Genomic DNA, 101,364 nt, shown 5'->3' with positions numbered 1-101,364 from the left:
CAGTCATGTCCCATCTTTGCGACCCCATGGACAGCAGCACACCAGACTTTCTGTCCTTTACTAAGTCCCGGAGTCCACCCAAACCCATGTCCATTGAGCCGGTGATGCCATCCAACCATCTCATCCTCTGTCGTCCCCTTCTCCTCCCACCTTCCATCTTTCCCAGCATCAGGGTCTTTTCAAATGAGTCAGCTCTTTGCATCATGTGGCCAAAGTATTGCAGTTTCAGCTTCAACATCAGTCCTTCCAATGGATATTCAGGACTGAGTTCCTTTAGGATGGACTGGTTGGATCTGCTTGCAGTCCCAGGGATTCTCCCAAGAGTCTTCTCCAACACCACAGTTCAAAAGCATCAATGCTTTGGCGCTCAGCTTTCTTTAGAGTCCAATGCTCACATTTGAACATGGCTAAAGGAAAAACCATAGCTTTGATTATACCAATCTTTGTCAGCAAAGTGACAAAGTGCTTTTTATTATGCTGTCTAGGTTGGTCATAGCTTTTCTTCCAAGGAGTAAGCGTGTTTTAATTTCGAGGCGGCAGTCACCATCTGCAGTGATTTTGGAGCCCAGGAAAAGAAAATCTGTCACTGTTTCCACTTTTCCCCTTCTATTTTGCAGGAAGTGATGGGACTGGATGCCATGATCTTAGTTTTCTGAATGTTGAGCTTTAAGCCAACTTTTTTCTCTCTCTCCTTTCTCTATCCTCTTTCACTTTTATCAAGAGGCTCTTTAGTTCTTCTTCAATTTCTGCCATACGGGTAGTGTCATCTGCATATCTGAGGCTATTGATATTTTTCCCGGCAATCTTTATTCCAGCTTGTGATTCATCCAGCCTGGCATTTCTCACGATGTACTCTGCATATAAGTTAAATAAGCAGGGTGACAATATATAGCCTTGACATAATGCTTTTCCTATTTTGAACCAATCCATTGTTCCATGTCCAGTTCTAACTGTTGCTTCCTGACCTGCATACAGATTTCTTAGGAGGCAGGTCAGGTGGTCTGGTATTCCCATCTCTTTAAGAATTTCACAGTTTATTGTGATCCATGCAGTCAAAGGCTTTAGCAATAAAGCAGACATTTTCCTGGAATTCCCTTTCTTTCTCTCTGATCCAAGGATGTTGGCAATGTGATCTCTGGTTCCTCTGCCTTTTCTGAGTCCAGCTTATACATCTGGAAGTTCTCGGTTCACATACTGCTGAAGCATATCTCGAAGGCTTTTGTGCATTACCTTGCCAGTATATGAAATGAGTGTAATTGTATGGTTTGAACATTATTTGGCATTGCCTTCCTTTGGGACTGGAATGAAAACTGACCTTTTCCAGTCCTGTGGGCACTGCTGAGTTTTCCAAATTTGCTGGTGTATTGAGTGAAGCACTCTAACAGCATCATCGTTTAGAATTTTACGCAGCTCAGCTGGAATTCCATCACCTCCACTAACTCTGTAGTGATGCTTCCTAAGGCCCACCTGAGTTCACACTCCAGGATGTCTGGCTCTAGTGTTGTGATTATTCGGCCCATTAAGATCTCTTTGTACAGTTCTGTGTATTCTTGCCACCTCTTAATAATCCTCTTCTGCTAGGTCCTTGCTGTTTCTGCCCTTTATTGTGCCCGTCCTTACATGAGATGCTGCCTGGTATCTCCAGTTTTCTTAGGGGAACTCTAGTCTTCCCCATGCTGTTGTCTGCCTCTATTTCTTTGCACTCATCCTTGAGGAAGGCCTTCTTCTCTCCCCCTGCTGTTCTCTGGAACTCTGCATTCACTGGGGAGATCTTCCCCTTTCTCCTTTCCCTCCTGCTCTCTTCTTCCCACAGCTATTTGTAAAGCCTCTTCAGGCAACCACTTTGCCGTCGTGAACGTCTGTTTCCTTGTGATGGTTTTGGTCACTGCCTCCTGTCCAACGTTACAAACTTCTGTTTGTAGTTCTTCAGGCACTGTGTGTGCCAGACAGAATCCCTTGAATCTATTTGTCACCTCCACTGTATAATCATAAGGGATTTCATTTAGGTCATACCTGAATGGCCTAGTTGCTTTCCCTACTTTCCTCAATTTAAGTCTGAATTTAGCAATAAGGACCTCGTGATCTGAGCCACAGTCAGTTCCAAGTCTTGCTTTTTGCTGACTGTATAGAGCTTCTCCATCTTCAGCTGCAGAGAATACAATCAATCTGATTTCGGTATTGACCATCTGGTGATGTCCATGTGTAGAGTCTTCTCTTGTGTTGTTGGAAGAGGGTGTTTGCTACGACCAGTGCGTTCTCTTGGCAAACTCTGTTAGCCTTTGCCCTGCTTCATTCTGTACACCAAGGCCAAATTTGCCTGTTACTCCAGGTATCTCTTGACTTCCGACTTTTGCGTTCCAATCCCTTATGACAAAAAGGATGTCTTTTTTTTGTGTGTCAGTCCTAGAAATTCTTTAGGACTTCATAGAAAACAATTGGATTAAAAATATACTGGGCATGGCCCTGCCCTCCAGAGCAAGACCGAGTGTTTGCCACAGCCGGTCTCTCCCGTCAGGATGGTTGCACAAGCCTCTTATCCTTATCTGACAGAAGGCAGACAGAAGAAGGGAGAACTACAAACCCAAAGATTCCAGAATGAAAACTCCAATCACAGAATGCTAAGCAAAATGATCACATGGACCACAGCCTTGTCTAACTCAATGAAGCTCTGAGCCATGCCATGTAGGGCCACCCAACACGGACGGGCCATGGCGGAGAGTTCTGACAAAACGTGGTCCACTGGAGAAGGGATGGCAAGCCACTCCGGTATTACTGCCTTGAGAACCCCATGAACAGTATGAAAAGGCAAAAGGATAGGACACCGGAAGAACAGACCCCCAGGTTGAAGGTGCCCCATATGTTACTGGGGAATAGTTCAGAAAGAATGAAGAGGCTGGGCCCACATGGAAACACGGCTCAGTTGTGGATGAGCCTGGCAGTGGAGGTAAAGTCCGATGCCATAAAGGACAATATTGCACAGGAACCTGGGATGTTAGGTCCACGAAGCAAGGTAAATTGGATGTGGTCAAGCAGGAGATGCTAAGAGTGAACACTGACATTTTAGGAATCCCTGAACTAAAATGGACTGGAATGGGTGGCTTTGGTTCAGAACTTAATTCAGCCACCTGGAGGTGAGTCCGAGGCCCAGCTCTCTGCGAGACGGCTCCCCAACCATATCCTCATGGGAGGCTGTCCTCCTCGATGCCTTCCATCCTGCGTCCCCTCTCTTGTCCCCAGCCTCCCTCCCCTCCCTGGAGGGGCCATGGTCTCAGCAGGGAGCTGCCTCGCTCCCTGAGGGGCATGGGGCCCAAGTCAGGCCGTGTGCAGCCAGGTGGCTCCCGGGCTGGCTCTCCAGCCCCGGGTCTCCCGGCTTCTTCCATCTTCTCGGTCCGGGGATCACTGAGACAGAACAGTGTTCCTGCTCTTAGCTTCATCCCAGACTGGGCTCCAGGAAGGATCAGAGCTTGAAGAAGCAGGAAGCTGAGACTGCAAACTGGGTTCAGAGGGCAGAGAGCCTTGGGTCGTGAGAGAGAGAGTGAGAGAGACTTCCTGGGGGTGTGGCTCTCCGTGGGGCCCAGGGAGTGTGTTCAAGGTTGTCTGGGGCACCTGTGTACACGGGTGTGTGGGTGTCTTGGTGTGTGCATGAGTAGTCTTCATACACCTGTATATGTCTGTGTATATGTGAATCTGTGCTTGTAAATATGCACAAATCTGTGTGAGTCAGCGTGTATTTGTGTGTTGCTTGTGTGCACATTTTCTACATCTCTATGGAGATGCTCGTATGTCCGTGTACATCCCTGAGTGTGTTTATCTACTCATGCTTTCTCTTTCTCCACCTCACTCTCAAGGTCACCGAATGGTGTGGCTCGTGTGTGTGTGTGTGTCCAGCTGCGTTCTCCATTGCAGGACAAATCCCAGGTGAAATTCTCTCTACTTCCGGGTCTTCTACTTGGGACAACTTCAGCTTTTCATCTGAGTCAGTCTCCTTGGCCTTTAGCCTTTCTGTCTTGACTCCTTTCTACAGTTTCTGGGATCAGAGTCGCAGAGCCACCTTCCTCCCTGGCCACCCCCTGTTTCAGGATCTCTGCTCGTAAAGGAGCAGGGAGTCTAGAGCGGGACTTGCAGGGGCTCCTCAGGCTCCTGCGAGCCTGCAGTCGTGCCCTACTGTGACATTCTCAATGCTGTCCTTTCTGCAAGATGCAAATGATGATCGAAGGGTTGCTTCTTTTGCCGTGAGCTCACTGAGTGTTCTGGGCTAGGCATTTTCTGTGCATTATGTCCTTTAATCCTCATAACGACCCCATGAGTTATGTGTGCGGTGCATCCGTATCGCAAACGAAGAAAGTTAGTAGATGATGGAACCAGTACCAACCCCTCAACTGCCTGACCCTAAGTTCATGCTCTTAACCACCAGGACCTCATGCGGGAGCCTGGGTTCCTCTGGGCTGAGTGTGTGCGGTGGGGGTGGTGAGCTCCATTCAATCAGATCAGTCGCTCAGTCGTGTCTGACACTTTGCGACCTCCTGGACTGCAGCACACTAGGCTTCCCTGTCCATCACCAACTCCCAGAGCTTGCTCAAACTCATGCCCATTGAGTCGATGACGCCATCCAACCATCTCATCCTCTAGTCCCCTTCTCTTCCTGCCTCAATCTTTCCCAGCATCAGGATCTTTTCAAGTGAGTCATCTCTTCGCATCAGGTGGCCAAAGTATTGGAGTTTCAGCTTCAGCATCAGTCCTTCCAATGAACACCCAGGGCTGATCTCCTTTTGGATGGACTGGTTGGATCTCCTTGCAGTCCAAAAGACTCTGAAGAGTCTTCTCCAACAACACAGTTCAAAGGCATCAATTCTTCGGCATTCAGCTTTCTTTATAGTCCAACTCGCGAATCCATACATGACTATTGGAAAAAACATAGTCTTGACTAGATGGACCTTTGTTGGAAAAGTAATGTCTCTGCTTTTTAATAAGCTGTCTAGGTTGGTCATAACTTTTCTTCCAAGGAGCAAGCATCTTTTAATTTCATGGCTGCAGTCACCATCTGCAGTGATTTTTCAGTTCAGTTCAGTTGCTCAGTCGGGTCTGACTCTTTGTGACCCCATGAATCACACCACGCCAGGCCTCCCTGTCCATCACCAACTCCCAGAGTTCACCCAGACTCACATCCATCAAGTCAGTGATGCCATCCAGCCATCTCATCCTCTGTCATCCCCTTCTCCTCCTGCCCCCAATCCCTCCCAGCATCAGAGTCTTTTCCAGTGAGTCAACTCTTCGCATGAGGTGGCCAAAGTACTGGAGTTTCAGCTTTAGCATCATTCCTTCCAAAGAAATCCCAGGGCTGATCTCCTTCAGAATGGACTGATTGGATCTCCTTGCAGTCCAAGGGACTCTCAAGAGTCTTCTCCAACACCACAGTTCAAAAGCATCAATTCTTCGGCGCTCAGCCTTCTTCACAGTCCAACTCTCACATCCATACATGACCACAGGAAAAGCCATAGCCTTGACTAGATGAACCTTTGTTGGCTAAGTAATGTCTCTGCTTTTGAATATGCTATCTAGGTTGGTCATAACTTTTCTTCCAAGGAGTAAGCGTCTTTTAATTTCATGGCTGCAGTCACCATCTGAAGTGATTTTGGAGCCCCCAAAAATAAAGTCTGACGCTGTTTCCATTGTTTCCCCATCTATTTCCCACGAAGTGATGGGACCAGATGCCATGATCTTCATTTTCTGAATGTTGAGCTTTAAGCCAACTTTTTGACTCTCCACTTTCACTTTCATCAAGAGGCTTTTGAGTTTCTCTTCACTTTCTGCCATAAGGGTGGTGTCATCTGCATATTTGAGGTTATTGATATTTCTCCCGGCAATCTTGATTCCAGCTTGTGTTTCTTCCAGTCCAGCGTTTCTCATGATGTACTCTGCATATAAGTTAAGTAAGCAGGGTGACAATATACAGCCTTGACGTACTCCTTTTCCTATTTGGAACCAGTCTGTTTTTCCATGTCCAGTTCTAACTGTTGCTTCCTGACCTGCATACAGGTTTCTCAAGAGGCAGGTCAGGTGGTCTGGTATTCCCATCTGTTTCAGAATTTTCCACAGTTTATTGTGATCCATACAGTCAAAGGCTTTGGCATAGTCAATAAAGCAGAAATAGATGTTTTTCTGGAACCCTCTTGCTTTTTCCATGATCCAGCAGATGTTGGCAATTTGATCTCTGGTTCCTCTGCCTTTTCTAAAACCAGCTTGAACATCAGGAAGTTCACGGTTCACATATTGCTGAAGCCTGGCTTGGAGAATTTTGAGCATTACTTTATTAGCGTGTGACATGAGTGCAATTGTGCGGTAGTTTGAGCATTCTTTGGCATTGCCTGTCTTTGGGATTGCAATGAAAACTGACTTTTTCCAGTCCTGTGGCCACTGCTGAGTTTTCCAAATTTGCTGGCATATTGAGTGCAGCACTTTCACAGCATCATCTTTCAGGATTTGAAATAGCTCAACTGGAATTCTATCACCTCCACTAGCTTTGTTCGTAGTGATGTTTTCTAAGGCCCACTTGACTTCACGTTCCAGGATGTCTGGCTCTAGGTGAGTGATCGCACCATCGTGATTATCTGGGTCATGAAGATCTTTTTTGTATAGTTCTTCTGTGTATTCTTGCCATCTCTTCTGAATATCTTCTGCCTCTGTTAGGTCCATACCATTTCTGTCCTTTATTGTGCCCATCTTTGCATGAAATGTTCCCTTGGTATCTCTAATTTTCTTGAAGAGATCTCTAGTCTTTCCCTTTCTGTTTTTTTCCTCTATTTCTTTGCATTGATCACTTAAGAAGGCTTTCTTATCTCTTCTTGCTATTCTTTGGAACTTTGCATTCAGATGTTTATATCTTTCCTTTTCTCCTTTGCTTTTCGCTTCTCTTCTTTTCACAGCTATTTGTAAGGCCTCCCCAGACAGCCATTTTGCTTTTTTGCATTTCTTTTCCACAGGGATGGTCTTGATCCCTGTCTCCTGTACAATGTCACAAACCTCATTCCATAGTTCATCAGGCACTCTATCTATCAGATCTAGGCCCTTAAATCTATTTCTCACTTCCACTGTATAATCATAAGGGATTTGATTTAGGTCATACCTGAATGGTCTAGTGGTTTTCCCTACTTTCTTAAATTTAAGTCTGAATTTGGCAATAAGGAGTTCATGATCTGAGCCACAGTCAGCTCCTGGTCTTGTTTTTGCTGACTGTATAGAGCTTCTCCATCTTTGGCTGCAAAGAATTTAATCAGTCTGACTTCGGTGTTGACCATCTGGTGATGTCCATGTGTAGAGTCTTCTCTTGTGTTGTTGGAAGAGGGTGTTTGTTATGATCAGTGCATTTTCTTGGCAAAACTCTATTAGTCTTTGTCCTGCTTCATTCTGTACTCCAAGGCCAAATTTGCCTGTTACTCCAGGTGTTTCTTGACTTCTTACTTTTGCATTCCAGTCCCCTATAATGAAAAGGACATCTTTTTTGGGTGTTAGTTCTAAAAGGTCTTGTAGGTCTTCATAGAACCGTTCAACTTCAGCTTCTTCAGCGTTACTGGTTGGGGCATAGACTTGGATTACTGTGATATTGAATGGTTTGCCTTGGAAACGAACAGAGATCATTCTGTCGTTTTTGAGATTGTACTGCATTTCGGACTCTTTTGTTGACCATTATGGCTACTCCATTTCTTCTGAGGGATTCCTGCCCGCAGTAGTAGATATAATGGTCATCTGAGTTAAATTCACCCATTCCAGTCCATTTTAGTTCCCTGATTCCTAGAATGTCGACATTCACTCTTGCCATCTCTTGTTTGACCACTTCCAATTTGCCTTGATTCATGGACCTGACATTCCAGGTTCCTATGCAATATTGCTCTTTGCAGCATTGGACCTTGCTTCTATCACCAGTCACATCCACAGCTGGGTATTCTTTTTGCTTTGGCTCCATCCCTTCATTCTTTCTGGAGTTATTTCTCCACTGATCTCCAGTAGCATATCGGGCACCTACTGACCTGGGGAGTTCCTCTTTCAGTATCCTATTATTTTGCCTTTTCATACTGTTCATGGGGTTCTCAAGGCAAGAATACTGAAGTAGTTTGCCATTCCCTTCTCCAGCAGACCACATTCTGTCAGATCTCTCCACCATGACCCGCCCATCTTGGGTTGACCCACGGGCATGGCTTAGTTTCACTGAGTTAGACAAGGCAGTGATTTTGGAGCCCCCCCCAAATAAAGTCTGTCACTGTTTCCCCATCTATTTGCCATGACGTGATGGGACCAGATGCCATGATCTTCATTTTCTGAATGTTGAGCTTTAAGCCAACTTTTTCACTCTCCTCTTTCACTTTCATCAAGAGGCTATTTAGTTCTTCTTTGCTTTCTGCCATAAAGGTGGTGTCAACTCATAACTGAGATTATTGATATTTCTCCCGGCAATCTTGATTCCAGCTTGTGTTTCTTCCAGCCCAGCGTTTCTCGTGATGTACTCTGCATATAAGCTAAGTAAGCAGGGTGACAATATACAGCCTTGACGCACTCCTTTTCCTATTTGGAACACGTCTGTTGTTCCATGTCCAGTTCTAACTGTTGCTTCCTGACCTGCATACAAATTTCTCAAGAGGCAGGTCAGGTGGTCTGGTATTCCCATCTCTTGAAGAATCTTCCACAGTTTGTTGTGACCCACACAGTCAAAGGCTTTGGCATAGTTAATAAAGCAGAAGTAGATGCTTTTCTGGAACTCTCTTGCTTTTTTGATGATCCAGAGGATGTTGGCAATGTGATCTTTGGTTCCTCTGCCTTTTCTAGATCCACTTTGAACATTTGGAAGTTCACGGTTCTTGGAGAATTTTGAGCATTACTTTACTAGCGTGTGATATGAGTGCAATTGTGCGGTAGTTTGAGCATTCTTTGGCATTGCCTTTCTTTGGGATTGGAATGAAAACTGACCTTTTCTGGTCCTGTGGCCCCTGCTGAGTTTTCCAAACTTGCTGGAATATTGAGTGAAGCACTTTCCCAGCATCATTTTTTAGGATTTTTAAGAGCTCAACTGGAATTCTATCACCTCCACTAGCTTTGTTCGTAGTGATGCTTCCTAAGGTCCACTTGACTTCACATTCCAGGATGTCTGGCTCTAGGTGAGTGATCATACTATCATCATTATCTGGGTCATGATGATCTTTTTTGTACAGTTCTTCTGTGTATTCTTGCCACCTCTTCTTAACATCTTCTGCCTCTGTTAGGTCCATACAGTTTCTGTCCTTTATCGAGCCCATCTTTGCATGAAATGTTTCCTCAGTATCTCCAATTTTCTTGAAGAGATCTCTAGTCTTTCCCATTCTGTTGTTTTCCTCTATTTCTTTGCACTGATCACTGAGGAAAGGCTTCTTAGCTCTAGTTGCTATTCACTGGAACTCTGCATTCAAATAAGTATATCTTTCCTTTTCTCCTTTGCTTTTCACTTCCCTTCTTTTCACAGCTATTTGTAAGGCCTCCTCAGACAGACATTTTGCCTTTTTGCATTTCTTTTTCTTGGAGATGGTCTTGATCCCTGTCTCCTGTACAATGTCACGAACCTCCGTCCATAGTTCTTCAGGCACTCTATTTATCAGATCCAATCCCTTGATTCTATTTCCCACTTCCACTGTATAATCGTTAGGGATTTGATTTAGGTCATACCTGAATGGTGTAGTGGTTTTCCCTACTTTCTTCAATTTAAATCTGAATTTGGCAAAAGGAGTTCATGAACTGAACCACAGTCAGCTCCCAGTCTTGTTTTTGCTGAGTGTACAGAGCTTCTCCATCTTTGGCTGCAAAGAATATAGTTTTTGGCAAAACTCTATTAGCCTTTGTCCTGCTTCATTCTGTACTCCAAGGCCAAATTTGCCTGTTACTCCAGGTGTTTCTTGACTTCTTACTTTTGCATTCCAGTCGCCTATAATGAAAACGACATGTGTTTTGGGTGTTAGTTCTAGAAGGTCTTGAAGGTGTTCATAGAACCATTCAACTTCAGCTTCTTCAGCATTAGTTATCGGGACATAGACTTGGATTACTGTGATATTGAATGGTTTGACTTGGAAAGGAACAGAGATCATTCTGTCGTTTTTGAGATTGCATCCAAGTACTGCATTTGGGACTCTTTTGTTGACTATGATGGCTACTCCATTTCTTCTAATGAATTCTCGCCCACAGTAGTAGATATAATGGTCATCTGAGTAAATTCACCCATTCCAGTCCATTTTAGTTCACTGATTCCTAAAATGTCAATGTTCACTCTTGCCATCTTCTGTTTGACCACTTCCAATTTGCCTTGATTCATGGACCTAACATTCCAGGTTCCTATGCAATATTGCTCTTTATAGCATCGGACCTTCCTTCCATCAGCAGTCACATCTGCCACTGGTAGCACCTGCAAAGCACATGCCCAGTAATGGGGTGTCCTATGAAAACAATATGTGGGCCCCTTCCTCTCTCTCTAAGAAGGCCCCATGGACCCCACACTACAGTCTCCTTCAGAGTGATAACTTCTAGTCCTTTTTATGGAACACAGTAGGGTGGGGGGACATGATCTTTACAAGGCAGAAAGCTCTTGGGTGGGGCTAAGCAGAGAAGATCAGTGTCTGGAAGGAAAAGAAATCCATTTCAGGAAAGCACTTTTATTGCTGGGGGTGGGAGGGCCCAGGTGGAGGCTGCCCAGATGATCCACCTCAGTAGAAAGAGTGGAACAGGGGGCTGAGCCTCAGTGAGTGACTGCAGGGTGTCCTGTGAAGACACAGCAGGAAGGGCTCTCAGCCTCTTGTTCCCCTGACTCAGCCCCAGGAGGGTCTTTCCCTCCCCACCCCACACCGAGGTGGAGATGAGTCTAGAGACCCAGGAGGCCCCTCTCCGGAGGTCTGGCTCTTCCTAGCCCCTCCCCTCTAGGCTTGCTGTCGGTCACCCCTCTCCCACCTCCCCTCAGGTGCCCAGGGTCACACATGTAGCCGCTGCCCCAGGGATGGCCGGCTGCCCGGGACGCAAATTCCAGGCACTGATGGCAAGCTAGTGAAGGGTATCCAGTGACCCCTGAGGAGGCGAGAGGGAAGGAGAGGGGCTGCGGCTTGGGAAGGGAAGCAGGTAGGCAGCACTGGCCTGTCCGTGCCTGCTGCTGCTGCTGCCTGCCCGGCATCCCCCTTAAAGGGGGGCTGGACCATGCTGGACACCGGCTGGCCAGCTGAAATGGAGACCCATATCGATGGTCACCCTCACATTCTCTGTGTCCCAGGGACATATGCATCCCTCTGGCTCTAACAAGAGGAAGGCAGGCGTGGCCACCCCATCCTACGGATGAGGAGTCAGGCTCGTCTTCCTGCCCAGGTTGGACAGTCGGAGACCGAGTGGGACTTCCACACACATATCCTGATCCTAAATGTTTGGCAGGACTTCCCTGGTCCCGTCTCCGGTCTTCAAGTTGGACTCTCAACGCACTGTACTTGCATCTCCATGTCTGAGGGCATTTTCTCCCACAAACGGCTATTGCCTTAGTGTGCCTGGATAGTAACAAGTCCCTGGGAACAGTCCACAGCTCCCAGGAGTGAGTGTGTGAGAATTGCAGTCCTTTGCCCCCTCGAGTGGAATAATTCTGGGGCGTGTATTGGGCACCACTTCCCAGGGTTTCCCAGCAGGATCAACTTGCAGTTATCCACTGAGGAAGCTGGCTTTATCACACACAGTGTATTGGCTGCCTTCTCTTCCCCGTGTGAACCCTCCTCTGAGTTCCAGCACCTCCCAAATACTCTACTTGCTCAAATTCTGTTTCAGGGTCTGTATCTGGGGACTTAGCATAAGTCAAACTGCTATTAAAATATGTACAACTCTGTGTGAGGTCTCAGAATATGATAGGACACAGCTTCAGGAACATAAGGATGATTGCCATACAAGCACCAAGTGAAATTTGCTCAGTTGTGTTCAACTATTTTCGAGCCTATGGACTGAAGCCTGCCAGGCTCTTCTGTCCATAGAATTCTCCAGGCAAGAATACTGGAGTGGGTTGTCATTCTTTCTCCAGGGAACACAAAAGAATCTGCTATTTGTTTCTGCTTATTGTGCATCTGTAAAGCACCCCAGCCGTTGCGAGTGCAGGCACGTGTGCTAAGGCACTTCCGTCATACCCAACTCTCTGTGACCCCATGGACTGCAGCTGGTCAGGCTCCTCCATCCATGGGATTCTCTAGGCAGGAATGCTGGTCTGGGTTGACGTGCGCTCCTCCAGGGGATCTTCCCAACCCAGTGATTGAACTCATGTCTCTTACGTCACCTGCCTTTTCAGGTGGCTTAGTTACCACTCGTGCTCCCTGGGAAGCCCCTAGCTGTGGCAGGCACCTTCGAGGATGGCCTTGTGTGATCAGTAACTATTGTCCCTTCGACAGAACCAGGCTTAGAGAAGTGGTGACCTGGTTTGTGCCCCAGGCTGACCATCAGAATGTGACCCATGGAGGGATGCAAGGATCTCCAGAGCGTGGCCTTTCAGTGAGCAGGATTTCATGGCTGGAAGTGTTGGCTGCTTCCTGGACATGATCACAGGGGATACACATGGAGGGGAGGCAGGAGACCGTGCACTACCTTTTAAAAGAGTCATTTGCGTGTGGTTGTGCTGGTCTTCATCACTGCGCGCAGGCTCTCTCTGGTTGCAACAGTGAGGACTACCCTCTAGTTGCAGCTCAGGGCTCAGTTGCCCCTCGACACCTGGCATCTTCCCAGACCAGGGACTGGACCAGTGTCCCTTGCCTTGCAAGGCAGACTCGTAACCACTGGACCATCAGGGAAGCCCCGAGTCCTCTACTCTTGTGTTCCCCTTGGGGCACAGGATTCCAACCTCGCTGGGGCTGAGGGAGTCCCAGTCCGAGGTGAGGAAGTAGGGCGTCCTGAACCCTCTGCTGGGGGTGCGGTGAGAAAGTAAGGCGTCAATGCCGTGAAGCCCTTTTCTCCAGAACTGCTGAAATTCACAGAAGTATAGAAGGTCCAACGGTCTTAGAGGCAAAGGAAAAACCTCACTTAAAAATAATTTCATTTTTTATGTATTTGATTTGGCTGTGTTGGGTCTTCCTTGGAGCTCAAAGGCTTCTCTAGCTGTGGCCCTGAACTGTAGAACTCAGGCGCTCAGGAGCTCTGTCTCACAGGCTCTGTTCGTGGTAGCAAGTGGGATCTAATTCCCTGACCAGGGATAGAACCCCGGCCCCTGATTTGGGAGCTTGGAGTCTCAGCCAATGGATCACCAGGGAAGTCCCACCTCAGGGCCTTAAGCAAATCAAGAAGCTTAATGTTTTGAGTGTGGCCCTGATAGGAGAGGTACTTACCCAAGTTTGCAGAGTGAGGTGAAAAAGAAAGAAATCAAACCGAGGTCCGCTGTACCTGCTGTTGTCTAGATTTCCATGACGGCGGTTTTCCGACACAACTTACGGGTTCAGGCCTGTGCCGGTGCAGAGCTTTCGCTCCTGTCCTCGGGGATTTTGTGTTCTGGTGCGGGGAGGCGTTGCTTCTCTTTGTTCCAGAATTAATCATAAAGAGCAACAAAGTCCCTCGTTTATGAAGCATTAAATATGTGCTGGGCTCTGACTTTGTGCTCAGGGAGACTTCATCTCGTTCCTCACAAATCTCTTCTGTTGGCGGTGTGTTAGAGGCAGAGGTGTGACTTCTATCTCTGGGGGTTAAATCAACAAGGAGGCATTTGGGCTCCTGGAAAGATCCTGTGTCTTGACGTGGCTCCATCACAGGGTGAGTCTCCTCTGGGACAATTCCCCGCGCAGTCTACGATACAGTGCAGGCGACAGGCTGCATCTTACACATACTTAGATACATTTTAAATACAGTAGGAGCGCTGGCCTGATATCCCCACATGTGGGCTTCCTGTCACCCTCCCCTGCAAAACGATGCTAACTAAGCCCTGGGCAGTTCAGCTGGCGTCTTTACAGCAGAGTCCCTGGAGTTCCTTACATCATCCTGAACACAGAGCGGGCCCTCAGCTGCCGCGAGCCAGTGTGAGGAACTCCGCCTGTGGCAAAGGTCATGAGGAAGGAGGCTCAGCATACACAAAGGCGGGATCGAGCCTCAGGAGTCCCGCTGGAAATTCTCAAGCACCCACCCCCAAAACCAGAGTCTGCCTACTTTACTGCTTTGTGCTCTCACCTACACCTCTGACTTTACAGGGGGCTGTCCCCCACCACCTCTCTCTGAAAAAGAGTTAACTTACAGCTCCAGTTGGTAATGTTCCTGGGCGTGACAAGAGTGTTTCAACCTACAGACTCCTTTGGAAGTCCTCTAGCCTGCCTGAACAGGTTCTTCCGGCCACATTTGATTGTTCACAGCCTCCCAACCATGAGAGGCATGAGATGTTCTAAACTATCTAAATACAGATTCCTTTGAGCAGTTAAAAGATTGATTAGAAATTGTATTGGTGAAGGGTTTTTCACTTGTTGGGCCAATGTTTGCTGCTAAGTTTCCATATGCCTTACCTACTGTGTCCCTGGGAGTGTATTGATTAATATAATTGGTGTATAGGAATGTAAGGAGGAGCTTTAATGTTTGTAACCTTGGACCCCTGAGTTAATTCTCTTCTTGTTATAGCCCACCACACCTTTGCCCTATAGGAATGCAACTTTATCTAATGCTTTCGGAGGGTGGCGCCTGACTTTAGAATAATCACCTTTTGAGAAAAATAAGTTTTCTGAAGAAAGGGTCATAAAATGTTAACAGGCCTCCTGGCCAGAACATGATGTAAATCACCTAAACTTTTGCATATGATAAGTTTGAAAGCCTGGCTTCGATTAGGATCAAGGACTGCTGTCCTTGCATGACTCTACCCCTTCCCCCATTATCCTCTATGCACAACTTAAGGTATAAAAACTACTTTGGAATATAAAGTGCAGGCCTTGTTCACCGAAGCTTGGTCTCCTCATGTCGTTCTTTCTCTCACCTTCTGGCTGAATTCCCATCTGGACCGTGGAGGCTGGTCAAGCCTACTAATTGTGCCTGGGCTTCTAAGATCTGACCGGGGAGGCCTTAGTGTCTCCTCTCCTTCGGGAGAACGGGAGGACGCCTGCGGCCTATGTAGGTGATGAAATTCCTTGTCTTGGAACTTTATTAGCTTTCCATGTAAACCAAGTTATTCAGCCTCTTTTCTCTGCTGAATTTTCCTACTGAGCCTTCCTTATTCTATTACTCTTCATATCTCTAATTAATATTTAATTAAAGCTATTGTATCCAGTTCGCTGACCCTGTCCCTGCTTCGAATTCCCTGGATCCACTGGGGCTGGACCACAGCACTCAGCCAACTCTCGGTGTGTAGTAGTTGACCAGGGGGACAGTTGGGTCCTGGTTTCCTTACAAAGGCTACCCCGAGCCCACATGCCTGGCACTGTCCTCAGAGCGTTACTGGAGCAGATCTCATTAGAGGTAGGTGCTGTCATCAGCCTTGGTTTGTGGATGGGAATATTGAGACCCGAGTGGCTGACTCTGGAGTGGCGATTGCATTTTACAACACAGCACACTGCCCTCTGCGAGATGTGGGGCTGACGGACCTCACACAAGGGGCAGAGCTGAAACCCCTACGAACAGAGATGCACGCGGTAAGCTAGAGAGGTGGGGTTTCACGGATGCTGAAAAGGTAGGCGCCATTACCTAATGGGTAACAGTTGAGCGAATCAAAGACAGCAAGGTCATGGGAGTCACTCACTAGGCTCAGACATGCGTCTTCGACCTCGCCGTGTGGCCTTGGGCAAGTCACTTCCCCTCTCTGATGGATCTGTCGACTAGAATGGCAGTGCCTAAGGCCCTCAGGTGAACGTAAAGATTAAGAGGGTAGGATAAGGATACAAAAGCCTTACTGAAGCACAGCGTTGGGATGGTGTGGAGCTCCAGAAATGTTATGTCCAGACTTCCAGCCCCATGGTTAAGACTCTGAGCTTCCCCTGCAGGGCGCGTGGGACCGATCCTTGGTTGGGGAAGTAAGACTCTGCCTGCCTCGTGGCAAGGCCTAGAGAGCTGTTTCCAGTTTCACACTGGGCCACATCATCATGATGTCGAGGGGGCCCCTGAAGTCACTGGGATGTCTTTGCCCAGGGTCAGCCTAGGGGAGAGGCCGGAGAGAGGGATTGGATTCCAGGGACAGGAGGCCAAGGGTAGGCAGGCGGATAAGGAGCCGGAAGGCCTGTCTCTGACTTGTCGTGTGGTCTTGGGCAACTTATTTCAGCTCTCTGATAGGCTGTTTCCTAATATGTGAAACAGGGACGTTTACATGAAACAGCGCTTGAGAAGCGTATCATGGCTTTGGTTTGCAACACCAGCCGATGTTATTGGTCATCCCAACTGCTGTGTGAAATGGTGTCCCTGGCCTGGGCCCAGGACTGGCAGAATAATGGAGGAGTGCCTAGGCCTCCACTCCTCCTCCAAGGGAAGTCTCCAGCTTGAAATCTGAAGACCAGGTTTTCCCTCTCTGGAATTGACCAATTCCCCCCAAGCCCCAAGTCAGGTAGATAAGCTGAGGGTCGGGTCCGTTGGCCCCGGGAGATAACGGCTGAGACCGTTACTCTGCAATCAGCCCAGAAGTGACCTCTCAGACACTTCTCCATTTGCAGGGCCCCAGGGAGAGCAGAGCAGGGGCAGGCATCCAGGCCGGTCAACCTCTGGGCGCCCTCTCCCTGGTGACCTGAGCACTGGACGGCTGGGCAGGAGTGGAGGAACAATGATGCACTGTCCCGCGAGGGTACCCCAGAGGGAGGCCCCGCCCCAACGGGTCCACGGGCTCCGGGCCGGGACCTCTGGCAGAATCCAGCCTCAGCCCTTGCTGGCCTCTCCTTGGATTGCAGTGAATGTGGCTGGAACTTGACTGATGAATATCTTGACGTTTGTTCATCACGGTACTTTTGCAGTGATTCTGACTTTTAAGAAAGATTGCATGAAATGTTTATTTATCTTGACTACTGAATTCTTTAGTGTCCCCTTGAACTCTGCAACTGAGCTGAGTGCCTCATTTGCTGCCTCTTGTGCCGACCGAGGGGGCTGGTGGGTTAGAAGGGAAGCGTGGCCCACAGAGAATGGGAAGACTCAGTACGAAGGTCTCCACTCCAGCTGTTGCTTCCTTATGAGAATATCTGCCTCTAGGCTGGACAACAAGGCCTGAACTAGGTCAGTGAACTTGAGAGAGGCAGTTTTGCTTTCTTGAGGACATTTGGAAATGTGTGGAGACGTATCAGAGTGACTTAACGGTGCTGAACTTTCTACAAAACATAGGAGAACCCCTCCACCGACCCCCATCAAAGAATGATTTGACTCCCAACAATAATTGTGCAAAGGCTGAGAGCCTTGATCGAGAGCCACGGTATAAAGGAAAGAGCATGCGTTTTTCATCTTAAAGATGAGAAAGAGATGGAGAGAGAGGAGAGGGAGAAACAGGAAGAGAGTGAAGAAGGGAAAGAGGGGGAGAGACAGACACAGAGAGGGAGAGAAGGTTTTGAGCCTCAAAGGCTTAGTAATCCCAGCTCCCCCACTTCCCACACAACCTTGGCAAGTCACCTGCCCTCTCTGAATCTCAGTCATTCTTCACATCAGTGAAGTTGGGCTGATCGCACGTCCTCGTGGGACCGAGGTGAGGAAGGAGAGGATCCAGGGATGTGACGCACAGGAAGCGTGCACACACGGCCTAACAAGAGCTCAGGAGGGCCGAGCCTCCCTTACCTCCCCCTCCTCCCCCTGGTCTCCCTGCCCCCCGGATCCGCCATGGCATTTGCTGAAAAACTGACCCAGGGAAGGCTGCTTCTGGGACTGAAGAGGATTGTACAGACATCGACCCTTTAGAGGCACTGATAAAAATTCAGTCTGGACAGTAGTCACGGGGGCTTCTGGAGCCTACTAGGGTGTTGGGACATCTATGTCCAAACAGGAGGCAGGTCCCTGACGTCCCAACAGAGTGCAGGGCCCAAGGGTGGGAGGAGTGAGCCAACCTCTTATCAGCCCCACTGTCCAACCCCTGAGCCTGGGGCAATCCTCCTGGCCTCTTCCCATTTCCCCAAAGCCCAGTATAAGGGCAGCTTCTGTGTGCCAACAGCCAGAGGCTGAGAGCGGAGGCTTCAGACTCTCAGGAGGTAAGACTCCCTCGGCTTCCCCGGGAGGACAGGTCCAGGGCTGGGAAGAACCCGGGCTCTGTATGGGAACCAGCGGGGACTCCGGTCCTGTGCACCTTAATGACCCCTGTCCTCCCCCTTCTTCCCCAGTGTGTCTGACTCTGGCCCTGAAGGTGAGCACGCTTGTTCTTGCAGGAATGCTGGTCTGAGCTGAGCTCTGTCCCAGGGAGCAGTGATGTTCTCTCAGGAAAAGGACTTGGGCTGACAACTCCCTGTTCTTCCCCTGATTCTCCAGCTCGGGGTCTGTTCGCTGGGAGACAAGGAAGCTCTCTACTTTGCCCTTTAATCTACCAGTTGAGCAGACCCTGCCTCTCCACTGTGTTCCAGGCGCCGTGCAGACACAAGGGAAGACCCCAGGAGGGAACGTGGAGCTGTGTGTCTGTCATAAGACGACTGTAGGAACATGAAAGGCTGCCTGCTCCTGCTCCTTCTGCTGCTGGGGACAGTTTCTGCTCTCTATCTGGGTGAGTGCTCCCCTTCCCTTCTCATCCATCTTCCGCTCATCTTTCTTGCATCATTTTTTGTTCCGTTAGGTCCAGGGCCACAGCCCACTGTTCAGTTGCCCCAGCCCCTCTCTAGTTAGATTTCTCCTGGACCCAGAGCTGTGACCTGAACATTCCCCCAGGGCTCCTTTCCAAGGAAAAACACCCCTCTGTGAAGATGAGGGCTTCTCACATCTCTCACCTCCAAATTACCCGCACGTGGTGTCAGCTGGGATCAGGTTCTCATGCAACTGTGTGTGTGATGCAAGAATTCTGGCTCATCCAACCCCCAAGGGATCCTTCCCGTCTTTGGTTCCAGATGGGGTCCGTAGTAAGACTGGGTGGAGCCATCAGAGCTGTCCGTGGTCCTGGAGGAAGGTGGTACCTGGTCTGATGCTGGGGTATTTCTTTTTTCCAGAGAAGGATGTCCCCCATCTGGGTGATCTGGAGACACAGGCAGACCTGAGCCAGGACTCTGAAGGCTCAGGGGGGCAGGAAGGAGAGCTGGCCCTGAGTGGTGAGGTGCTTGAGTCGGGAAGAGAGGAGGCCGAGGACACCCACGATGATGAGGGGGCCTCAGACCCAGATGACTTAGATGAGGACGTGCAGTGCCCCAAGGAAGAGGAGACAGTGCAACTTCTGGGCAGTCCTGAGTGCAAGACCTGCCGCTACAGGCTGGTGGGGACCCCAAGGAGGTTTAAGAAAGCTCAGGTATATGGCAGCGAGGCTGCTACGGGGGACCTGGGATGGAGAGACGGGATTGGATTCAATGTTCTGTTTCCTGTTATTTAGACTAGTGGTTCTCTTAGCCTAATATGCATCAGAAAAGAAAGTGAAAGAAAGAAAGTAAAGTTGCTCAGTTGTGTTCGACACTTGCGACCCGATGGACTGTAGCCAACCAGGGTCTTCTGTGCATGGAATTTTCCAGGCAAGAGTACTGGAGTGGGTTGCCATTTCCTTCTGCAGGGGATCTTCCCAACCCAGGGATCAAACCCAAGTCTCCCGCATTGCAGGCGGATTGTTTACCAGCTGAGCCACCAGGGAAGCCCAAAGAAAGGCACAAGAGATGGGATTCAGGGGGAGCAGTAGATACCTGATTTCTGATTTGCAAATGGATGTGGGGTCTGTCCTGGAGACTCAGGAACTTAACATGAAAACAGTGAATTTTCTCTCCCACCTGTTCTCTCTGCAGAGAGTCTGCAGGAAGTGCTACCGAGGCAACCTCGCCTCCATCCACAACTTTAATGTCAACCTTATCATCCATCGCTTGAGCACAACGACCAACTACGGACAGGTCTGGATCGGAGGCTTCATCAGAGGTCGGGTAAGTGAGGGGCCAGTGTCCAGGGAGAGGAAGCTCTTTCTTTCTGTCCTTTATAAAAAGGTTGGTTTAATACTGGGAAGTCAATCCCCTATCTTTTAAAAGCCTTTTTCTTGTATTCATATTTGCCCGCACACGGGCTTTCTCTAGGTGTGGTTGGGGCACCCTCTGGCTGTGGGGCATGGGTTTCTTATTGAGGTGGCTTTGCTTGTTGGGGTGCACAGAATCGAGAGCCCCACTCAGCAGTGGGAGCACAAGTGGGTGCTCTGCGACACGTGGGGTCTTCCAGGATCAGGCATCAAACCCACGGCCCCTGCAAGGGCAGGCAGCTTCTTCACTGCTGGACCACCAGGGAAGGCCCGGGGCTCGGGCGTTTCTGAGTGCCTCAAGGCACCACCTGCCCCCACCGAGCCTCATCCTGGCCCAGGAGGCTGGCTTGTGCTGATGTAGGAGACGTGATGACTGAGCGCTTCTCCTCCTCACCCGTGTTCAGTGGCTTCACGCTTGCAGCTTGAAATCTGCCCTGGTGGGTGCGTTTGCACAGAGAAATGGACAGTTATCATAAACAGGGTTCTTTCTTTCGTCTGCCTCACACTCTCCACCAGAGCTGGCTGTGAAATGTCTACCAGCCCGTCACTGGAGTCAGGAGACAAGAGTTCACACCCAGCTTGGTCCCTTAGTGGCTGAATGCCTGCCTCCGTATTTCGGTGTCCTCATCTCTGAGGGGGTCCTTCCCTCAGAGTGACCCTGGGGGCTGTGCCTGAGTAAGTGCTCTCAGCTGTGGTCCCGGGACCAGAGTATCAGCATCACCCGGTAGCTTGTTGACATACAGGATCCTGGGCCGCACCCCAGACGTCCTGGATCAGAATCCACATTTCCACCAGATCGCCAGGAGATGTGTCTGCTCAGTGAAGTTTGAGAAGCCTGCTCTGCGTGAGAGCTGGAAGCGATGTTTGCTCTTCCGTGTCATTACCTGTAAACCGTTGGGGGTGGGTCTGTACGGTGGGGTCCTATCCAGGTGACACAGTGAGAGGAGATTATAGACGTCCAGGAGGGATGCTCAGGGGACTTAGGAGCCCCAGCACCTGTCTTCCTGGACCTCCGCCCTCTGACCCAGCCTCTCTCTTCTGTAGTTACGGTGCAGGAGATTTTTCTGGACTGATGGGAGTTACTGGAATTTTGCATTCTGGGCTGCAGGACAACCTAGGTTTGGGAGAGGCCGTTGTGTGGCCCTGTGCACCAGAGGTGAGGGGGCCAGGCGCCTGGGCAAGGTGGTGGTGGGGGGGTGGACCCACACACAGGCCCCTGTGAGCTGCACAGACATGCCTCCCCTCACACAGCCTCCCCCACTGGAGAACCCCACCCTGTGTGTGAGCCGGGCTGAGGTGCAGGGATCCTCAGAGCCAAGGTGAGGGGTCCTGGACGGGCTGGGGGCTCTGTGTCCTCCAGACTCAGCGAGGCTCCCTCCCTTCCTCCGACGGGATGGTGACAAGGAGAGAGTGTGGGACAGACAGGAGGGACACTCGATAATCTGAAGTGTGGCCGAGGGACACGGGAAAGATGTGGGAACTAGGGCCAGCTGACAGATGACTCCCCAGCTCCCAACAGCAGGGCTGCCCGACGTGCGGGAGTTTAGAACAGGGGCGAAGACCACACGGGCTGCTCAGATGGCCGAGGTCCACATCTGGCTCCATTCACTGCTTGTCTGCTGAGATCAGGGCAGGTTATCACTCCCCTGAGCCTCAGTTTTCCCATCTGTGAAGTGGGAGTGCTGGCAGCCCTGACCTCCTGGCATCACTGTGAGGATGGAAGGACAGTCCATAGGAAGCCCTTAGCACACTGTCTCTGCAAGAGAAGAGATCAGTGATCGTGGCTAGCTGGGACATGGGGAGACACACGGCCCTCGGCTTGGCCGGCAAAGGTCAGCTGAGAGGTGCCTGGCCGGGCACTGGGGGACACAGGCCACACTCAGGTGGACTGACAGCACTGTGCTCTCTGCCTGCAGCGGGTAACTGGCGACGAGCTTCATGCAAAAGGCGGCTGCCCTTCGTCTGCTCCTACTAAGCTGGAGGTGGGAGACCCTGCCCCCCACCCCCTTGCCTGCCCGCTTCACCCTCGGCCCTCTTGCCCCGAAGCCTCCCCGGTTCATAAAGCCACGTTCTCACAGCATCTCCTGACTGTTGTCTCTTTGCTGCGCACTTTGGAGGAGTCCTCTGGCTGGAGAATCCTGGAAGCCCTTGTTCTGGCTTTGCGGGCAGGGCAGGGGGACTTTGAGAAGTAACAGCTGGAGTGGGACTCCTGCCGGCGGGGCGGGAGCGGGTGGCACTGGGGCGTTTCTCTGCAGTGGCCCCTGGTGGCAGCAGCGACTGGGCGGGGGTCCTGCTCCTGAAGGCCCCCCCAGGGTCTGGGGGAGGATGCCCCTGTTGAGGAGCCCTATTTGTTTGGATTCAATAAGGCCTGTGGTTTAGGGGCAGAATGGCGGCTTTCCAAAATGCAGGGGTTGTGTCAGATTTGAGAACTGGGAGGAGCCATGAGGTCGTGCCTGGGGCCCCCACGTGATAGGGCAAGGAGAAAGGGTCTCTCAGGGCGCCTGGCTTTTCCAGCCCTGAGCTGTTTTCACCTCGGAGACTGGCCCCTGTTTTCCATTCTCCCACCTGCCTGCTGCTGTTCAGGTGCTCAGTCATGTCCCATCTTTGTGACCCCATGGACAGCAGCACACCAGACTTTCTGTCCTTTACTAAGTCCCGGAGTCCACCCAAACCCATGTCCATTGAGCCGGTGATGCCATCCAACCATCTCATCCTCTGTCGTCCCCTTCTCCTCCCACCTTCCATCTTTCCCAGCATCAGGGTCTTTTCAAATGAGTCAGCTCTTTGCATCAGGTGGCCAAAGTATTGCAGTTTCAGCTTCAACATCAGTCCTTCCAATGGATATTCAGGACTGAGTTCCTTTAGGATGGACTGGTTGGATCTGCTTGCAGTCCCAGGGATTCTCCCAAGAGTCTTCTCCAACACCACAGTTCAAAAGCATCAATGCTTTGGCGCTCAGCTTTCTTTAGAGTCCAATGCTCACATTTGAACATGGCTAAAGGAAAAACCATAGCTTTGATTATACCAATCTTTGTCAGCAAAGTGACAAAGTGCTTTTTATTATGCTGTCTAGGTTGGTCACAGCTTTTCTTCCAAGGAGCAAGCGTGTTTTAATTTTGAGGCGGCAGTCACCATCTGCAGTGATTTTGGAGCCCAGGAAAAGAAAATCTGTCACTGTTTCCACTTTTCCCCTTCTATTTTGCAGGAAGTGATGGGACTGGATGCCATGATCTTAGTTTTCTGAATGTTGAGCTTTAAGCCAACTTTTTTCTCTCTCCTTTCTCTATCCTCTTTCACTTTTATCAAGAGGCTCTTTAGTTCTTCTTCAATTTCTGCCATACGGGTAGTATCATCTGCATATCTGAGGCTATTGATATTTTTCCCGGCAATCTTTATTCCAGCTTGTGATTCATCCAGCCTGGCATTTCTCACGATGTACTCTGCATATAAGTTAAATAAGCAGGGTGACAATATATAGCCTTGACATAATGCTTTTCCTATTTTGAACCAATCCATTGTTCCATGTCCAGTTCTAACTGTTGCTTCCTGACCTGCATACAGATTTCTTAGGAGGCAGGTCAGGTGGTCTGGTATTCCCATCTCTTTAAGAATTTCACAGTTTATTGTGATCCATGCAGTCAAAGGCTTTAGCAATAAAGCAGACATTTTCCTGGAATTCCCTTTCTTTCTCTCTGATCCAAGGATGTTGGCAATGTGATCTCTGGTTCCTCTGCCTTTTTGAGTCCAGCTTATACATCTGGAAGTTCTCGGTTCACATACTGCTGAAGCATATCTCGAAGGCTTTTGTGCATTACCTTGCCAGTATATGAAATGAGTGTAATTGTATGGTTTGAACATTATTTGGCATTGCCTTCCTTTGGGACTGGAATGAAAACTGACCTTTTCCAGTCCTGTGGGCACTGCTGAGTTTTCCAAATTTGCTGGTGTATTGAGTGAAGCACTTTAACAGCATCATCGTTTAGAATTTTACGCAGCTCAGCTGGAATTCCATCACCTCCACTAACTCTGTAGTGATGCTTCCTAAGGCCCACCTGAGTTCACACTCCAGGATGTCTGGCTCTAGTGTTGTGATTATTCGGCCCATTAAGATCTCTTTGTACAGTTCTGTGTATTCTTGCCACCTCTTAATAATCCTCTTCTGCTAGGTCCTTGCTGTTTCTGCCCTTTATTGTGCCCGTCCTTACATGAGATGCTGCCTGGTATCTCCAGTTTTCTTAGGGGAACTCTAGTCTTCCCCATGCTGTTGTCTGCCTCTATTTCTTTGCACTCATCCTTGAGGAAGGCCTTCTTCTCTCCCCCTGCTGTTCTCTGGAACTCTGCATTCACTGGGGAGATCTTCCCCTTTCTCCTTTCCCTCCTGCTCTCTTCTTCCCACAGCTATTTGTAAAGCCTCTTCAGGCAACCACTTTGCCGTCGTGAACGTCTGTTTCCTTGTGATGGTTTTGGTCACTGCCTCCTGTCCAACGTTACAAACTTCTGTTTGTAGTTCTTCAGGCACTCTGTGTGCCAGACAGAATCCCTTGAATCTATTTGTCACCTCCACTGTATAATCATAAGGGATTTGATTTAGGTCATACCTGAATGGCCTAGTCGCTTTCCCTACTTTCCTCAATTTAAGTCTGAATTTAGCAATAAGGAGCTCGCGATCTGAGCCACAGTCAGTTCCAAGTCTTGCTTTTTGCTGACTGTATAGAGCTTCTCCATCTTCAGCTGCAGAGAATACAATCAATCTGATTTCGGTATTGACCATCTGGTGATGTCCATGTGTAGAGTCTTCTCTTGTGTTGTTGGAAGAGGGTGTTTGCTACGACCAGTGTGTTCTCTTGGCAAACTCTGTTAGCCTTTGCCCTGCTTCACTCTGTACACCAAGGCCAAATTTACCTGTTACTCCAGGTATCTCTTGACTTCCGACTTTTGCGTTCCAATCCCTTATGCCAAAAGGATGTCTTTTTTTGTGTGTTAGTCCTAGAAATTCTTGTAGGACTTCATAGAAAACAATTGGATTAAAAATATACTGGGCATGGCCCTGCCCTCCAGAGCAAGACCGAGTGTTTGCCACAGCCGGTCTCTCCCGTCAGGATGGTTGCACAAGCCTTTTATCCTTATCTGACAGAAGGCAGACAGAAGAAGGGAGAACTACAAACCCAAAGATTCCAGAATGAAAACTCCAATCACAGAATGCTAAGCAAAATGATCACATGGACCACAGCCTTGTCTAACTCAATGAAGCTCTGAGCCATGCCATGTAGGGCCACCCAACACGGATGGGCCATGGCGGAGAGTTCTGACAAAACGTGGTCCACTGGAGAAGGGATGGCAAGCCACTCCGGTATTACTGCCTTGAGAACCCCATGAACAGTATGAAAAGGCAAAAGGATAGGACACCGGAAGAACAGACCCCCAGGTTGGAAGGTGCCCCATATGTTACTGGGGAATAGTTCAGAAAGAATGAAGAGGCTGGGCCCACATGGAAACACGACTCAGTTGTGGATGAGCCTGGCGATGGAGGTAAAGTCCGATGCCGTAAAGGACAATATTGCACAGGAACCTGGGATGTTAGGTCCACGAAGCAAGGTAAATTGGATGTGGTCAAGCAGGAGATGCTAAGAGTGAACACTGACATTTTAGGAATCCCTGAACTAAAATGGACTGGAATGGGTGGCTTTGATTCAGATTTTAATTCAGCCACCTGGAGTTGAGTCCAAGGCCCAGCTCTCTGCAAGACGGCTCCCCGACCACATCCTCATGGGAGGCTGTCCTCCTCGCTCCCCTCCATCCTGCATCCCCTCTCTTGTCCCCAGCCTCCCTCCCCTCCCTGGAGGGGCCATGGTCTCAGCAGGGAGCTGCCTCGCTCCCCGAGGGGCTCGGGGCCCAAGTCAGGCCGTGTGCAGCCAGGTGGCTCCCGGGCTGGCTCTCCAGCCCCGGGTCTCCCGGCTTCTTCCATATTCTTGGTCCGGGGATCACTGAGACAGAACAGTGTTCCTGCTCTTAATTCATCCCAGGCTGGGCTCCAGGAAGGATCCGAGCTTGAAGAAGCGGGAAGCTGAGACTGCAAACTGGGTTCAGAGGGCAGAGAGCCCTGGGTCGTGAGAGAGAGAGTGAGAGAGACTTCCTGGGGGTGTGGCTCTCCGTGGGGCCCAGGGAGCGTGCTCAAGGATGTCTGGGGCGCCTGTGTACACGGGTGTGTGGGTGTCTTGGTGTGTGCATGAGTAGTCTTCATACACCTGTATATGTCTGTGTATATGTGAATCTGTGCTTGTAAATATGCACAAATCTGTGTGAGTCAGCGTGTATTTGTGTGTTGCTTGTGTGCACATTTTCTACATCTCTATGGAGATGCTCGTATGTCCGTGTACATCCCTGAGTGTGTGTATCTGTGTCACTTTGTACCTTAGACACCTGATCCGTGTCGCACACCTCCATGTGCACCACTGTGTCTTTGGGCAGCATGTTTGGGAGTGTGTGTCCGCGTCAGTGTGTGTCTGAACAGATCTGCATACAGGTCTACTTGTGTGAGTATCTGTGTGTGTATCTATCTGTACAGGCCTCGGATGAGACGTGGAGTCTTAGGACTGCACGGTCTGGGGACTTCCTTGGTGGTCCGGAGGGTAAGACTATGCTCTCTAATTCAGGAAGCCCAGGTTCCATCCCTGGCTGGGGAACTTGACCCCACATGCCTGCCGCAACTTAGAGCTCGCGTGCCGCGATGAATACCCCACGAGCCACGACTAAGACCCAGGGCCGCCAAAAGAAACAAAGAAGACAAATGTTTAAGAGAATCCAGTTTTGCAGGCTGTGCCTGCCTGCAAAGGTGCTGGAGTTGATGGAGGAGACAGGACGGGAGACCCGCAGGGGAAGTGGTTGGTGTTGAACCTCAGGGTTGAGGCTCTCAGACGTGAGCAGGCCTCTGGAAGTAGGAGAATGGGCCTTGGTGTTGCCTTAACCGCACCAGGGCTGGGTCCTGGGGACTGCCTCGGGGTGAAGAGGCCTGTCCTCAGCGGAGGGGTCTGTCCATCTGCCTTGCATGGAGATTGAGTCAGGAGGCTCCTAATCCAGCATCTCAGTCTCTCCAAGGGCAGGGAAGGGGAGCTGCTTTGGGGTCAGGTCACACCCATGTCCCTGCTTTGCAAACTGCAACAGCCTCATTCTGTTTTTTAGGATTGATTTACCTCGTTTTGGCTGCGCTGGGCCTCACTGCCGTGCACGGGCTTTCTCTGGTTGTAGTGAGCGGGGGCCACTCCTCACTGTGGTGCTTGGGCTGCTCACTGCGGGGGCTCCTCCTGCTGCAGAGCACAGGATCTAGGCGCATGGGCTTGAGTTGCTCCGCCACATGTGGCATCTTCCCGGCACAGGGGTCAAACCTGTGTCCCCTGCACTGGCAGGCAGATTCTTTATCTCCTGTGCCACCAGGGAATCTTTATCAGCGAGGTCCTGATTCTTTGTCAGGGAAGTCCAACAAGCTGGTTCTTGAGACTGTCCTTCTAAAAGAAGCAGAAGCACTGGGGCGGGATGGCAGGGAGAGAAGGCTAATCTCTGCACAGGAGGCTCTGGGACTGGTATTCCTGGGTCTTGCTGAATGGCAGTGAAAGGGAAAGTGCTCCTCGCCCAGTCGTGTCCGACTCTGTGTGACCCCATGGACTGTAGCCCACCAGGCCGCTCTCTCCATGGGAATTCTCAGGCAAGAATACTGGGGTGGGTTGCCATTCCCTTCTCCAGGGAATCTTCCTGACACAGAGACTGAACCCAGATCTCCCACATTGCAGGAAGATGCTTTACTGTCTGATCCACCAGGGAACCCAGATTCCCTCCTCTCAGCCTTCACTTATCTCCTTGACTGGGAATGGGCTCTAGCTAATCCCAGTGTCCCAATATACGACCAGCCAAGGTCAGAGAAGGAGGAGGGGAGGAGAAAGGGATGGCAGGAGGGCTCAGATCCTTCCAGACTGAAGCTTGCTTGAGGCAGGCCAGGGTAGTAGATAAGATGTGCTTCAAGTATCCAGTCCTGTCTCTTATTCACCCTCAAGTTCAACCATTATATATTCTTTCCCTTGCCTGTTTAAGGCCTTTCACCTTTGAAATCCTTGACTAAAAAGCAAATATTCTTAGGAGAAGAAACTCCTGAGTGTGTTGTCTGTTAATACCTCCAGGAGATTGATTGATAACTTGCCAAGAAAAAGGTTTTGTGAGAAGGAACACAGAAGGGAAAAATGTGTGTAACCGTTAGAACACATGTTGGGGGGAGGGGTTGTGGAGAAGAAGAGCTATTAACAAGGAGCCAGCGAAGCCAAGAGTACTGTGTTCACCATTTTCTTTTCCTGGGGACCTGGGAAGCCTATATTTCCCCGGTATTCTTTGAAGTAAAGCTGGGTTCTGCAGCACAGCACTGAGTCTGACCACTGAGAGGCCGTTGGAAGTGATACAAAGGCCAGACCTGGCATTTATTTGTTTGCTTATTAAATATTCATTTATTTATTTGGCTGCACTGGGTCTCAGTTGTGGCACGCTGGGTGTTCGGTCTTCATTGCTCACGCGAACTCTTAGTTGTAGCGTGTGGGATTTAGTTCCCTGACCGGGGATTGAACCCAGCCCCCCTGCATTGGGTGACGTGGAGTCGTAGCCACTGGACCACCAGGGACGTCCCAGGCCTGGCCTTTAAATGACCCTCTATGGTCACCCATGACCTTCCAGTTCTCACTTCCCTTGCTGTAGTGATCTGGGGGTTCACATGTCTCAGACGGCATAGCTACCAAGTGGAAGGGCTGTCTGACCTACTTCATTGCACAACATTCTGAGATTTCACGATTTGTTCCTGCAGCAACAGCAACTGTTTTTGCCTAACATATAGAAAAGAAGGGGCCAACAAATTTCTTCACTTTCCCCAGATGGATGTGGCACGCAAGTCGCGACCCCAGACTCCAGGTTCACAAAGGTCTGGGTTTGAGTCCCAGATCTACCATTTTAGTCTAAACCTTAGCCTCAATTTCCTCAACAGAATGAAAGTTGAATTAGACAAAGGCTACTGCTCATTTAACCCACTGCTTGGCGATGGCCGGTTATCACGGAATGTAAACTTTGCTGCTGAGCTGTTAGGAATGAGCATGGGTTCTGGTTCAAATGCCCACATATTGCAAATTTATTTTTCTATCAGGGCTAATGACAAACCACAGCAAGCTCTTCCCTGGTAGCTCAGATGGTAAAGTGTCTGCCCACAATGCGAGAGACCTGGGTTCGACCCCCAGGTCAGGAAGATCCCCTGGAGAAGGAAATGGCGACCCACTCCGGTACTCTTGCCTGGAAAATCCCATGGATGGAGGAGCCTGGTGGGCTACAGTCCATGGCGTCGCAAAGAGCTGGACACGACTGAGCGACTTCACTGCTTCACAGCAAGCCTGGGCTTCCCAGGTGGCACTGGTGGTAAAGAATCTGCCTGCCAATGTCGGAGATGCAGGAGACGGGGGTTTGATCCCTGGGTCAGGAAGATCCCCTGGAGAAGGAAATGGCAACCCACTCCAGTGGACAGAGGAAGCGGGTGGGCTGCAATCCATGAGGTCGCAGAGAGTTGGACACGAATGAGCACAGCGCAGGGGTGGGTGGGGCAGCAAGCTTATCCGGGTTAGGGGCGGAGTCAGTGACGCGCGTGCTGAGCACACGTGATGAGGCCGAGGTGAGTCAGTACTGGGACTGCTCTTGATGCCAGCCCTGAGTCTTGCACAGGGAATCCTGACCTAATCGGCCGTGGGGAAGACAACATCAGGGTCACACGTCCACACGTGCTGGCCTGGGATGGGCAGAGGCGCTGTAGGACTGTCGCAGTCTGGAGGGAAGGGAGGGGCTGCAGGAGAGGGTGCCCCCAGGACGGAGCCGCCTCCATCCCCTCATCAGAGAACAAACACCGCTGTAACCCCAGGCTTGGCCCAGCCTCCTGAGAGCTGGGTTCACCGGGAACGCGGGTGGGGCTCCTGGCTGGAGAGGTCAGCTCTGCCTTCACTGATCCCTCTACTGTTCAGGTCTCCGGACGCTGCCTCCTCCTCTGGCTGGTACCTGGGGAAGTGTCACCCCAGCATCCTGAGGACAGGGGCTGGACTGAGGCAGAGCAGGAGAAGGGGCGACAGGCCCCCTGCGGGGAAATCTCACCCCTTCTCCCCATGCGGTGGGGGTCACAGGGGTCGGGCCTTCCTAAACGACTCCCTCAGGTGCCCTGACCCCCATTTCCCTGCACCTTCTCTGGAGGGACCAGCCCTCCCCGTATAATCAAGCTCGGCTAAGACCTCATGGTCTGGCCTGGGTGCCCATCTTTCTGCGGCATCTCCCACTCCAGAGCTGTTCAGTGGCACGAGCCCCTTCCCATGCCTCATGTTGTAGTCTTTTCCAAAAGATGACTCACAGAGCGTATGCCTCAGGCTTCATAAGGGCTTCCCAGGGGGCGCTAGTGGTGAAGAACCCACTCAGCAAAGGGGGAGATGTAAGAGACCGTGGTTCGACCCCTGGGTCGGGAAGATGCCATGGAGGAGGGCATGGCAACCCACTCCAGGATTCTTGCCTGGAGAATCCTGTGGACAGAGGAGCCTGGTGGGCTACATACAGTCCACAGGGTCTCAAAGAATCGGACACGACTGAGTGACTTAGCACAGGCTTCGTAATGCTTAGCTGGACCTGCCCCTGGTGACCTTTCTGGGCCCCTAACACAGAAGGAAGGGGGCGACTGGGCACAGGGAGGCAGCCAGGCTGCCCGTGTCCGCTCCTGGTTCCCCCCTGCCCGGCCCCGAGCGGCAGGACACCTCTGGTTTGCTAACTGCAGGACCACGGACGAGCCATTCCCATGGCCTCGGTTTGCTCATCTGTAAGGAAGAGAATCAGACAAGAGGGTCCCTAAAGCCCTTTTAGTTTCTGATGTCACAAGGCCGACCACCTCGTTCGGGCCCCGCGGGGATAGGCCCGCTGACTGGCTGCTCACGGGGTGCTGGGTCTCACCCGACCTTTTCATCCATGTGATGGAGAAGACCCGCTGACCTCCTGGCACAGGGCGCCAGGTGGGGAAGCCCACTCTGCACCGGGCAGGGGAGTAGGTGCCTAGTTGGGCTCCTGAGTGAGGGGCCTGCATGTGTATGACCCTGTGGGGGTCCCAGAGAAAACAAGAAGGTTCCCTTCTCCGGCTTGAGGTGAGGGAAGGAAAAATTCACCGACGGTTACGTCTCCTGTTTCCTTCTGCGTCTGGGATCCACCTAAGTCAGAGAAAGGGACCCTGCACCCCCGTCTGACACGGGGCCTGCCTGAGTTGCTGGGGACTGCAAGGGCCGCCCTCGTGAGGAAGCGGAAACGGGATCGTGGTCAAGGTCCGGGAGGCTGAAGGGGAAGGGCAGACAGATGCCTCTGGTGTGCCCTGTCTCCTGGTGGGGTGGGAGTGATGAAGTGAGTCAGACCCGGGTCCAAATCCCAGCTCTCTCGATTCCTGGCTGTTCCTGGCTGTGTGTCCGGGGCAAACGACTCAGCCTCTCTGAGCCTCCACTTATCTTCAGAAAAGGGAACCTAATACCTACCTCGCAGGACTATTCTAAGGAGTAAATGAGCTAACACGTGTGAAGGTGCCTGGCACTTGGGCTCCTGTGGGCTATGGTTATTCCTATTTTTATCTCTTACTCTTTGGAAGGGGGACGGCCAGGTACCACCGCCCTGGGGGTCTGGGGAAGCAGAGCGGGGTGAGGCAGGGGGTGCAGGTGAGACGGGGGTTTTCGTGGGAACAGGACCTGTCTGCAGGGTGGCGGGGCGGTCAGACCCAGGCCTCGGCTGTGGCCCCTGTGGGTGGGCAGCAGAAATGAGAGCTGTTTCCCCTCCCATCCCCACCGCGCCCCGCTGGGTCTCCCGGCTGGAGGCTGGGCGCCCCAGGCTGAGCGTGCGGCCTGGTGGGAGAGGCCACGGAGAGGCCCTAGTGGCCGATAGAGTAAGCGCCTGAGTCTGTGGACTGCTTCTCCTCCGTGGTCTGGTCGCTGGTGTCCCCGGGATGGGCAGAGGCTGGGACCCTCAGCGTGGTCTCGCTCACCTGCAGGCAGAAAGGCTGGTGTGAGTGGGCTCTGACCGCGATTGGGGTCCTCCCGTGGGCCCCCGTGTGGCGGACTCAGCCGTCGCGGGTCACGGCCGGGTCCGAGGAGAGCGAGGGCAGATGGATGTGACCCCAAGATTCTTCCCATGCAGCTAAAGGGCAAAGCGAACCCCAAGGCAAGCAGGGTCTGCCCACCCCCGAGGGACGACGAGTGGGTGGGGATGCTGAGAGCGATGACCACACCCCGCGCTCGGCCAAGGTACGCCCCTCAGACACCCGACGTGCACTGAGGCCCAGTGAACTCCCCTTCGTGGACCCAGGACAGTCCAGGGTCCAGCTCCCTCCCTGCCCCGTTCCCTCTCCCTCTAGAGGACACCTCCCTCCTCCCCCCCACCCCCCCACCACCCCACCACTCACCTCCTCGAACTTCCTGGCCTTGTACTGGTCGGCCCCCTTGAGGAAGTTCAGCAGGATGATGTCGCAGAGGACGGTGCCCTGGTGGAACAGCGGGCGGCCCTGAGCACTGCGGGCGGGGGCAGGGTGGGGGGAAGCTGGGGCGGGGGCAGGACTGCCCTGGGGGTGGGGCGCGACCTCCAGAGCTGCCCGGCTGACCTTCCTTTAGGAAAACGCTCGAGGGCTTTGCTCTGTCTCTGGGACCCACCTCCACAGCTCCGGGGGGTGGGCCCACCCTGAAATGCGCCGGGAGAAGCCGAGAGAATGCGGGGGACGGGCGGGGCGGGGGCATTGTTCCCGACTCCGGGGAGCGGGCTCTGCGCCTGCTCGGCTCTCAGGTCTGGGAACCCTGGGGTCTCCCCCAACCACCCCAAACCCCGCCACCTTCACGGTGATGGGGAACTCGGACTTGGTAACAGGGGGGACGCTGGCCACGTGGGGGTCAGGACAGGAGATGCTGGCCCAGCGCGGAGGGGATGGCTCCAGGCAGCAAAGGGCGTCCCCCTCCTTCTCCAGGCTGGCCTGCTTCCCACCCACCCCGCGCCCCGGGCGAGACCGAGCCTGGAGGGCCCGCACTCACCACTCCCACCGAGGTGAAGGCCGCCACGGAGCTGATGATGGTGGGGATGATGTTGAACTTGCCAGCCTGGTGCACAAATACCAAGGTGAGCGCGCAGGGCGCCCGGCAGAGCCGGGTGAGGCCTGAGGCTAAACTTGGACTCCCAGCCAGGGCGGCCGTGGACCCAGAAGGCTCTCGGGGGACCAGTGGGCGCCCCCACCCCCACCCCGCCGCAGAAATGTGACCAGCGAGGGTCGCTGGGCGGGTCAGCCGCAGCACCCGCCCCCGACGGCGGGCCCGGAAAGGGCCTTGGTCTCGCCCCGCCCCCGGCCCGGAACTCACGTCTCCGTACACCAGCACGTCGAAGCGGATGCCGAAAGCCTTGAGGAGGGTGCGGTACTCACTGCCGTTGTCCATCTTGTAGTACTTGGCGAACCTGGAGGCCAGAGGGGAAGGCGCAGGCTCGCTGCGGGCTCCCGTCTCTCCTGCTTGAACCCTCAGGGTCCCCTGGAGCCCTGCAGCCCTCGTTCACAGCCCAGCCCTGCCCGACGGTGGGGCGGGCCGCGGTCCTCCCCGTGTGGTCAGCTGGCCGCCTGCACAGCCATCACCTGGAGGGTTTGTTAAGGAGGCAGATTCCAGGCCCGGCCCTGAACCCAGAGAACCAGCAGCTCAGGACTAGGTCCCGGGAGGCTGCCTTCTGAATGACTCCTCTAAGTGAGTGTGACGTGGAGGCCAATGAGCCCCGCTGGACTCCAGGCTTCCGCGGTTCTCTTTCTCTGGGAGTCCTCTCCCAGGCGGGTGTGCCCCTTGCCGTGGGCGTCTCGGCCCGCTTGGATTCAAAGCCTGCTTCTGCGACTTGCCAGCCGCCCAACTTGGGACAGTCACTAACCTCTGAGAGTCGATTCCTTCATCTGTTAGTAAGCATAATACAGAAGTCCTTCTATGAAAACAATGAAGTCACACTTGTCAGGGGCTGAGAACAGGGTCTGGAACAAAGAAAGCCTGGGGAGAGGCTCCCTGGTGCCGACACTGTGAAGGAATACACTGATTCCGAAAGTGCTCTGTAGAGCGGCTTTAAAAAGCGCTTTTAGGAATTTTCTGGCGGTCCACTGGTTGGGACTTTGTGCTTCCAATACAGGGGATGCAGGTTTGAACCCTAGTCAGGGAACTAAGATCCCTCATGACACAGGGGTGGCTGAGATGATGATGATAGTAAATGCTTTTAGACACTGAATCTCATAAGCCAGTGGGATAAGGGTGTGACTGGCTCTAGGGGTTAAATGACTGGTCCAGGGTGACTCACCTGGCCGAGACCTAATGCTGGATTTGCCCCTCCTCCACTCCTTTTCAAGAACTCGCTCTCTGAGCTTTCTCTGCTGTGTGCCCGGAACCACGCGGAAGACTGATCAGAGTGATCACATTTCATTCTCACTGAACACAGTGAGGTGGGTATCATACCATTTAGGGATACCTGTGGTGGTGAAGGGGTCTACTTGCCGTCTCACTGTCAGCAAGGACTTGAATTTCATTTATCTTTTGGTTTCTAAAGCCAGTGCGTTTCCCGGGCCTCTCCCAGAACAGAGGACAGCTGAGAAGCTCAGTCCCTGGAAGTGTCCAGCGACTGACACGACGCCCCTCCCAGGGATGTTTGCTTTCCAAACTGTCCAGCGAGGGGGGGGGTGAAGTGCTGAGCCCAAGGGGACAGATAACAGAAGGATCATGGGGTGGGGCGGGGGTGGGGGTGGGGGGGGGAAGGTCACGTGTGGTGGGGGGGAAGAGCCACTTTAAATTGTAAATGCCGGCTACTGCCACTGCTGGCTGGGTGGCTTCCCCTGTGGCCCATCAGTAAAGAATCCGCCTGCCAGTGCAGGAGACTTCAGTCCCTGGGTCGGGAAGATCCCCTGGAGGAAGAGCTAGCAACACGCTCCAGTATTCTTGCCTGGGAAATTCCGTGGACAGAGGAGCCTGGCGGGGTACAGTCCGTATGATTGCAAAGAGTCAGACACCACTGAAGGACGCAGCCAGCACGCACATCAGCTCTGGGAACTCCGGGGTCAGACAGAAAGGAGCTTAAATCCTGGTTCCACCACCACAGGCTGCAGGTGTGGGCTCTTTCCTGGGACTCAGCCCCTGAGGTTTCACTTCTGGCGTCTATAACCCGGGTGTGCTGAGGCCTCCTCTGCAGGTCAGTCAGTGAGAGGGGTGACCCTGAGCCCACCCTCTGAGGTGGGCGCGCTCCTGACCTGACCTCCGTGTCAGATGTCCTCTCTGTCCTTCTCTGCAGAGACCACTCCCGCCCAGCCCCCTGCCCTCGGGTCAGGCTGGTCCAGCCAGTGGGAGGTGCCCGCGCGTGGCCAGAGGGTGAAGGGAAGACAGGCAGGGTGCTTTTTGTCTCCCAGCTCCTCTGCGGGGCCTCTAACCAGGCTGGCCTCCCCCCTGAGGCCCAGAGCCCGCAGGGCAGCCTGCCTACCTCTGCAAAGAGTGCCTCCATGCAGTTGCCCCTTTTGAGAGCCCTGACTGTTCCCTCCTGGGACTCCGGCCCTTCCCTTCCCCACTTTACAAGCAGGAAGCTTGGGCCTGGAGAGCTCTGTCTGGGTCAGGAGGGCGCGTGGCCGGAGGGGACCCACCTTCGGTTTCTGCCTGTGCCCGAGGGAAGCACCTGTCTGCTGACGGAGGCCTTGGAAAGGCTGGAAGGGGTTCGGGGAGAAAACAGCCTCTGGGGAGGCTGAGCCAGGCGTGTGTTTCCTGCAGGGGCTCTGCAGCTGGAGGGAGAGGCTGGGGAGACAAAAGGGTCCTCCTGACACTGAGACCCAGAGGGAGAACAAACCCAGGCCTGGGAAGGAGGCTGTGAGAAGGGCAGCCACTTAACCCCAAGGGCAAAGCCTTGGTGGGGGCGTTCCCTGGCTGGCCAGTGGTTAGGACTTGGTGCTTTCACTGCTGGGACCCAGGTTCAATCCCTGGTCAGGGAACTAAGGTCCTGCAAAATGTGCAGTGTGGCCGAAAAGGAAAAAAAAAAAAAAAAGATTTGGAGGACAAGGAAATACGGCAGCAGCTACCTCATCCTCAAAAGTATGGTAAGTATCAGAACCTCCCTGGTGGTCCTGAGGCTATGAGTCCGCGCTCCCAGTGCAGGGGGTCTGGGGCTCCATTCTTGGACAGGGAACTATATCCTGCCTGCCGCCACTAGACCTGGTGCAGTCAGATAAAGAAATATGTAAAAGAAAATTAGGGTCAGTGTGGTCTGGGTGGAGGTGGTAGAGAGCTTTACAGAGCGAGGCAAAAAGCACCAAACTCGAACCACACCAGCTGTAAGAGAATAGGACGAACAGCAGAAAGGAAATCATCAATGTAAAAATGAAGAGGCCCCAGAACCTAATTCTGCCAGCAGACCTCGCAGGAGAGTTCAGGAAGTTTGCAGAAGAAGGGTCTGGCGTGGGCAGAAGGCTCCAGAAAGTCCTTGCTGTGGCTTTCTCAGGTTGGCCCAAGGCAACGTATGAACCAGCTCCATCTCCCCACCCACATTCACAGAGCAGCAGAAAAATACACGTCTCTCGAGCTACTAGGGAAATTTCAAGAAGAAGGCAGTGTTGGCCCATTTTGCAGATGGAGAGACAGTCGACAAGGTCGCTTGCCTGAACTGGAATTCCGATGCACGCCTACAACTCCTCAGTCTGTGCTTTCAGCCGGAGCTATCTTGCCTCTGGGCGCTAAGTGGCGGTAATTACTCTTTTGTTCTTGCCTTTCTTTGGGAAGGACAGAGCACCAGATCTGAAAGCCCTTCTGTGCTCTGAGTTCTGTCTCAGGTCACTGGAGCACTCAGGGCCCTTGTCTGAGCGGCAGCTGAGGGCTGGGGATGGGGCGGGCGGGCGGGCGCAGGGCCGGAACCGGGACCGCGCTCCTGAGGGCTGCGTCCCTGGCTCACGGCCGCAGTCGTGGGGAACGCTCTGACATGGGCTCGGAGAACAAGAAGTCGGTATCCTGGGTACCGCCGCTCAGAGCGGGGTTGGCTAAATTTATCTTGGGAAGGAATGTGAAGAGAACAGAGAGAAGAACCAAAGCGGACTTGGTTCCCCTCCAGCACCTGCCTTCCAAGAGGCAATAAGCACGCTCAGATCATTATCTCGCCGCCCACACGCCCTCGGAGGAGGCTTGGCAGGGATGGGTTCTCCTCCCGGGAGGGCGGGAGGAGGAACGGCTTTCGGCCGGGGGGTGACGGGAGGCCCCGGCTGCAGACGTGGGAGCGACCCAGGCGTCCTGACTTCTGCACTCCGTGTGGCTGCAGTTGTGGGGGCAAATCACGGAATCTGGCCCCACCCTGCGGCAGAGACAGGCTCCCTGCGCACCAGGCTAGGGGTTATCTTCTGTCTTGGCATCCGGCTGGACCGGGTTTCCCAGCCCCCTCGCCTTTACCTGGGCCCCCAGGACCAGTTCTTGTCAACAGACAAGTGAAGGGAAGTGATGGCTGTTACCACTGGGCTGGGGTTTGTGAGAGCCGTGTGCCTTCCTTATCCTTCCCAGCCTCATGGCCGGGTGCTTAGGAGCCAGGGGAGAGCTCAGGCCCCAGAGGAGGCTGACCCATGGGTGGCAGGACCCCCAGAGGACTTGACACAGCTCTCCACCCACCCTGACCCACAGGGCACGGGGCCTTGAGCAAGGCATAAGCCTCTGCTGAGCCACTGAGCTGCAGGGCCTGTTAAGGCAGCTAGCAGTACTTACCCTGACTACTACAAACTCCTCCCTCATAGCTCAGTCACTGGGAAAGAATCTGCCTGCAGTGCAGGAGACCCGGGTTCAGTTCCTGGCTTGGGAAGGTCCCCTGGAGAAGGAAATGGCAACCCACTCCAGTATTCTTGCCTGGAGAACCCCATGGACAGAGGAGCCTGGTGGGCGACAGTTCACGGGGTCGCAAGAGTAGGTCACGACTTAGCGACTAAACCACCACCATCACGTCACAGCTCAGAAGACTGAGGCTCAGAGGGAAGAAGTATTTGTAGAACAAAGAATGAGCTAACACTGGGGAGTCATTCAAGATTACAGAGGGCGAATTCCAAGGACACCACACTGCCAGAAACAAACCCTCTTAGGAAGTCCAGGAGATGGGCGTGTGGGTCCACGGCTGTCGTTAACCAGCTTTTGGACCCCGGGCAAGTCTCTCAAGCTCTCTGAGCTTTTTGCTTTGGTCGATAAGTGAGACTGAAAAGAGCCGCAGGAAGGGCGGAGACGGGATGGTGCCCAGATGGACATCGTGAGTGCTCAAGGCACGTCTGTTTCCTCATCCTGAGAACGAGGCAAAGTGAAACCACAGAATCGAGGGGACTCCCTGGTGCGCCAGTGGCTAAGATTTCGTGCCCCCACTGCGGGGGGCCCAGATTCAACCCCTGGTGAGGGAGAACTAGGTCCCACATGCCGAACGAAGAGGTCACATGCCGCACCCTAGGATCCCACGTGCCACAGCTGAGACTCGGAGCGGCTGAATGAGTAAATAACGAATAAAACATTTAAAAAGAGCACTGGTGAGCCATGAGGCGTCCAAAGAAGGACCCCAGCCACCTCACCGAAAAAGGAGAAGGGCATGGGATTCCTGGCGGTCCAGAGGTTCAGACTAGGTGCTTTCGTTGCCACGGGCCTGGGGTTTGACTCCTGCTTGGGAATCAGGACCCCACAAGCCATGTGATGTGGCCAACAGATAAAAAAATAAACAGAGAGGTAAACGAAAGGGCTGAGCTACCCCATACCTGCGTGCAGGCCTAGTCACTTCAGTCGTGTCCGACTCTCTGTGACCTTACGGACTGTAGCCCGCCAGGCTCCTCTGTCCATGGGATCCTCCAGACAAGGATACTGGAGTGGGTTGCCATGCCCTCCTCCCGGGGAATCTTCCCCAACCCAGGGATCAAACCTTCGTCTCATGTCTCCTGCATTGCAGGCAGATTCCTTACCACTAGTGCCACCCAGGAAGCCCCACTCCATGGCTGAGCCCTGATTTTCCCCAAGTCCTCTGATTCCTGCCTCTCTGGCTCCGGTCTTCTTGGCTAGGAAACGAAGTCAGTGAGGACGGTATCTGCATTCAACTCCTCGGCCTGGAACGCCAAGCCCCAGGTCTGCCGTCCCAGCCTCACCCCCAGAGGCCCCTCATCGCCTGCACAGCACGCTGCCTGCTTTCTGGACCCCCTGAACACGCTCCGTGGACGCCGACTTCTGTGCCTCTGTCCCTGATGCCCCTTCTCCTCCCGTTCCCCACCGCGCAGACTCCTATTCATCCCGCGGGGCCCAGCTGCACGGCCGGCACTTCTACTCCCCACAGCTCTTCAGAGCACCCTGCTCCGCGCCAGCCGTGGTGCTGGGCACCGCTGACGCACGACAAGCTCTGCTCTCAGGTGAGGAAGGGAAACAGGAACGAGCCGCGCAGACCCACACTCAGGGAAAGCTGGATGCACGAGCACACGGCATGGAGGCTGGCGGGTCAAGGAAGGCGCCCTGCGAAAGCGACGGGGATGCTGAGACTTGAAGTGCGGGGGGCTGAGAGGTAAGATGGCCGGAGCTGGGCAGCTTTCCTGGCTGAGGGGTCTGCAGGCCCTCTTGAGGGCAGGATGCTGCGTCCTGAAAAGCTCAGCGACTTGGCAGGTGGAGGACAGAGAGGAAGCAGCCCTGGCTGGTGCACCTCGCCCCGGGAGCCCGCCTGTGTCTCTCTTCCCACTGCCGAGGTCAGGGGCTGCGTGCTTTGGCTCGAAATTGACCACGGTGGTGCGTTTACACCACGGAAATCGGCAAGCAGTACAAATCAGTGCTCTGTTCCCCCCGCCCTGCCCAGCGTGCTGGCTTCCCTGGCTTCCACAGGTGGCTCTAGTGGTAAAGAACCCGCCTGCCGATGCAGGAGACCTAAGAGATGCAGGTTTGATCCCTGGGTCGGGACAATCCACTGGAGGAGGGCATGGCAACCCACTCCAGTATTCTTGCCTGGAAGATCCCAGGCACAGAGGAGCCTGGTGGGCTACAGTCCACGCGGTGGCAAAGAGTCCGACACGACAGAAGCAACTTAGCACGTGCACATGCTGGCTTACAAGTGCAGCACTGAAGCTGTAACACCCTTTGGGCTGCCTTTCCTGTCTCTGCTGGGATCCAGGCCTCTGCTCCAGTACCTGCCACCCCAGACTGTAGCCAATAATTAGGACTATCGGGACCTGCCTGGTGGTCCAGTGGGTAAGAAGCCGCTTTGCAATGCAGGGAACGCAGGTCTGATCTCCGGTCAGAGCCACTAAGCCCACAGTGCAACTCCTGGGCCCGTATGTCACCTAGAGAGCCCGTGGGCCGCAATGAAGATCCCGCGTGTGGCGACAAAGACCCACTGTGGCCAGATAACACAGAAATAGTTTCTAAAACACTAACCGGGGACTATTAACTACAAGCCGGATCTCCCCGTCTCTCTTTGCCCAAGGGGCTGCCCAGTTCAGCAAGGAGTCGGGAAAAAGCTTGCTAGAGGGGTAAATGGATTTCTGAGATTCCTGACATCTCACAGTGGAGCTTCGCAAGGTTGGCCTCCGAGTTTCCTCCTACCGACTTCTCCCCATTCGTCAGGTGGAGCTAGGACAAGGCAGGAACAAAGGCTTTCTCTCCCCAGCAGAAACATTTAGATCTGACAGCTGGCTGGGTGGGGAAGTAGATGCTATTGGTGGGAACAGTGTAGGAAGTACTATACGTGCAGCACTTTCTCCCGCTAAGCACCAGGCCTGCGGCTTCCACACCCGTCATTTCATCGAGGCCTCTCACGACAGCAGCTCCATGGAGCAGCTGGTGGCTTAGGGGCCCTGGAATGAGACTGTCCTGGGCTGGGATTCTGGCTTTGCCACTTGGATGAGCTACAAAACCTGGGGCTCAGGGCTTGGGTCTCAGTTTCCCCAGATGCACCGTGGAAATACAGCAAGGGGACACAGCTGGGATCCAAATGGTGCCTCTGGAATCCGCAGCTCCCTGCCCACCCGCTGCCGCTTCCCTGCGAGAAGAGGCTTTGAAGGGAGGGTTGGCTGCAGCCTCGGAGCAGGCCAGCAGCTCGTTCAGCTGGTGCCTGCAAAAACACAGCGGCCGAGGAGGAAAGCACGGTGCGGCTCCGACACGATGATGCCAGGACTATCGGGGGGAGAAGAGACCCCGGACACCTGCCTGTGCTGAGCTGGGAAGCCGGGGGAAGCCTGGGAGAGGGGCACCGACTGGCAGGGCTGGGCCTCGGGGTACAGGGGGCCCCCGGAGCCCAGCTGTTTGAAGGGTCACCTGTCTTAACACCCAGCCTCTCTCTCTGCTGTTATGACTGCGCCATGAGGCAGGAGGGATCTTAGTTCCCTAAGTGGGATTCAACCCACGCCCACTGCACTGGGAGCTCGGAGTCTTAATCACTGGAACTTCAGGGAAGCCCCCCAGCACCCAGTCTCTGCTCTCCGACCTCCACAGGCTGCCTTCCTGCCCCGACTCCTCCCTGGGTTCTAGTGGGGGGCTGGTGGGTGGGAGGCACCGGCGGGGGACCGGCGGGCGGGAAGCAGAAGGTGGGGTGTGAGTTCCACCTGCTGCTGCCGCTTCGCTGGGGTCCCACCTGGAGCTGGGTCGCTGTGCGGCTGTGGCCCGTTCCAGGCTCCATCCTCTGCACTGACTTGGGGGCCAGGGGTGGGAGCCCTGCGTGTGCTTCTTCACAAACCCCAGCTGAGCTGGGGGCTCAGAGGGGCCTTTCCCGCCAGGCCCCTCGCAGAGACACCTGTTCTGTGGCCAGATAGGATGCCCTCAGCACAGGACTGAATCAGACACTTCTGAGGCCTGACAGTACTGAGAAGCTTGCGTGTGTGTGTGTGTGTGTGTGTGTGTGTGTGTGCACGCACACGTGCGCACACGCGTACTTCCTCCTGCCTCTCCAGCAGCAACAATGAGTAAGTTATGAGCGTCAGCTACCGTAATAAATCACTTGTCAGAGGTGCTGCTGCAGGGCAGTGTGGAAGCTTCATTCTCGGGGTGGGGAGGGTACACATCACAGGTCTACAAATAAAGAGCGCATGCTTCAGCGGCCTGAGTCTCCAAAGCCCTTCCCCAGACCCCCACACAGACTGAATCGGGCTTAGAGACAGTCTCCTGTATCCAGCCCATTTTACAGAGGGGGACACTGAGGCCCGCAGAGGGAACGAGGGCTTGCCAAGAAATCACACTGAGTTTTTGTGGCAAGGCCCGAACCACCGCCTGGACCTTCCTTCTGCTTGCCCTCTATTTTGCCTTTACTATTCTTGGCTCGCCCCAGCACCAGATCTGTGTGTGTGTGGTGTGTGTGTGTGTGTGTGTGTGTGTGTGTGTGTGTGTGTGTGTAAACATTCTCGTTATTTGAGTGCAGGTTTATTGTCTCTACTAGATTAAAGATTCCTTGACTGGGTCTTCCCTGGGCGTCCCATGGTTGGGAGTCGTCCTGCCCACACAGGGAACGTGTGGGCAGACCAGACCAGACCAGATCTCTGGTCTGGGAGGATCACACAACCCATGTGGCAGTAAACCCGTGCTCCACGACCCCTGAGCCCACCTGCCCTGCATCCCGTGAGACCACTGCAGCAAGCAGCCCACTCACCGCAGCAAAGAACCAGTGCGGCCAAGAATAATAAACAGATAAAGTTATCTTAAACCGGGGCTCTGTGACAACCTAGAGGGGCTGGATGGGGAGGGAGGCGGGAGGGGGGTTCAAGAGGGAGGGAACGTATATATACCTATGGCTGATTCATGCTGATGTTTGGCAGAAACCAACCTAATACTGTAAAGCAATTATCCTTCAATTAAAAATAAATAAAATTTTTAAAAAGTTAAAAAAAAAATTCCTTGATCCTAGGAACTGGTCCTGCTCTCTCCAGGTCAGCCACAAAGCCCAGCACACGCTGTAACTGCAGGTTAAAAGAAAGCCTCAAAGCCCTCCCCACTTTAGCCTGGACGGGTCTCCTGCTGCTGCCTGAACACCTCCAGTGAGGGGGAGGCCCCACGGGTGGGAGCTGCCCAGCTCACCTTTGGACAGCTCCAGCCCTGAATGGGTTCCCTTGTGGCTCAGATGGGAAAGAATCCGCCTACAATGCGGGAGACCTGGGTTCGATCCCTATGTTGGGAAGATCCCCTGGAGAAGGGAAAGGCTCCCCACTCCAGTGTTCTGACTTGGAGCATTCCATGGACTGTATAGTCCACAGAGTCGCAAAGAGTCGGACATGTCTGAGCAACTTTCGTTCACTTCCCTTCACTTCAACCCTGAGTGGTGCTTTCCCACGCTGAGCTGATATTTGCAGTCACTAAACTGAATGGAGAAGGGTTTTTATCATCATGTACAAATCCCTTGGAAGCTCTCAGACATCTGTTTAGAAATGATCCATCTCCCAAGGAGTGGTGGAAACTCCTTCCCAAAGCAGGGACTCGTAACTGTCACAACAGCAGGAAAAACAGCAACGAACGTGCAGGATCCGGTTGAACCTGCGAGGGAAAACCTGGGCCTGGAATTTGGGTGTCTGAGTGAGGGAGGTGGCATTCTCAGCAAAGCTTCTGCCTGGTGGGAAGTAATTTTGCCAGCCAAAATATACTTTTACAGTTGATTTTTTATACTGACGGGAAAAAATCTCCTGGCAGACTCCTTGCATGGGGCTGAGGCAACATCCTTCCAGCAGGCAGGGACTCCTCCCCTGCGAGAAGAGTCCCAGGTTACATCGATTGATTCACGTTCTAGGAACCTAATCAACAGCAAAGGCAGACATTTAAAATATGGTGTATTGGATCTCTTTTTTAAAAAATACTATTATTAATTTATCTTCAACAAGGCAGGGAAAGGTCAATGGACACAGAGCTGGAAAATACACCAGACAGCCAAGTTACTAGCTGTTTGATACTGGGAGTGATCTTTTTTTTTTTGGCCTCAGTTTCCTCATCTGTAAAATGGGGGTGACCACACCAGTCCTGCCAGCGTACTTGGGGCCGTGAACATGAGCTCGGGGGTCAGCCTGCCAGAGTTCAGATTCCAGCTCCAGCACTGTTTGCTGTGTAGTCGGGGGGCAGATAGACGCAACCTATGAGCCTCAGATTTCCAGTTATAAAATCCTCCCTCTTCAGAGTCGACGGGGTAATCCCCAAAGGGCACTTGCCAAGTCCCAGGCTCATGAGTGAGCACCCAGGAGTGCCAGCCAGTAGCCTCTGCCCATCCTGTTGGCTGTTGCGCGGGTGGATAGACACGGGAGTGAGAAAGGGCTGGATGAATTCAGGGTCCCTCTAACTGCCTTGCCTCTCACGGTAAGCTAAAGGAAGCAGAGACGAAATCAGAGGACAGAGAATTCCAACCCGTAGCCCGGAGCCGAGAGGACCTGCACGTGTTTCTGCAGAAATGATGGAAATGACTGATTTTATCACACTTTCTACGGCTTTTGGAAGGAGAAAAAATCCAGATTGCAGAAAGCGCGCTCAAAGCCAAGGGTGCCGTTCGATTCTGTCTCTGTCAATCGGCCCGAGAGCTCGCTGAGCTGCAACATGGAGGCGGAATACACGCCAGATTTCCGAGTTTTATGAAAGCTGCGGTGGGGACGTTTCCAACACCAAACGATCGCTAGAAACACCTACGGCACGAGGAACATCTCGTAGCTGAACAAGTGTTTTCTGTCCCAGACTCTGAGAGAGGAAATCCAAAACTGCGTTGCCTTTTAGTATAGCAGAGCTGTCTTGGGAGCTCTCAGGGGAGGAACGAGAAATCCGATTGTGCTAAATGCATGGTTCTGATTCTGTCGTTCCAGCAATCAGGGTGGGGGTGGGTGACTATATCCCTGACAGCTGCTGAGTGGCTGCAGATCAGGCCCCTGGGTTTGAGGACTCATGTCCTCTTCACTGGGCCGTGTAACCTTGGGCAAGTCTCAAAATCTTCCTGAGCCTTCCTTGGGGGTGAGAGGCAGATGATGAGCTCTAAATCCTCTCAAAAAGAGGTCTGAGAGGGCTCTTCCTACTTAACTCTAGGGGCTCCCAATCTGAGGTCCAGGGATAAGCTTTTCAAGGTCTTCAAAGCCCTGGAATTCTATGCTGTACGAATATAAATGCAGAGAAAGAAAGAAAAAAAAAAGATGGCTAAACTGCCCAGGAGGTTAACTTCCCATAAAAGGAGCAGAACTGGGGGAGGGGAGGGTGCTTCCCTGGCAGCCCTCTGGCTTGCATTTGCTATTCAGAGAGCGGACTTCACCTTATTCGTAGAAATCGAGGATCCTGTCCAGAAAGAAATCGCCTGCCAAGTTGCTCACACGTGTGAATACGTGCATTTTTCTGGGGCAATCAAGGTTTTCTTACGGGCATGGAAGGCTCAGAGGCCTCCAGGAGGTAGGGCAGAGCTGGGACCTCACAGAGGAAAGCTGTCAGGCTTGTGCTGAGTGTCTCTACTGACCTGCTCCTCCCAGCCTGACCCCGCCCCTCCGCCTTGCCCCGCCCCGCCCTGGGCTGCCCCGGCTGCTCCTCCCTGCCTGACCCCGCCCCTCCTCCCTGCCTGACCCCGCCCCTCCTCCCTGCCTGACCCCGCCCCACCTCCCTGCCTGGCCCCGCCCCACCTCCCTGCCTGGCCCCGCCCCACCTCCCTGCCTGGCCCCGCCCCCACCTCCCTGCCTGGCCCCGCCTCTTCTGCTGGCCTGGCCCCGCCCCTCCTCCTTGCCTGGCCCCGCCCTGGGCTGCCCCCGGCCTTTGCTTCTGTTGCTGGCTGCTCTGTGGGCCAGGAACCACTTCCTGCCCTCTTATCTTCAGACCTGGACCGTCACCAGCGTTATGTTGCTGCCCCCTTTGTGGACAATGTACTGTCCATTGAGGCTCTCCTCTCCCTTTACCCAGCTCTCCTCCAGTTACCCAGTGGACATGTGCCATCTGTTTCCTGCTGAGACCCTGACTGATACAGGATTTTCAATTCATCTTTGTACTGTCTCTGCCTAGCCACTCAAAGACTCACACGTGTTCCCTGACACACTTTCACTCAGCCTCACCGACTCACACAACTGATGCACGCACTCACTCTCACGCATTCATCCCCAAACGCACGCACACACCCGTTCCGGGCAGCAGGACAGTCAGTGCCCCCACAACACTGCCTGCCCCAGCGCTCTGGGGGATGCAGTCAGTTCTCTGGTTAAAATCCTGCCCTGCTAAGCTGTGGGGGCGCCCAACACGCAGAAGCCCTTCTGCTGGGGTGGCTGTCACCTTGTGCTCCCTGGAATTGGTAACTCTCGCCAGTTCTTATTTCTTAAATTTTTAAAATCCTTTGGCCACGCTGCATGGTCTGTGGGCTCTTAGTTCCCCAGCCAGGGATCAAATCCATGTCGGCTGCATTGGCAGCAGGGAGTCTTAACCTCTAGACCTCCAGGGAAGTCGTGCCAGTTCCTATTTTCAGAAATGCTGAGCTCTGTCTGGGACTGATGTGGACGAACCCACCCACTGCACGTTCTCAAGGTACTTGGAAAGGAGCTTCACGAAAACACTAAGTTAAAATGGCCTTTGGAACCTTACACCACGCTGACGAGACCTGGGAGTAAAAATAAAATCTTTCCACTCACTTTCAGGTAGGGACAGATGGGAACCTTCAGGAGATCACACAAAGAAAGATTAATTTAGATGGACCGCACCAGGTGCTTTGGGTGGGAGTGGAAGGGAGACGCGTGTTAGCTCAATACGAGGTCACCTTTCCAATGACTGGAGCCATCAGTGACGGACACATCCCGTCTGGGGCTGCATCCAGAGACTGCCATAGGAACTGGGAGCTAATGACCTCTAAGGCTCCTCTAACATGCACCTGTGACCTTGGCCTCATCACCTCCCCCTTCGGAGGGTCTACTTCCTTATCCGTTAAATGGCCGAGTTAGTCGAGGTGCCTTGGACAGCTATAAATTCTCTAAGTCTCTGACTTCTGCAGGCAAAGATCCTCAAGATCCTTGGGGTGGGGGCTGGCATTTGGAAAGGAGCTGCAGAAGTAATTAAGGATGGAAACTCGAGTCTCTAGCTGCCTCTGAACGTCTGAGTTTGCAGATTAAGAGAAAGCTGAATCTTGCCTGAATGATTTCATTCCCTCCAGAGCAAACGGCAACAGCAGGACGTTGGGGAAAAAAAAAAAAAAAATCTAGCCTCTTTTGGAGATGAGGAAGCCGATGAATTTGACTGGGAGACAAAAGACTGGGCTAGGAATGGTGCCTCCAGCAGCAGCAACTAGTCTTTCAGCCTCCCTGGACCTCAGATTCCTTGTCTTTAAAGTGGGGATGAATGCATTCATCCTGACCGTCCTAAAGGAGAACGTGTCTAACCTTCCTGGTTGGGTTGGAAAGCAGCCAAGAAAACAGGTTTGCATCCAGGCGCCCACGCTTACCGGCTCTGTGACCTCGAGAGAAGTATTTCACTCGCAGGCCTCTGCTTTCTCAGCTGTGAAGTGGGGGGAGGGAAGGTCCTCCAGGCAGGGGGTGAGGAACTTTGAGCAAACGCACATGGGACCCTTCACACACCGGCAAGGAGCCTGGTGAGACTCTACGGAGCAGACACACAGGATCCGCACCGCGGCTGGCCTAAGCCTTGTTCTCTTCTCCGAGGTTTTGGATCGGTGGCCAGGAGCCTCCCCGACAGGTGACCTCAGCTTAGCATTGGGTGTTCGTGTGGCGCCTGCAGCTTTCTGGCTCCCCCGGGGTGGGGAGTGAAGTTGGGGGGTGCTCTGAGGGGGCAGAGCCAGGGCCGCAGAGATGCTCCCTGTGCCTTTACCCTTTTGGGCTCGATGCTGCTGCTGCTGCGTCGCTTCAGTCGTGGCTGACTCTGTGCGACCCCACAGACGGCAGCCCACCAGGCTCCGCCATCCCTGGGACTCTCCAGGCAAGAACACTGGAGTGGGTTGCCATTTCCTTCTCCAGTGCATGAAAGTGAAAAGTGAAAGTGAAGTCACTCAGTCGTGTCCGACTCTTTGGGCTCTCTAGAAACTCTTAAACCATAAGGGTCAAATAGAGCACCTTTGCCTCTTCACACTCGAGCCAAAATCACCATGGACAGTGACTGCAACCGTGAAATTAAAAGGCGCTTACTCCTTGGTAGAAAAGCTATGACAAGCCTAGACAGTGTGTTAACAGGCAGAGACATTAATTGGCTGACAAAGGTCCATATCATCAAAGCTATGGTTTTTCCAGAAGTCATGTACAGATGTGAGAATTGGACCATAAAGAAGGCTGAGCAATGAAGAATTGATGCTTTTGAACTGTGGTGTTGGAGAAGACTCTTGAGAGTCCCTTGGACTGCAAGGAGATCCAACCAGTCCACCCTAAAGGAAATCAGTCCTGAATATTCTTTGGAAGGACTGATGCTGAAGCTGAAACTCCAATACTTTGGCCACCTTATGCAAAGAACTGACTCCTTGGAAAAGACCCTGATGCTGGAAAAGATGGAAGGTGGGAGGAGAAGGGGACGACAGAGGATGAGATGGTTGGATGACATCACCGATTCAATGGACACGAGTTTGAGTAAGCTCTAGGAGTTGGTGATGGACAGGGAAGCCTGGCGTGCTGCCGTCCATGGGATCACAAAGAGTTGAACACGACTGAGTGACTGAACAAAAACAGCACTCTAGCCTGGAGGTCTTTGGTGGGGTCAGCTATCTGGGACCCCCACATCTTAGTTTCCCTTAGGCTCCCAGGGATTATGCTCGCAGGGTCCTTAAAGACCCTCTGACCTGTCTCCCCACATTTAACCCAGGCTTATTTAGGACTGGCCTTCCCTTGTGGCTCAGCTGGTAAAGAATCTGCCTGAAATCGGGAGACCTGGGTGCGACCCCTGGATTGGGAAGATTCCTTGGAGAAGGGAAAGGCTATCTACTCCAGTATAGTCCATGGGGTCACAAAGAGTCGGACACGACTGAGAGACTTTCACTTCACTCATTTAGAAACAGGTCTAACTCATGTCCTGCTGTGCCTAGGGTGACAGAGGGTAGGGGTGCAGTGTATGTGTGGGTGAGCCCACCACGACCAACTGAAGATGAGAACTCCAAACCAGTTCTTCTTTGAATGAAAGACTTTCTTCTAAAGCTGTATGAGACCGATAGTCGGGGTCTTCTTCCTAGCTCTACTCTTCATAAGCTCTCCTGCCAGATGAGTTAGCTGGAGGGCTGAAGAATATCCAGTGGCCAGAGGGAATTTATGAAGATGAAGACTTGCATTTTATTTTAGATCACAAGAATTTTTATTAATATGTTACTATTTTAAGCCACCATACAAATATCCTTTGTATTGATTTCAGTGTGATGTACTGACTGAATAAATATGACAATTTCTGCCAGGGAGCCAAACAGTATTTTTAAACTACTTTAAATTATGTGTTGTTTCCTATGGTTTTTTTTTTTTTTTAAGTTTAGAGTTGATTATAAAAGCACTTTCAATTTAAAAAAATTCTTCTTTCCAGAGAATACACACATATTTTAAACTATTAATTGTAAAGCTTGTTGTTGTGTTTAGCCTCTAAGTCATGTCCAACTTTTTGCGACCCCATGGACTGTAGCCTGCCAGGCTCCTCTGTCCATAATGGCGTGGATAACTATTTTTTTTAAACTACAAACAAAAATTTTAAAAGGCAAAATGATTTTTTTTTTTGCTTATGGATGCCATTATGTTGGATAATACCATTATAATAGAGAAAATTTGAATATATATATAATATAATTGAAATACATTCTTAATCATATTTCCCCTGATTCCTGCCTATTTACCTAATTTAGCCTGTTTACAGTATATAACACTGTGTGCTTAACCAGGGCCCTGCCAGAAACTTCAGGACCTTAAAAAATTAAGGGAAAACTCCCCCAGAGAGCTGAAGTCTTCTACACATTGTCTGATCAGCTCCTCAAGATAATAAGGTTCATAGATAAGGAAATGGGGATGGAAGGTCATGGGCTTTTCACGGGCTTTCAGCTGGTTCCCAATAGTTCGCCCAGAGTTCTCTTTTCTCCCTTTCTTCAAAATGGGGAGAGGGATCCCTTATGTTTCAAAGCCATTGGGAATGTAAATGAGATGGTATTTAAAGACTGAGTTCTTGTTTGGAAAGTCACTGAAGAGCTAACAGGAACAGTATAATCATTACTTGTCACTCAGATGAAATCTCTTGGTTACGGACAGAGATACAAAATTTCCACCTTTTGAGAAGAGGATACCAGCTATCACCATTGCTTGGTGAAGCAAGAAACCTCAGAAAATTCTGGTGCAGTAGACAAATGGGACGACCACAGCTTCCGAGCCGGAGGAGCTCAGAATGGGTTCAGAATCACGGAACGTTTCAGGAGGCCCTGATCTTGGGGCCTAACCGCCAGCTGGCAGTGTGACCCCTCCGCAGGGTCCCTGCTCGTGGCGGTGAGCTCGGAGGACGGCACAGGGTCTCCGAGGGGCTGACAGCTGGAAAGTCCTCCCTGATTTTGAGCTGAACCCCGAGGGGGTAACGTGGTGCCTTCTCTTCCTGGGGTGCACTGCGGCCTGACGTGTCAGGGTGCCCGCCTCCTTCTCGCAACGTCCCGGGGACAGGGCGGGGTTACCTGAAGTTGTAGCCCGGGGAGACACTGCTCTTCTCCGAAACGCCGTCCAGCCGGGTAAAGGAGTATCTGGGGACGCACTCGTCCCAGGCCTTGTCCAGGTCGCACGCCCAGCCGATCTTAATGCCCAGGACGCCGCCCTGGAAGGACAGGGGGTGGACTGAGCCCTCCGGTGCAGTGGGGTGGGTCCCAGCGGGGTGGGGGGGGTGTGACAAACGGATGGGGGATTTCCTGCCATTCTCCAAGTGGAGGGCAGAGGTCGGGAGAAAGAAGAGGGCTTTGTCACGCGTCGCTTAGTAAAGAAGGGCTGTAGCTGAGGGTCACAGCCCCTGAGCCTCTCTGATTCCTGCTTTCAGTGTCTTTTTTCTCCCCGTGGCGCTGGCTCTTGTCGAGCCCTGCCCTTTAGCTGCGGCTTGCGGTCCTAGCTGCCCCACAGCAGGTGGGATCTGAGTTCCCGGAGCAGGGATTGACCTGCTGTCCCGGCATTCCGAGGCAGCCTCTGAACCGCCGGACCACCAGGGACGTCCCTGGGTTTTTTCTTTTGGTTATCTTTAGTCCCTTAGTTCCCATGCAGAGAAGTGACCACTGATCCATCTTCCCGTGGTGTGGGTGCTCCTGGGAGATCGGAGGCCTCTGCCTGCACGTGGAGCATGAAGCCAGGGGCAGGGGAGGGGGGCTGGGGGTGGGCAGGAGCTAGGGAGGCAGGAGCATGGTGGGCACAGGTCTGGGGTGCCCCCACCCAGGGTGCGGCCACCCTGCAGCTCCTCCCCAGCTCCCAGGACTGCCTCCACCGGCCAAAGGGCCCCCTGGGCCCCCAAGGCAAGAGCGGCTGGCTCCTCACCGTTTGGGCCAGCTTGGCAAAATCCTGCCCCGCGAACTTGACCACGTCGCCCACCCGCAGGATAGGGCAGAAGGGGGCTCTGTCGGGGTGGAAGCGGCAGGTCTTCACATCGGCGGCTGTCAGGTCAGGGAGGAGGTTCCCCCTGGGGAGTGGAGGGGGGTTGAAGTGTGGGTTTCCTTCCAGCGTCAGCCCTCTGGATGCTCGCCGCCCCCCTCACCTCCGCCCTGGCACCTTCCCGATGGCCCACACTGCCGCCCTCCTACATGAGGGTGGGTGGCCTTATCCTTGGCTCCTCTGCTGTGCTCTGCATGTGGACACCCACCCAGGAGGGGCTGAACTGGGGCACCACTGGAGAGGGGCTGCCCCAAGGGAAAAGGGACACCCCACCCACACGTGGGCTTGAGGTGGGGAGGAAAGGACCCCGCCTTCTTCGGAGGCATCCTCCGTTCCAGGCCCAGAGTCCACTGTCCCTGCCCCCAGCCCCCTGCCCAGCAAAGCCCCCGTGTGGGTCCTCAGCCCCGGTGCAGGAGGCTGGTGGAGAAACTGGTCCCAGAGTCCACCCTGGGGAGGTCTCACCCTGGGGAGCGGGGAAGAAGGGGTGTCCCCTTCCGGGGGGTGGGGAGGTGGCTGCAATGCTTTTTGGCTTCAGGAAGGAACTAGGACTCAATCCTTTGGCCCCCTGATGTGAAGCGCTGACTCCTGATTCTGGGAAAGATTGAGGGCAGGAGGAGAAGGGGATGACAGAGGATGAGATGGCTGGATAGCATCACCGACTCAGTGGACGTGAGTTTGGGTGAACTCTGGGAGTTGGTGATGGACAGGGAGGCCTGGCGTGCAGCGGTCCAAGGGGTCGCAGAGTCCGACACGACTGAGCGACTGAACCGAACGGGACTGAGGACTCACTTCTCGAAGTTGAAGAGGGGGAAACGGATGCTGTTCTTGATGAAAATAGTGAAGTTCTCGGCTTCCATCATGACAGGCCTGCGGGCGGGGCGAGAGCAGGAGCCCTGAGCTCGGGAGGAAGGAGGCGGAACCAGGAGGAGGGACCACCTACCTCCCTGGGAGCACCTCCTGACGGCCACGTAGCCGTGGTATCTCGAGGTCTGAGGGAGAGCGGGGCTGGGGGAGACTCTGTCGAGGGCCCCTCCCCTGCCCCAGGGGAAGACGGGTCCGGGGGGCCCAGAGGCACAGCTTGTGCCCGGATCCTTACGTCTCCACTGTGTCCACCTCTGCCGGGCACCAGCCCTGGATCTCGCAGGTCCGGAGCTCAGAGCTGTAGTTGACGCAGCGGCCGGTGAGGATCCCTGCGAGAGTGGAGCTGCGATCGCTGGGTGCATGCCCAGCCCTTCACCCCTTCCCCTCTCCCCATCGGGGATGCCCCCCAACACACACAGGGATCCCGCAGGCGGAGGGAAAGGGCAGGCTGGGCCAGGGAGGTGGACTGGGGGCCCCGTGCTCCTCAGAGCTCCTCCTGCCTCGCCTCCCCAGCCCTGGACCGGGCGGAACGGAGGGGACGACCTATCCCTCCCGAGTTCCGAGCCCCTTCACGGTGGAGACCCCTTCACGGCGGAGACCCCTTCACCCGGAGACCCCTTCACCCGGAGACCCCTTCACCCGGAGACCCCTTCACCCGGAGACCCCTTCACGCGGAGACTCCTTCACGTGGAGACCCCTTCACCGCAGAGACCCCTTCACGTGGAGACCCCTTCGCTGCAGGCTCTTTCCTGCCTCCGAGCCTTGGCTGCTTCTGCTCCTCTTGCCTGGAATGCCCTTCTCGAAGCCGCCTGCCAAATCCTGCCTGTTCTTCAGGGCCCATCTCAAATGACCCTGCCTCTAGGAAGCCACTTGGGGTACCCACCAGGAACCAGGGCCTCCCCTGGTGGCTCAGCGGTAAAGCATCTGCCTGCGATGCAGGAGCCACAGGAAACCTGGGTTCCATCCCTGGGATGGGAAGATCCCCTGGAAGAGGGCACGGCAGCCCACCCCAGTGTTCTTGCCTAGAGAATCCCAAGGACAGAGGAGCCTGGTGGGCTACAGTTTGTGGGGTCGCAGAGCTGGACACGACTGAAGCAACTTAGCACGCACACGCCAGGAGCCAATCTCTCTACCCCCAGCCCCCGCGTCCCACTGTGTGTCCGTGACGGCCCTGCCCACCTTGGGCGCACCTGTGTGGACCCCATCGCTGGACTGGGAGCTCTGGGGGCAGCCCCCGCTGGGCTGGCACATGGTGGGCTTCCGTCAGAGTGGGCAGCAGCCCCCGAGACCCCTGATTCCCACCCTCTCCCCTGGCGGGGACATGCTGCCCTCCGGGTCCCGCTGACTCCGTGGGGTTGGGAGCGGATGGGTAGGGGGCCGCACTCACCTCCCCCCGGGAAGCGCTCTGGTCCGCACTGGCTGTCCGACACACAGCGGAACTTCTCCTCGCTCTGTGGGGAGACAGGTGTGGGGAGGATCCATTACCCCAGGGGGCAGTGCGGGGGGCGCTGGAGGGTGGAGGGGTCCCAGCAGCTCCAGGGGCTGGACCCTGGGCCTCTGCTTGCATCCTCAACCCCACGCCTCCCCCAACCACACTGCCCTGCCCTCACCTCTGGGCAGAAGCCTTGCATCTGGTTTTCCGTGACGATCATCTTGGTGATGATGACAAAGACAGAGGTGCCCTTGGGAGGAGGAGGAGGGAGAGGGAAGATGCAACAGTGCCAGTTTGAGAGGTGAGTACGGCTGTTACCCCCACTGTACAGATGGGGAGACTGAGGCTGTTATCCCCACTGTACAGATGAGAACTCCAAGGCTGTTACCCCCACTGTACAGATGAGAACTCCGAGGCTGTTATCCCCACTGTACAGATGGGGAGACTGAGGCTGTTACCCCCACTGTACAGATGGGGAGACTGAGGCTGTTACCCCCACTGTACAGATGGGGAGACTGAGGCTGTTACCCCCACTGTACAGATGGGGAGACTGAGGCTGTTACCCCCACTGTACAGATGGGGAGACTGAGGCTGTTACCCCCACTGTACAGATGGGGAGACTGAGGCTGTTACCCCCACTGTACAGATGGGGAGACTGAGGCTGTTACCCCCACTGTACAGATGGGGAGACTGAGGCTGTTATCCCCACTGTACAGATGGGGAGACTGAGGCTGTTATCCCCACTGTACAGATGGGGAGACTGAGGCTGTTATCCCCACTGTACAGATGGGGAGACTGAGGCTGTTATCCCCACTGTACAGATGGGGAGACTGAGGCTGTTATCCCCACTGTACAGATGAGAACTCCGAGGCTGTTATCCCCACTGTACAGATGGGGAGACTGAGGCTTGGACCCGGAGATCTGGCCAAGGTCACGGGGCTAAAGGCAAAGGTGGGGTCCACGCCAAGCTCTTTCCAGACATCCTCCCGACCCTTCTTGCTCCCCCCAGGGTGCTGTCCTTGATTTCAGGACAGGTTGTTGCAGAGCCAGGGAGAAACCCGGCTCCCTGATGCCCAGTGCTGCCTAGCAAAGTCGGAAGGCAGGCCCAAGCCCCCAGCACCTCCCAGCTGCTGGGAAGGGGTCCCCCAGATCCCTGATGCCACCGCGTCTGGTCTGGGAATCCCACTGGCACTCCTCGCCTTGGCCCCTCCTCGCCAACCTCCCCAGCATGGGGGCGCCCACAGGGTCCTGGGCTGGGCAGAGGGACGCACCTGGGGTGGGGTCACGTAGTCAGACACGTCCATGACTCGGTTGGCATAGCGTCCGAAGCCCTTGACCTTGGTCACCACCGAGGACTCGATGGCCGTGTCCCGAACCTGGTACGCCTTCTCGTGCAGGAAAACCCACCTGGTGGGGGGCGCGGGGGCAGAGAGCAACAGAGGAGGGGCGAGGCCCTCAGACGGAGGCCGGGAAAGGCCACTTTCTGTCCGCCTCCAGAGGGCATGGGGCGCCTGGGCTGCAGGCCTGCGCCAGCCCAGGGTTGGCTTAGAGTCACGTTCTCCCCCTTTCTGCACTTCTCCCTACTGCTACTGCTGTCACTTCAGTCGTGTCCGACTCTGTGCGACCCCAGGGACGGCAGCCCACCAGGCTCCCCCGTCCCTGGGATTCTCCAGGCAAGAGCACTGGAGTGGGTTGCCATTTCCTTCTCCAAAGCATGAAAGTAAAATGTGAAAGGGAAGCCGCGCAGTCGTGTCTGACTCTTTGCGACTAAAGAGCCCTTTTAGACTTCTTTTCTCCCCCTCAGGGAACCCCTCCTTGAAATTTTAATACTACAGATGCCATTTGTACACTGTGTGTTGTTTTCTGCCTTTTACATAAAAAGAGTGAGCTGTTTGGACTTCCCTGGGGGTCCAGTGGTTAAGCGCCGGCCTGCCAGTGCCGGGGACGCGGGTTCAATCCCCGGTCCGGGAAGATCCCACGGGCCCTGGGGCGGCTGAGCCGAGCACAACTACTGCAGCCTGGGTGGTCTGGGGCCTGTCGCTGCACAGGAAGACCCAGCGACGAGAAGTCCTTGCAGCTCTAGAGGGGCCCCTGCTCTCTGTAACTAGAGGAAGCCCGTGTGCAGCAGCAAAGACCAAGCGCGGACAAACAGTAATCAATTTTTTTTAAAAAGCATTTTTAAAAGAGTAATTTTTTTTTTTAAGTTTTCCAAGAACCAGTTTTCAGCTGTGCTGTCTTTCTCTCTCTGGCGGCTTCCGGAGAGAGGACGCAGAGGGTCATGGGCCTCTGACCCCGGTGCCTCCCAGGCTTTGCTAACGGCTGTATCTTAAGAGCTGGCACACGTCAGGGATTCAGCGGACAAGTCAACGCAGGCCCTGGGCGCTGGATGAGAAGGACCGGGCAGGACGGCAGGGACCTGCCAGCTCGCGCCTGGCCCGTGACAGGGGTGGCTGGGGAGGGAGGCGGGGCCGCTTATTTCTTGGGTTGTGCTGCCACCCAGTGGACATTTACCGGTACGGTCGAGATGGAGTAAGAAACTACGGTCCTTGTCCCCCAGACCTGAGCCAAAGAGTAAGTTTAACAGAGAAGTGAGAAAACGCAGACACGAAGGGGAAATACTCAAAGGAGACCAAGTAATAATTTAGCAAAGCCCAGGAGCTTCAGTTCTGCGCAGGGGCTAGAGAAAACCCTCTGAGCCCTAATCTTCGAGCTGTCTTGTAGATATGGAAACCCCCCACCAGGTGGAAGAATTTGATTAGGTGGTGAGCAGACTATAGCCGTGACATGAGCTGCAAAAATTCTGAGAACTGGCCTCAAAAAAAAAAAAAAAAAAAATCAAAACAAACCAACCCTGGAACTGAAGATGAACTGAAAGCAATCGAGATGCTGCCGGTCAGACCACTGATGACCAATCTCAAGACGACGGTCAGAGCTGACAGCGCTGTTTCTGCCTGCAGCTTTGCCCCCTTCAGGCGATATAAGCTGAAGCTCCCTGATTGTCGGGGTGGGGGTGGTGGTGTGGGGCGTCTGCCTTTGGAGAGCATCTGGCATCCCCCCAAAAGCAAACTTTCCCTTCCACTCACCTGGCCTCTTTACCAGCTTCGGAGAGGCAAGCAGCTGAGGCTGCTGTCAGTCTCGCGCCCCCCCCCCCCCCCCCCGCACCGCAGCGTCAGGGCAGACAGGGACCACGTGGGTCGGGGAGGATGCCCTGGGCTTCTTCCCTTCCTGCCTCCCTCACGGGCCTCCCAGCCTTCTCCAGCAGCAAGGAGGGGCTGCCCCTGGTCCCTTGCTTTCCCCTGGGTTTCGGGGAGTCAACGCCCTGCCCTCGGGCCTCAGGCCACTCTCAGCCTCAAGGCCACTCGTGAAAGTTCCATCTGCTCCTGATGGCATGCGAGGAGGCGTCTTCACTGTTCCCGCTGTGCAGATGATAGAACTTCCTTCAACATGTTTGCAAAACGCTGCGTGTGCCCCGCTCTGGAGACACAGTGTGACCCCTCAGGGAATCTAGGGGCGCATGTGGGGAATATGGTGTTGGGGTCGCCTCTGATGCTCACCAGGGCGATGGCTGGCGGGGGAGCCCTGTGAGATGAAGACGGGCAGGAGGAAGGGAAGCCGTGGAGCAGAGAAGACAAGGCTGGGCGGGGGAGGCTGAGGGCTGGGAGGTGGCTGCAGCCCGAGCCAAGGGGCTTAGAAGCAGGGGCTGGGACTGCAAGCTTGGGAGCTTTCTAACCTCTGGGTCCCCTGATGTTGGGAGACGCAGAGGGGAGCAGCTCATGGGTCGTGCTGGGGTTGTAGTCACTCGTGGGGCCCTGCCTATGGGACTGAACTTTACAAGCGGCTCCTCGTTCAGTTTTCAGTGAGAGGGTTTGCAGTCATCCCCTAGTGGGGCTTCCCTATGGCCCCTGAATTCTTTTAAAAAAAATGCTATTAATTATTTGGCTGCATAGGGTCTCAGTTGGGTTTCCCAGGTGGCTCAGGGGGTAAAGAATCTGCCTGCAATGCAGGAGACGTAGGTTCGATCCCTGGGTTGGGAAGATCCCCTGGAAGAGGGCATGGCAACCGACTCCAGTATTCTTGTCTGGAGAATCCCGTGGGCAGAGGAGCCTGGTGGGCTACAGTCCATAGGGTCGCAAAGAATCGGACACGACCGAAGCGACTGAGCACGCACACACGCAGGGCCCCAGTTGCAGCACACGGGGTTCTAGCAATGGTGTTCCACCGTAGCTGCCTCAAGACACCTGGGATATTAGTTCCCTGACCAGGGATCGAACCAGTGAACCACGGTCCTCTGCATTCGAAGGCAGGTTCTTAACCACTGGACCGCCAGGGACGTCGCCGGCGCCGAGTTCTGAACGCTGTCTTGAGTGGGAGGGAAAGGGTGGTGACCACCAGTGCTGGCTGAGGGTGCCTCACCTACCTTGCTCTTCCTGCCTTGTTCCGGGCAGCGCCCTGAGTAACAAGCCATTAAGAGTTCTCTCTGTGCTTCCGAACCGCTCCCTGGAACACCATGCCTCTGTGGAAGTCTGCAGCGGGGTGAGCTTTACTTCCCTCGCCCTGCCTTCTGTGTTTTGCAATGGGAGGGGTATCATCGAGGTCTCAGGAGAGAAGGCGGCTCATGGAGACGTCCCACCTGCCATCTCGTATCCCAGCAGAAGGGAAGGGAATGATTATGGAAAACGGGGACATCGTCCAGAAGAGCTTTATCAGCGGGCTGCGGCCCTTGGAGCCAAGGTAGGGAGGGAGGTCCGACAGAGCACCTCTGCGGCTGTGGTACCCTCACCCGGGTTGGGGCCACGGTGGCCACACATCCCCTGGACCTCCGTGTGCCTGGCCGTGGAACGGACACGCCTCTGTGTGTCCAGCAGTGAGATGACCGGCCTCTCCTGTCCTTAAAGTCTGGGAACCTTCGGGTGAGAAGCGGAGTTCAGATGGTCACCATCACTGCAGGATCAGCACAGCATGCTGAAGAGGCAAGAATCCTTACTCACCACCCAAGGGGACTGCTGTGGTATCATCCTCACGTTACACACGGAGGAGCCCAGGCCCGGGGTGGGGCACCGACTCGCTGAGCTGCGCGCATGCTCTGACCCTGGATCACCCCTGCGGGGTCCCCTTGTCCTGCTGGCCTCGCCCCATCACCCGGGAGAGTGGCCCTCGGCTCAGGGACGTCTCAGGAGGAAGAGCCCAGAGCCCAAGGGACGACTGTCCGGCCTCTCTCCTTCTCCTCCTCCTGCCTCTCGGCTCCTTTCTATGCCCAGGCAGGGTTCCCCCTCCGAGTTGAATAACAAGCGGAAGCATTCCAGTGCCCCCTCGGGGCATGCAGGCAGCTGGAGAAGGGGGGGTGTTCATTTCCGGAACAGAGGGGCCGAGTCTGTCTCCAGAGGCCAGGGCTGAGGAGACGGGATGGCACTGAGCCTCCAGTTCTTGGCACTGACTCTGCTGCTCTGACTTCTTCCCTCGCGTTCCTGGTTCATTATTTATAGAGCGGGAGGCGGGCGGCAGCTCCCTGGCAGGTGGGATGTGCAGGTTGGAAGTCCGGGCAGTGTCCTGTCCTGTCCACCTCCCGGGAGTCATGGAGGAGATCGGGAGGGTGTGTGTGTGTGTGTGTGTGTGTGCGCGTGCGTGCCCGCAGGCATCAGATGAGTCTCTCAGGAAGGTGTGAGCTGGGCCTAGGGAAAGGGGGGCACGCCGGGAGCCTGAGAAATGGCAACAGTCACCAGCTTCCCGAGTCACCCAGCCCAGGCACTGCCACGTGTCACCTCCTCCCTCCAGAACCCTCAGAGGTGGCATCGTCCTGATACGGGGGCTGAGACGTGGACACGGAAACTGACCTGTCTGAACCCCACTCCTGTTGGGGTCAGAGCCAGGCTTTTGACCAGGTGTCCCCATCTGGGGAGATGGGCGCGGGGCAGGCAGAAAGCAAGCCATGGGATCCCACGCCCCTCTCTGTAAACTGGATCAATTCCCCCCTCTGACCCCACGCGCCCTTTTAACGGCTTTACATGATGGACGTCTTTGGAAGCTTTGACCTGAGGCTGAACGTCATGAACCAAAGTGAGAGGCCGTGCAGATGGGGGTCTTGGTGTGGGAGAGCCAGTGCAGGGCTGCGATGGGCTGGGGGCGCCTGCAACCCCAACAGGCCCTTCCCGGGGCGGAAGGGGCACCCCAGAGGCGGGAGGCCCTCACCCCTGCTTTCCAGGCTGTGGGCTTCCTGCACGAAGGCCCCGGGAACCAACCCCAGGCCGGGCACTGGCTGGCGCGTCTGGGCACTCAAGCCTCAGGGATTGTCTCCTTCCTTCTTAGGTGCCCGCGGGATCCAGAAAAGGGGTCGGCTTTTAGGAAGTCCTCCCCCACCCACCACCGCAGAGAAGACTGCGCATTACGAGCTGGGCCCAGAAAAGGGACGAGAAAGGCCCAGTAGTCCTCACGGAGACACCTCCGTGCACCTGGGGCGGGTCAGGAAGCCAGGGATGGAGGGGCGGGAGCCACAGGCAAGCAGCTGAGGCTCAGGCCAGTACGTGTGTGCGTGCATGTGTGTGTGTGTGCGTGGGTGTGTGTGGAGTCGATCAGGTGATCAGGCGGCGTGTTGCTGTACGTACATAAGAGGAGTAATTGACTCCTGTCACTCACGCCCTAGGTAAAGCTGTGCATCTGGTCTACCTGGCAGGGCTAATATGGAAGTGATTCAAGTCAAGCATTAACCTCAAAGCACTAAAAATCCTTTCAAATCCTCCTGAGTTGGAGCCACGGTCACCTTTCTTTGCCTGACTGCCTGGCCTCTTAACGGTTTCTCCTGTGTCCACTTCTGCCCACGCCAATCCCTGGGGTGTCAGCCAGGGCTTCCCACCTCTCCCCCTACACACACACACACACACACACACACACACACACACACACCCAGGTTGAAACGCACCAGGAGCTTCCATCACAGTCCATCACCCCTCTGCAGCAGTGAAGGATCGGAGGTCCAGCCTCCGCCTGTGGCTGCAGCCCCGTCCTCCACCATCCTCTCCTTGGTTCCCTCTGCTCCAGCCACCAAGACCCCTTCTCGTCCCACATTCACCAGGCTCTTCCACCTGGCAGAGCCGGCCTTCTCTGTCTTGAACCTCCTTCCTCCTCTTCTCGCATCTGGTGGCTCTGACTCATCCTTCAGCTCTTGGCTTCAAAGTCTCATCTCCAGAAAGCCTTCCCTTACTTCCCCGGCTGGGTCAAAGGCAAACCTCTCGGTACCCGCGACCCTTGGGGCACTGGGTGCCCCTTCTTCAACCCCGAGCCACAGCTGCCATTTTACATCTGCTCGTGGAGACGGTCTGATTAGCATCCATCTCTGGCCGGGTCAGCTCCATGGGGGTGAGGACCCGTCCCGCTTGGGCCCACTGTTCCCGTCTCCGTGTCAGGAGAACACGCTCGATACACTCCTGCTACCTTCCTGACCACAGACGGGCGTCCGGGCTCAGGTGCACAGAGATGCGGCTGAGACCAGGGGCTGGGCTGAAGAGAGCGCTGATGGAACTGCCAGGCGCTGCTCCGTGGGGAGCTGTCAGACTGGGAGACGGATGGGGCTGGATGTCAAGACGCCAAAGTGCCTCTCCTACCCGCCCAGCAGGCCGGCCTGCAGCACTGAGAATGGGGCGCTGGACTGGATCAGGGAGGGGGAGAGACAAGGGCGGTGGGGGGCGTGGGCGATGGAGCCCGCTGGGTCTCTCCTCCATCAGCCTCCGGCCTGGAGCCCACGGAGCCAGGCCAGGCTGGAAGGTGCTCAAGTAGCTCTGTGCTCACCTGGACCAACAGACCATTCAGCGGCAACGAACCACAGCCGTGCACACACAGGCGAACGTGAAGCCTTAAGAACCAACTTTGAGCCAGGCACCGGAGATGCCGACGGAGAGCACGTGCAAACATCCTATCTCGTGAAACCCCCGTGTGGGAACAGAACTTCATTTAAAGCCATTTAATCTCATCCCAAAGCTTGAATCCCTCCTCTCACGTCTCCGCGAGGAGACTGCATGTGCAGCCTCGTCTACACACCGCATGAATGAAACCCACTGGTTCTCAGCACGTGTGTGGAGCTGCTAAAAAGTTTCTTCACCCACGGCCACCCGTCTTTCCACGCGCTACTCCAGCCTGGCGGGCCAGCAGGTCCCCGCCAGCAGCCCCAGCCCGCACGCACACGGGTCTCCTTTGACCTCCCGGCACAAACTCCTGATGGTCATCAGCGGCTTTCTGTCTCCCACACACAGACCCGTTGTCTCAAGGAACAGCACGAGGCTAGAGACCCACATGCCAGGGAAAAAGAAACAGACCTCCGAGGTTTCTGTCCCGCTTTCCTGATTTGAACGACCATGAGAAGGACAGAACCTGTGTTTCCCCCCGGCCATTGTCTGTTTCATGAACCTTTGTGTGTACTTTGTATGTACACATGTATACGTGTGTGTACGTGTGTACATTGTGCATCTGCAAGAGGGGGGGGCCAAGAGCGGGTGTTTGGACCTCCCTGGCTCTTAAGCAACTCCCAGGATGGATTCTGGGGCATGAATTCAGGCGGACGTAGGGCACTGATGCTCTCTGACAAAGGGGAGTATTTCTGGTCCTTGAGGGGGGCGGTCCCCTATGTCATGCTCAGGAAAGCCTCCTTTCTCTGCAGTATATCTTCCCTGGAGGGGTGTTTGCACTCGTTTCTGCCTGCCGCCAGTCCCCCCACAGGGGCAGGGTCCCCAACTCTAACGCCCTCCCTCCCTGTCCTGCGCTCAGAGAACGAGGGCTCCCCTTCCACATTCTCGCAGCATCTTGCCCAGCCCGCCCCTTCTCTGTGTCCTCTCCGCCATTCACCTGGTCAACCTGTCGCGGATTCCCTTGTCTCATTGCCTTCCCCTCCCTTCCCCTGGCTCCCTCATCTTTCTGAGACCCCTGAAGAGTTGATTGAAGGCAATGGGAAGATGTGTGTGTGTGTGGGGGGGTCTGTTCTCTGGCTGGGGCTGGGGCTGGGGGAGAGGAGAGAGGGAAGGGGAGATGGTGGAAGGGCAAGAGCTCCCCTCCTCGGGGTGATGGCCACGGTCCAACTCGGGAGGGTTTAGTGGGAAAAGAACTCCCCGATGACGGCAGTGGAGGACAGCGCCTGGGACAGGTCCCCACAGATGAGGCTGCTGCCCCCCAAAAGGGGAGACACTTAGGCAGCTGGGCAGCAACACTGAAGGGAGGCGGGGGAGGATGGGACCCGGGAGTGGCCCTCGGGGTCACTAGGACCTCAGGTTTCTAGGTCCTGGGGGCCAGAGACTCACCCCACGAAGTAGGAGATGATGAGAAGCTGAACCGCTCGGTTGATGATCCCAATGGTCCAGCTCTTCACGACCACCGACTTGGTGGTCTCGTAGGTGAAGAAATCTGAGATGCAGTTCATGCTGAGAGAATGACCCCTCAGGAGAGACCCGATGGTGGACTCAGGAGGGAGGGGTCATCCGGATGGAGGCTGGGAGGGGGGGCGGCTTAGAGGGGGCTTGAGGAGCCTGTTCCTTTAAGTCAGGCAACCCTAGCTCAGGGCTCAGCTTCTCTCTGCTCTCAACCCTGTGGGCTGCCAAGAGTCCAAGGCCAGGGTGGGGGACCCCCTTTTTGTTGGTCTCCACCCCACTCCCCTATGATGTCACGGCAGGGGTGGGGTCTCCAATCCCAGGCTCCTGATTGCCTGGGATGCAGCTGGCTGGGGCCCTCTGGGACTTATGCTTTATCTGCACTCTGTCTACCGCTTCGGTTCTGTTCTCTTGTGCTGCGTCTCCATCCCAGCTCACCAGCTGCTCCACGCTCTCCTGAAAGTCCCTTGCAATACCCCACCCCACCCACCTAGCAGCCTGCTTGGGCTGAGTTTATTCCTGTCTTCCTATAGCGCTCAGTTCTACAGACACCCCGCTCTTTTCAAGAGCTGCCATCAACAGCGTGGGTTGGGGGAGGGGTGGTCTCCTGAACCTTTCTCCTGGTCTCAGGGGAGAGGGTAACTAAAGAGTCACTTAGTTTCTATTTCCTATTCATCCTGGCAGTGGCTGAAGTTCTACTTCCAGCATTGCATTATAACACTGGGTGTTTTTTTTTGGGGGGGGGGTTGTTTTACTGTCAATGTATTTATCTGAATCATCTGTTTGATTACATGCTCCTGGAAGCTTGGAGCTGTTTCCATCTTGCTTGCTAGTTTCCTCAAATCCTACCACTGTGTCGGAGCTCAATGCGTATTTATTGAATTTAGTTGAATTTATGTTGCTAGAGAGTGTGGGAACAGCCATCACCCAGAGGGTAAAGCCATGAGTTTTGGGAACAACGGTGCGTTTACTTTGTCTCTTGTCCCAGGATCAAAGCTACTGGTGTAACCACAGGTCAGACTGTCAGAGAAATGTTCAAGTTTCAACATTCTGCCCTAATGTCTCCATGCACGACACATATCGTCAGTCATTCTGAAATAGAGTCACGGTGAGGATGACAGAGGAGAGCTCGACCGTGGTAGGTAGATCTGTCTTCAGCTCTGTCGCCAACTGAGACCCCAGGGCTCCTCCCCTAAGGGCCTCAGCTTTCCCCATCTGCAAAAAGAGGTTGGAGCATAGAAACCCAGACATCTCTCCCAAGTCCGGCCGCCTCTGATTTTGCAAGATGCACCCCAGGACTCTAGAAGGTGGGGGTGTGGGGGTGGCTGGCTTCCGCAGTCCCAGGGTGATAGGCTTTCAAAGCAGTTGTGGCTCCGTGATGAACCTGACACCAGCGCTTGAACTTGGCATGGCCGCTGGCCAGCCCCTTCCAGGCAATTCACAACTTGTAGGGGCTGCTGGAAGTTTCGGGGGTGCAGCGAGCTCATTTGCAAAAGGACCCAGTCCTCTCTGGACAGGGGAGTGTGGTGCAGTCACAGCGACATCAACGCCTGCATTCTCCTGGAAGCCAGTGGGAGGGGGCACTTCTCTGCACAACTCTTCCAATCTTCTCCTTCTTGGGTCAGACTCCTTTCGGCTTTACGGAAACCACTATTGTACAGGAGATACACGCCCTCATTGCAAGGGCCACGCGCTTCGGGGCCCAGTCTGATAAAAAACACTACGCAAATTCTCTTCTAAAAAGCCTAGGCGTCTTTAGCGTTTAAGGGGCCCCCGATTTCCGGGCCCGAGGGTCGGGGGCAGCGCGGGCGGGCGGGCGGGCGGAGCCGGGGTCAGCGGTCGCGCGGGCGGGCGGGGCCGGGTACGCCCCGCGGGTCCTCCGGCGCTGCCGGCGCTCTAGCCGGGCGCCTCGCGGGCGGCGCCTCTCTAGCCGGCCGCCGTCTCTGTGGCCAGCGCTTCCGGTGGCGGGACGCGGGGCCGCGCACGCGGGAAGAGCCTGCTCAGCGCCCCTGCCCGGCCCCCGCCCGCGCCGTCCCCCCGCCCCGGCGCGCTTACGGCCTGGGCGCCGGCGGCCGCGAGGCTCCGGCCCGAGGAGGTGGGTGGTCGCCGGCCGCGTGCAGGGCGCGGCCCCGGCTCCCCCGCGGGGTGCGCGCGGTGGGCCGGCCCGCGTTGGAGGCGGCCGGCCGCGGGCTAGTCCATTTTGGGGGGCGGGGGGACCTGCGGGTCTGGGGGCGCTGGGAGGCCTGGGGGGACGCCCTGCGCGCTGAGTCGGCCGGGCCCGGGGGGCTGCGCTGCTCGGTGCCGCGGCGCCCGGTGCAGCGCCCAGGTCGGGTGTCGGGTTGGCGGGGGGGTGGTGTCAGCACTTCTTGGGGCAGGCCTGGCACCCCAGGAATGGGCCCGGCACCCCAGGACTGGGCCCGGGCCCCCGGGCGGAGGAGATAGGACGCATGCCCGGTGCAGCGGGCCCATCCGGGGGCACCGTGAGCGGCTGTCCTTCCTATCCACCTCTCTCCCTCTCGAATCCAGATCCCCAGCGCGCCCTCCGTCTGCGCGCCCACCCAGGAGTTTCGGGGGTACCAACAGGGCTAGGTCAGCATGGCAGAAACCCTGGAGTTCAACGACGTGTATCAGGAGGTGAAGGGCTCCATGGTGAGAAGGGCCCCGCGGAGGGAGGGGAGCGGACCTGCAGGGCCACTGATCATGCCCGTGCTCTGCATGGGCATGCTGGTTTGGAAAAGGAGTCAGAGTACCCGTGTGTGCTTAGGGTTCCTGGCCACTGAGAAGCGGTGCCCAGGGAAAGGACCAGAATCAGGTCCGCTTGAAGGGCCTCACAGCTGCTATACCCAGTCCTGGAGCCTGGAAAGTGAGACCCTGCAAGGGTTGTGGATGCCTGAGCCAGGATTAGAGCCCAAGGGTCCTAGCGAGCTTGTCTCCCTTTACCGGCCCTCAGGGCTCCTCACGGCTGCTGCTGCTCCAGTCTGTGGATGTCAGGCGGGCCCAGACGGGGCGCCAGGTGGGACTGACCCTGGTCTGCTGCGCTGCGGCGTCCCCACACATTTGGGCCTGTTTCCCCCACAGAATGATGGTCGGCTGAGGCTGAGCCGCCAGGGCATCATCTTTAAGAACAGTAAGACGGGCAAGGTGGACAACATTCAGGCCGGGGAGCTGACCGAAGGCATCTGGCGCCGGGTGGCTCTGGGCCACGGGCTTAAACTGCTCACGAAGAACGGCCATGTCTATAAGTATGACGGCTTCCGGGAATCGGTGAGACACCCTGTTGCCATCGCCCCCTCTTGACTGCCATCACCCCCTCTTGACTATGTATCTCCTTTAGTTTTAATCCTCTAGACAGACAGTTATCCCTTCTTCTGGTAACTGTGCGATCGCTGGTTTGGGCTCCTTACAGCAGGACCAGTGAAGCTGTTAAGCAATCAAGGTTCAGTTTTGAGTCAGTCTCAGGAGTTTCTGGAGAAGGCAATGGCAACCCACTCCAGTATTCTTGCCTGGAAAATCCCATGGACGGAGGAGCCTGGTAGGCTGCAGTCCATGGGGTGCTAAGAGTCGGACACGACTGAGCAACTTCACTTTCACTTTCATGCATTGGGGGAGGAAATGGCAGCCCACTCCAGTGTTCTTACCTGGAGAATCCCAGGGATGGCAGGGCCTGGTGGGCTGCCGTCTATGGGTCACACAGAGTCGGACATGACTGAAGCGACTTAGCAGTAGCAGGAGTTTCTTTGTGCCCTGACTCCAGAAGTTTTTCTACTGTTTTGATTTTGGTTTTTTTTTGGTGTCTTCTGCTTGTTGTCTTTATCCAGGTTCTGGGTCTTAACCTGATGCTTTAGTTTGGGTTTTATTTTTCCATTGTGACCTGCGTGCATTCAAGACTTTACTTCATTTTCGTTTCCATTTTCGCTAAAGCCATACCTGTACAAACTCAGAAAAAAACATTGCGAGACCCCTGACTGGGAATGTCAGCCCCTCATTGTATTCCTCCCCCAAGCTGAGAAATAACCCAGAAATAACTTCTTCCCACAGTCTTTTAAACAGTTTTATAGCTGTGACTCTTAAGTCAGCAAGGATTTCTGATACAAGGTATACTGGGACAGCTTCTCAGAAACAGATAATCCCAGAACATTCAAGTTTGTGTTCAGGCCATCAGGAGTTTACTGGCCTGGTTCTCTTTCCTTTCCCTACAGGAGTTTGAGAAACTCTCTGATTTCTTCAAAACTCACTATCGCCTGGAGCTAATGGAGAAGGACTTGTGTGTGAAGGGCTGGAACTGGGGAACCGTGAAGTTTGGTGGTGAGTCCTGCGGGAGATTGAGGTTTCGGGGGAGGAGGAAAGATGAAAGATTTCCCCCTTTAACTTGTCTTGCTCTCTCTCTGCTACTGCCTCTGATCTCTTGTCCGTTTGTAAACGATCGTGTGTTTATCGAGGACCAACGGTGTATTAGGGGGTCTGGGATAAACAGACAGCCTCTCGGCCCTCTCCGTAGGGAGCCTACAGTCTGGTGGGAGCGCAGTTTATGCTGAGCCAGGGGAAGGGCCTGTGGATGGATCGTCCGCCTTTTCCCCACAGGGCAGCTGCTTTCCTTCGACATTGGCGACCAGCCGGTCTTCGAGATCCCTCTCAGCAATGTGTCCCAGTGCACCACCGGCAAGAACGAGGTGACGCTGGAATTCCACCAGAACGATGATGCAGAGGTCTCCCTCATGGAGGTGCGCTTCTACGTGCCGCCCACCCAGGAGGACGGCGTGGACCCCGTCGAGGTGAGGCTTTCTGCGGTGCTGAGCGGGCCCTGGATAGCCCCGCGGCTGGGTCCCAGCGGCTCGATGACCCGCGTGTGCTTCGTCAGGCCTTTGCCCAGAACGTGCTGTCGAAGGCGGACGTGATCCAGGCCACCGGAGACGCCATCTGCATCTTCCGGGAGCTGCAGTGTCTGACGCCCCGAGGCCGCTACGACATCCGCATCTACCCCACCTTCCTGCACCTGCACGGGAAGACCTTCGACTACAAGATCCCCTACACCACGGTGCTGCGGCTCTTCCTGCTGCCCCACAAGGACCAGCGCCAGATGTTCTTCGTGGTAAGCTGCAGCCCCGAGGCTGCCAGGCCTCCGGGAGGAAGGCGTCACCCGTGTCTGTCTAGTTCACCCGCTGGTCCTCCAAGCCCTGGCTGGCGCTGAACCCCTCGGTCCTTCCCCCACAGATCAGCCTGGACCCCCCCATCAAGCAGGGTCAGACTCGCTACCACTTCCTCATCCTGCTCTTCTCCAAGGACGAGGACATCTCCCTGACGCTCAACATGAACGAGTGAGTGAGGCTGTCCCCGGCCTGGGCAGGGGGTGGGTGCGTGGGTGGGCGGGCGGAAGGCTGCAGTGCCCCCGCCCGCTTCTTGCTGTCCTCAGGGAGGAGGTGGAGAAGCGCTTTGAGGGGCGGCTCACCAAGAACATGTCAGGATCCCTCTATGAGATGGTCAGCCGGGTCATGAAAGCGCTGGTGAACCGCAAGATCACGGTCCCGGGCAATTTCCAAGGGTGAGCACGCCGGCCTGGGCTGCTGCCTGCTGTGGGGGGCGGGGGGTGCACTCCCAGGTGACCCCCTGCTGGGAACACCGCCCCCGCGGGGCCCTGGGTGGGCGGTCGCTGGAGGGGGCAGCCCCTTGAGGCTTACACATCGGGGGGCCTGGGGCATGCCGTGCACCTGCTGCCCAGGTGGCACTGACCGTGCCCCCCCCTAGGCACTCGGGGGCCCAGTGCATCACCTGCTCCTACAAGGCCAGCTCAGGGCTGCTGTACCCCCTGGAGCGGGGCTTCATCTACGTCCACAAGCCGCCCGTGCACATCCGCTTCGACGAGATCTCCTTTGTCAACTTCGCCCGCGGGACCACCACCACGCGTTCCTTTGACTTTGAAATTGAGACCAAGCAGGGCACCCAGTATACCTTCAGCAGCATTGAGAGGTGAGTGCCTCTGCCCAGCCCTCCCGGGCACCCTGGCCCTGACCCAGCCTCCTCCACTGGGTGGTCCAGCCTCTCCAGGCCGGTGACTCTTCTCTGACACGTCAAGCCTTGAGCAGAGTTTCTCTTCTGCTGCCTGGAATTTGGTCCTCTCCCTTGGGGTGCTTAGTCTTTGGCAGCCGCTGCATTGCTTGCTTTCTGTACTTAAAAAAATCCGAGTGCCGTACGTGTTTGGTACTAGTCCTCCTCTTCCCACACGACGGAAATGCTGTCTCCTTTGCTTGAATGATCTCTGTGCCTGAGAACACAGCAGCTGTTCATTGAATGCTGGCTGGGGGCTACATGTTTCACAGACACGTTCACAGTCAGCCTTCATAACAGCCTGAGAAGGCTGGGTTGCTGCTGCTGCTAAGTCACTTCAGTCGTGTCCGACTCTGTGCGACCCCATAGACGGCAGCCCACTAGGGTCCCCCGTCCCTGGGGTTCTCCAGGCAAGAACACTGGAGTGGGGTGCCATTTCCTTCCCCAGTGCATGAAAGTGAAGTCGCTCAGTCGTGTCCGACTCCTAACGACCCCATGGACTGCAGCCCACCAGGCTCCTTCGCCCATGGGATTCTCCAGGCAAGAGTACTGGAGTGGGGTGCCATTGCCTTCTCCAGAAGGCTGGGTTACAGACTAGCAAAACGCCCAGCCCGCCTCCCCGCTGCTTGTGCATGTTGGTGGACAGGCACACACTCCTTCCTGCCTTTTATTCCTCTGAAATCTTAAGATCCTGTAAGTTTTCTTCAAGACCAGCACCTGAGTCTTCTCTGCCTGCTGTCCGCCAGGGGTCTCTGAGATCCCGGGTGTGATCAAGCTGTCGTGCGGCCCCTGGGGGGTGTCAGGACAGCCCGCAGCCCACCCCGCGTCGGACCTGCTCATTGGGTAACGGGCCCCTCTCCTCTCAGGGAGGAGTACGGCAAGCTGTTCGACTTTGTCAATGCTAAGAAGCTCAACATCAAAAACCGAGGGCTGAAAGAGGTACCTGGGCGTGCTCGGGAGGAACCTCGCCTGCTCTCTCTGTCGGGGAAGGGGCTGGGGTTGGCGCGGCTTCTTTTTCACTCTTTCTTCTCTTCTCGCCCTTGTAGAAAAAAGAGGTGCGTGAGACCCTCCCCCTCCGGGTACAGGTTTCCTGGCATGACCTTAGAGCAGGCTCCGCAGCCCCCCAGGGGCCCCCCGGGGGCCGGGCGCGGGAGGGGCTTGGACTAACCGGGTCGCCAGGGAGTCGGGCAGACGCTCTGCGCTGAGCTGTGCGTGGACACGCGGTCCTGGGGCTCCAGGCGTGGTTGCTCCCAGCTGCTCACAGGCATGGGGACGGCTTCCGCGGGCGCGGGGCGGGGGGCTGGCCCTGAGCCCCATGCCCGCCCTGCAGGGCATGAACCCCAGCTACGACGAATACGCCGACTCGGACGAAGACCAGCACGACGCCTACCTGGAACGGATGAAGGAGGAGGGCAAGATCCGCGAGGAGAACGCCAACGACAGCAGCGATGACTCGGGAGAGGAGACCGGTGGGCTGGGCAGCCTGGCAGGGAGCGGGGCGGGGTCTTCCGGGGGTGGAGTGGGGCGGGGTCCCCGGGGACGGAGCTCACGGGCCTGTGCTCTTTTTCAGATGAGTCCTTCAACCCGGGTGAAGAGGAGGAGGATGTGGCAGAGGAGTGAGTCGTGGGTCTACCCCGCGGGGTGAGGGTGGCCCTTAAGCTTCAGGAACCGGAATACCTCTGGGCGTTCCCAAGTCCCGGAGTTACCTACTGACCGAGAGTAGAAAAGTGACCGCTACTGAAGTGATACAGGGACACGTTTTAAAGTTGTCAAGATGCTTTGTATGTGCGAAGCACCTCCTGAAACCAGAAAAGGACAATGGAGAGAACGGGGGTAGGGGCAGAGCTTGCCTGCTTCCCAGCTGCGGTCCTCGGGTCAGGCGGTGCATCTCTGTCTTCCCCTATGAGATGGTAGTGTCTATCACGACTTTTAAAAAAAAATAATTTTTGGCTGGGCTGGGTGTTCGTTGCTGGGTGCAGGCTTTCTCTGGTTGCGGGGAGCAGGGGCTGCTCTCCGCTCTCAGGGTGCGGGCTTTTCACTGCAGTGGCCTGTCTTGTTTTGGAGCACAGGCTCTAGGGTGCAAGGGCCTTCAGGAACTGTGACTCATGGGGCTTAGCTGCTCTGCAGCGTGTTGGAATCTTCCCAGAGCAGGGATCAAACCTGTGTCCCACTGGGAAGTTCTCTATGGAGACTTCTTGATTGCCAGTTTCAGAAATATGACTCAAACTGACTTTCGCATAAAAGTGAGTTTTATTAGGTCATGTAACCAGAGAGTCTGGTGATAGGATTGGGCTCAGGCACCTGAATCCAGAGGCTTCCCTGGTGGCTCAGACGGTGAAGAATGCACCTGCAATGCGGGAGATACGGGCTCCATCCCTGGGTGGGGACGATTTCCTGGAGAAGGGGATGGCAACCCACTCCAGTATCCTTGCCTGGAAAAATCCCATGGACAGAGGAGCCACAACTTAGCGACTAAACCACCACCACCACGACTGAATCCAGGTCCTCAAAAGTTGAGCGGAATATTAATTGTTCCTTCTGATTTCCTTATTTTTAGACAGGTGTATGCATTGCTAAATGACCTTGAGCAGCATGGGGCAGGCTCAGTCCTACAGTTTAACACTCAGAAGCGCTGCTTTTTTCAGAGCAGTGGTGAATAGTGTGGTTGCCTCCCCTTTCTGAGTCTGAGTTCTGAGATGTGCTCTGATGGGTCAGAATTAAGCCATGGACCCCCCCGCCGCCCCGCACCCTGCTTAGAGCCTGTGGTTGGGGTGTGCTCCCCCTGAATGGGGCTGGGTGGTTCTCTTGTTCCAAAAGAATTAACAAAGGTTGGGCAGCAAAAAGAAAAGGAAAATCTGCTGGAGTCCACTAGTTCTGCTTGCTACATACTTGGGAAGGTCAGTGAGCAAATGCTTGTGAAAATGCCTTGGAAATGGCTCCTCACCGTGATGCAGGTGTAAGGGGGCTCCACCTTCTGAGGAGCTGAGCACATGTGATGGAGGGGACTGTTTAGGGGTACTGGGTTGGACTGAAGGTGGTCCCCCCACTTTTTACATGGTAGCTGATTATCTCTTCAACAGAGAAAACTGCAGGGTTAAAACAGTTAGCTCAGAGGAAGCGGTGAAGTGGACCTGGGGCATTTTCTGGGCAAGATGAGACCGTGGCTTCGTCTCCAGGGGCGTGGGGTCTGGGTTAGGCCGTGACCCAAGAAAGCCGCAGAGGCCCCCCCACGTCATTTGCGTCTTGCTGATGGATTTGACGAGGAAGCCGCTTCCACGGCTGGGTGGGGACCGGGTGGTCGAAGGCACGTCAGCGAGAGGAGGACGCGCGCCGCAGCCCTGCTCTGTCTCTGCTCCCTGGGCGGGGATCTTCGGGCTCGTCCTCCTGTCCTAAGCTGGTGGGGGGCTCTCCTCTCTCTCTGAGCCCTGCTGTCCTCGACAGGTTTGACAGCAATGCCTCCGCCAGCTCCTCCAGTAACGAGGGCGACAGCGACCGGGAAGAGAAGAAACGGAAGCAGCTTAAAAAGGCCAAGATGGCCAAGGACCGCAAGAGCCGCAAGAAGCCCCTGGAGGTGCAGACTCTGCTGGGTGGTGGGGGTGGCCGTCCTCTTTCAGTCTCTCTGCAGCTCCCCCCACTCCGGTAAGGCCTGCCGACTGGTGCTGCTTGGTCGAGTTTTGTAACCACCGGCGCTGGCCTTGAGGAGGAGCCTGGAGAATTTTCAGTCTGGCCCTTGAGACAGTTAGCTTCTGGGAGATCCAAATTGGGAGCAGGCTTCTGTCCTGGAGCCCAAGGAGAGGGTTCCGCGTGAGCTTAGGCTGGGGTGCAGAGCGGCGGAGGTCATGGTCTCCATCCCTGGGGGGCTCTCCGTCTAGCCTGATGCTGCGCAGTCTTTTCTCCATTGTGTCCCTCTAAGAAGGAGCTCCAGGTCATCTCTTGGGGAGAATGTGGAGCTTTGTGGGCAGTAGGTGGCTGACGGCCTCTGGGTTCCTACACAGGTGAAGAAGGGCAAGGACCCCAATGCCCCCAAGAGGCCCATGTCTGCCTACATGCTGTGGCTGAATGCCAGCCGGGAGAAGATCAAGTCAGACCATCCGGGCATCAGCGTCACGGACCTCTCCAAGAAGGCGGGTGAGATCTGGAAGGGAATGTCCAAGGAGAAGAAGGAGGTGAGGAGCCGCGGACAGGCAGCTTCGGGACCCTGGGATCTGATGGAGGCGGGTGGGCCCAGGGCTGTGGTTCTGTGCTGGTTTTGCCTGCATCGGGGCAGGGGTCTAATATATATATATATTTATTTTCCTGTTTTTTTTATTCCCTGTGTGTGCGTGACTCAGGAGTGGGATCGCAAGGCTGAGGATGCCAGGAGGGAATATGAAAAAGCCATGAAGGAATACGAAGGCGGCCGTGGAGAGTCTTCCAAGAGGTGAGAGTTGGGAACAAAATGACCCAGGAGCTGCTTTTCTGGCAGATATTTTTGCAGTTCCAGGTTGAGAATTGGAGTGTTAACAGACACGCTTCTGACTGCAGTAGGGCAGTGCTGCTCAGATCGGGGTAGGCAGTTGCCCAGGTACGGGGAATGGGCTAGAGGATTTCTGACAGTAACTTGGATAAATATGGCTCATTTTCCTAAGAGCCATATTTTCCTTCAATTTTATTTCAAGGGGTGGGGGAGATTAAAAATAATTACTATTACAGAGCGTAATTCACATGAATTTTAAAGGTAAAGTAACAGATGTTAGGAAGATCCCTTAGAGAAGGAAAGGGCAGCGTACTCCAGTATTCTTGCCTGGAAAGTGCCATGGACAGAGGAGCCTGGCGGGCTAGTCAGCGGTCTCTCAAAAGAGTGGGACACGACTTAGCGACTCACCAACAACAGACGTTGAGCAAGTTTTGCATATGGGGCTGCTTCAGGCTGTAGCCCCTGATCCTTCCTGTGATTCAGTTATGATGAGCTCCCCTGGGGCACTCAGGGCTGACACGCCTGGCTGTGTACGTTTAGCGTGAGCTGGGCAATGTGGCTGGGATTGGGAAAGGCCCTGTGAAAGCCAGGAGAGGTTCGGCCCTGATGATGTGGGGAACCTGAGGGCCCAGCACCCCCTTCCCTCTTGCTCACCTAGGGACAAGTCCAAGAAGAAGAAGAAAGTCAAAGTGAAGATGGAGAAAAAATCCACACCCTCCCGGGGCTCATCATCGAAGTCTTCATCAAGGCAGCTGAGCGAGAGCTTCAAGAGCAAAGAGTTTGTGTCCAGTGACGAGAGCTCTTCCGGAGAAAACAAGGGCAAAAAGAAGAGAAGGCGGAGTGAGGTGTGGCGGGGCTTGGGGGGCCGCGGGGCATGGAAGGGTGGGGGCCGCTGGGCTGGTGACGGGACAGACAGACGCTCCTGGACGGGGTAATGAAGGGGAGCGGGTGGGTGGAATCTGTGCTTCGAAGGCTAACACTGGGGTGCAGGGAGCGGGTAGCCAAGTGGGGGTCCTTCTCTGAAAAGTGGCTGGCGGGGAGGGTGGCCTGGACTCTGTACCTCTCCCCTGTAAGAGACCTTTGGCTTTCAGGACTCCGAAGAAGAGGAACTAGCCAGTACTCCCCCTAGCTCAGAAGACTCGGCATCAGGATCTGATGAATAGAGAAGAAGATTGTGTCTCCTGGGGCTTGCCCCGTCCCAGCCCCAGTCTCCCCACCCGTGTTTTGGTACCTGTTTTCTCCTATGAAATGCAGTCCTTGGGTTCTGTGCCATCTGAACAAGCTTTCCCGCTAGTCTGCACTTCCCTGGGGCCGCAGGGGAGGCGTCTCACCCTGCGGCTTCAGAAGATGGCTGTTTATAATCCGGGGAGACATCTGGTGGGGGCCAGGGCAGGGCTGGATCCCACCGCGCGCCCTGCCTTCCCGCCCTTTGGGGTATAGCTGCTGCTTGTCCTGTACAAGTTGCCGCAGGCAGGGGTCCTGTGAGGGCAGGTCTGTAGCTCCTAACTGGGGCCTATTTCTACTTTTATTTTGTATTTCTGGTCTGTGAAAAATGAACATTTAATAAAGGGAACTGACTTTGGAAATCACGTCCTTAGGCCTCCTCTCTCACCCCGCTGTATGGCTCTCACTCTTCTTGGTGTTTACTGCACTCATCTGACCCTTCAGCTGGGAAGCGAGTCTCCAGGTACAGCCTGTTCTGTTACCGGCTGGACAAGCATTGGTTTTCAGTCTCTTCTGGTGGGATGGGCCACCTGAGAGTCTAGAAATGACAGCTGATCTGATTAGGCAGTCTCTCTCACAGCGGCACTCCATTAGCAAAGCTGAGAGGGCAGCTCCGGCTCCAGCCTTAATCACCTGCGAGTCCAGGGTCTTGGAAGTCTTTCGATAATGGAATCAGGATTGACCAATCTTCCCCGCAAATGCGGGGGGGGAATGGAAACTTGAGCCCGCAGAATTGGGGGGGAAGAGTGCTGTGTGTTGGGGTGGGGGTGGGGGTGTAGCCTGATAGGGGTTCGGGAAAGGGGTGGAGTATGTGTGAAGCCTTTCTTGTGGAGGAAAGGGGTATGCGCATTGTTAGGCGGGGAGGAATTTATGTTGGGCGGGGCAGGCATGCCTGCTAAGCCGCTGCAGTCGAGTCCGACCCTCTGCGGACTGCAGCCCGCCAGGCTCCTCTGTCCATGGGACTCTCCAGGCAGGGATGCTGGAGAGGGCTGCCGTGCCCCGCTCCAGGGGCCCTCCCTGACCAGGGATGTGCCACCTGGGAAGCGCGGGGGCAGGCGCCACAGGAGACGCGCGAGGGTCAGCGGTCATCCCCGCGGGCTGCAGACTGAGCCGGCGCGCGCGGAGAGCCCAGGGGCCGGCCTGTGGCTCTGGCCGGGGGAAACCTCTCCCGCGCGGGCCCCGCAAGGCGGCAGCCCGCCCACCGCCCGGGCCCGGGCCGCCTCCTCTCTAGGCCGCCGTCTCGGTGGCCTTCCGCCCCAGCGCCGAGTTGCGTCAGCTTCGCGGGGGTCCGAACCGGGGCGGACCCTCGTGGGCCGGGGGCGGCTTTATTTGCATGCGCCCCGGCGAACTAGGCGGCGCGCGGACACTGGCGAGGCGCCCCAAAACTCTCGAGGCGCCCGGGGGCGGGGCCCGGCGGGATGTGGGCGGGCAGGGGCGGGGCCCGGCGGCCCCCGGGGCGGGGCGGGGGCGGGGCCAAGCGCCCCTGGGGCGGGGATAGAGGCGGGCTAGGGGCGGGGATAAGGGCAGGGCCCGCCGGGCTGTGGGCGGGCCCAGGGCGGCCCCGCCCGGACTCCTCCAGGCTCGGTCCCGCGGCGGCGGCGGCGGTGGCTGAGACTCACGACGGGGTGCGGAGCGCGGGCCTGGCGGAGCCGGACCTTGGAGGAGAGCGTGAGTGCGCGGGGGCGGCTCCAGGGCGGGGGCGAGGTACGGGGGCGGTGGGCGCTCTTGCGTCGAGACCGCGGCCGAGATTGGGGGCGGGGGCGGTCACGAGGAAAGTTTGCACGGCCCGGGGGCCCGGGGGCTGGGGCGTGCGCGCAGGGGCGCAGGGCGCAGGGCCCTGAAGCGCGTGCCGGCCGAGCCCGGGAGGGGGGCCGAAGCTGCAGGCGGAGCCCGCGGCGGGCGGAGCCGGCGGAGGGACCCTAGCCCCCTTCTCCCCGACTGGGCCCCCGCCCCCGGCACGCCCCCGGCCGCCGTAGCCCGCCCCCGCCCGGCGCGCGTCCCCGGGCCCCCGTCTGTCCGTCCGCCGGCTGCGCCCCATCCCGCGCGCGGGGCCTTCGCCGCCCCCTCCTCCAGCCTGCCGTCCCCTCCCCCCGGCAGCCGCGGCCCCCTGTGCCCGGAGCTCCCCGCCGGGCCCCTCCAGACGGCCCCTCGCCCCGGGCTCTCTCGTCTCGCAGTTGGCCCTCCCTCCTGCGGCAGTGTCCTCTCCGGCCCCGGCCCCGGCTGGCGGGAGATCTCAGGGTCGGCGGAGGCGGCCCTGCCTGCGGCGAGGCTTCTTTGGGCCTCCGCCCCGGGGCAGGAGCCGCCTGGTGTCTCCCCTGTGCCCTCAGGGTCCAGCCGGTCTCTGGACTCTTAACGCATGGGGGATGCTCGGAGCCGCTGAGATTTTCACAGCTCTGCTCTCCGGCCCTGGTCACCCGGGTTCCCGCTGGGCGTCTGAGCTGCTGAGACCCCGTCCTCAGTTGGCGGGGGAGGGCGAGCTCTCCCTCTTGTGTGCTACAGCTCCCCGCCCGGCTGAGCCTCCAGGTGAAAGGGTTTTTCGGTTCTGGACCAGCTGGTCTCCATTTCTAACCACCCACACCACGTATCCCTGGTAATAACGTTCAAGGACAAGGAAACAGTCTTGCGTTTTTTTTTTAAATTTTATGTTTTCTGCCGCGTGCCCCTCCTCCACGCACACTCGGGCCGGCTGTGAATGTTACTCACCCACCCACAGTGCGCCTGCTGCACCGGACTTGGCTGACCGACTTGCACGGGCCTGGATGTCTCTTTCCCTCCTGCCTAGTCCCTCCTATCCTGGGAACAAGCTGGGGCAGGGTCAGAAGTGAGAGGTTTTCCCGGAAGTTGGGCACCTGAGGTCCCTTCTTTGGATCTGGTGCTGTCTTGCCAGACCAGCTGGAGTAGGTGACTCTGGGCAAGGCAGGGCTCCTTGCAGGTTGGAGAGGGTTGGGTTGTCCTCAGGGACCCCATGCATGCCAGGTGATAGGAAACATCGCTTTTCCTTTGGAACAGAGGGCCGCGGGGTCTATCAAGGAGGCAGGGCAGTGGTCATTCCGGGGGGCTCTTGAGGGTGGGATGGCGCTTCAGGATCCAGGATAGGACCTGAGGAGGTGGTGAAGTGTCTGAAGAACAGGTGACAAGACTGGGTTCTTCCGGAGACAAGGCATGGTCTGCGGTAGCCTGTGGTTGGGGGAGAGGACGAGATGGTTTCCAAGGGAAGCCTCCTAATAGGAGCTATCATTTAATGGCCACTTACTGGGTGCTGGGCACTGAGGTCAGCAGCTGCATGGATCATCTCATGTGAGCCTCTTTTTTTTTTCAGTTTTGGCCACACCTCCCAGCGTGTGGGACCTCAGTTCCTTGACCAGGGATCGAACGGGTGCCGCCTGCAGTGTGCGGTGGAAGCGAGGAGGCTTAACTGCTGTGTTGAGTCTCATTGTGTTCTTCCTACAGGGAAACAGGTTTAGACCAGTGAGGAAAGTGCCTAAGGTCACAGAGCTGGAAGGCAGGAGATCCACCCAGCATTTGAATCCTGGTGGAGCAGACCCGGAGCTCCAGTTACAGGTCGAGAGGAGGGGCACCCATTTGCTCTCGGCCATAGGCTTCTGTCACCTGGGTTAAAATCTCTTCCGCAGCCTCCCTCGAAAGCCCTCGGGTCAGGCCCAGGCTGGTGAGTGATGCCCAGGTAGCTGCTTCTGGTGGGCTGTGGACCCTCCCATGGTGATGGGCCCAGGAGGGGAGCCCTAGGGAGTTTTCCCCCCAAGCCACCCCGCCCCCCGGATGTTCTCTAGCCTGGTCTCATTCTCCCAGCCCCGGGCCTGGGCCGGCTCCTCCTTCCTCTTGGCGAGGCTCTGGAAATCCAGTGGGAGGCCATTGCTATGGCAACAGGACTAGGCCCTGACTTTACCTCATCAAATTCCGAGCCGAAGCCAAAGCGATTGAGAAATTAAAGGAAAAAAAAATGTATTCCAGATGTTTACTTTTTATTCCTTATTTTTCCGTGTTTGGATGAGACGGCTCTGGAGGAGGCGGGAGTCGGGGCAGGGACGTGCAGGGAGGAGGAGGACTGGGGGGGGGGGGGTGGCGGCCGGGAGGGAACCACTCCCAGCGGCAGGCCGGGGAGCGGGAAGGGGAGGCCCGAGGGGCAGGCGGGTGGCGGGGCGGGGCCCAGGTTGGGGAGGAGCGGGTTTTTCCCGTCTCCCGCGAGGTGATTCACCGGGAGACTTCAGGCTTGGCAGCCTTCTTTCCCCGGCCCTCAGTCGATCCCGCGAGCGGGGGCCCCCTGACCCAAGGAGTGTGTGTGTTGGGGGGAGTGCCTTGGGAGTGGTAAGTGGGGTGCCCTGGACAGCTGGCTGGAGGAGGGAGCAGGGGGCGGCTCCTCGGACCTGCAGGACTTCAGGGTTAGGAGACGGACTTGGAGAGCCGACGAGGGGTGGGGGGGCGGCAGAGGGGAGGACGTGGCCGCCGGGGACCTCCCGTGACCTCCCCCAGCCCCCCTCCTGAAGCGCCCGCTTCCTGTCCCGCACCGGCCGCCAGACGTCGGCCGCCAGAAGTCGGAGACTCCCTCTCCAAGCGCGCTGCCAGCGCCCAGCTCTCTGGCCATCTCTCTGCTCTCCCTCTTTTCCTGGGTCTTCCGCCGCCCCCAGCTCACCCCTCTGCCCCCCACTCCCAGGTCTGCCGCATGTGATGCAAGTGTCTGCTCCCAGGGAAGGCGCAGCCATGGCCTCCCCAGCGCCCCGCGGGCCGGACGAGGAGCTGGTATCCACTGGGTCCGAGCGAGGTACCTGTGGGTGCGAGGTGGAGCGGGCTGGCTGGAAAGGGGGCCAGAGGCCCGAACCCCTGTTCGGTGTTGGGGGCCAGTGGGTGAAGGCTGACCCTGTTGGGGAGGGAGGGAGGAGTCTGAGGACAAGCGGGATGAGCCTGAGAGGTCCTGCACTCTGGTGGAGACCCTTCGGAACTGTCTGAGATCACAGCTCTCCAGCAGAGAACATGCTAACCTTGGAGAGGATGTAGATCAACCAACTTGTTTGACAGAGGAGGAAACTGAGGCCTGGGGGTGGGGGATGGGGAAGGGTATGCACCTATGGGCTTGAACCCAGGCCTCCTGGCTCCCTGTCTAGACGCCTTTCTTGCACTGAGTGGAATGAGTGGGTGATAAAATATCCTATTAGCAGGGCTGTGGCCATGAGTAATTCAAGGTCTTTTATTTGGCATTGAAATGCCTTATATAGAAGGTATGTTTCTGGTCTTTTTTTTCCCTTCTGTAGCAGATTTCCTTCTGTTTGGCTTAGGTCAATAGTGAGTTTGCGTTCCTGGTCACACAGCGGATGGTGGTGGGGAGGTGGCCTGGGTGTGCCCCGGAGGAGGGGGGCAGCAGGGTGGCAGGGTAGGGAAGCTGAGCTGGGAGAACGAGTTTGCTGTGGATGTAGTTTAGCAGAGTGGCATGCTCGAGGGAAGGACCAGACTGGGGGAGATGGTGGGCTGACTGCCTGGTGTGGGCAGGCAGGTGTTCGTTTATTAGCTCGTTTGCTCATCTGGTCATTCACTTGGTAAGAATGTGTGTTAGGTGTAAAGTGGGTACAGTGAGAAATAGCTGCCAGCTGGGCCCTTAAATGGCTTTTCACTTGTAAGGGTGACTGGCTAGACATTTTGGGAATTTGGAGATGAGGGAAAATGTTTCTGGGATGTGTTTGGAAAATCCAGGAAGCCTTCATGGAAGTGGTGACATTTGACTTGTACCTGGAAGGGTGTAGGAACATTCTGAGTCCATAGGGTGGGAGGTGAAGTTCTGCCTCCTGTTCTTCTGACATTGGCTCAACCAGCCCTTTCCTTTTGGTAGGTGACCCTCGGGCCAAACCCCCTGTCAAGCCCAAACCCCGAGCCCTGCCTGCCAAGCCAGCCCTGCCTGCCAAGCCCAGCCTGCTGGTGCCCATTGGGCCTCGGCCTCCCCGGGGTCCTCTGGCCGAATTGCCTTCTGCCCGGAAGATGAACATGCTGGCGGGACCCCAGCCCTACGGCGGCAACAAGCGGCCCCTTCCGTTTGCGCCAAGGTCTGCGGCCGAGGCCCTGGCTGGGGGAGAAGCCACCCGGGAGCCTGGGAGAGAGGAGCCTGGGAAAGAAGAGACGCCCCCCTTGACCCCTCCGGCCCGATGTGCCGCCCCCGGGGGCGTGCGCAAGGCACCCCTTCCCTTCCGCCCAGCCTCGGAGCGCTTCGCTGCACCCACCGTGGAGGAGATCCTGGCCAAGATGGACCAGCCCAGGAAGGAGGGCCCGGCTAGCCCCGACCGCCTCTGGGGCTCCCGCCTCACCTTCAACCACGACGGCAGCTCCAGATACGGTCCCAGGAGCTACGGCGTGGCCCCAGGCCCCAGGGACGACGCTGGGACCCTCTCCAAGGAATGGTCCCAGGAGGGGCCCGCGGGGTCTCCTGCCGACTGCCCTGAGGAGCCCAGCAAGACCCCCGAGCAGAGGTGAGGGGTTGGGGGCTGTGTGTCTGGTTGCAGCCAGCCTGGAGGACAGGGTGGGTAGTCTCCTGTGAGATGGTGATCTTCCCTTGGAGGTTAGTTGTGTTGCGTGCGTGCGGGCCAACCCTGGACAGAGTCACGGACCATTCCCCCCCCGCAGACCGAGTTAGTGTGTGCTTTATTCTGTAGTCGTCCTCTGTACAGAGTCCATGTGTTTGTAGGAGAACTCAGATGTATAGCGTGGAAGTTTATTTTCAGTGCTTTTTTCATACTGAGAGCCAAACGCTGCCTCACTTAATCCACAGCCATCCTGTGTAGTGAAGGGAATATTAGGCCCATTTTAGAGATGAGGAAACTGAGGCTCAAAAGTGACTTCCCCTGGTCCCTTAGCAAGTGACAGACAGAGCTGGGGTTAGAATTAGGGCCTCTCTGATTCCAGTGTGTGCTCTTAACTGCTGGCCCATCCTGTGGGGGCAGCGGTGTGCCAGGTGCTGGGGGGTGTGTGGGTGTGTGTGTATGTGTGTGGCACAGCCTGGCCGTGAAGAGAAGTCTGACGGGAGAGGAAAGCAGTGAACGCCCCTTGACGCCAGGCCAGTGGGTGTGAGCGCAAAGGCCGCACAGCTGGGTTGGAGACCGTTGCGTGTGGCATCCCCTTTCCCAGAGCCGGTGCCAGCGTGTCCTGGGGCTCCTGACCTGGACGTGTCCCTGGGCCCCGGGGAGGAGGCTTGAGGGTCCCAGCTGCCTGGAATACCCTCAGGGCAGGGAGTGCCAGCTTGGGCCAGTTGCCCCCCAGGCCCCGTAGCTCTCTGGCCCCGCTGACACCGCTCCTGCTGCGGAGAAGGCCCTGCTGAGGTCTGAGCCGAGCTGGAGGCCCAGAGCCTCGCTCGCGTTGCCTGCCAGCCTCTCCTGGGAGTGTGGGCGTCTGAGGCCTCCTGTCCCCCCTGGGCTCCCAGGGGGCCCGCCCTGTCCAGGCTGGGTTCCGCTCTCCTTCTCTTTTGCTCCCAGCCTGGCTTGAAAGGAGCAACCTCGACCTTGCAAAATCCCTCTGGTTGTCTTCCTCCCCCTGCAGTTCTCCAGAAGCGTTGGCTGGGGAGGGGCCAGCTGCCCTGGCCCAGAGAACCTTAACCCCTCAAGGGCTCTGGGGCTTGGTGGTCTTACTAGGAGCCCCGAGGGCTCTGGGGCCCCGCAAGCTCTTCCCAGAGGGGTTAGGGGGAGCTTACCCCGTGACATGCAGGTGGGACACACCCGCTGCCTCTGGGGTGCTCTCTCTTGGAGCCACCAGGGTCTTTGTCCCCTGGGAGGACGTGCCCTGGCGGGGTGCATGTCGGGTTCTGTTCCGGTCATCGGGTAGACCCCTGATCACCTTCCTTCTCCACCAGCCTCAGGCTTCTCTGATCTGTGCCTCCGTCTCCCTTCTTTCTCCCTTACAGGAAATCCCCCTCGGACCTGACCTTCAACGGGGACCTGGCCCAGCCGGCCGTGTCTGAGCCCACGACCGACGTGAGTTCCCCACCCGACGACGCAGTCTCTGAGCTGGAAGGGTCTCGTTTGTGCCTCTCCCACCGCCCTCAGTTTAGCTGGGGAAACAGAGGCTGTGGAGAAGGTTTACGTGACTTGCCCCAGGACTTATATTTCTCAACTTCCAGGCCACCCTGGCTAAGTGTGGCTGAGGCCCTGAGGCTCCTACAGTGTCCAGGATGACTGCCCTGGACGGCCTATTGTCTGCTGGGCAACCTCGGGGGGGGCGGGGGGATTGACTGACGTAACCCCGGTCATAACTCTGGCCCAGTAGGCCCCTCAGGTCCCACGCAAGAGGTGCGCATGCCAGGGCTTGAGGTGCCAAATAACTTGCCCAGGGGCTAAAGGCAGGATTTGAGTCCAGCACGGTCCCTGGCCAGGTCTGCTCTCTTGCAGAAGAGGGGAAGTAACGTTTCACAGGGGTCTCCTGTTACAGCCCCTCTGCTCACGGTGTGCTCAGGGCGGACAGTCTGCGTTCCTGAGTAAATGACGCGAAGGGTGGTCTGTCTTGCTCCAAGAGCCCTTGCTAGCTGGAGGCTGTCCTGTCCGGCAGGGAGAGAGACATGAGTGTGTGCATTTGTCCAAACGTATTTATCGAGCATCCACTGTGATCCCGGTGCTGCGGAGACAGCCACGAGCAAAGTATCCATAGTCCCCCTGCTCCCAGGGAAGCGTGTGTCCGTTGCTCAGTCGTGTCTGACTCTTTGCGACCCCGTGGACTGTAGCCCACCAGGCTCTTCTGTCCATGGAGTTCTCTGGGCAGGCATATCGGAGCGGGTAGCCGTTCCCTTCTCTCGGGGAGCTTCCTGACCCAGGGATCGAACCCAGGTCTTCTGCCTTCTAGGCAGATTCTTTACTGTCTGAGCCAGGAGGGAAGCCCTTGCTCCCGCTGAACGCGCCTTCTAATGCAGGGAGGCAGACTCCAACACCGGGAGCCCTGTGAACCGGCAGACAGGTAGAGCGTCAGACAGGCCCCCGGGATACCTACCTGCACGGGTCCCGGGGCGAGGGTGACGGGCATTTCTTGCCAGGAAACGGGGGATGGGGTGAGCTCTTGGATGTTTGGGGAACAGCCTTTTTGGCAGAGGGAGCTGCAGCTACAAAGGACGTGGGCTCCACCCAGGAGGAGACTGGGGTGTCTGGGTCACAGAGACAGCAGAGCTGGGTGGCGATGGGCCACTCGGGGGAGCGCTGGCTTGCAGGAGGGAAAGAGGCTATTGAGGGGCTGGAGGAGAGGCATGACCTTGCTCCATTTGCAAGGAGTCTCCCTGCCCAAGATCTTGGCCAGGGGCCAAGGGCAGCGGCAGGGGCCAGTCAGGGGGCTCTTGGGGTCACCCCGGTGAGAGACGACGGTGCTGTGGATCCTGGAGGCAGTCCCTGGGGGAGACGGTGGGCGGGGGGGCCTCTGGTGTGAAGGTGGAGGGAACGGGACTTGCAGGCAGGCTGATCTGCCGGGAGTGAGTGGAGAGTGAAGGGTGCCACTGGGGGTCTGTGGCCCAAGTGGTCGGGAGGTTACCCTTTACAGAGAAGGGGACCAGAGGAGCTTGCTTCTGGATCTGTTGAGTTGGAGACGCCTCGTCCAGCGGGGTCTGAGGGGGTCAGTGGGGTGTTTGAGTCCGGAGCTGCAGGGACGTGAGGTGTGGGAGGGAGACAGAGGCCTGGCAGAGGAGCCCAGGAGACGCAGGAAGGAGCGGAGGTGAGGGAGGGAACCCTGCTGGTGTGGAGCACAGGAGCTGCCCGGGCTGGGGGAGGCACTGGAGCGGGTGGTCAAGGGGCGCCCCTGAGAATTGGGGGTTGCAAGGGGGTTCTTGGCTGCACTTGGCTAGAGTGGCAGGGTGGCAAAGTGAAGAAGGGAGCCCGTTTGGAGGGGGCTCAGCGGAGGCTGGGCCCAAGGCGTTGAGGTAAGAGGTGCTGAACGCAGAGCCCGGGTTTAAGGAAAGGGGTGTAGCTGGAGGGATGGGAGGGGTGGACAGCAGCATGTGTGTGTTTTTTTTAAGCCAGAAGAAATGAGAGCAGTTTGTGTGCTGATGGAAACGGTCCAGTAGAGAAGGAAAAAAATCTGTGATGCTGGACACAGAAAGGAGGGCTTGGCCTGAGCTCTGAGCAGGGACGGCTCTCGTGCTGGCGGCGGGGTGTGGGGTGCCTGGGTGGGGGTCTCTGAGTCCTCGGGGAGGGATAGCAAGGCCCTCAGCCTGGAGAGCCTGGGTGGAGGCGGGGAGGTTTGAGGACGGACTGGACAGGATGGGAAAGCTGGGAGGTGGGGGTGCGTGGAAGGGGGATGTCGCGGGATTGCTAGGTGTTCGGGGCCCAGCTGAGCCCAGGGCAGCTGCGGCTGCAGGGAACCCACCATCCCAGCACCTACCGTCTCAGCGGCGGGCTTGTCTCCAGCTTCCCCGGTGCAGCCTGGAGCTGGGGCAGAGCTGTATTGTATCAGGTTAAACTGGGGTGAGGGAGGGAATACAGGGAGCTGTGTGAACACAGGGGTGGAGGAGAGAGGGGAGTCGAGTCGGGATGGGGAGAAGGGAGGAGACTGAGTGACCGCGTTTCTCAGACGGGCGGAGGGGAGGGAGAGGGCACTGGATGGACGGGGATGGACATGGGTCAGCAGGTCACCTAGATGTGACGCTCTGGGAGGCTCTGGCTGAGGACCAGGTCTAGGGTGGACCCTCAGAGAGGTGGCTTCCAGGGAAGTCGAGGAGAGGAGGTCAGGGAGCGGAGCCAGGACGCTGGATGGGTCAGTCGTGGGGCTTCGGGAACCCCTGTGAGCTCTTTACCAGGGGTAGCGCTCGGGAGAGTGGTGGTGGTCCTGGAGCTCTGCTCTGGGGGCAGAGGGGTCTTGAGGGGTCTGTCCTGGGCTCTTGGAGGAGGGTTCCTGGGGGGCGTGGTTTAAGGGCACAGGCTCTAAATTAACCTGATTTGCAGAGACTGTGCAGGCTGGAAGGATCGGAGGGTGGCCTTGATGCGGAAGCAGGGCGCCCCCCTGCCCAGGCCCAGGGGTCAGGTGGTGATGGGGCAGACGACCCCCCATGGGAGAAGGCGGGGGGTGTGACCTCTGGGGAGGGCAGAGGTCAGATAGAGCAAGACTCAGGTCACGGCCTGGGGCAGGCCCATGCAGGGGTGAAGGGGGGCCAAATGCTGGGGGTCCCAGGGTCCCAGAGTGTCCGTTCTTCCCTGTGCTGTTCACGGCAGCCGGGTGTGCAGATCTTGCTCAATCTTCTCCTGACCGCGACGTGGACATTGTTGGCCTGGCCCTGGGGTGCAGGTGGGGACGCGGGGGGTCGGGGAGACCCTGCGTGGGAAGGTGTCCAGCTGGCGGGGGAGGTGCCAGTGTCTCCTACCAGCGCTTTCATGGCCCCCGGGGCTTCTGGCCTGAATCCCGGATCCCGCTGCCCCTCAGGCGGAGCTGGGACCATGGATGCTCAGAGCAGGGGGTGTGAGTTGCTCCCGGAAACTGGTCTGAAGCTGCGCTGGGCCTGGTGGAGTCCCACCCTGAGGCCGCACACCCAGACAGCCAGACTCTCTACTTTTCCTTTTGCCTTTCCTTTACAAAGCCAGTTTTAAAACCATGTATTTTATTTGTTTATGTACTCGGCTGCACTGGGTCACACGGGATCTTTGATCTTTACTGTAGCTCACGTGATCTCCAGTTGTGGCATGCACACTTTTAGTTTCCACACTTGGGATATAGTTCCCTGGCCAGGGATCGAACCCGGGACCCCCCACACTGGGAGCGTGGAATCTTAGCCCCTGGGCCACCAGGGAAGCGCACAAAGCCAGTGTTCTTGACTCGTGAACCTTGGACCCTTAGGAACTCCTCACATGAGCTTTGGGCTTGGGGGATGCAGGTGGGCGTGGTCTGAGCGATCCCCTGGGAATAGAGCGCTGTGCATTTCGTGGGGGGAGGGCCACGCGGGAGGGGTCTGGGACCCTAGCAGTCTCGGACGCCTGAGGTCATTCTGGAGCTTCTATCGGTTGTCCTGGGGGGCTGTCCCCCCGAGCCCCGGTTCCCCCCGTGGAGTGAGAGTGTCAGGCAGCCCGCCGCTGACCTGGGGTCTCTTGGGGGTAGGCAGGGGCCTCCCCAAGCCGGCGGAGCAGTGACAGCTACTGACTTTGTCTTGCAGGTTCTCAAGGTTCCCTGGGTGACCTTGGAGAATGGAGGCGCCCCTGGCCCGGGTCTCCCTGCTGAAGCCTTGGGTTCGGGCCCCGAGTCTCCTCGCTTTGACTCCCTCCAGCGGGGCTCTCCCCCCCAACCCCACCGTCCAGAGGCCCAGAGGCCTGCTGCTCCTGGGCCTCCCTCCCTGCCCGCTGAGACCCTGGGCTCCCCAGCTGCGGGCCCCCCCGAGGAAGGCTTCCACCACCCACCCGCGAGCTCAGCCGTGGCAGCCTCGGAGGCCCCCAGACCCGGCAGCCCCCCGGTGCGGGAGCTCGCGGTGCACCCCAGCCCCGAGCGGTCCCCAGCCACAGCACCCCAGCCCCTGATGGCAGCGGGTGAGCTGCCAGACGTGCCTCGGACGTTTGCATCCGGGGACGGGGCGGCCCCGGGGGATGAGGACTGCCCTGCCGGCGGCCTGGCCCAGCGGCGGTTTTCTGAAGGCGTGCTGCGGCCTCCCGGCCCAGACCAAGAGCAGCTGGGGGGCTCGCTGGCCACCCTGCCCCAGGCCCCGGGGGGCCTGTCCGCCCTGGACCACCCCTTGGGGAGCGGGACTGAGTCCAGCTGGAGCTTGTCTCAGTCCTTTGAATGGACCTTCCCCACGCGGCCTGCAGGCCTTGGGGTGTGGCGGCTGGACTCCCCACCGCCCTCCCCCATCACCGAGGCCGCGGAGGCTGCAGAGGCCGCAGAGGCTGGAAACGGGGCCGTGTCCGCCCGTGAGGAGGCCGGAAACTGGGCTGCGTCCACCTGCGAGGAGGCCGGAGGTGAGGCTGCAGAGGCCAGAGATGGGGCCGCGTCCACCCGGGAGGAGCCTGGAGGCGGGGCTGCATCCCCCCGGGAGGAGGCCGGAGGCTGGGCCACATCCACCAGGGAGGAGCCCGGAGATGGGGCTGCGTATGCCCGCGAGGAGGCCGGAGGAGGGGCCGCGTTCACCTGCGAGGACCCCGGAGACTGGGCTGCGTCAGCCTGTGAGGAGGCTGGAAGTGGGGCTGTGGAGGCTGCGGAGGTCAGAGACAGGGCCGCGTCCACCAGGGAGGAGGCCGGAGGCGGGGCCACGTCCATCCACGAGGAGGCTGGGGACTGGCCCTCGTCTACCCGGGAGGAAGGCGTGTCTCAGCGAGGGTCAGGGGCCCCGTCGGCTGCAGAGGGACCAGGAAGACCTGCTTCTCGGGGGCCGGGGGACGACCCGAGCTTTTCCCCGAGCCCGATGGGCAGTGGGGCGGACTGTCCTCTGGAGTCCTCACCAACAGCAGGGCACCCACCTGCACCAGCCTTGCCGCAGGTGGAGACACACGGGGAACGGGAGCCCCCTCCGCCCACCCGGGAGGCCGCCCTGCGCGTCCTGGAGCCGGTCCTGGGGCAGGAGCAGCCAGCGCCCCCAGACCAGCCCTGCGTCCTGTTCGTCGACGCCCCCGAGCCTGGGCAGGCGCTGTCTGCCGAGGAGGACCCCGTGGCCCTGGCCCTGGCCGAGACCACCCGATCCAGGACAGCTGTTCAAGATCCCTGCCGGGCATCCCCCGAGCCCGCGGGGCCCGAGAGTGGCTCCCAGTGGCTGGATGACCTGCTGGCCTCGCCCCCGCCCAGCACACGGCGCAGCACCCCGTCTGAGCTGAAGGGCGCTCCGCCCCCCAGCGCCTGCTCCGAGGTGAGGGGGGCCCTGGGCGGGGTTTGGAACGGAAGTCAAGGGGCTTTGGGGGCCTCTTGTTTCAACACGGATGCCTTGTGTTGAGAGTTTGGGATCCAGCCGTGAGCAGGCACCTCTGCCCCCGCCCCTGCCCTGGAGGTCCTTACCGTCTGCTCAGCTGGCGGAGCAGAGAGTGTGGGCTGCTGCTTAGAGTCTAGTCTGAGTCCGCATCTGACCCCGGCTTCCACCAGCTGAGTGGTCTCGGGAACGTACCCAGACGTCCAAGCTTCAGAGCCCTTTCGCAACGATGACATTTGCCTCATAGACTTAGGGGCTTCCCTTGTGGCACTGCTAGTTAAAAATCTGCCTGCCAGTGTGGGAGACAGAGGTTCAATCCCTGGGTCGGGAAGATCCCCTGGAGGAGGGCATGGCAACCCACTCCAGTACTCTTGTCTGGAAAATTCCGTGGATGGAGGAGCCTGGCAGGCTGCAGTCCGTGCGGCCGCAGAGTCGGACAGGACTGAGCGACCGAGGACACTTAGGCTCGTGTTGTGGGCAAGACAGAAGTGGAAAGCGCTGGATGCCGGGCTTGGCACCCTTGAGCATTCGGTCCGTGAGGACTGGTGGTTTCATGAAGGGCACCAACAGAGCCAGTTAGACGTGCGTCCTGGACCCAGACGGCCGAGTTGCTGTCTTGGCCCTGTTCCTGGCCCAAGTGTGAGCTGGAACACGTGACTTTCCTGCCCGCACCTCAGTTTCTGCGTCTGTAAAATGGGGAGAATGGTGCTGGGCTCTACCTCGCAGGGTGATGGCTGCAGTGCCTGTGAAGTACTCAGACTATCGCCCATCACAAGTGCTTGGGAGTGTTGGATCTTGCGAGTGTTCTTACTGTGAAGTTCAGATTTGCTTTCGTAGAGGCCCAGAGGAGGCGGAGCCTTGTGCAAGGGTTACCCAGGAAGCTGGCAGCCGGGCTAGGGCCAGAGCACCGATTCCAGGGCCAGTGCCCTTTCTCCTACCGGGCTGCCCAGTAGTCTCAGGGATGGGATCCAGGTGGCGATAGAAACGTACTTTTAGGGGCGGGGCTGGGAGGAGGGAGGAGCCGGGGGCCTCTGGGCGGGGCCTGGGGGACGAGCAGGAAGGAGTTAAGGCCGCTGGCCTCGCGCGGTAGGTGTGTCCGTCCCGGGATGCGGTGACTCAACTGGCTCCCGGGCGGGGCCGCTGAGAGCTGCAGCTGCTGTACAGGGAGGGGGACCAGGGCTGTTGGACAGGTCCGGGCGGGCGAGGGGAGCGGCCCAGCCCCGTCCCGGCACTCGCCGCGCCCAGTGGGCCCCGGGGCGGGCGGGGACCGGAGGCCGGGACCATGGCCGGGCCTGGGGACCGGGAGCCCAGCGTGTCGGTCCTGGAGAAGCTGCTGGCCAACGCCGCGCTGCGGGACGAGGCCGGCCGGCTCCGCAGCCCCGAGCCCAGGGCTCCCCCGTCCGCACGAGTGAGTCAGGGAGTTCCGGACGGGGTGGGAAGCCCGGAGCCCTGGTTGGGTCTTCTCCCTGAACCAGAGGAGGCCGTCCCTTTGGGGCTGGCGGTGAGGACCCAGAGACCTTCGCAGGGCGGCCGCTGGCAGGAGGGAGCTTCCCTTGGGGTCAGGGCTGGGGGTTCACGCTGGCTGGAAGGGTGAAGGGTGTCCTGGGGAGCTTGCCTTGGAAAGGGGCGGCTGTGGAGGGGCGCAGGGTCTTGAGCGCTCCTCGCTGAGGGCATGCCCGCCCCCACGGCCCCGGATAGACCCCTCTGCCAGGCAGCCCTGCTCCTGGCGTTTCGCCAGGTGTTGCCCAAGGGCAGTAAACAGGACTTCGGGATTTACCGCCGAGGCCCCAGGGGGTGCTGGGACCTCTGCTGAGCCTTCGGCTTCAGTGATTCCATTTAACTCTCTCGTACTACCCCCTGCCGTAGTAACTGACCTCACTGAACGATGGGGACCCCGGGGACCCAGAGTGCTTAAGTGATTTGCCCAAGGTCACACAGCCCGCATCCAAACCCAGGCTCTCCGAAGCCAGAGTTGGGCCCTAGGCAGCGCTGACTCTCGCTCCGGACCGATTGCCACCCTGACTAATTTTAAGTCCCGTTTGTGTCTCTCTCTCTCTTATTCCCAGGGACTCCTCGGCTGGGCCCAGAAAGACCTGCAGAGTGAATTTGGAATTGCAGGAGGCCCACATCCTGGCGGTTTCCGGCCTTCCACCTGGTCCCAGGATGCTTCTCGGGACTACAGCCTGGGAGTTGCAAGCCCTCGAGGGGACCCAGGCCTCGGAGAGAGGGACTGGGCCAGCGAGTGTGGGCATGGAGTTGGGGAGGGGGGCCCTGGGGAATGGGCTGGCAGGTGTGCCCTCGACTGTGAGGAGGGCGAGGTCGGCGGCCAAGACGGCCGTGGAGCAGGGGCCCCAGGGGGCCTCGGCACCCAGGACCGGGCGATCGGGAAGCCTAGCGCTCCGCAAAGCCACGAGGTGGACCTTCAGCACTGGGAGTTCGGGAAGAGGGATTCCCAGGGCACCTACTCCAGCCGGGACGCAGAGCTCCAGGACCAGGAGTTTGGGAAGAGGGATTCCCAGGGCACCTACTCCAGCCGGGATGCAGAGCTCCAGGACCAGGAGTTCGGGAAGAGGGATTCTCTGGGAACCTACAGCGGTCGGGACGCAAGCCTTCAGGACTGGGACTTTGGGAAGAGAGATGCCTTGGGCGCCTACGCGAGCCGGGATGAAGAAGGGCAGGGTCCGGAATCAGGGCAGAAGGACCCACTCGGTAGGTACAGCAGCAACCAGGACGCAGGGCAGCAGGACCCGGGGTTCAGAAGGAGCGACTTCGGCAGGAGCGCCTGGGTGCCGGACTACAGCGGCGGCCTCACTCGGGACTTCGGAGCCAGAGCCCTGAGCGCCGGGTTCAGCCTCGAGGAGGCCCAGCGGCAGGACACGGAGTTTGAGAAGAAGACCCCGGGCCGAGTGAGCCCCGGGGTGGCTGGCAGGGACGCGGGCTGGCCCGAGACCACTGAGGCGGGGAGCGTGTTCTCTGCCAGCGGCTCCCAGCTGCAGGACGGGGATCCGGGGCAGAGGGACCCAGGCGGCTGGCAAGGCGGCGCTGACTCCCGGGAGGTTGGGGGCCCGCAGGCGGGGGGCGCCCGGAGCCCAGGGGAAGCTGACAGGGAGGGGGCAGAGCGGGGCTGGGCCGGAGACTTCGGCCTTGGTGTGGGCGCCCAGCCAGAGTTGGCCTTCGGCCCGGGCCAGCGGGGTTGGGGCAGTGGCTTCTGCGCGGAGGCCGCGGAGCAGAGCCCCCAGTTTGGGATAATCGGTGACGACAGGGCGGGTGGGGCCAGCTTGAGCACTTGTGGCCAGCTGGGAGGCGGCCCCTTCCTGCCCCCTGAGGGGGCCGTGGGCTGGACTGACCAGCTGGGCCTCTGGAACCTGGAGGTGTCCAGCTGTGTGCGTGCTGGCAGCTCCAGCGAAGCCAGGGAGGATGGCGTGGGACAGACCGGCTGGGCAGACCACGCGGGCGTGACCGATGCAGGGCTAGTCCGCCGTTCGCAGAGTGGAGGGGCGGAGGCCCCCGGGAGGCTCGGAGTCGGGGACCAGGACTGGCCTTCCGAGGTTGGAGGCTCCAGCCAGACCAGAGAGGGTGGCGTGGGGCAGACTGACTGGTCAGGCGCGGAGGCGGGAGAGTTCCTTAAATCGAGGGAGCGCGGAGTGGGTCAGGCAGACTGGACGCCTGAGCCGAGAGACCGAGAGCTTGGGCCTGGTGGGGTGGACTGGGGCGACAGTCTAGGCCTGAGGCATCTGGAGGTGCCCTGTGAGCTAGACTCGGAGACTTCTCAGGGGCCGCAGGGTCGCAGGCTGGACCAGGTGGACTGGGCCCAGGACTCGGAGCTCCGGAACGTGGAGCTCCCGGCTGAAGCCAGGGAGTGTGGCGTGGGGGACGTCAGCCAGCCCCTGGAACCAGGTGTGGGGAATGATGACCTCTCAGCCCTCGGCTTGGAGGCCCGAGGCTCCTCGGAGGCCAGGGAGCTCGGGGTCGGCGAGATGAGTGGGCCGGATGCCGAGGACGGAGACCCCTTCCTGCCGCTCGTTGTCATCTGCCCGGAGGAGGACGGATCCGGGCTTCAGGAGTCCCCGGCCTTCGGACCCAGGTAAGGGAGCCACACCCCAGGGTCGGAGGGCGTGACAGCCCCCTGGAAACGGCCCCCTTTCTGCCTGGGGTGGAAGCTGCTCTTCCACCAAAACGTGTAGTATTCAGAGAACTGCGATGGTTCGGAGTGTGAATTTTTCTTTATTTACTTCTTAAATTGAGCACTGACACACACACAGGTGAGTTTCTTTTTTTGAAGCGATGACTGTGGTGGTTGAGGTGGGGTTTTTGCAGCATGACTGTGTGTGTGCTGGAGGAAGCACCCTGTGCGGGATGGTTTCTGGCTTCGGATGCTGCCGGCTTGGGGGGCGAGGCCTGGCATGATCCTGGGCTGGGCAGGTCCAGCGTGGAGCGGGCGGTGGCGCTCATGTCTGCCAGAGGGGAGGACCTCTGTGCTTCTTGCCTGCCCTGTCTTAAGGCTCCCAAGGGCAAGGCTTCCCTGGTGGTCCTGTGTTTAGGACTCTGCGCTTTGACTGCTTGTGGGCCCGAGTTCAGTCCCTGGTCAGTCGGGGGACTGAGATCCTGCACGTGGACCGTGCAGCACGGCCAATAAATAAAAAACAGCCACACCAGCAGAGAATAAACCCTGGTTCAAAAGGGAACCTGAAGGACACTGGGACCTGGTATCTGGCCCGGTGACCTTTTGGCCTCCACACCCAGGGTGGCTGAAAAAGAACTTTCCAAAAAAAACACACAGTTTTATGAGTCAACCGTAGTCTGACTCTGAAATTTTTCTATTGTAAAACCAACTGGGGCGATGTCTCACCCCACTTAAGGGTGCTTAAAAGGCATCATGTTTGTTTTGCCGTCACTTCTGTTGAGATCGGGTTTAATTCTCTTGACTTGAGTCGCAGGTCTGACCTTTGCCAGATCTGGGTGGAGGGGGGTGCGTCTCACGTGTTGTGAAGAGGAGACAGGAGGGGGTGCTGGGTGGAAGCTGTGTTCGCAGTGGAGGAGGGGGTGCTGGTAGCTGGGGGGCTGGAGGTACCAGGAAGGCTCTAGAGGGGACTTGGGTGTCTGAGGTGTCGGGAGAGGCATTGGGGGCTGAGGACAGGGCGGGGGAGGGGAAGGGGAGGTGGGCAGAGCCTGGGGCCAGGGTGAGGCCCTGGGGGGCATTCTGGGCTCGGCTGCTGCGGGGAGCTGGAGGGGCACTGGCTGGGGCAAAGCCTGCAGGGACGGGCGTAAGTGACCGGACCTCTGTGAGCTGTCACTTTCCGGGTGCGGGGAGAGCGTAGGCCGCCCGAGGTTGCCCCCGAGTCCTCTTCCCAGGATGCTCAGAACTCCACCATCCCGCACACCTCCCCTCTGTGATCTTCACACCTGCCCTGTGAAGCAGGAAAGGGTTTTTTTTTATCACCTCCAATTTGCAGGCCGAGTGGTATGACCCACTTAAGGTCACTGAGTCAGCAGTGCCACTTTCCGACTTCTGGGTCTTAAATGCCTTCAAGGCTTTTGGACTTGCAGGCAGTGGGACCCACCGCCCTCCACGTGTTTCTGAAGGTGGGGAGTGGGGAGAGAGTCTCCCCTGTTAAGGATGGAGAGAGAACTTTCCAAAAGTTCTGGCTAGGGGACTGGGTTGGGGAAGGGGCAGGGTTCTGGCAGAGAAGCTCAGCTGTGTGACCTCTGGCCTCCGTCGCACCTTGAAAACGCCCAGCTTTTTGGGCCGTGTTGTACATTTGGCAAACACCGTGTACTCAGTGGACATACGGCGGACTTAGAAAGTAGGGCTCTCAGCACCAAAAATACAGCAGTAATGGAGACCTGTTTACCTTTCTCCAGGGCAGTGTTTCTCGAGCTTATTTGATTAATATCCACAGGACTGGCGTTCTAAGCTTCTGACTCGGGGAAATTCTACACTCGGGAAAGTTGCTCTCTGGAGGAAGCTTTGTAGGTTCTCCCGGTAACGAAAAGTCCTCGAGGACAGCTCAGAGCCCCTGGCTTTGGGCCCGTCCGCCAGGTTTGGGGCCTGGTTCTGCCACCACCTCCATGAGCCTGGGCAGGGCCCGTCTCTGCTCTGGCTTCCCGCCTGTGACGAGTGGGCATCATTGACTCCCAGCACCCCTGGGGGCCTTTGGGCTGGGGGTCCGTGTGCAGGGAGTGTCAGAGCTGCAGACACGTGGTCAGCCCTGGCCAGGTGCTCACTGCCAGTATTGACACCTGCTTGGCAGATGTAGACAGTTGTGGGGCCTTGGGGGACGTTTCTGGCTGTCGTCCTGCGTGGGACGGAGGCCCCCCGGCTGGTGGCCATTGGCTGGACTGCTGTCCGAACAGTTGGGCGAGAGCGGCATGGGCATTCGGCGTGTCCCTCCCGTGTCTTGGGCTCCTTGTCCTGAGGGGAGAAGCACTCCTGGGCCCCCCGAGAGCTGCTGCACTGCCCCCTCTCCTGCCCCAGCCCCCAGGCCCCGGGATACAGCAGCCTCCCAGCCACCTGGGGGGGTCTTCGTGGGCTGGGAGAGGACCTTCATGGGTTTCTGAGGGCTGGCCCCCTCGTTCTGTGAGCAGGGGAAGCAGCCCCAGAGAGGCAGCTCGGCTTTCTCAAGGGCCCACAGCTTGTGAACGCTGCTCCTTGGCATTCCCTCGGGCCCCTGCATGTGGTTGGCATTCTCTTCCTGTCTCTCTGGGGTCAAGGTCAGCTGCTGCTCGTATATACACATCTTTCCAGCTTCAGTCCCGACCGCTCTCATTTTGGGTCTTGGAGCCTTGAGCACAAGGAAACGAGTCTGTTACACGTGGACCTCCGTGTTTGTCCCTGGAATGGTCCTGGGGATGGTGTTGGATCAAGTCCTGGCCCTCGGGATCCTCAGAGTCCTGACGGGCAAGGGGCAGAGCTGGTGTCAGTTGAGACGAGCCCTCACTCTGGGCACCTGGTACAGACAGTGGGGCGGGATGTGTGCTCCCCCCACCCCTCTGCAGGGCCTCCCCCAAGGCCCACGGGCTGCGGGTGTGCCGGGTCCCCTCTGGCGTGGATGTCTTCGCCCACCCATCTGCAGGTCCACAGCCCCTTGGCCCCGGCCTGCCCCCAGCCTCCCCTCTGCCCCCAGCCTCCCCTCTACCTCACCTGGAAAGGCTGGTGGGCGCAGCTGCCCGGGGAGGCTACCTCTCCCTCCCTCCCTCCAGGGACCTCCTGTGTCAGCAGCCTGGGGAAGGACAGACTGACACGTGCTCCCCTGCTCTCCCTGCTTCTGGCCTGGCACTGACTCACCTGCTTCACGCTCTTCCCCTCCAGCCCGGGATCCTAGCTTCCAGGCCCTGCCCGCCTTCCCCACGCCCGTGTGCATGGGGTGTGTGTGAGAGCTGTGTGTGTCTGTGTGTGTCTGAGGTGTGGCTCTGTGGTGCTTCTCTGTCACTCCCACGCCGTGTGCAGTGTGTGTGTACACTGTGTGCAGGGTATGTGTGTGTGTGTGTCTCGGGTGTGGCTCTGCGGTGCTTGTGTGTGTGTGTGTGCGTGTCTGTGTGTTGGCTGTGGCTCTGTGGTGCTTGTGCCGGTGTGTGGAAGGAGTGACCGGTGAACGGTGCCCACCTCCCGCAGGAGACGGGCCGTGTGTGTGTGCAGGTGTGTCTGTCTCAGGGGCAGGCAGGCAGCTGGGCCACACACCCGCTCCCCGGTGCAGAGCGTGAGCTGCTGAGCATGCCTTGCGTGCCGGATGGCACGGGTCCTGTCTCGAGGGCGCAGCGAGCAGAAGACGCAGTTCAGGGACAAGGTGGCATCCCTGCCCACTGGCAGACGTCAGCTCTGTCCCAGGCCCTGGCCCCCGTGGGGATGAAGGTGGCTGTGTCCCCGAGTTGCTTGCTGATGGGCTGTGGGGACAGAGCACCTGGATTTGCAGTGGGGCTGGCAGCTCGCGCCCAGGGTGTGCAGGGCGGGGGAGTGGGCCCGGGGGCCCCCCAGGGGGAATCCAGGCTGACTGAGAGCGCGGGGGTGCCTGCCGGGCAGAAGCAGCTTGTCCAGGCGCGCCATCGGGTACACGTCGGGTACGCGGCCGTCCGCAAGGCCCGTGTGTTCAGAGGCATGCGCAGAGAGGGCTGAGCTGGAGGGCCAGGGCTGAGAGGCCGGCTCGGCAGGCGGACCGCATCCCGGGAGGATCCACAGCATTGGCAGCGGTAGGATCGCGTTGGTGGGCACGCCCACCGCGCTGCTCTGTGCGAGATATTCAGTCTCACTCCGCGCCTGCAGAGACTCTGTACTTAGAAGACCCTAAGGCTCTTGGGGTCCCCCGCGCGCGGCTCTGTGCAAGGTGTTCAGAGCCTCACTCTCTGCCACCGGTGACCCCGTAGTTAGCAGACCCCTTGGGGGTGAAGGGACTCCCCCATCGTCTCAGGAAACAGGGAGCCTGGCATTTGAACACGCCGGGCTGGCCCAGCTCGCTCCCTGCGTGCAGTCCATGGGGAGGCGTGGACGGGCCGCAGGAAAACAGGCCGAGAAAGGCGCTCTGCGGGTAGGGGTGGGGGGCGGGTGTGGGGATGGGGGGGTGGGGGGAGGGGTGTGGGCGGGCCCCGCGGCCCCGCATGACCTCAGTCTCTGCTCTGTCCCCGCAGCCCTGGTGATCACCCGGCCCGCTCCCCACCCACGGGCTCCCAAGGCCAGCCGGGTGAGAGGCTGGCTGCCCACAGCCCCGAGGCCACGGCCCCGCGGGAGTCGGCATCTCTGGGGTCCAGGGCCCCGTCGGAGGAGGAAGGGGCCGCAGCAGGTGCGGACCGAGTGGATCCCCGGGAGCCCGGCCAGGACCCCCTGCCTTCCTGGAGGCCACAGCCGGACGGGGAGGCCAGCTGGACAGACGCGGTCCACAGCACCCGGGATGCCACAGGGGCCAGTCAGGGCGAGCAGACCCCGCAGGGGTCGCTGACCAGCACCCCCAGCCAGGATTTCTCCTTCATCGAGGTCAGTGGGTGGGCTCCTTTCGGGGTGGGGGTAGAAGGGGGTGTGTAGGTGCTGTAGCTCGGGTCTCACCCCAGGACCTCCCTCTTGGCGGGGCGGTCTCAGCCCGAGGGGGCGGGAAGCTGGGATGAGGCAGCTCTGCGAAGGTCATGGCAGTGGTCTGTACCCCCATCCCCCACAGGACACCGAGATCCTCGACAGCGCCATGTACCGGAGCCGTGCCAACCTGGGGCGCAAGCGTGGGCACCGCGCCCCGGCCATCCGGCCCGGGGGCACGCTGGGCCTGTCGGAGGCTGCAGCGTCGGACGCAAGGCTGTTCCAAGACTCCACGGGTAGGGTCGGGCTGTCCTGTCGACCTCCATGTCGCTGTCCTGTGGGCGGTGGGCGGGGGGTCTGGGGTTGCCGCCCCGTGCTGAGCCCCTGCCCGGGCCCTTGCAGAGCCACGGGCTTCACAGACGCCGTCCTCGGACGAGGAGGTGGTCGAGGAGCCTCAGAACCGCCGGACACGGGTGACCAAGGGTCTGAAAGTCAGCCTGTTCCCTGGCCTGAGCCCGTCGGCCCTGAAGGTACCCTCTGGCCGTACCGCCCCCTGGCGTCCAGCCTGCCCTCCGTCCGTTTGTCTGTCGGTCTAAGCCCCGAAACCCTGTCCGTCCTCTGTGCCTGCTGTGCTCGTGGTGGGCGCGAGGCGGGATGGAGGGAAGAACACAGAGGGTCTGGGTCCCAGAACCCCACGGGCTGGCAGGGCGACAGCGGCGCAGCGGGGTGGAGGTTCAGGCGTCCCTGGGGGTACGGCAGGGGTGAGCCGCACAGAGGGAGGTGGGAGGCTGGGTGCGGGACTCGGGGAGGCCTCCGGTCACAGCTTCGAGGCACTAGCAGGCGTGTAGTGTTTGCGGTGGGGAGATGTTGCAGGCAGAGGGCGCAGGGAGTGCAGACCCTGGGGGCGTCCCTGCTGGCTCCGTCCAGCCCACTCGGGCTAGATTCAGGTCAGCAGTGTCTCCCTGAGGGCCTGTGGGGTGGCAGGCACAGCCTGCCCTTGGGGAAGGTCATCGCTAAGCAACTTCCCCTCCCCGGGGTAAGAGGGCTGTGGAGGGCATTCAGGCCTGGGCCAGGGACGCCACGCCCTGGGGAGAAGGCCTGGCCCTCCCTGCCCACGCCGGCCCCGCTGACGTCCGTCTGTGCTCCGGCTTCCTCTCAGGCCAAGCTGCGCTCGCGGAACCGCTCGGCTGACGAGGGGGAGCCCTCAGAAGGCAAGGCGGGCCAGAAGGAGTCGATGCAGCGCTCCAAGTCCTGCAAGGTCCCCGGGCTGGGCAAGCCCCACGCGCTCCCGCCCAAGCCAGACAAGTCCTCAGGGTAGGTGATCTGCGTGCCAGGAACTACCCATCTCGGCCTTAAGAGGAAAACCCTGCTTTACAGGGAGACAGAGGCTTGGAGAGGGTATCATGCTGCGGGTCGGCACTCTTCAGCTGGTGCCAGGGTGCTGGTCTCTGCGGCCAAGCCTGACGCCACCCCTCTTGGCCAGGGGCGGGGGGCGTTTCTGACTCCCTTCCGACTTCTGCTCCCTGCCCTGTAGGTCAGAAGGATCATCACCCAACTGGCTGCAAGCCCTGAAATTGAAGAAGAAGAAGGTCTAAGAAGTCGTTGAGGTGCGGGCAGGAGCTAGGCTTGGCCTGTCTAGGGTTGGGGGCTGGTTCAGGGCTGCTGGGGCCCCTTCCCCAGAGGCCTCCGGAGGCCCCAGACCTGCTTTTATGGCCCTCATCTGCGAGGCTGGAGGAGGGATAGGCTAGCCACTCCAGTATTCTTAGGCTTCCCTGGTGGCTCAGCTGATAAAGAATTGCCTGCAATTGGGAGACCTGGGTTCCATCCCTGGGTTGGGAAGACCTCCTGGAAGGAAATGGCTACCCACTCTAGTATTCTTGCCTGGAGAATCCCGTGGACAGAGGAGCCTGGCGGGCTGCAGTCCATAGGATCGCAAAGAGTCGGATACAACTGAGCCACTAACACTCCGAGGCTGGGAGCAGACGCTAAGGCCAAGCTCCAGAGTCCTGGGTCCCTCGGCTTGGGGACGTCCACCCCGCCTTCCTCCTAGGGCTCAAGGATGCTGGCCTGCCCTTCTGGTCTGGCACCCCTGGGGGGCACTCACTAGGCTGGAGGTCCCCAGCAGGGCCTTCCTCATGCTGGGCCTCGCAGAGGGGCGCCTGGGCAGGGAGGTGAAATGTTCCCTCTGCCCCCCTGTCCCCATCCAACCTCTTCTCTTCCCTCTGTTGCAGGTCCTTCCCATCTGGCAGTCTCAGGCAGTGCCCGTCCCTGTGGGGTCCCTGGCGGGGAGACGGCTGAGCCTCCCCGGCCACAGCCCCTGCCCGTGCGCCTCTGGGGCGTTGGGGGAGGCCCCGATATGCACTTTGTATCAGCGTCCCAGCTCCCCTGCACCGCCCCTCCCCGCCGGTCTTCCACGCGTTGGTCCCTCGTCCCGCCTCCCTCTCTGCTTCCTCTTGCAGCCCCCCTTGGGTTTTCTTTTGATACCAGTTTATAGCCTTTTTTATAAAAGCCTTTGATTTTTGTAACGGGCGGAGCCCAGCCCCATCCTACGTCTCCCTCCGCCCTGCCAGGGGCCCCACAGAAACCAATAACGTTTTGCCACTTGAAACAATAAAGTTTTTTGGGAATTGGTGCTGCCCCGGTTGTGGTGTGTGGTTGTGGTGTGTCCCCATTGGAGGCCAAACCCGGGAGGTGCCAGCTCTCGCCCTGCCCAGCTTGGAGCCTGCACTGACACCCAGCCTGTCTCTTCCCTAGCACTCCCTGGGCTCAGGGACCTGGAGGAGGATGTCTTGGTTACAGTAGGCTGATTCCTGATTCGGACAAACCCCAAATCTACATAGCTTAACACACAAAGGTTTCTTTTCCAATCATAGTCCCATCTGGGGTGGGTTAACTGTCAAATTACATTAATAGCCCTCACACTCCCTAAAGATAAATACCAAAAGGTTTAAGAACCTCCGGTGGATGGGATGATTTCCCAGTTCAGCTTTGGTTTAGGTAATTCTGTTTGGCCTCCGTCCTCCCTGGAGGCTCAGATGGTAAAGAATCCGCCTGCAATGCAGGAGGCCTGGGTTCCTTCCATCCCTGGGTCGGGAAGATCCCCTGGAGGAGGGCTGTGAACCTCACAGTCATGCAGAACCCAGGCCCCTTCCCTGTTGTGGCTCAGCCATGGTCAGGGGCCCCAGAGTCTCTGTAGCATCCAGTGGAGACGGGTCGATCCTTTGGGAGACCCGTGGTCCGCTGGCCAAAATTCAAGTCACGCCCCCTGCTACCTACGAGGGAGACTGGGAAATGTAGTCTAGATGTTTGTAGGGAGAGAGAGAGAGAACCAGATACTGGTAAAAATTCATCCTCATGGGAGGAGGGTGTTGGTTCCTGTGATCCCGAAGGGTCTTTGAACCCATATGTTCAGGAATGTCTCCCCGGCCCTGGTCTTTCGCACTTTAACCCCTGACCATCGGCATCCAGCTGCCCCTCAGCCTATTTCTCTGCCTTCTCTGTTGTCTGAGAGGTACCAGCCTGTTTCAGGCCTGGGATCGTCTCTCCCTGAGCTTTGGGGAAAGGAGAG

At 57.1% G+C, this 101,364-nt stretch overlaps 5 protein-coding genes and 1 long non-coding RNA gene across 10 annotated transcripts; 3 read left to right on the top strand and 3 right to left on the bottom strand.

The window, feature by feature from the left end:
- The first annotated feature begins 13,487 nt into the window (after positions 1–13,487).
- On the top strand, positions 13,488–22,133 carry LOC139176045 (proteoglycan 3-like). Of its 3 annotated transcripts, none has more exons than XM_070804274.1 (6): positions 13,488–13,758; positions 18,489–18,625; positions 19,062–19,354; positions 19,836–19,967; positions 21,098–21,209; positions 21,970–22,133. In XM_070804274.1, exons 2-6 carry the CDS (start codon positions 18,565–18,567, stop codon positions 22,026–22,028), a joined length of 657 nt encoding a protein of 218 aa, XP_070660375.1. In that variant the 5' UTR covers positions 13,488–13,758; positions 18,489–18,564; the 3' UTR covers positions 22,029–22,133. The 3 variants fall into 3 exon arrangements, with proteins under 3 accessions (XP_070660375.1, XP_070660377.1, XP_070660376.1); XM_070804276.1 differs by lacking the exon at positions 13,488–13,758 and adding an exon at positions 14,909–15,090; XM_070804275.1 differs by lacking the exon at positions 13,488–13,758 and adding an exon at positions 15,152–15,435.
- A 7,050-nt stretch (positions 22,134–29,183) lies between these two features.
- On the bottom strand, positions 29,184–45,510 carry LOC139187395 (P2X purinoceptor 3-like). Its single transcript, XM_070804273.1, has 5 exons — positions 45,326–45,510; positions 33,466–33,559; positions 33,145–33,210; positions 32,529–32,606; positions 29,184–32,111 (listed from the first exon to the last, which is right to left on the bottom strand). The coding sequence occupies exons 2-5, from the start codon at positions 33,538–33,540 to the stop codon at positions 31,998–32,000; spliced, it is 333 nt and encodes a 110-aa protein (XP_070660374.1). The 5' UTR covers positions 33,541–33,559; positions 45,326–45,510; the 3' UTR covers positions 29,184–31,997.
- An 805-nt stretch (positions 45,511–46,315) lies between these two features.
- Positions 46,316–63,725, bottom strand: LOC109570043 (P2X purinoceptor 3). Its single transcript, XM_019975870.2, has 8 exons — positions 63,183–63,725; positions 55,176–55,311; positions 54,083–54,154; positions 53,860–53,923; positions 52,708–52,801; positions 52,401–52,478; positions 51,498–51,639; positions 46,316–50,796 (listed from the first exon to the last, which is right to left on the bottom strand). Exons 1-8 carry the CDS (start codon positions 63,299–63,301, stop codon positions 50,656–50,658), a joined length of 846 nt encoding a protein of 281 aa, XP_019831429.2. The 5' UTR covers positions 63,302–63,725; the 3' UTR covers positions 46,316–50,655.
- Positions 63,726–65,187: 1,462 nt separating this feature from the next.
- On the top strand, positions 65,188–75,332 carry SSRP1 (structure specific recognition protein 1). The gene is made up of 17 exons (XM_070804272.1): positions 65,188–65,343; positions 65,775–65,897; positions 66,327–66,512; positions 67,448–67,553; positions 67,830–68,020; positions 68,107–68,337; positions 68,460–68,563; positions 68,659–68,787; positions 68,991–69,212; positions 70,157–70,229; positions 70,621–70,759; positions 70,861–70,906; positions 72,732–72,861; positions 73,286–73,456; positions 73,622–73,710; positions 74,405–74,591; positions 74,838–75,332. Exons 2-17 carry the CDS (start codon positions 65,844–65,846, stop codon positions 74,907–74,909), a joined length of 2,130 nt encoding a protein of 709 aa, XP_070660373.1. The 5' UTR covers positions 65,188–65,343; positions 65,775–65,843; the 3' UTR covers positions 74,910–75,332.
- Positions 75,333–76,493: 1,161 nt separating this feature from the next.
- TNKS1BP1 (tankyrase 1 binding protein 1) lies at positions 76,494–100,433 on the top strand. 3 transcript variants are annotated; one of them, XM_070804270.1, is made up of 13 exons: positions 76,494–76,638; positions 78,421–78,637; positions 79,640–79,747; positions 80,807–81,437; positions 82,862–82,931; positions 87,071–88,744; positions 90,868–92,885; positions 97,421–97,763; positions 97,942–98,092; positions 98,199–98,326; positions 98,956–99,110; positions 99,331–99,403; positions 100,028–100,433. In XM_070804270.1, exons 3-12 carry the CDS (start codon positions 79,654–79,656, stop codon positions 99,389–99,391), a joined length of 5,325 nt encoding a protein of 1,774 aa, XP_070660371.1. In that variant the 5' UTR covers positions 76,494–76,638; positions 78,421–78,637; positions 79,640–79,653; the 3' UTR covers positions 99,392–99,403; positions 100,028–100,433. The 3 variants fall into 3 exon arrangements, with proteins under 3 accessions (XP_070660371.1, XP_070660372.1, XP_019830637.2); XM_070804271.1 differs by lacking the exon at positions 78,421–78,637 and having other exon boundaries at positions 76,532–76,638; XM_019975078.2 differs by lacking the exons at positions 76,494–76,638; positions 78,421–78,637 and adding an exon at positions 79,139–79,293.
- Positions 77,591–78,337, bottom strand: LOC139187394 (uncharacterized). Its single transcript, XR_011570958.1, has 2 exons — positions 78,224–78,337; positions 77,591–78,147 (listed from the first exon to the last, which is right to left on the bottom strand). It is a non-coding gene; the product is annotated as an uncharacterized lncRNA (long non-coding RNA).
- Positions 100,434–101,364: the final 931 nt, after the last annotated feature.

Source organism: Bos indicus, chromosome 15 (assembly GCF_029378745.1).
Source record: "Bos indicus isolate NIAB-ARS_2022 breed Sahiwal x Tharparkar chromosome 15, NIAB-ARS_B.indTharparkar_mat_pri_1.0, whole genome shotgun sequence".
NCBI classification, from domain to species: Eukaryota; Metazoa; Chordata; class Mammalia; order Artiodactyla; family Bovidae; genus Bos; species Bos indicus.
This window is presented reverse-complemented; position numbering and strand designations above follow the sequence as displayed.

Excerpts from the sequence above, each read along its gene's own strand:
- TNKS1BP1 (XM_070804270.1), top strand. The coding sequence starts at position 79,654 with ATGCAAGTGTCTGCTCCCAGGGAAGGCGCAGCCATGGCCTCCCCAGCG. Across the intron at positions 81,438-82,861 it reads AGCAAGACCCCCGAGCAGAG|GAAATCCCCCTCGGACCTGA; the intron begins GTGAGGGGTTGG and ends TCTCCCTTACAG. Across the intron at positions 98,327-98,955 it reads TGAGCCCGTCGGCCCTGAAG|GCCAAGCTGCGCTCGCGGAA; the intron begins GTACCCTCTGGC and ends GCTTCCTCTCAG.
- SSRP1 (XM_070804272.1), top strand. The coding sequence starts at position 65,844 with ATGGCAGAAACCCTGGAGTTCAACGACGTGTATCAGGAGGTGAAGGGC. Across the intron at positions 70,760-70,860 it reads TGACTCGGGAGAGGAGACCG|ATGAGTCCTTCAACCCGGGT; the intron begins GTGGGCTGGGCA and ends GCTCTTTTTCAG. Across the intron at positions 73,711-74,404 it reads CGTGGAGAGTCTTCCAAGAG|GGACAAGTCCAAGAAGAAGA; the intron begins GTGAGAGTTGGG and ends TTGCTCACCTAG.
- LOC139187395 (XM_070804273.1), bottom strand. The coding sequence starts at position 33,540 with ATGGACAACGGCAGTGAGTACCGCACCCTCCTCAAGGCTTTCGGCATC. Across the intron at positions 33,211-33,465 it reads ACGTGCTGGTGTACGGAGAC|GCTGGCAAGTTCAACATCAT; the intron begins GTGAGTTCCGGG and ends TTTGTGCACCAG. Across the intron at positions 32,607-33,144 it reads CCTTCACCTCGGTGGGAGTG|GGCACCGTCCTCTGCGACAT; the intron begins GTGAGTGCGGGC and ends CTGTTCCACCAG.
- LOC109570043 (XM_019975870.2), bottom strand. The coding sequence starts at position 63,301 with ATGAACTGCATCTCAGATTTCTTCACCTACGAGACCACCAAGTCGGTG. Across the intron at positions 54,155-55,175 it reads ACTACGTGACCCCACCCCAG|GGCACCTCTGTCTTTGTCAT; the intron begins GTGCGTCCCTCT and ends CCTCCTCCCAAG. Across the intron at positions 52,802-53,859 it reads AGAGCGCTTCCCGGGGGGAG|GGATCCTCACCGGCCGCTGC; the intron begins GTGAGTGCGGCC and ends CCACTCTCGCAG.
- LOC139176045 (XM_070804274.1), top strand. The coding sequence starts at position 18,565 with ATGAAAGGCTGCCTGCTCCTGCTCCTTCTGCTGCTGGGGACAGTTTCT. Across the intron at positions 19,355-19,835 it reads GGAGGTTTAAGAAAGCTCAG|AGAGTCTGCAGGAAGTGCTA; the intron begins GTATATGGCAGC and ends TTCTCTCTGCAG. Across the intron at positions 21,210-21,969 it reads TGTGGCCCTGTGCACCAGAG|CGGGTAACTGGCGACGAGCT; the intron begins GTGAGGGGGCCA and ends CTCTGCCTGCAG.